Genomic DNA, 130,847 nt, shown 5'->3' on the forward strand with positions numbered 1-130,847 from the left:
GGAGAAATCTTTTCTTATCAAAACGGTGAGCCTCTAAGGCTGGATTTCCTCCCAGCTCACCATGTGCTGCTTCTCACTGCAGGTATCAGTGGGCAGGACAGGGTGAAAACTTCATTGGTGGTCTCTTCTGCCTTCTTGCAGTGCATGGCGAGGGGGTGGGAGAAGGCAAGTTTCCACAACATTCATCTGGGCTGCAGGCTGGAACATCTATATTTATAACAGTGTTACTGGGACATAATTCACATGCTCTAAAACTCACCCTGGATTATGTTTTAACCCACTGCAATTAACTCAGGAGAGTGCTGTACCTCTGCTCAGACTTGGGATGGATGGATGGAGTTCTATGAGTTTTGTAGATTTCCATCAAGAGCCAAGGCCAAGTGCCTGGTCCATCCCAGAGCCAGCGGCCCACACAGCTGCTTTTCCCCTTGTCTTTCTATTACCTACTCGCCCTTCTCCTCTCTTAGCAGCTGCGAATCTCTCCCCAAAGTGATTTACAGCGATGTGTGTCAGGACGGGTCTGACACTGATTGAGTCCCGTATCTCCCTCCTGTGTCCTCCCTGCTGACAGCCTCGCCCCCAGGTATCAATCAGTGCATCAGCTCCCCACTCCTGGGTGAGCCAGGGGCTGTCAGGGACGCGTTCTGACTGTCGTCTTCATCAGAACTGCCACCTGCCCTTCACGGCGTAGTCTTTTCAAGTCATACAGGGAAGAGGAGGTGCATACACCAACCAAACTGCTGCGGCTTGGGACAATTCCATGTGTTTTGCACAAATTCGGAGAATATGGTTTCTAAAAGGCAGCACAGGGGACATTTATCTGCATCAGCTCTTCAGCTTCCAAATCCCTGTCAGGATGTTGATAGGGATGGTGACAGCCTTACCTGGCAAGCTCCTTTCCTCGGCCCCCAAAATTAACGCGATGCCCTCCTAGCAGGGGCTGCAGTCACAAAGAGCTTTGTAAGATCTGAGGCCGATGCTTTAGAAGAAGGCAAGTGAGGAACGGATAAGAGAGGGGAGACATAAAGATGCCAAATGAACGCAGGAATGGGGAGGAGGGTGCAGCCCCTGAAGACTTCATGGGAGATAAAATCACGGGGGCTAGAGAGAATGAAATAGAACATCCGTCTAAGCCCAGCTTTTGAATCGGCCCCAAATGCAGTGACATTTTCTTTTTTGGCTGCTTTGAAAAAGGAGGAAAGGAGGAAATGTAGACTCTGACATTAAAGATGGATGGGGCTTAGACAAACTGAACAGTTTTGAAGCCTCCCCAGCGCTGGGGAGGCTGAGGGCATGTCTCCATGGGGCGCTTCTGGGAGAGGCGAGCTCTCTTTTCTTTAAGCCCAGGGAAAGTTGCATAATGAAATGGCCCGGGCAGGGAGGTCGAATATTTAACATCGTACTGGCTGGTGATCTTGCTTGGCTCCTCACCCTCTTTAGGTTAACAGTCGCAACAGGAACTCGCTGAGGGGTAAGGGCATTGGCACAGGGGTGAGGGCCAAGGTACTGAGCTCTTTGGCACCAGTGAAGGGACCCCTCCCAGGCAGGGCCCGTCCGTCCGTCCCAGGCCTGGCAGTGTATTTGACTTTGAAAGCAGATACAGTGGCTGGCCCCGCTGTATGTGGACAGCATCCTGAAGGAGCAGAAATCTCATTAAAGGACTATTGACCCGTCTGTCTTCGAGCTTTTGAATCTCTGCTAATCTTCCATTTGTGGCCTGTGATTCTTTCACATGGGAAGTGGTCATCAGAGAAGAGAGATTAGAAAGAGGGACAAGACAATAATGGCATGTGGCACTGACTAGCAAGGACTTGAAGGCCACTTGATCTATAACGCCCCTTTGGCCACCACAAAATGAGGACTGCCTGTCCTCATCACCCCAGATCTGGGTCCAGAATGGCTCCAAACTCAGTGTAGCTTGTTCATCTTAGCCGTTCCACAGTATTCAGCACTGGCTGTATGCTGGCACCTTCTAGCTTCTACATCTGTCTGAGTCTGTGTCAGGACAGGTTAGAAACACGAGGGAATCTGGGAGCCGACAAGCACAAGGACCAGGCCCTTCCATGGGGAAACACACATCTAAGATGGAAAGCAAATTATACAAACAGCTTAAAAAAAAAAAAAAGACTCCTTCTGTTTTAATGCCATAGATAGGTGCCAGCCTGCAGTGGTCACAGCCGGTGCAGATTGCAAGGGAAGAATTTCATGTGGCATGCAGGCCGAATCTGCTTCAATTGGCTTTGGCTGCCCCCGTGACCCCCTTCTTGATTAGTATAGCTGAATTAACTTCCCCCGCCTTTGGGCTCTGCTCCCACCATGCAACACAAATTGAAATAGTGGGGTGGCGGGCGGTGGCAGTGGGGGCTGTGTTGGGGAGGGGACCGCAGGGACCTTCCATCTTGTTAATGTAACACTTCCGTATGTGATGGGAGCTGAGAGCAGCCTGTAATGAATTTCTCCTCTGGTAATCATTCACCAGTGCATTGTGACCCGTGTGTTTTTGCTGTGCTACACATTTCCAGACTTTCGCAGTGACTTGTCAGCACCTAGTAAAAATGAATTGGACACGACCCATCTCTTCATGCGATGCCCTCCCCAGCTGCCTTTTCGTCTTGGTTGAGAGAAGGAGTAGGTGGGACCACCTGGAGCGGCAGCCACAGACACAGCGGCTGTGGTCTGCTTCCAGGCCCATCTTGCAGGAGGATCAGCGTGGGCGTGCCAAGCCTGTGGGCGCTCTTGTTACACCGAGCCGTGTTCTTTGGTCCAAATGGTTCCAAAGTGGCCTTTGCCTTTTGCACCTGTTGTTTCTTGCTGCCTGATGAGCTGTGCAGGCAGTTTCTTTCATGGAGAAGACATGGGTGCAAATGGGAGTACAATTAGGCATCTGGGCACCCCATGGGTTCTTACCAACTCTGGTGTGAAGATGCATTGATGGCAGGGGACAAGGCTATCGTCTGAGTCATACGCACGAGCGTCGCCATCTGCAACTGTAATTCTAGCCACGTGGTCAATTGTAAGAAGGGCTTTATAACCAGCTTTTACTGCATTTGTGGATTGTGATGATTAAACAACAGATGGGAAACCCAACCAAGATTTCTAATCTCTACCTCTTCACTGATGGAGTGAGTGAGGGCTGAGGGAGTCACTCCATGGCCTCTGTCTAGGGCTGAGTCTATAATTAGGACAGGCACCCCCCCCTGATTTTCTGTGTCTAGGTTGTACACATTCTTATCAGACCACAGGCATTGATTTTGGATTTTGAAAGGATGGCACCTGAAACCTGGAAATGTTCTAGGGAACCCATGGTGAAGAGGAAGCTTCTCAATTAGGGTTGCCAGATAAAATACAGGATATTCAGTTATATTCAAATTTCAAATAGACAATAAATAAATTTTCAGTTTAGGTATGTCCCAAGTATTACATGGGACTTTTTTTTGAAGGAAAGATTTTTTTTTAATGTGGTAAATTTATATAACATTAAACAGACTATTTTAACCCTAAGTACAATTCACAATGTAGAAACATTCACAATGTTGTGCAACCATCACCACTATCCACTTCCGGAACTTATTCATCATGCCAAGTTCTGTACCCACTAAACAATAACACTCCATTTTTGCCCCGCTGCCAGCCCTTGGTGACCTCTAATTTACTTTCTCTTTGAATCTGCCTATTCTTGGTATCTCATACTAGTGGAATCATACAACATGTGTCTTACTGTGTCTGGCTTAATTCACCTTAGCATAATATTTTCAAAGTTCATGTATGTTGTAATACTTAACAGAATGTCATTCCTTTTTAAGACTGAATAATATTCCCTTGTAAGTACATACCACATTCTGTCTTTCCCTTCCTCTGTTGATAGATATTTCAATTGTTTCCACCTTTTGGCTACTGTGAATAATGCTGCTATGAATGTTGGTGGGCAAGTATCTGTTTGAGTCCCTGCTTTCAACTCTTTTGAGACCACATGGTAATTCTATGTTTAATATTTTGAGGAACTGTCATACTGTTCTCCATAGTGGCTCACAGGATATTTTTATTTGTTAAATCTGGCAATCCTCCAACTTTTCTAACAGTATTTTGATCTGTATATATAACTTAATTTATTATATATAAACAGAAACAAGTAGTGCCTATCTCCATACTGGAACTTGTGGGCATAATTTCTCAGTTCAGACTCTACAAAACTTACTGCTACATTTTCCACTATGTGAAGCACAGTAGCAAAAAGGAAGAATTAAAACACTTATCTTTTAGTCTGTACAAACTGGGCAGCTTGATGCCTGTCAGAAAGGGGCGTTTATACAAGTCATTCATTCATTCATTCAACAAATACTTTTTGCCCTTGCAGAGTGTCAGGTATGAGTTGGGGGTCTTTTATACAAAGGTACATGAGATGCTTCTCATTACCCTTCGCTTTTGCTCCAGTCAGGTTTCCCTCTGCCTCTGGATCTTTGCACCTGCTGGCCCTCCTGTCTGACACACTCTCCCTCCCACCCTTCCCACTCGTCAGACTCACCCTAGGATTTCAGCTCCTGTCGGTCATGATGCTCAGAGGCAGCTTCCCTGAGCCTCTTAGACACTCACAGCTCCCTAAACTTCACTTTATAGTTCCTGCCGTGATTGTCACGACAGATTTGTGTGGTTATTTGATTCATCTACGTCTCGCTCTCTAGACCGTAAGTTCCCTGAAGGCAGGGACCATGTCTGTTATGCATCATTGTCTCCCGGCACCTAGCAAGGCACAGAGTAGGCGTTAACACAAAACACATTGATTATATGAATGAATGCATGCATATATTCTTCCCATAAGAGCTGGTGGGAGACAGACAAGTAAGCATGTGAATTTCTATGTAAATAGCTATTAGTGAAGGGCTCTGGGAAAGAGAGCAATTCTGCCGCGAGGGAGCTTGAATTTGGGCCAGCTCCACAGCAGAATCAAGCCTGAAGATGTGCTCCCAGCTTCTCTGCAGAGGGGAGGCATCTGCAAAGCTTTATGCTCACTGCTTTGTACAGCATAGATTCAGACAACCGAACAGAACTACTCCATCAGCTAGGATGTCAGAGTTCCCCACTCAAAATTCATTCAACCCAAATGTTCACTTTATACCTGGGCAAAGCAAGATATGCATGGCCTTCCCAAGGTCACAGAGCTAGAGGCAGAACTGAGAAACCTGGGTGCCTGGCTCTGGGACCAGTATTCTCCCACCTCCTTAGCACGTCCAAGTTCAAGGGGAGGGGAGCAGTGGTGGATTGCAAATACCTCTAAAGGTTTCTTTGAACTCCCACAGGATTTAAAAAGTTGGTTGGAAATAGAAATGTCAATGCTCAAGGAGAGGTGAGTTGAGGGGGTAATGGGGGGTCGGGGAGGCGAGGAAAGAAGGCAAATCCAGAAAGGCCGCCAGCCAGGGCCCTGGATTCATGGCCCCACCAGGGCAGTTATGCGCCAGGCTTGGCAAGGCGGCGGGGCTGCCAGCGGGCGCTCTGAGAGGCTGTGCTTCAATTCCCAGTGGAGGCAGTCAAGGGCTTCGGGATGGAGATTTATTAGCGGAGCTGTGCTCCAAACCACGGCAACCTGGCTCTGCGACGGTTCTGAGAAGCCTGGGCAGCTATAGAGGTGGCAGCCTGCCCTTTGCAAACAGAACTGCCCTGGTTTCCAGGAGAGGTTTGTTTGAATCCAGGTAGAGGAGGGTCCACACCAGAGCACAGCTGCCCAGGCCTGCTGGTTTGGTGAGGAGGGGCCCAGAACCGAGTGCCCCCAAGCCCACACCCTGGGGCTTTACCCCTCTGCTAGTGGAGGGCTTTTCTGGGCGCCTCTGTGTGCACATGGGTCTGGCTGACCCTCAGGCCAGGCAGGCTTGTGGTGGGGGTCCTCTGCTGAGACAGGGACCCTGCTCGTCTGATGCCACCAGGCAGAGGGAGGGATGAGGGGCGGCTCACCTGCAGCCAAGGGTCTCTTTCTCTTCAACACTTAGGAGCTGACTGTGACAGCAACAGTGCCCCACCCCCCAACTGTCCGGGGTCTTCTGGCAAGGAAGAGAGCAGACACAGGTGTCATTCTTTGAACAAGCTACAGACACAACTTGGCCCGTGGCTCCCTCGGAGGTTCCTCGGCCCATCTTCAGGGAGACCAGGGAAGGCGTGTCCTTCCACCAGGAGCTCCTCACAGGGTCACCTTGAAGAGCAAGGGATGAAGAGGACCAGCCTCGGCCTTGGCATCGGTGGGTGGGGAACAGGCTTGGGCCTTCAGAGAGGTGGGAAAACCGGGGCAAGCAGCACCTCTGCCTCAGTCCTCAGGTTTCTTCGGACCCTCCCTTTTACTGGTGGGAACAGGCATTAAAGTTTCTGTGACGCCCACTTATGGAGGGAAGGAAGTGCCGGGGACCCGCACAGGTAGCATTTCCTGTTCTGATCGGCACCCCTTCATCTCACACCCTGTCCCCAGGGGAAACGTTTCCCTAGGAGTTTCGTTTGGCTCACCCCACGACTGGATCCTGAAGCCTGTGAGAACTGAAATAGGCATCTTTCCATGTCTTCTTCAAGCTCCCCTCCCCCTGTCACCACCACCAATGTTGCAGGGGGCAAAGGCGCCTCGGCGTCCAGATGGGTCCTGTTTTCCTCAAGGATGGGCCTGTTCCAACTTCATTTCACTGCCTCCCCTGAGGATTGTATAAACATTTCCAGAAGGATGCAGATAAGAAAAAAAAAAAAAAGATCTTATATAAACATTGGATGGCTAGGAACCAGGAGTTATTGGTTTATTAGGGCTTTAAAAATACCCACAAGCTCAACGAAGGGAAAGTAGAAATTTACTTTCATTTTAACCTGTTATTGTCGCTAGGGTCAGTAAGACTGTAGAAGCTGGCATCTCAGGAGACACATGGTATCATAAAGATCACAAGAGAGGCCGAGAAGGAAGCTGCAGAGACACCATGGGGTGACCTTACTGAACAATGAGGAATGGGGTTGGGGGTGCACTTGGGGGCTGCTTTTTCTGTAAGTTAAGGAAGACCAAAGAGTGATGCAGGTTAGACAGCACCTCCTCACTGTACCTTAAAGAATCTTACCTGGCTCCCCAGCCTCGATACCTTTCCCTGCTGTTTTTATGCCTTCATTGCCCTGCTTTGTGGTCCTAGGAACACAGCAAACTCTTTCCCACAGCAGGATGCTGTTCTATATGCTGTTCCTTCAGTTTGGAAAGCTTGCCCAGGTACTTTGCTTAGCCGACTCCTTATCTTTTCAGGTTTTAGCTTGAATATCACCTCCTCAGGGAAGCCTTCCCTGATCAACCCTTTAGAGGGAGTGGCCTTGGTAATTCTTTTTTAAAAAAAGCTTCCGAGAGATATATTGTATTATATCAGATTCATTAGGTTTCATGATAAGTGTTGTTGACTATAAAACAGATAAGTTGTATTCAATATAATTAACCCAAATCCCATGTTTTGCAAATATGAACTCAAGTTACACAAATATCATATCTTTAATATCTAGTAATTCTCTATCAGAGCTACCTATTTATCACCTTCATTGAGTTTACCATAACCAATCCTCCTCTTCAGTGTTTGACTGTTTGCTTTCCATTCACTTCACTGGAGCATAATCTCCAAGAGCTTACAAAATCAGGACGTGCTAAAAAACATTTCTTGGATAAAACTGAACCAAATGCGAACAGAGATTCAGGATTGGGGCAAATTCAGCTCCAATTCACAGCTTCAAGTTTCTCATTTGCGTGTGTGTCGTGGTGCAGGGAGGTGGGGAGGAAGTTCATAGTAAGGGTTTTCCTTCCTCCTTCCCTGGAAACTTGTGCTATTTAGGAATGTCCTTGACCTCCTTTAGCTTTCTCTAGCCAAAGTCTAGTTTGTCTTGAATCCAATAACCTACAGGTGAAAAATCCCTAATCACTTTGGGAAGCCAGGCTACTTTGCCTTTCTCTGAGACAGGAGGTTCTGAAACTTGAAAGTGCATTGGAACCCCCCAGAAGGGCTTGTTAAAATGCAAATCCCTAGGCCCTCCTCCCAGAATTTTTGATTCCATAGATGCCAGGTAGCCCATTACCCATCCCATCATATTTTCATTAAAAAGCCAGCTAGCTGGTCTACCTACTAACTTCACATAAAAGTGTCGAGAAACATTGTCCCAAGAAAATGACCAATCATCTTGATTTGGCTGGGATTGAAGAGTTTCCCGGGACACGAGACTTTCAGTGCTAAAACCCAGGTACGTCTCAGGCAAACTGGGATGATCTGGTCACCCTGAACCCAAGTCTCTTTGTCTCCAACAAAGAACATGCAGAAAAATATCTCTGGTATAATGTTTATTTAAATAGTAATCTTAAAAAGGCTTTATACAAATCATATAAACACAGTTTGACATTGTTGTTTATTTTTTACATTGAAGAATCACAGTAAAAGCTCTCAAGTTCCCTTGATCTGGCTCAGCCAGCGAATGGTCAAATACCTTTAACTGAAAACCTTGGAAAAGTTAACCTTATGCTTGACAGTTTAACTTCTTCCCTTGTTTTCTCGCCATTCATGCTCATTCCTTGGACCCATATCCCTGTCCACTCCCCATCCCCACCTAAGAGAGGAAGCAGCCCTGGGGCCGCTGTTGACTGCGTAGCCCAGGAGAGCGTGGAGGTAATGTGTCATTCATTACAAGGCAAAAACGGAGATCAATACTGTGAGTTGGGTTTCCCAAAGGGAATGACTCAAGGAGACGGGTCAGCTAGCCTACCTACAGATAACAAATGCACTGGGGTGTCCCCTGGCTAGGTTATAATTGGACCCCTCTGTCTTTCTTACAGCAGACCAGCCTCCAGTGCTGGTGAGGTATCTACATGTAGCCCTGGATGGCCTGCTTTTGTTCAGCAGTCCGAGCCTACTCAGGGCCTCAAACCAACCAGTGGTGACCAGGGATACAGGACTGTTAAAGGGATGCAGGTTGAGTTGTATGTAACTTAGAGGTGAACTGCAAGCCGGAGGCAGGGCTGGTCTTTGGGGAGTGGTAAAATAGCCCATGGGACATGAGAAAGCCAGGACCCCAAGTGTCAGCTTTTGAACTCTCTTTTTCTGCAGGCGAACTCTGGAAACCCTTAGACTTGCTAGCTTCCTGAACACTGAGCTACACGGGAAGGCGAAGAGGAAGATGGGTTAATTAAGAACTTGCTTCTGCTGCATGCCCAGCTCAGGGGGGCCTGAAGCTAAGCCTTTGGGCTTGACAGCTTTGCTTTTCACCTCTAACTACCACTGTGCCAACGAGTGCCGAGATCAGCAGTGACACTCGGGCCCTAGGTCAAAGTCACAACACCACTGAGTCCCACGTGACCATTCACATACACAGTAGCTACAGAGAACTCAAAGGTGGGCAAAGACATACACACATGTGAATAAATAGCTGTCAGTATGAACTCTCCCTCTCTGCATACAAAACACTGTGACATTACCACTTGAACTAGCATTTCCATAAGTTAACGTTTTAAGGAACCGACCAGTCCCATTCACCCCTCCCCTTTCACCTGGGTCTGAGACAAATGAAATTATGGGTGACCATAGCAGCAAAAATGGCCTGACAGCTTACCACTGATAAGCACAGGCTGGGCATACCGGTCAGGTTCCCAGTGTATTTCCAGCACACAGGCAATCCTTGGGTGTCACTGTAAAATCAAGATTTGGATCTGGACACGGACAATCTCCTTCACACAGTTTCATGATAGTCCTAAGGCCTCCCCTTCCACAGTAGTTGAGAGTCGTGTTGGGCGAGGACGACCACTGGGTGGCAGGGCTTTACTCCATTAGTACGATCAGCGGTGAGGGGGCAACTGGACGTGGAACTGTGGGGTTAGGGAAGAGGAACGCCTTAACTTGTATGATAGTCACTGATTTCTACATAGAAGGAAAATACATCTTTTTCTTCATTTTTTCCAAGGCACTTAATAAAAAAATACATAAATTGGGGTGTGTGTGTGTGTGTGTGTGTGTGTGTGTGTGTGTGTGACAACATAGGTCTCTCTGAGGTTGAAGCAGTGTTAGCATTTTGGTCCCTAGTGCTTGCAGACTTCTGGTTAGAATCAGCTCACATACATCCTAGCTCTGATGCTTCTGAAAGGCTGACAAGGAGGCTGGAACCCTAAGAAGAAGTCAGTGTTTTCTAGCCCATCAGAGAGAGTAATTTCTCATAATGTCTCTTATAGTCTGCTCATGATCATGTGATCCTGATCACATGATTACAGAGGATGGACTTCTTTTTCTGTCTCCACCATTCTCCTGGTCCAGTGGTCACCAGTTAGTCTCATTGATGGAGAAAACATACTAATAGCCTGTATTTCCCCAGCCCCATTTCAGAGACTGTCAAACAATGTCGTTTCCTGGGGCTTGGAGACCTGATACGTGTGTGTGTGTGCATGTGTGTACGTGTATGTTTTAGAGGAACAAGGAGGAGGGAAAGAAAAAGCCAAACCACCACCGGAGGCCCCACAAAGTAGCCTCACAGCCACAAATTCTAGATCGAACGAATGGCTTCTATTCACAAAGCACGTTAAGGCTTGTCCGCTTCTTACGTGGAGGCGCTCCTATGGATTCTGACGTGTGAAGTTTCCTTTCTGGTTTGTTTTACATTGCATGTAAGAAAGAGCTATTCGTGCTGACCCTAAAATGGCAATTTTCCCCTGGATAAAAAAAGTTAAAGGCAACAACATCCTACTGAAATGCTGGGACTGGAAACGGCAGCTTGTCAAGTTGGCTGGCGGGACCCACAGCCCACAAATCCCATAAGTCACACGACGATCAGAGGACAGGATAAACTGGACGGCTTTTGGGTGGAGTTTTTTTCTTCCAAAGATGGAAAGTCTGAAAAGACCCTTTGCTTTCCAAATGTTGATTAGAAAGAGAAAGTGGAGAATATTGATCACTGCTCTGTACTGGAAAGATCATTCTCTTCTTTGAGTTGCTCACAGACCAAAGAAATAAAATGTAATAATAACAAAGTCACAAACAAAAGAGAACTGTGACCCCAAAGAGATGAGCTCCCGTCTTTGTCCCAGCAACGACTCAGCCACGTGGTCCTAGGTGGGTCATAACCCCCCGCAGGGCTGCATCTGCCCTCCTCCCTCGACTCGCCTGTCTGTTCTGTCCACACCTTCGGTATTCTGGATCGGTTTGATCGAGATTATGGCATTCAGTTTCCAAAGGGAAAAACAAAACAAAAAACAACAACAACAAAAAACCCACGGTAATCTTCACTAGCCCCTCTTGCTGGAATGAAATGTCAGATGTGACTTGGGTGCAGTGCGTCAGGCCTCCGAGCAGCACTTCTGGTGGTTCATCTTGACCTTGTGCTTGAGGCCATCGTAAAGCTCAAAGTTGTAGTTCTCCAGCGTGGTGCAGCTGCGGGAGCTCAGGCCCGAGTAGGAGCAGGTGCAGTAGAGCAGAAGCCCCGCGCATGTGGCCCCCAGCAGCACGCCCAGCGAGCTCATGGCAATGATGGTGATGAGGATGGGGTCAAGCGTGTAGAGCCAGCTCTTTTCTTTGTCGGCCAGAGGGGCACCAGACCCAGAGGTTGGGGAAGAAGAGTTGCTCCAGTCTACCTCGTAGTCATCTAGGACATAAAGGACGCGACAGATTGCAGACACTGCTTCCTTCGGGGTGAAGTAATGTAGGCTCCCCAGCCCAGTTCAGATGTCCTTCAGAGCCCAGGGCTAAGCAGTAGGCCTCTGGAACTACACCGACTGGCTTCAGAGCCCAGCCCTGCCTCATCCCTAGCTGTGTAACCTTGGGTAAGTTACTTAACTTCTCTTTGCCTCAGTTCTCTCATCTGTGAAATGAGGATACTGATAAAGTCTACATTACCGGTTGTTAGGCAGTTTAAATGAATTAATATTTGTAAAGTGCTTGGTGTCCAGCACAATGTAAGCATAGTCTAAATATTTAATATATAAATCATTTGATTCATATCAAGTAAGCTCAGATTTTCACAGAAACTTCAGGGTGCCTTTGAAGCACCTAGGATGGCTTTGTGTTCCGGGCACCCTTCTTTCTTTGCCTCCTCACCCCTCACTTCCAGCTGCTTTAGGTTAAATCAAAGGACAGGCTGAGACTATTTTGATGTGATGAATTTCCCAATTTAGCGCTCCTAGCCCTCCAAGCAGCAGATTATTTTTGAGCCACTAGACTTCACTTGGTATAAATCTTACCTCACTGCTCTGGACTGAAGTATGTTCCCTCCCCACCCCTGACTCAGGTATTGAATTCTAACCCCTAGCACCTCAGAATGTGACCCTATTTGGAGATCAGGTCTTTTTGGAGGTAAACAAGTTAAAATGAGTTCCTCAGGGTGGGCCCTCATCCAGCATGACTGGTGTCTTTATTAAAAAGGGGAAACTGAAAGACAGACACAGGTAGGAGAATGCCACGCAGACATGGAGAAGACCGTCTACAAGCCAAGGAGAAAGGCTTGGGACAGATCTTTCCCTCCCGGCCCTCAGAAGGAACCAACTCTGTTGACACCTTGATCTTGGACTTCCAGCCTCCAGAACAGGAGAAAATAAAAGTCTGTTGTCTAAACCATCCAGTCCCTGGTACTTTGTTACGCAGCCCCAGCAAACTAACACAATTATATTTCTATGGTGTGGCCAAGGCACGGCCACACCCATGTCTGATTTTATGGGATTTCCTAACAATCCCATGAAGAAGGCAGGGTGATAATATAAAATTTAAAACTAGATGAGGAAACTGAGGCTTTAAGACTCTTTCTGCCCCCTCCCAGGGCTTCTGCCGCTCCATCTATCGCCGCCTCTCTGTGGGGGCCGTGTGTGCAGGCAGCTCTGCCCATAAAAGGAGCGTTAGACCGGGCTTGGCGGGGAGTGCCTGCATCCAGTTAACAAGGTGCTGTTTGGGTTCGTCGCTCTGTTTCTATAACTACACTTGAAGTGTTTGATTAAGGTCAGGTTAAAAGCAGCTGCTCTATAAACTGCTCTTCTCAAACACATCAATCTTGGTCTAAAGCTGTTCTTTGAGGGGAACCTTGGTGATCTCTCTTGGAGATCAGCTCCGGCACTCAGGGACACCCAGAGAGACCCGGGCTGCTCTGAGTCCAGGGAAGAAATTACATCTGCATGTTTGCTCAGTGGGCCCCCTAGTAGGGACTCCCACTTCAGTCTCTTGAAGTACGGGAATTTGAAGTGGGAAAATAGAGCCTGGAATAAATATGAAAATACAGGGTGGGCAGTGTGGACGAGAAACCTAAATCCTGCAACAAGCCCCAGCTTGGAGTCTTGGGTAGTGTGAAGAAGGTCCTTGCAAGCCAGGAGCCTGGAAACCACAGCAGCCTGAGGGAATATTCACGGTTACGCTCATTCACCCAGCCCTTTTGGGGAGGAGGTCAGTGGGTTCGAGCAGTGACATGTATAGAGGAGCCTGACTTTCACTTCAAAAGGGTTTATTCAGATTTGAAGTCCATCAGTGTCAAAAGTTGCTCAAAGTGGGAGACCTGTTTCAGATTAGGCAGAGGGAACTCAATAAATTTCTAAATCTCTAAATTTGACCTTGACAGAGCAATTGATGGTTTCTTCTTTCCTCTCTGGATTCTTGTCACTTGTATTTCTGACTGATAGTTCTAAATTCTGGCCCTCCAATACCCTGTGCATTATTTTTGTTGATGTCTTTATAGCCAGACTCAAATTTCCTGATTATCTGCTAAATCACAGCAAAGCTCACCATCAATTTCATCCTCGTAGCCTTCTCTCCCGTGTATTTCTGGGATGTCCACTGTAAGGAAAAAGAAAACATAAAAGTTGAGTTATAACAAATTCTATGCCATGGCTAAAAGACAGAGATGCAACCTTTCTGAGAATGACTCCCAGCATCGTGGGCAGCTAAAGAATCTTCTGGATCATTTAGTATGTACATTCCTAGAGACTTTTCCCTTCAAATAATTGGTCTTTATTTGCAACAGCAACCAGAAGAACAGAAACAATAAGAAAGATCTTTAGTGCCGAGTAAACTCTCACTTGTGTCTTTATAATGACTGTTGTTTATTATCAATATAGGTCTGAATTTTATCGAAGGGAACTTCAACAGCCTCTCACGCCCAGTCAGTTGCCAGGACTGCGAGTTCTTTCAGTATAACATCCTGCCCTCCTCAGATGCATGCATCTGTGTGGACACAAAGTACAAGAGTCCTTCTCCTTTGGGTTTCAAATAAATGGATGGTATTTAAGGAAGTCAGGTTTCATCATTGTATGTTTTAATGTAACAGCAGAACTGGAAAGAACGTTAAAATGCCTGTCCACCTCCACATATCCGTGCTAAGGTCTCTTCTCTTTCCTTCCTATTCTGTTTTTCCCGTTGGCTTTCTTCACTGTTTAGAATAGATCAAACATGAGCATCCAGTCTGACTAGCCCAGGCTTGAACAGAGATAAGTTAATTCACTCTGAATTTTTCTTCAGTATTATCACTGTCTAACTTCTTCTTTTTTTATGATAATTTTTTTGGGGGAGGGGTAATCCAGGTTTCTATTCACTATGCTGTCCATCTTATAGAAATCAGAGCCAATGGAAATTACCTGTCTAAAATGGTAAAACATTAAAAAAGAGAATCAAATATAAAGAGTGGGGTCTTGTCATTTTTTCCTACCTCACAAGTTAGTGATGCCTGTCCTGGCTGGGAGCTCAAGATGGTCCCTGTGAACATATGTGGCCCTTTAGGAATTTCATTCAACCCAAAGTCAGGTGAACTACTTTGATGTCAACACTATAAACTGATACCCAAAAATCAAGCCTTAAAACAAACCCAAACTCCCAAATGGCTAAAAGATTACACAAGAGAGAAAAAAAGAATTTCAGACCAGCCTGAACTTCTCCCTCATTGGCACAACATCTCCGGGAAGAGCTACTTGACCATGACCTGAACTGAGGCTCGATCTATCACTGCCACACTTGAATTTCAGTCTTTTTCTGGAGGCAGTGGTTTTCATCATGTTAGAAGTCTTCCTCTGTAGCACAGGGAAATATATACAAGATCTTATGGTAGCTCACAGAGAAAGGAATGTGACAATGAATATATATATGTTCATGTATAACTGAAAAATTGTGCTCTACACTGGAATTTGACACAACATTGTAAAATGATTATAAATCAATAAAAAAAGTTAAAAAAAAAAAAAAAGAAGTCTTCCTCATTCCTGGCCAAAGAGCTAAAAGCCCATTCTTACACTCTTGGTCACCAGTAAGGGATGCAGAAAATAACTTTGCCAAGACCCCAGTTGAAAGGATGGACGCCGTGCGGCACCCCTCCTCCACACAGCCAGCCTGTCCCTGGCATGTTTATAGCACAGCAGCCGGCACCCGCAGGCCATGCCAGCCTCCCCACCTCAATGCCCATCCCCTGCATTGCTCCCCAGGCCTCTACCACGCAGGCTGTGAACAAGAAGCAACAAGAGGCAGTGTTGTCTGTCATAGGGATCCAATCGGGCTTGTGGAAATCAACCCAAAGCCTTTTATTTTAACCTTATGATAAAACAAACATGGAAGAAAGCCATCACCTTTCCAACAATTAATCATTTTGATGGGCTGCTCATATGTCTTAACACCTTCACAGTTAAAGGACGCAGCACACTGGATGAGACTATGTGAATCAGCCCAGGACGAAAACTGCGGGGCTCCTGCCAGTGACTTTTGGGCCAAATCCTGTTCTTGCTTTTAGGGATTCAGCCTCTGCCAAGGATGTGACAAAGTCTTGGAGGCTAGAATGGCATCTTGCTCCATCTCATACCCTCAGGGAAGAAGTCTTTAGGATGCTATTGATCACAGGCTGGAAAGGAGTGGATGTGGCATTGATCTTGGAAGAAAAAGGGTAAAAGGATGGTAATGACGATGAGAACATTTTGTCTCCGGACATCATGGCCTCTTGTCTCTGCAGGCAGAGGACTGGATGAGATGACCTCCCAAGAAAGGGTCCATTTTAAAGGTTCTATGAAAGTAATTGCCCAGATGTGGCTGAGATTCCTGCACCTGGAAGATCAAAGGCTACTTCAGGTGAAGAACCCTTTAGAGACTTGACTTGGCTTTTTGCATAATCACCACTCGCAGGAGTTTGGGTGAGTGGGAAGGGGTCGAGAAAAGGATAAGTTAATCAACATTTTCAAAAGCGCATCTGTTCATGAAGCCTTAAAGAAAGAATGACACCCTGGGGAAAACCCCAGTAAAGGGAACGTTTGTACAAAAAGCAATTTACTTTGATAGCAATTTTCTCTAGTCCCCTTGCTGATATTCTTGATATCTGTGTTTGATGAAGAGCTTTCTTTCTCAAAACCCTCTTTGCCCTTCATGAGCCACTTTACTTTTTTGTTGAGCCCGGGAGGTAAACTTCAGCCGGTTTCCACAGGATGCTGGCAGGGAGTGTGGGGGTCCACTGGGTCCCTGTCGTTCAAGGAAGAAAGGGAGGGGGAAGGGAAGGGAGAGGGGAGGATGGAGACCCAGCTGGGGAAGTGAGGCAGGTGGCAAAGAATGTGGAGACCAGGGACCTGGAATTAATTTTTTTTAATAAGTTAAAACTCGGAAAGGACCCTCCAGGACTCTATTTCAGTGGGTGGTATGTTTGTGTGAGACGGATGGGGGAGACTGGAACAGGCCACACCTTTAGGAGAACACAGGTCAGGAATGGAACTTACCACCCACACGACTTCCACTTTCAACCTTTGTGCTCATGTGACCCTATTTCCTTCTGGCCCCTGTGTGGATTCAGTCTCCGGCCATCCTGATTCCAAAACCTGAATTCTGACCCTCAGCACTGTATTAAGGTTAGAGGAGACCCTTTCCCCTCAACTCCCTCAAATTCTGGGGGTGGGCAAGCAGTGCAACTATCCTGTCTCACCACCGCCCCACTCCAGCAGAACAAAGAGTCTGCCTTGTGTTGACGCCGGTGGGCAGGTACACGTTCTCTGGCTGTTTGCCTGCGTTGTTGGCTCACCACTTCGATGGGAACTCGCGGAGATATCTCATGAATGTAAAGGCATAGTGACCTGAGATTTGGGGCTTCATGTTTTCTGTGGTAGGCACCCGGAGAGGGAAGGCTGATTTGCATTGTTCTTCAAAGGGCAGTCTTCATTCACCCACTAACCAACCAATCAACCACCAACCTTCACTTATTAAGAGGGTTTCCTACATGCCCTGGAACCATGCAGAGGACTTCAGGAAATGAAGATGTATGGGTCCAGGTGTCTATAATTAAGGCCCTTCAGTGTGGTTCAGAAGCAAAGACTCGCCCATGCCAAGATAGCATAAAAGACAGTAGGATGCTACTGGAGGAACTCGAAGTGATGGCTGAGTCCAGGGTAGGGGTTGGGCAAATGGGACTGGGATGCTGCCAGGAGGAAAAATGTGGGAGTGAGGAGGGGGCTGTGGAATTGAGGCTGATGCAAGGGCAGGAGGTGGGGATGGGGAGTCCTGGCTCCTTTATCTATCTGAAGGATAGGGATGGTTTCAAACATGGTACCTGAGTCTTTTTACTCATACACTGCTCTCTTGGTTTGGGGCTTGAATTCATTTTTATCAGATCCACTGAGGAATTCAAAGAGATTGCCCAATCACAAGTCTTCCAGCCTGTATTTCCCTGCAGGAGAGCAGGTCTCTGCCCACCTCCCACCACCAGCTGCTGCAGACCAGCCTTGTGAGAGGAGGAAGGACTCAGGAGTGCCTGAAATGGGGTTTAACAGAATTTGAGTAATTGAGTGAGCAGAGTAGCCACTATTTTACAAATAAACAAAAAACCCCAATTTAACCAAACCTGGTCATTTTCACATTGACATTTCATCTCAGGCTGAACGGTCCCCCAGTTTCCTTCTCTTAGCATCACCAAGAGTTGGGTCAGGTACCCAGTGAAGAGTGATTCAAAGTCTCACCTATTCCTATCATCCTGATTTTCCAGAGCAGAAGACCCGAGGTGGCTAGATATTAAAACATTCCCTGGACTGTCTAGGACCTCCCGCCACCCTGGAAGAGGAGAATACTCCTTAGCATCCTTGGCAGTAAATTGCAACACTACAGCATGAATGGTGAACAGCCATACCCAGTCACAAACTGAACCTACTCTAAGGAGCTACGTTTCTCCCCGTGGGTCTGGAACGTGGAGCAGAGACACTCTCAGGACGGTCCTGGAAGGGGAGCAGCAGGGGATAGGGAGGAGCACTGCCCTAGGAGCAGGCTGCCTCCTTCTCGGCAGAGCTCTGCCCCTCCACACAGGTATCAGAGCCTGGCTGAGTCACTGACCTCCTGGAGTCTCTGTTTGCCCCTCTGTCAGGTCAGCACAGCTGTTCTTCCCTGGTCGAGAATTCTACCATCTTTACAGGAAGAAAAGGAGAAAACCCTGAGGGTCTTTCTGATGAGGGTTCTCTGAAGAGGGCTGCTGACTGAAGTAGACAAGGAGACTTCAACAGAAAAGAGCTCCCTGCCCCAGTCTTCACCCCGGGTCTGCCCTCTTCAGGACGTGGTCATGTCCTGAAGGCATCCATCTTAAGGTATGTGTAGAAAAAGAAGACCATGCAAAGGACAAGTAAGGGAAGCCATGAGGTTCCATATTTTCAATACTTGCTCTTTTGGCTTGGGAACCAGTCCTGCTAACAGGCAAGTGAGGAGCTGACAGAGTGAGTAAGTTGTGCCCCAAGTTTTAAGCCTTCACCTTAGCCAAGTCAGGGCTGATAAAACCTTGTGAGAAGCCCCTTCGCCCACCAAACTGCAACCAGCCTTTAAAGCAAGCACTGAAGAGACTCTTATACAGGAAATCATGGCGATCATTCATTTTCACAGGTACCAGGTGTCATCGCTTCCACTTTAAAGAGGAAGCAAGGCAGAAACTGCAGTAAGTCATTGAAAAGATCGGTAGTAGAACTGAGAGTCAGCCACATTTTCCACACCTTGTCTGGGGCTGTGATTTATTGGGGATTAGCTCTTGGCCACTGAGAGCCCTTGTTGAGTTGGATTCCAAGTTCCCAAACCCCCTGAGACAGCTAAATCACTGGACCGTTCAGATGGGCGTAGCCTTCAGAAAATTCTCTCAGCCATTTTGTTTGGATCTCAGCAGGAAATGCAACACTGTGGTGTAAATAAATGAGAATTCATGAAGGACTAGGAGATGTTTCTCGGCCCTTCAAAGTGTTTAATTTGGTTTAATCTGTAGTATTGGCTGAAGGTTCTCACTCCCCACCACACTTAATTTCCCTAATTCAGTTTGTTCATCCCCAGTTGCTACAAGGAGCCAAAAGTTCAGATGTAGTGTGAAACCTTGCCAAAGCTCCTCTGTTCGAGTCAGGCTACTTGAGAGCCCTTCATCCCATGCTGGGGTTGGACTGGGTTTAGAAACGCCACCAGAAGATCCTCTATCATAGGTTTTTATCTCTTGAGCTTTAGCCAAATCTATGCAAAGTCATGGAAAAAAATATTCTTCTGGCGTTTTCAAATGGTTTCCAGCTGGAAAAGAAAAGGGGGCTTGGATTTGTGATAGCAGAAGAGTTTGAACATGATTTTCTATTACTTTTAGTTGAATAATCACGAGGAAACACTAAAAGGGGTTGGAAATACCAACTGCGACAAGAAGGCTGTGAAATGACCTAATAATACTTTCAAGTGTGGAGGCGGAGGAGCAGCTGAGGCCAGAACGGCTCCACGGAGCCCCAACAATGGCATGAAAACAAGAAAAATGCAGCCAGAGACATGTTTAGCTGTAAACACAGGCTGCATGATTGTGTAGGCTGGAAGAACCCAGCAATGCTAATGGGGGAAAATTCTGGACTCTCTTCTTTGCTCTACGTCTTTGAAAAATCAGAGCTATTCCCCATTACTATAAGTGGCTATGTTAACAAGAAATAGGCTCTTCTTTTGTTGGCTACCTACTCTTAGGGTATGAAGGTGGGAAAAAGACAGAAAATTTCAGGAAAAAAGTGTCCCCCTCCCTCATTGCATTCAAATTTTTTCTTGAGATGTTAGGAAAAGTCTTCTATCTTCACATTTCAAGGAGTTCTTCTATAAGCTTTAACATTTCTCCTCTCGTCCAGTCCCAAGGTTCAAGAAGTGTGCATAAAGGAAACACCACTCAGATGGAGAGGTTTGGTAGAACTTGGGACAAGTCGAAGGATGGAGGAGAAGAAACAAACCTGCAGCCACTAACAGTGTGAAAAACAGTATCTTCTTAAAGATTGCCCTCTGTTTTGTTGGTTTTGGGGGGAAAAAACCCCTCTCTATACACATATATCTCACCAAGAGAGTTTGCTGTACTTAAAAGCTGGGCTCTTCTGAAGACAAGGATCCACAACCTTATAATAAGATTTTAGGGGTTCCAAAAAGGAAACTCTCTGCTCATTCAAGAGATGATTTCCCCCCTAAGCTTGCTGGTGACGGAGAATGGTGGTTATAAACATAGGAGAATAATTCCTCCGAATTTAGGTTTGGTCTCTTGTAAAAATGCAACTACTTGCAGGAAGTAAGCAATTAAGCCTTCGTGTCGGGAATCTGACACACTTTCCTTGCGGTGGGCCTTGGTGGAGGGAGGCAGAGAAGGGGTAAGGATGCCAGAGGAGAAGAAAGGGGCCACTGAGAGAGGGGGGAAGGTCCTGGAAGGGGAGGGTGGAGGCTGAAGATGAACGACACCTGACACAAAGGCAGGACAGGTGGAGCAGGTCCTCCGTAGGGAAGAGAAGGGGCAGTGACCCTATCAGGAGTTCAGAGCCAGAAAGAGATGGTGGCGCCAAAGGGCCGGGGCTTCCTGTGGACGGTGTTATTGAGCTCACACCCTTGGTCTGTAGCTGAGGCTGAAGAGGCATCTCGGGGGCTCCTCTGACAACCCACGCTGGGCCCCGCCTAGGCCCCACGGACTGCCTCCCCACCCCAGCAGCAGCTGGCGGAGCTGCCCTGGAGAAGCAATGCCGAAGGCCGCGCAGGCCCCCAGGGTCTTTGTGCCCTGTCTCCCTGCCCCTTGGTGGCAGAAGAGAGATGCAGAGGGAGGGAAAGATGCTGAACAGACTGTGCTAAAACGAGCCCCCAGCAGGCCGACTGACGATGGGACTTCGGTCAAGGCCACCTCGGGCTCAGGCCTTTGTCCGCACCCCATCATTCCTGGGGTGGGCCGCTCTCTAGCAGGTTACAGAGAACTCCAGGCCAGCCTCCAGCTGAAGAGTCCTGCTGCCTGAGAAAGGACCTGCTGTGGTGGAAAGCCAAGACGTGTATACCCCCATGCCCATTCTCCACCAGAGCCTTTGCCTTCAGGTATGTCAGTTAATGATATTTCAAGGGTTCAGTTTTGCACAATTACACATAGAAGACTAAACAAAGCTTCTGTGTGTGTGTGCTGACATAACTCTAGTTCACCTACACCTCACTCTCCTGCTGTTTTTTTTTCCCTGAGCCATCAAGAGTGAAACCCAAGCCTCATGCCCCAGAGGTGGCAGGCCTGGATCTTTGGCAGGTCAGAGAAAGCTTGCAAAGCCCATATATGGTTGTCCGCCCCATCCACTGTGCTCAGAGTCAAAGTCACATTACTATGACATGACCCCGTGGTCATAGCACACAGCAGAAATCAGGGGAGAAATGGTGTTTGAACAAATGGGTCCTTTGGCTTCTCTTCCACTTGCCATGCCTTGCTAGAGCCACTTGGGGCTAGCAGCTCTGCCTGCACACTGAAACTGCCCCCTGGAAAACCACCTCATTTCCTAGTACCTTTCCTCGGGTCACATTAGCCCCAAACCCCTTTGGAAGGAAGCTGGATGCCTCCTTTCAACCAGGCAGGACTGCTCCTTGCAGGGCCATCATGGGGACCTCGGGCTCAAGGCCCCAACCATTGAAGACTTTCTGTTGGCACGTGGGCCTACTTGTGGCTGCTGGAATATTTTAATCTGCAGCACAATACTGTGCACTGACCTTAAAGGATGTTTTTTACATGAATTTTTTAGTAGAAGACATAAATAAATAACAGCAAGGCACAGCATAGTCACTCCTTGAAGAAACCAAGTGGAACTCATTAATCATGGAGAACAGGGCTCTGCCTGTGAAACCCAGGGACAGAATTCACTCCCGAGCCACGGCTGCCCCAGCTCCAGTGAGCTGCCATTTACGAACCGGCCTGCATTCTCCACAAATTGGCATTGAAAAAAAGGCCCTGTGATTAAAATTCCCTTCAGCTAAAACTGCCCAAAGTCTTCTCTTGCAAGCACTCCACCTGCTTTAGAAAAAGAGTCACAGAGATGTGTCTTGTGCACGTGGCAGGTGATACAATGCAGGATGTCCACTAGTTTGTTACCCTCGCAAATGGAGACAGGTTCACTTTAAAAGGTAAACCTCAGCCATTTGAAGCATCTATTAACATCAAAACAGGCACACCCTTTGACCCAGATAGTCTATCCTAGAGAAACGTGCACAAAGAGGCAACCTCAAGGATGTTCACTGCCGTACTGTTTATCATAGTCAGAAAAACTAGACACAACCTGAATGCCCACCAGTAGGGGAGCAGTTAATAAACTATGGTACGTCAACACAATACGGAATGCTAGGCAATAGCCAAAAAGGATGGGGTACCCTGTCAGTGTGCACCAAAGTATCCTTGAGGCTTTGTCAAGTGAAAAGAAGCAAGTTATCCAGCAAAGTGAGCAAATGCTGATACCATTTACACAAAACCAAACCAAACTCCAACCAAACCAAACTACCTCATTAGACATGGCCATATCTATTTGTAAAGGTATAAACCAAGGCCTGCAAATATATACCTCGAACAATTTCTCATGGTTGCCTCTGGCAAGGAGAGTAGGACTGGTTAACAATGACATGGACTTCTGTTTCTTAAAAAAATTATTTGTACTTTTTGAGGATGTAGTCATGTATAACTTGTAAATTAAAAAGAAAAAAAAAAACAGAGAGAGAGAGAGAAGAAACCTAGCCAGTTATCATCCTAAAATTTCCCCCAGTGACCTTCTTCAGTATCAATAACCACTCTGGTCATGAGCCTCTAAGCATTGGTGTTTTCCCCACTTAACCCCAGTCCTATCTCCAGCACATCTGTGGCTGACTCTTTGAATGGCCTTTCCTATTTTTCGGTCCAATGCCCGTGGGACTTTAGTTTTTATTGGGAGTTTGGAGGTCAGTGACAGCAAAGCTCAAGAACAATTACTTTACATGGGAGAGGAGAAGATTTCTTGGTCTCTTGCCTTCTAGGCTTGGGGCAAGAATGGTGTCTGCTGTTTGCCCTGAAGCACTGAGATTCTGCATTGTGCCATGCAGAAACCATGCTGAAAGGGGGAAATTTGGGGGAATTCCTGGATTCTTGTATCTCTTCTGTGCTCAAGTTTGGGGCCCAACAGAATGCCACACAGTGCAAACGATCTCTGAGGCCTGTGGCCTGATGCCTTCTAAGGGCACAGGTTTCTGATTATATCTAACCTCTAGACAAACTCCAGTGCATTTGATCTATGTCAGGCTTAATAAAATCCTACACCATTCCTAGCTTTCAATTTATTTATATAAGGCGATCTTTCCCCTGCTGATTATAAGACCATCAGCTGGTGTTCCCCTTGGCCCTCCTTTTCCTCTGGTTGGATTTGTTTTGTGTTTTCTTTGGGCCATCACTGAAGTGGATGAAAGGCAAATTACAGCTGCGGGAGCCCCAGTGATGCGCACAAAGAGAGAAAACAAGCCGCACCTCCAGATCTGCAGTTTGGCTCAGACGTGGAGCCCACAACGCAGACAAATTAAAACTTAAAAATGAAGCTCTTTTCATCAAAGATTACAGAAAGGCCACAACGTTTGTGCAAAACAACTGCAGAGTCAGCGAAGAGAGGTGATGAGAACCAACAGCGGGCCACAGCCGACTGGCCGGGCTGCAGGGGTCTGCGCTAGGAGGGCAGGTCTCCCTTCAGCCTGCAAGAACCCACATTTAAACCGTCATAAAGGGCCAGGCAGGAGCCAAGACAGGCCATACTGGGCCTTGACATCTGGTGTTTATGATCCATGGAAATACAGTTTATGTACCACTTATCCTTGGGTTAGGTCTGAAATACCATACTGATAACAGTGCTGGTTTTGTCGCCTAAGATTAGAGTCCTGCTCTTTGGGGGACGAGAGAGAACCTGTAGAATTAGCCTCGGGATTAGAAGCAAGGCAGGAAAAGCAGTGATGAAATTCTCAAAGGTGGCTCCAAAACCAGTAATGCTAATGGAGCGCAAGCGATGGCTAATTGAATTCACTCTGGCATATTTGGCCCCAGGCCAGTTCATGAAAATGTTGACTGAGCCTGGCTCTTTGCTTGAAATAAATGCTTCCGAGAAGCTTTCATTTCATCCTTTACTAATGGGAACAAATGGCTTTAAGGATAACCAAATGCTATGTAGACAAAATGGGTAATGACACTGGTCATGAGAGGAACAAACAGTGCTCTAATCATGGACATTCTGCTCTATTCTCCTGCAGAGGACAGGTAGTGACATCTATCCTGAGCCTTCTGGACTGACAGAGCTTTCTGTAAGACCTGCAAACCCAGAAGCCTGTTTCCTTGAACATCACTTGAGCGGGTTTTATAGCTGTAAAAAGCACTCCTTCCTGAATCCTCTAGTGAGGAAGAAAAGCAGGACTCTGGCAGAAATAGGGTCTCCTGGACATGGACCTTTAAGGATGGTTCTTAGACCCTGAGGAAGGCTCCTGGGTTGATGGGATGCTTCTAATGTACCCATGAATAGGGGGTGGTGGAAAATCCTTCCACAACCTCTTTCTGAGCACCATCTAGAAACACTGAACAGCTAAGAGGCTGTCTTTCTGAAATTTTTTTTGCCCCCAATCCTCCTCTGATAGAAATATTTTTTATAACTATATTACTAACTACCCAAGAAAGAGAAGCAAAAGAAAAATACTTGTCAACAAGATCTGGTTTTTTGAGTAAAATTTCCCAAGTTCCTCTCCTCAAAGTTTTTAATAGAATGTTCTTTTTATAAAATGTTCCACCATGATATTTCCAGGTTTGCAGGAATCATGTAATTATCTTCATTATTTGCTCCAGAAATGAAGCCTGGAATCTCTTCGAGCCTTGAACATGCTACAAGTTCCCGTTTTGTCTGGGAAACTGCTCATAAATTGGAGCTCAACGTCCCCATGGAGGTAATAATTTGGTAGGCAAGGGGTAAGATGTTGCCACTTCTTCTTGAAAGGAAGCTGTCTCTGCAGCGCTGAGGACATGACTCAGCTTCGCTGCTCCCACTCCCCCAGGGGCCCTTTGAAAGCAAAGTCCAATCTCCGGGGATTTGCCATCAAGCGAAATTTTGTGGAATCACATGGAGCAATTTAGCACTTAGCAACTTTTGCAAAATCCCACACCAATCATAAAAGTTGGCTCAGCTGCACAAATTGGATAAAACTCCTAACAAGCAGTCATAAAAATAAAAGAAGGAAAAGCTGGCATTCAGCCGCAGGGAGAAAACCCACCTGCCTCCCACAGACACGCCCTGTGGCTCACAGGGCGATGTGTAAACTTGGGAAACACCAGTTCGTTCAAAGCCTACATTTCAACTTTGTTCTCACAAGCAAAGGTGAAAAAAAAAATCCCAGATGTTTGTATAAAAATATCATCATTTTATTACATTCCACACAATACATTTTCAAAGAGTTTCCAACGTCCACAAGTTATTTTGACACACAGGCAACTGAGCGATGCAAGAGATGTCACAGTTATAGGGCGAGGGGTTAAGAATAGGAAGTAAAAATCTTTACGTTTTCTTGTTGTTCTTTGGTAATTTTTGACTATTTAGGTGTTTACTTGCCTGCTAGTTTCCTTTTAAAGACAGGGTCTTTTTAAACACGGGATATCAACCTCAGCAATATTACTGGATTTCCTATCCTCTTCTGGCTTTAATCCAAAAATGTAGGACAAGGGAAAAGACAATTTTACTTTATTTTCAGCATTTCATTTTGTCAATGGCAATGCTACAGTTCTTTTTTCTTTTTCTTTTTCTGCCTTCACTGGCAATTAGGGAATAGCAATTATTAGCGTAATATCGCAGAAGGGGTTTTTTTACCCCAAAGGTAAGGGTTTCCCACCTGGAGCTGTTAACATGAAAGCTCCACTAAGGCAAAAATTTTACCGGCCTGAGCTAGACCTTCAATTCATTCATTCATTTATATTTTAATAGTTGCTATCACCCCTTTGTCTTCTGAGAAGCAACTCTAAACACATGCATGCATGCATTCACCTGTCCAGTCCATTTTTCTTCTCCCTCCATGAAGTACACAATTTTGCTTTATAAGCTGCAAGGCATGACATTTTATAGAAGAGCTGCCCTTTTAGCATAGTACCTGGATAATACTATGAGAATTGCTGGGGTGGAGAGAGAGAGAAAGAGAGACACACACACACAGAGAAAGAGAAGCGTGACATCCCTAGCTGAACTGCATCATGGGATTCACAAAGATTCGAGCAATCTCATCTTCTCAACGACAGCATGTACATAAAGATGATGCCACATGGGGCATCAGATAAAGATACAGCAAATTCACAAAGTTCTTGTCCTCTTCTTTTAAAGAAGGGAAATCCTCAAGGGTATATGATAACTCAGTTGCTACACTGACTGGATTTTCCAGCTGAGATTTCCTGACACCACGCATCCGTGGGGCACCTATTGGGATGTCAGTCATTTCAAGGGAATGTCTGGCGCCAAACGCACGACTGGATATGGATACTTGAGATAAAAAGCCTTAGTGACTGGCAGGGAAGTCATCACAAGGCATCCACGGTATCCTGCCACCCCTCCTCCCTTTCCCCATCTTTCCTTCCCCATCTTCAGCTGGGGTAAGACATTTCTTGAAATCTCAAGGTAGCTCATGCTCTAGCCTTTCATCTTTTTTCTTGGCAGGGCTGCTGTGGTTGAGACAGAGTAGCTCTTTGAAATAGAATAAGAGTGGGAGAACGCCGTTCTTTCAGGATGAAACAAACCAGATGCAAAAGTAAGTGTGTGTGCGTTGGAGAGACCTATGTGGATATGCCGAAAGAATGCTGAAAGTCTCTCACTCCCAAGCAGCCCCAAAAAATCATTAGTATTTTGTTCTCAGAAGGTACCTGGAGGCTTTCGGCCAAGGCAACCATCTTTGGAGAGAATCTTATACTTCCCCAGTGGATTCCTAGCAGGAGGTGAGAAATAAGCACCCACAAGGCTGAGCCCCAGGACACTGAGAATCTCATTAAAACATGAATTTTCTAATGAAATTGACTTCATTATTGAATCCATCCTTCGTACAGTACCATTAGGCAATTTATCTCTAACATCCCTCTCCCTGCATTGCTTAGAGAGGACAAATGGGCAGCAACGGATTTATCTTCATTATACCTTCTCCTGACCATGCAGCAACATCTGGAAATGCCAGGCCAGCCTATGAGGGCGTATTTGCCAGATGCCATGAATGCTCTAAGGGGTAGCACATTGGTACACTTAAAAATATGGTAACTTTTTATTTTTCTCATAATATTCAAAGAAGTCAGGTGAACAGCCTTATATTTTAGTGGCTATAGATTCGGGCACACATTAACACCATGAAAAGAAAGCAAATGATCCCTTTTCCCCCATATTTTACAAATGCTATTACAATGACCAATATAATACCAAAGAAGATGTTTTTTTAACCTTCATACTCAACCCCATCCCAAGTAGGGCACAAAGAACGCCCGGGGAGAGGAGATTTTTTTAAAGACAACGTTTCAGTCCTGTTCTCCTCCACCTCCTCCTGCTCCCAACTTAACAGGCTACTGCTGTTCCTACATCAGTCTCAGATCTGTTTTTCTCTATGACTTCTTCCAAGATTGGACTTAACCGATAAAAGCTAAACATTCATTATGAGCTTCTCTTTATAAGGCCACATGAGACAGCTTTGCTTCAGGGCTGGAAGGAGAGGAGTCCCGCCTGCACCCAATGGCTGTTACCTTGTTACTTCAAAGACGCCAGAGACATGACAAGGGGTCGTGTCTGAGTGCACTGGGGGAACCCTTCTCTTGGGTCAGGCGGGCTGGGCGTGGGGATAGGGATGGGAGAGCCACGTTTCCTTTCACGTGGCCTCGAGTTTTTAGGTACCTGGAGATGACAATGGTAGCCAACAGAAAGCCAGCCAGAGCTAGATAAGGCAACAAAAAGCTTCAATCTCTTCTCCAAGTAAACAAAACTAGTACAGTATATTATTTTCTGGAACATGTACCCCCCCGGAGAAGCAACACAAGAGTTAAAGGGGGCCCTCTCTGAACACACCCACACACTCCCCCCCCCCACCCCCAGTGAGCCAGTCTCTCTCTCACATCCACGCACACACAGAGAGATTCACACACGCAAATGTCTACTATGTACAAACACACAGACCGGGTTTCCCCTCAAGTCTCCTGGCGGACTGCCCACCGAGAGGAGGGATGGGATAAGGCAAGGGGAAGAAACAGGGAACCAGTCTCTGGAAGGAAACCAGCTGAACCTTGAGTTGTGAAGTGCTTAGGGGAGTATCTCTTCTTATATTCCAAGATGCAGCATTAGAGTTGGGGTTGATTGGTTTGGAATCAACAAAAAGAAAAAAAAAAAAAAAAAGAACCCAAGGAGAATGGTCGGGATGGATAAGAGCGCAGAGGGTTTGGGCCCCGAGAGAGGTGTCTGAGAGTTCACACAGAGACTAGGCGAGGAGAAAAAAGTGCAAAATCGAGGCAACGTGTCTGTAGTCTTTCTTGTTTGTTTTGGGTGCTGTCCTTGCTTCGGCCCTCAGCAGTGTGAGCTGCGGTCTTGTTCTAGTTTAATGGTTAGGGTGGGCTCCACCGCCAGAGGGGCCCCGTTGGTGTAGTGGGAGGTTTTGTAGGTGATGGAGTGATCAGTCTTCTTGGCCGCATAGCGGAACCGGTGGTAGTGGAGTACCAGGGCCAGCGCGACGGAGACCAGCACCAGCACGGCGCCCCCGGCGGCCATAACGTAATACCAGTAGGCTGGGATGGGCTGCACGGGCACCGTGTCCACTGTGGGCTCGGTCCCTGGTAGGAGGGTGCCCCCTGGTGGAGAGACACAGAAGAGTGTTGCTAGGCTGAGAGCATGCAGACTAATCAAAAACTAATTAAAAAAAAAAAGAAAAGAAACATACATGCTTTGGAGTGGATAGGGAAGGGCACACGGAATAAGATGGTACTGCGTATTTAGTGTGTTCCAAGCACTTTTCAGTGATCGACATTATTTCCTACTTACAACCTTATGAGAGGTAGGTACGGTACAGACCCATTTTACAGATAAGGAAATAGAGGCTCCAAGAGGTTAAATGAACAGTAGTTATTCAGCAAGTAAGCAGTAAGTATTATATTCAACCAAGAGCTGCATGATTACAAAACTTCTTTCCGTTAAACAATAATTACTCTATAACATATAGAAGCATTATGATTCACACATACCACACACACACACAAATACACACAGGTAAGTGATGCTGACGTGACTTCTGGGATTCCGTAGGACTGATTCTCTGAATGGGTGGAAATACAGTATTTGGTCTGGCTAGCCAGCATTCTCAAACAATGTATTAATTAATTAGGCTGGCTAGACTTGAAGGTGAATTCCACTCTGGTTTGCCAAGGCTTCCATGCCCATTGAAATCAGCCTGGTCTTGTTTAAACAGGTCAATTACCACTGTCAAGCCATGACTAACGCAGCTTCATTTTTTTTTTAATTCAATGGAAGATTAAAAAAGCTGATTGGAAGAATGTTGCAAGCAAAAAATGTGGGCACAAAATGACAGTAGGTATGTGAGAGCGAGAGTGAGTAAGTGAGAGCAAAGGGAGGGAGATCATTCTAATCACGGAAAAGACAGAGGAGGGAAGAGAAGCTAGCGGAGGATTGGGAAGGCAACTACATGCACTGGCCAGCCTCTGGTTGCCATGGAGATGATGTAGTCGACTGAAGCCCAGGGTAACTCTAGGGGAAGACTGGCTGGAGTCCCACTTGATGCAAAACAGTGCTACAACTTGATTCTCCCAATGATGTACATCAGAGGAGAATCTGGCCCAGGATGGGACCAGGAGCTTTTGAGCTTGCCAAAACTGGACATGATCTTCACTTCTGAAAAATGATGTATGCTTAACCTATGAAAAATTCCTCCCTAGCTGCTTACAGCAAGCGGTGGTGGCCAGAAAGATGCATCCTCTCTATCCACGGGATATCCCAGGTGGGGAACCCTCTCTGTGCACCAGTGGTCCCACTCTGTGGGTGTATCTCTGCCCAAGATGTAGACAAGGCTCATTTATACTTTCATGCCTCCCTAATGAGACCCCCGAACTCCTCAAGCAGAAGGATTCGCTCTCATCCTGGTTTCTACCTCAGGGTATGCACTGCGAAGGTGCTCCCTAAATGCTCTTGATGAAAAGACTGAACTGAGGTGACGACCCCTATTTCTGAGTCAGTATTCGCCGACTCCTGCAGCCTGAACACCAGAGCGCCTCTCTTTGATTTGGGGAATAGCTGAGGGGTGAGTCAGACCTTCTGATGTCTCCTCAGAAGTGCTAGGAAAATGAGAGCATTTTACTTGGAAGAGCTTTCAGAGCCTGCCCACCTTCCCGGCTCTCAGTCACTGGTTCCTCTAGTTTAAGGGGCCCACTTCTGCTGAGGTGCAGGGTTCGTTGGTGCCTATCGGGCCATCAGCAGTGCCACAGCGTTGGAGGCATTGTGACAAGCATGTGTCACCTGGGTAGCCACATCCACAGCTCCTGAGGTGGAAAGGATCCCAGAACCCCAGGATCCCTTTCTACACTGTCTCCTTCATTACCCCTACTGTGTTTCTTTATTCCCAAACCACTCCATCTTTTAATAATTTCATTACTGTGGCTGAGAAAGCTCCCTCCCTCCCTCTCTCCTCTCTCTTTGTGACCATATTGAAAATTATGCATAGAAACAGAGAGAAAGAGAAAGCAAGGCACTGAGAACAGCTCCTGGAAATGGCCAGCTTGCCAGTCACAGTGAACTAGTGTCGACTCATTATTCAGGTCACCAAGGGTATCTGCTGCCTGGCAACCATCCCGCCGTTGGATTTTCATGTGGGCTCAGAAGAACACACGAGAAACAACAAAGTGTGCGGGGATGGGCTCCACGTTCCTCCCCGAAGGTTATCCTCAGCTCTGCCTCTGCCTTCGATTTGGCTCCACCGTGAGGCCCATTCTCTAACGAGGCTGCAGCTCACCCGCGAGGGGAAAGGAAGGTGGGGAGCCCATGGGGACAAGCTCCCCAACGAAGCACCTGAGCAGGCTGTGGAGCAGAAGCACAGTTTTGCCAGGCAGAAAACAGCCACAACGACACAGTTTCAGGTCAAAGATCTGCTTTCCTTCAGCCAAAATGCTGGTTTTCAATATTAAAAACATCCCCTGGGGGCTCAAAGAGCCAGGGCCTTCATGCTACTCCTAGAGTGTTGCTTATGACAAAGGTGGGGCACTGTGTGGGGATGCTCCAGGGGAGCCGCTGGAGGAAGGAGAGCTCACAGGACGTGGATTCCATATTCTGAATCAGAGGGAGACCCCTGGCCTCGAGTTCTGCTCTGCTTTGGAAGACAAACTCCACTTTAGGTATAGGACCCTCTTCCCCTTCCCTGCCAGTGCTCCCCTCCCCCGAAATGATCGCCGTGTAGAAAATTTGAGCGACAAAAGCTATTCGGTGGACACCACTACTGGTTCCTTAAACATTTTCCCTGTATATTTGAAGAAATGAGAAAACACACTATGTGAATTTATGCTTTTAAAGTTAAGGGAGTTAGAAGAGAAGATACAGCTAACAGCCATCTTCCCATCCCCCTCAAGCTATTTTTGGTGACCTGCAGTTGGGGTCCAGAGTTTCTTAGAATATTCTCCAGAGCTAAAGATTCTCAACTCCCACAGGCCAGTGCACTGCCGGTTTGGAATCTGGCTCTGTGGCTGCTTCAAGGGCTGTATGCTAATGAGGCTGTAGTTTGCCAGCCAGAGAAAAGGAAGGTGATAGGTCAACAGGGGTCAATCCCTTTCCAAATCATCCTCCCAGATAACAGCAGCAATCCAGGGAACGTCAGCTGGGTGGGTGGATGGATGGATGGATGGATGGGTGGACAGATGAGTGGAGGCATGCATGCTGGACCAACATTGGCGGAATCCCTGGAAAAATGTTGATGGCCTAATGGTACTTCACAGAATAGTTATTCTTGGAAAGTGCTACATTCTCTTAGCTCATACTGTGCCTCTATGTCAAATCGCAAAAAAGGTGCCCCCCTCGGGCCGATGCTGCCTGCACCAGGTGTCCAGGTTGGTAAGTGGCCATATCTTAGCCCCATTTGCCCCCTCAGCCATATGGGATGGCCGGGCCATTGCTTCACAACACAGCAGCCTGGGCCATGTCCCCCAGGCATGGGAGAAAGAACACAGGTGACTTCAACCTTGTCCAGCACTGATGATGTGCTGAATGAAAGTCCCCTTTGATTGCTCTAACTTCCCCCACTTACTCACATACCTTTTTTCCCTCCAGTTGGAAAATGCTTTCAACTCCTGTTCTTTTTTTTTTTTAAATTAATTTCCACCTTCTAATTCTCCACAAAGTTTTCCCATTGTGTGAGATAATGAGAAACAGACATTTAAATAGTCAATAACTCCAAGTGTATTTGCAAGATTGAGCAGGCTTCCATCTGTAAAAGTTCTGAGCTCCCTGGAGAAAGGGGCAAGGTGAAGGTGGAGAAGTTGAATTTTGAGAAATAATAAATTCTACGAGCCATGCATGGGAGGAAAACAAGGGGAAAAAATAACACCATAGGTAGGTTCCTCCTATTCCTATTGTGCAAATAGGGTTACTGAATTAACAAGCCATTGGGAAATGTGACCCTGACTACAGCTGGAACGAGGGAACACTTCCTGGGTGCTGGGCTTTGGCCTCACGTGACTCATCTTTATTCCTCAGGACTCTCAGATGGAAGAGCTGAGCACCTGAGAGAAGAAGTGATTTTTCTTCCAGTTTCCCTGGAGGAAAGTTCAGGAGGAGGGCAGAACAGCACACAGTGAAACCCTAGAGACGGCCCGGAGCCCTCTTAGGGAGGTCACGCCGCTGGGAAGCAGCAGGCTCAGGACGGGAAGCCGGAAGCACGTGGACCAAATCCTCAGCCCGTGCTGGGCCTCAAGGCTCAGATAACCGAATCTGGCTCACTGCCTGTTTCTGCACATTTTGGAACACAGCCAGCCACGCTCATTACGTATGGCTTATGGCCTGCTGCTTTTGTGCTACAGGGGCAGAGGTGAGTACCAGCGACACAGAGAGTCCTAAAGGCCAACATATTTACTATCTGTCCTTTTACAGAAAACGTGTGCAGGGCCCTGTTCTAACCACGAAGGGCTGTGGCAGGAAGCAGCTCTCTGCCTTTCTGCCTCTGCCTTCTGTCTGAACCTGAGGACTGGCTCTGTCAAGTCCTCACTGAGTCACTGAAGAGAGAAAGCATCTCCCACAGCTAAGTGTATGAAATGTCCTCCGGACCTGGAGGAGTCACCCAGGTTTCCAAACGAAAAGTTTCGAAAGACCCCAGAGGTAAATCATCTCTCTCAGAAGGGGAAAAAAAGGCTCATCGCAAATAAGAAGTGTTTTAGGTCTGGGCTGCCAGCAGTCTTTTATGTGTAGGTTGAAAGTGAAGTCCCGGGTGAAGGGGCATTTCGGATAAAAGGTTTATTTAATTTGTGAGATTCAGCAAGCAAAAGAGAAGGCTGGCTCCTCTAGGAGAGTTTACAGAAGAGAATAGAAGAATGTGGCCACGCCCACCGATCTGTTTGGAAGAAGAATGTAAAAGCACAACATGTCCCTGAGAAACGGCTCCTTCGGTTTGCCCTACAAGCAGCGTATGAAAGATCATCGGAAGGTTTCCACTAGGATAGCAGAATCTGTGCTGATGCCCCACATCTGTCTAAAACGCCTCCTAATTCAGATGCTGAAGTCTCGGACACTTCTCTGTATGGTGGCACTTAGGCTCCTTCTTTTCAACTAAGGCTTTTCTGTTCTTGGACAGAGGAAAAAATGTCCCTCTCCCCTTAGAGAAACTGACGTGGGCAGCTGTCCAGATGAGTGGTAAACTTGTGGAGGGGATGTGTCAGGCTTCTGTGAGGCAAATCTCACAAAGGATGCCTTGGTGTCCCCTTAGGTTAGCCGTGGCAGCCGGGCAGTTAGCGGTTCACACGCGTCTCATATCCAGGCTTCCTAGCTCAGCGACACCAAGCCCGAATCTGGCAGCTGGGGGCGTCAGGGGGAGAGTGCCAAGGTGGAGTCATGCACCACAGCTGCCTAGCTGGAGCCCTGGCAGGGTTCAGGAATACTTCTCTGCCTTTCATCAGAGGGTTACGGAACGCCATTTAACCCTCACCGCATCTCAGAAGTGCTTCTGGTAGAGAGGGTCCTGGGAGGAAGGGAAGCCACAGAGAGAGGGAATTTGAGGCCAACCCCAGGTCATGTGCCCTGGGATGGGGTCATCACGCTGGTGGGCAAAGCCGTGGGGAGACAGCTGATGGAGATCGGGATGAGGGTGGGGATGGAAGGAGAGATAGGTAGGGGTGGGAAAGGGTGAAGGTGGGCCAGTTGGTACCAAATAATCAGAACTGAAAACCTGATGTACAGGGTCAACCCAGGCCAGCCCTGTCATTATCCCCAAATGGGTCCCCTCTGTGCCCACAAGACAGCCTGCGATGTTCGCTTTCTCTTGGTGTCACCTGGACGAACACCGCAGAGGACTGCAGAGAGTGAAACCCAGAGACGGGCCCCACAGTCCTCAGAACTGGTCTGAGATAAAACCCACGGTCACAGCCGTGAACAGGAGCTACTGATGTTCCTTTTCGTATCCATCCGTGGTAGACACAGTACTTCGGAATTCTTCCCTCAAGCTACCACCCGTGCCTGGGATTTCCACGGGTCTCTAACGGGTAGGGTACCAGACTGTCTCTCTGCTCCTGCTTTGTTCAAAGCCAACAGCTTCTAACATGAACAAGAACTCTTGCTTTTACTGCGACCTGCTAAAAATAACCACCTGGTTAACAACTACAGAACTCTGATTATGGGCTTTATATATTTTTACTCGCTTCTTTATTATTCTTTTTTACTTTTATTGAAAAACGAAAGTATTAGTTAAGAAAAAGTAATCCATCACCTTAATTACACCACTTTTCGGTTCCTTCCCCTGCCTTTCCTTTGCACAGATTTTCATTTGTTAAAGCTCAAATTCTAGAAAAAGATGCATGACGGCACTGTGTTTATAGCCAGTGCTTAAAAAAAACGAAAAAAGGAAAAAAAATGCACACCCAGTCTACTTTGTTTAAAACAAGAAAAAGTCTTTTTAAACATCACATGACAACACAGCTTATTCATTCTCTCTCCTTGTCCCTTTTCTCTTTTTCTCCATGACTTGTTTCTCTTCATACTGACTCATACCCCGGATACAATCAAAGTATACACACCAGGCAGAAAACACAAGGCGACTTGAATAAAAAGAAAATGTTTCATGGCAAGAAATGAGTAAGAGGCAGAAAATGAAAGACACTTCAAAATATAAAAGATTAAGGCAATCTAATATGACCCGGTCCAGAGGCCACTTTTACTGCATTCTTGTAAAGATCTACCTCGTATACATTGGTCTCTTCTAAACAATAAGAGTACTTCTCTCTCATGGCTAATTTATAATGGAAAAGAAAACAACCCAAGTTAAAAAAAAAAAAACAACCCAACATACTAACAATGTGTATGCCTGTTGTTAATAGGGTTTCACCATCAACTTTCCAGATCCTGCCTGCCCAAACCTGATTTCTCTGTTTCTCTTTTTGAGTGAAAAGGCTGATTTAATCCCCAAAGCATCTGCGCTTCCACCAAGCGAGGGCTGCCGCTGCCCTGACCAGGGGAGGTCACTAGGTTAGACAGAGCGAATGGTCCTCTTTTCCCTCCCAGATGGAAGGCTTCGCCAAGTCAGAACAGAGGTGCAGGCTGAGGTCAGAGGGGCCTCAGCCCCAAAGACGCCTCCCTGGCCCTGGGTTCACCCGGCTACCACGTCAGGAGTTTCACGTAAAACTTGCTGTTGTGATTGAAACTGTCCAGTCCCAATTCCCATCCTGCTCTTGGCTCCTTGGCCAAGTCTCTGCTCCCCACCCCTCGGTTTCCTCCTTCCAAGGATGCTCATGATTTCCCAAGACAACAGCCGTGGGCCAATCCATGCCACTCACGGGCTGCCTTGGCTTAACCCCCAAACCAACGCATCGGGAGCACACTGGACATCCTTACCTTCAAGTCCCTAAGCTCTGTGTTTATTCTGGCTAAATGAGCCCTGCGGCTCTGATATTTTATTTATATGTATATTTTTACAAGAGAACATAACTGTCCTGTGAAGCCTCACAGTAAACACAGCCTCCAGGAGAGCACATGTGCTCTGATTTATTGATTCTCTCACGGAAGCAAAGCGCTTGGCCACCGCACTTGTCAGTCACGGACCCGGACATGCGTGCTCACCCCGCAGAGCGTCTGCGGCGATGGCTGTGAGTAACCTAAACAGCCTTTCCTGGGAGCTCTGAGTCTCAACCATCAGTAAAATCAAGTGAAACAACAAAAGCAGGTTTTACTTCCCCAACATCATCATTCCTGAAGGTCAGAACTTGAATTCAACTTTAACATTCAGTTTTGACCTCAGCTTTCCTTCCAATACTTAAGATTCACATTAACAGAAATCTCACACACCAAGAGAACCAACATAGGCACGTGAATACTCTCAATACTTTAAAAGGGGCAATGGGGAGAGGGGATGGGGGTCAAGGAGGCAAGGAAGGGTGAGAAAGAAAGAAAAGATACTCTCTCTAGGTCTGTCGTTCCCCATTCTGCTGCCTCATCTCCTGTCCTAGGCTGTGGGGGATTGGTGGCAAACTGGGCGAGATGCTTTGGAATCAGAGAGTGCAGCTAGGTGGAAAACCAGGAATTCATCTCTTTCTAGCCAGGAGCTGGGCAGATTAATGAGAGTGAAGATAACAAGTCTAGACTTCAGATATAAAAATGACTTCCCTTATCTCTGAACTGCCAGCACCTGTGGGGTTCAGGCCAGCCCATACAAACAGGGCACAGAAACACTCATGATTGTTTGCATAGACTGGGCTCTGTCATTAGGTGAGGGTGAGTGTCTCTGGGTGTGCTTTTACACCCAGGTCAACTCAAGTGAAACATTTATAGAGTGGCTTCTAAATGCTTAGCATTGGAACTCAGGTGGAAACTTTCGCAGTGTCAAGAAGACTGCAAAAAGGGCAAAATGTGAAACCCACTGCATGAAATGGCACAGACATGAGCATCACCCAACCCTGGAGGTCTTTCCACCCTCCCTGGATAAGGCAAGCGTCCCAAATTCCCTTGTCTTTGCCCTCTATGTACTTCATTAGGGAGAAAAGGTCCTCTTCTGTTTTTTCAGTCCTGTATTTCAAGAGCTCTAACTCCAGTCACCAAATGTGCCTCCCTCTTTCCCTTATTGGACACCAGCTCCTGAATCCTGCAACTTTTCCTCCTTAGGATTATCATTCCTTGTCTTTCCCCTAACTTCCTTCCCTCCCCAAATTGCCCGCAGCGCACCTCACTGAGGGTTAATTGAGACCGCTGCCTTGGTACCCCGTAACTGGAAAGAAAGCATCTTCAAGTGAAAATAAATCATTGCCACCTCATTTCACTTTTAATTTACTGCTGCTTTTTTTTGTTCCGTCTCCCCGCAGCCTCTTCTTTCTCACCACTCATGCATCTCAGCCTCATTGCTCTCCGCTGGACAGTGCAAGGCTGAAAGGTTTATCTGTAACCTATTTGTCTCTATTATAGGTTTCTAAACTTTAATTAAACAAGAGACAGCGAGGATCTCAATCCCCCTTTCCCTGCACCTACAGGTGTTGTTGGTGCCATCTAGCGGTGGGAAGCTGTGGCATCTAGTTTCTCTTGTGAGCTTTGTCAAATTTGGAGGTTTATTGCCTTCACCAAATTCACATTACATAGGGGGAAGGAAAAGACATGCAGAAATTAAAAAAAAAATTTTTTTTACCTTTAAAATTCTCACCTGCAAAAGCTGAGATCGGTTCTAGAAAAAAAAATAGAAAGAATTTTGAGTTAGCTAAGGGGAAGAAAGAGGGTGCACACAGAATAGGATGAAGATGACTTTCATCAAGCTGTTTTGTAATATCCCACGGGAAGCACCCCACGTCCTCCACATGCTCTAGACCACATCTGACACACTATCAGCATGGGGGCCGGGTGGGCGGGGACAAGACTCTCAAAGTTGCTTTGGAACAAAAAAGTCCTTTATAGAGTAACAGGTCCCTGAAGCATTGTAATCAGTCACTTACCACTGATTACTTTCTCAGAGCCTGGATTACTTTTAGATGCCTGGGCTCTGAGAGTTGCCTGAAGGGATAGGGCAGTCCCAAATGCTTCTGACATCACCAGGCACATGCTCCCTGCCCGGGACCCAAGAGCCAAGAGAAGCACGTGGTGAGTCATTACAGTCACTCTGCAGACTAAAAGCAGGTCCCGTTCCTTCTCAGGGTTCCTCTTGCTTTTGGGGATATCCATGGCTCTGAGGGGAGGTGGCCCTTGGGGTGAACTGGGGAAAATGTGTGTATCGCAGGTAGGTTGGCTACTCAGCACTTCTGTTCAAGGCGAAAGTGTCCTTCCTGTGCTGGTCACCTGGCTTGCAGTGTTTAACCTTATGACTTTGGGACCTTGGGCATTAGAGGTCTTAGCTCCAAAGTAGAATCTAAACTCTTACCTCACAGGCCATGGTTTGCCTGGCAATTCATTCATGTAAAAGAACTGCGTGGGTAATTGTGTTATCACTCTGAGACAACATATGTACTATTTTTGCTCCCAAGTGAAGGCTTCCATTAAATCCATCAAGCCTTTCCAGCATGTAATTTTGACTGGCAGTTGCTCTCATCCTCTAGCATTTTCTTTGCTAAAAGCTGGAGTCTTGGCACCCTGAATCTCCATATACTTATTGCATGTCTATTTCTGAATGGGAACGGGGATTTAAGACTTCACCTCCTCTCACACCGCTCCCTTCCTGAATGCAGCCTAAGCTACATGGCGCTCAGACCTTGCCTCCTGCATAGACTGGCGCTGCCCCAACCACTGGGTAATAGCTGTGTTTGAAAATGATGTACTGCCTCCTCTTGTATATCCCAGCCCTCGGGAGAGCCTCGAAGGGACAGATATTCACATACCCATACAGTTCTCCAGCGGGACGTCGGTGCTTATCCGAATGTCATCAATAGCAATTTCTCCCGAACGTCCTTTTCCTATAACTCCCTCGAACACAATCTAGAAGCCAGAAGAAAAAGAGCCATGGTTAACTGAGCTTCCTGGTCCAAACAGTGCAAAGATTTCCAATTTTCTGTTAACTGCGGCTTACAATGTGTGTGTGTGTGCGCGCGCGCGCGTGTGTGTGCACGTGTGTGTGTGTGTGTGTGTGTGTGTGTGTGTTGCTGCACCTGGTACACATCTGTTGACCACATGGCTATGGTGCTTGAAATCTTGATTTGAAAAGAGTTGGTTCAAATCAAATGCAAATTTGAGGGGATTTTATATATATATATATAACAAAGTGATGGATATTGTTGTCCAGTGACTAGAGTATACTGTCTAAAAGGACCACAGTCAGAACGTGTTTAAAGGAGAGCTGAAATTTCCCCAGCCTTTTTGGATGTTTTTTTCCTTATAAATCTTCTAAACACCCAACCCAGGTATTGGGAAGCTCAGAGGATGTGAGCAGGTGGGGTAAGGTAAGACACGTAGTATCCAGGTTTGAATTGCCTTGGGGGTAGCACGATCTTATGGCTCATGATGACAACTCGAAGGGAAGTGATTTTCCTTCACCACTAGTTTACTAAGCACCTACTACATGCTAGGCACAACGACAGTTAAAACCTAATAAAACAAGACACTCTGCCCAGAGAACCTCAGCGCCTAGTGGGTGAGACAGAAATGCCAACAGGTGCTGGCCGCACAGCGCATCGAGGTCCGTGAGTGGGAACGAAGATGTGGCGGAAAGGAACTCAGGATGCCTTACAAGCCTGACAGTGACTGCAGGCTGCACACAGGAGCCCCTGGGCTCTGTGGTCTCCAGTCAGCCCTCCTTCTCGCCCTCCCTAGGTTCTCTCTGCAAACGAGCACATGTCCTCTGGCAAGCTGAGCGAGCAGTTGGCTGCCTCACCAGCCATCTGTTGCTGCCTCTCGTCTAGGGAGGAGCAGGTTAATGCTTTGGCTGGTTCTCCGTCACCTCTTCCACTGCGTTCCTACTCCTCCCCAAGGCGCAGCCACAGAGGCACAGACCCGTCTGTGCCTCAGTCTCTTGCTCTGTGGGCAGGAGATAATAGAACTCAACTCCTGGAGCTGTTGGGAGAGAAACCACTGACTTAGGAGTCTCTCTGGTCTGCTGGCCACTGAGCACAAAACAGCTCCCCTCCCCTTTCCTGCGTTCACACGTGCTGGGACAGGGCTGGGGGGCTGTTCCCCTCTCCTCCTCCCAGTCTGAGGGGCTCCACAGGCCTCTTGCCTTGTGTGTGGAGGGTTTGTTTGTGTTTATTTCCCTGCTTTCTGTGTCCGTTTGTCAGCCTACCTGATAGCAATCTAAAATAAAATGGAGAGAAAAACATTTGTCGGAGAAGATTTCAGCAATATAAAAGGCAACAGGAGGAACAAAGAACCAAGTCTGGGTGTAGAGATAGGCACATTCTGAATAACAAATAAGAGTGTCATTTAGTTGCCATGGCAACGTGAGAAACACAATGAACACAGCGGCGCTTAACCGCGTTCCCTAATGATGAATGGGCCCGGCCCTCTGAAATACTGAAACACAGATCACGACGATTCCCTTGGATCCCCGCACCGTCCCCCGTCGCCACCCCACCTGGTACTCCATGTCGTAGCTGGGCAAGATGATCCTCCCGTGTTTCCACTCGCCGCCCTGGTCCTCACGGATAACCCAGAGGAGCTTGCTCTCCTGGCTGGCTTCGCGCACCACCTGCAGCGCCACCCCGCGGCCGCCCGTGGCTTGGTACTGGAACTCCATGCACACGGGGCTCCGTGGCAGGTGGACGGGTGGGCTGATGAGCCGCGCGTACTGCCCTTCTCTCCGGCCATCGCTCTGCAGCCGCAAGAAATTCCTGTCATCTGGCGGGAAAACAAACCCAAACAGAGGTTCCTGGTAAACGTGTGGGAAAGACACCAGTTGGCAGCTGTGGCCCCTTCAGGGAAAAGCTGTGACCAGAGTTTGGGGGGTCTTTTGCTTATGTATAGACTTGTTCTCCAGGCCCTGGGTCCCTTTCTTAAGGTTCCTTCAGAGCCCCAATTCAAATCCTGTGTCCTCTTGAAGCCCTTTCTTGAGTCTTTACGTCAAGCAGGTCCCTCCTGCCTCTTCCCTGCATCACTTCCTTTGTGCCTTTTACGTATGGCACCCAGCCCTGTTGGCTTGATGTCTGGGCTGGTTGTGTTTGTGCTTGTCTTTCCTCCTACAGTCTGAGAGGCCAAACCCACGTTTTATTCATCATTGGTTTACCCAAAGGGCCAGTGCACTCTAATGAACTGAATGAATTCTAAGGGGGTGAAGTGGCTGCTAGGATAGAGGATGACTCTGGCCGGGTGTTTTATGCTTCAAGCCTTTATCATCTTGGCTGGGCACCATCCAAATGGAAGACATTTCAAACCTTCTGTCTCCAGATAGTGCCTGGGCTTTAGTAACTGTAACCCAGAAGCCCAGCATCAACTTCAAGCAGAACAGGGAATGGTGGCTAAGTAGGGGTGATTCAGGGGGCCTGATACCCGACTCCCCTGTCTGCCCACCCTGGGGAGGCCAGACCTTGGCCTCTCTCAGAGACTAGGCAAACACAGACCCAATGAAAACAGGTGCTGTCATCATCACGAACAAGGGCTATGTGTTTAGCAGAGCATATACATGTTTTGGGAAATGAGGGTTTCACCCAGCCAAATGTTAGAAGAACGTATCTTTTGGCTGATTAGCTTTTAAATATATCAAGTACTATGTGGAAGATGGAGTTCCTGTTCCTGTTGGCATATCGCATGCCTTCCAGACACAGGTTGGGGACCTGCACTGGCAAATCCAGCTTGTGCAGGAGCATTCTAGCCACGTGCACAGAGAATAAGATGGCTTCTGAGGAGGAAAATCTCACTGTCTCTTTTTGGCCCCGAAACATCTTCGTTGAACACTTCTGCAAGATGGCAAGGGCACTTTTGCACCAGCACATCAGACACTTCAGGATCATGTTAATCTGAGATGTATGCACAGAGCTTTCTTATTCAACGGGGACTGGGAACACGCTGGGCTTGGCAGGGAAGGACAGGCAAGCCCTCCAGAGCCCTGAATCAACAGGGCACTTCCTGGACCGCTGGTCTGCTGTTTTTACCCTTGCTGACACCATACTTCCAGTGAGAGCAGTCTGTGACAATCCTCCCATCAGGAGCCCAGGAATAGCTCCTTCCCTCCTCCTGGCCACCTCTCTCCCTCCTCCCCGTCTCCCCTAAGCCCTTCCCAGTTAGACTCTCATGGACTATTGCTCTAGAAGCTACCCTCCCCTAAAGTTATATTAGCCCAGTTTAGGATGCATAGTGGGCATTCCAGTTTGAGTCTCCTTCACCAACCAGAACCATGCTGGTCTAATACCCCACAACATGGCACCTCTTCAAGACTAAAGTCAGCACAGATAAGTAGACTGCTGTCTGCGGCAGAGAATTTTAATGACGGTGATCTGCTGAGGGAGGAGGTACTGGTGCCACAGCCAGACACTCGAAGATCTTCCAAACCTATGCTTCTCCTATCAGATCTCATTACAACTGCTATTAATGATAATAATTATGTCATATTTGCATACTGCTTTACAGGTTACAAGGCATGTTGATATGTATTCATAACTTAATCATTGTAATAAGGTTGTGAGCTAGGTCTTACTAATCTTACTGTGCACAGGATGCAGAAACTGAGGCTCAGAAAGGTTCAAGTGACTTGTCCAAGGTAGAGAGGCTAGTAAATAGTAGAGCTTGACTTGAATTCAGGTTTTCCCACCTTCAAGCAGTAGGACCTTTCACTTCAGCTGTGCCCCCAGTACCCTGTCCCAAGACCGGGCAATCAATCACACTCTATTCAAAGCAAACTGGCTTTTCTGCTGGGCGCTGTTCAGTTTTCTTCCTCCTACCTGGAATTCTCTGCCTACCACCCCCCTACCCCCCGCCCCTCCCCCTCCCCCGACATCCCACCTCCTTTGCGAGTTCTTCTCCTAACCAATCTGGCACATTTCGATATTAATTCCTCTCTTCTCTTAACAACTGGAGCATTTACGCACTGTACCACTGATTTTACCCTGTTTTTAAAAAGACTTGAGGCCATTTTTCATGCGTTTCAGCAAGTAACCACCCACTACCTTGTACTATAATTTAACTATTTTGTGTATGTCTTTCTTGTCACCACGGTTAGACTACAAGGCCCTGGTGTTACACATAGAGTGGTTAATACTGCTTTTTCTCCCTCCCCCTAGATAGTGACGTATACCTGCCATTACTCAAGAAAATTTTGTTCCCACGAATGAATGAATGACAAACACATGGATGAAGAATGCTACGAGGCTGTCTGTTGGAAGCAAGAGCAGAGGGAGAATCAGCTCACCTCTGGTAATCCCTCAGGTCCATATAATCTCTTCACAGTTCCCGCCCATTCTCCTGAGCCAAGAGCCCTTTCCAAAGGTGAGATGAATGAATAATAACAGGCTGACCTGTGGGAGCATCCAGACCACTGAGCCACCAGTGAGAACCCTCCGGAGCTCCCAGGCTCCAGTAATTTCCAAGCTTTTACTGTTTCCACCTCGTATATGAAGGAAACCAGATTTCAGAGACTTATTATTCAGCCTCCTTCCTTACCAGTTTCACAAATAAGACCCAGTGGCTGCCTGAAAGTTGCTTGGCAGAAATACTGTCACTTGTGTGAATTTACATTCTTAAGCAGCGGGGGAATCATAGCATAATGGCTAGAATTTAGTAAGTAAAGTGTGTGTGGAGCTGTAAAGCGCCAGGCTGGCTGGATTTCATCCGGGTCTGTTTTATTTACCCATCCTGTTGCTAAAACTTCAGGCACAGCCAGGCCAAAGGTTTCCCAGACTGCCTCTCCTGGGGACCTGAGCTGGCCCTTCTCCTCAACCCTCCTTCCTTCTCCTCTCCCCTCTCTCTCGCACAAGAAGATGATAATCACTGTGCATGATTTAAAGGACCCCTGGAAGGCCAGGGAGTTAATGCTGGTGGCGTGCTAAGCACGAGCAGCTGAAGGATCATAATTCAGTGCTGACATCCGAGCTAATCCACTAGTTTGCAGAATCTCAAGACAAGCAGGCCTCTGCATTTCACGTAGTTAAATCATTTGTGCCCTACTTGTCTGTTAAGTGCTATGAGCTGGAGGGAAGAAAGATGATATGTAAATTTAAGGAATTAGCGGTAGACATCAGTCAGAGGGACGCTGAGCTGCAAAACGTCCCTGCCTGTCATGGAGAGCGGACTGATTAGAACCAGGACATCATGAAGGAATGGCTTTGGCCAGGAAGAGCCCAGAGAGGGAGAGAGGAGGAGCAGGGGCAAGAGAACTGGTGTTAGCTGAGCACCTCGACGCACCAGCTGTCACCCTGGGGTCTCTGGCACCTTATGTCATCTCCCCTGTGAAGTAAGTACCATTTTTACCAAAAAGGAAACTGAGGCCCAGAGAACTGAAGTCATGCGACCCAGACCACAGCTAGAGAGTTCTGACTGGACTGAGTAAAATCATCAGAGCCTTGCCTCTTACCCAGGCTGGAATCCCAGCCTCGTGCTCACTAATCTTTGAAAGCCTCAGTTTTCCCATCTGTGAAATGGATATAATAACAGCAATCCTGCACAGGGTTGTGAGCAGGAGGAGATGGAACCAGCCCTGTAAGCTGCTTTGCACAGGAACAGGGACACAGCAGAAGTGCTATAAAAGCTACAATCTTTATTTCTACCACCATCACTGCCTCCTATGCTTGTCTTTTCGGTTTTGTTTTTGTTTTTTTAAAGAAAGGAAAGGATCAAAAGGGCGCCCATAACTTGGGAAGACCAATCCAAGCCTCAAAGGAAGTAAGGTTTGGCTTGAGGACAGTAAAGATGTCCTCTGGAATAAAATGGTTCCCAGATCTGTCCTCACCCCAGAAGCCAGCCAGCTCCAAGTTGTTTACCATGTGTCTTCTGTGTCAATCTACTGTAGATTAAACAAAATCATACATGATTCTGGAATGAAAGCAGAACCTCAAACGATGGTTTAGATGGGGCCAGCCCTGCTGTCCAGAGGAACCACACCGAAAACATCCCCAGAACAGCTGTCCACCCTTTGCTTTAAATTCTCCAGAGAAGGAGTTTCCATAGGCCATGCCGCCAATGTGTTTTCTAGGTCACAACCCTAACTGTCAAGAACTTCTTAAATTCAGTTTTAAGTTTTCCTGCTGTCATTTAGACACATGTCCTCCTTCCATGCCCGATGGAGCACAGCCAACTTCTGTCCTCTGCCTTAGAAACATTTTCACTCATGAAGAATTAAGACTCTGGTCTTCACTTCCTCAGGAAGCACAACCTTTGTCTCTTTTAAATGTCCACTTTCCAGGCCTTTTATTGTGTGAGGTCTCTACAGACCCTTCTCCAAGCTAAGGGCTTCAGTTCTTTTAAGTCGTGGCACCCATCTATCTGCTGAGAGCAAAGCACATGTGCCATCAGTGAAGTCTGCTCTTCTGGGATGTTCTAATTTATGGCCCACCGCTGCCAAACCCAGAGGAACTTTTAAGCAGCCGTGGCTGTCGATTACCTGGTAGAGCAAAGGGTTGGCCTGGCATGGGTGGGCTGCTTTGTAGATTTACTTAGGCTTTGGAGAAAAGCTAAAGGATGGTGAAGAGGTCCCCAAACCTGACAATCAACCAGCTAAGAACCAGCCCTTACTGGAGGCTGTCTTGTTTTTGTAGCTGATGGCAGTGATGTCGGCAATGGATAGCTTCCAGCAAATAAACAATGCAAAGGAAACACATTCAGTCGCAGAAAGAGAATGAAGAAAAAAGTGTCCCAGAGATCCAATCCCTCTCCTCCCGGACCTGACATACTTGGGAAGCATTTTGCTAGGTCCTTGACTCAAAACATCTGTTGCTGCCCGTGACACAGGGAAAACAATCGCACGGGAATGAACAAGAGGGGTTCAGAAGGGCAGAGAGGAAGTGCAGAGGACCAGGTCATGCAGGCGTCTTAACCTGCTGCTGTCTCTAGAAAGGGTCTCCTGACATTTCACCTGGCGATTTACGACCGCATCTGGCTTCAGCTGCCTGAGTGCCGGGTGATCATGTGACTGCTCTTGGCCCAACAGCCATGGAGTCTAATGGCGCCGACACCTTACCAAATCCTGAAATAAATCACCAGTCTGATCCTCCTGGCTATCGTAAAGCCAAACACACCATCTGCCCAACACACACATCTCCTGGCTAGCATCGCGCCCTCCTACCAGAACCACCATCTGAAAGAAGATTTAGTGCAGCGGGAGAGATGGTCTCTGTACAGGTCATGCTTAAAACAGGAGTCAGCCCCTCAGCTGGCCTCCCAAGGTCAGTCTATCTCTGCTAAGGTCCTCAAATTAACAACTGGCTAAAGGAAACACTGACTTCGGATGAACTCAGCGGGATGTGCTCAAGGTTTACAACTGACCGTTTTGTGGACATTTGAGGTTTCAGGCCTGGGCTTTGCAGGAGTCTCTAGAACGGCTATTTTTTTGGTATGTCAGCTTTGCGTGTCAGCTGTCTGCGGTTGAGTCAGTCTTGTTATCACTCTGCCCCTTCATTATCCATCTACACACTCAACCAATCGTGATTTTCAGAAAAAAAAGAATAATAGCTTCTTCTCTCTCCTGCTGTCTTTTCTACAAAGTCAGAGATGTTTTCTGTCCTACTTTCCTTACAGAGGGGCCTCTATGCTTTCCTTTTCCAGCTGAAGTTATTCCTTGAATACTGGCTTTCTTTTAGCCAAGCTGTCCCTGCTCTTTAATTATCCAGCACGGTCTAAGCCCGAGACGTTCCCAGTCTCTGTGTTTATAGTGGCTGTGCCCTGCCAAGCCACAGCAACCTCTTTCTGAAGGCAATTCAAGCTCCTGCCAATCCAGTGTCTGAATTGTTTGCTGCCATCGGTCCCGCCTCTGAGGAAGGTCTTTTGAGTTCACAGAGTTTCTTTTTAATCCACGGAGTCACTGCTAGCTCACTACCCAAAATCAAGCCCCTTGCAAGCAAGTTCGCTCATCAGTCATTTTCTCTGTGCCCAGCTGCCCACCACACCCACCCACACTTGAGCCTCTCGTGTGTGTAAGCCCACAGTGACTCACAGGTCTGGTTCTCCACTCTCATGGAGTTTATTCAGTGGCTCAGCCTGCACTGGAACAGCTCTACGAGACGTCAACAGGCCCAGCACTTACATTTGATGGAATGGCCGCCATTTGTAAAATTCGGGTATTTCAGAACATCGTGTTCTTGACTTAGCTCTCACTTGAGCTTGTTTTTGAGCCCAGAATAAAGGTTCTGGTCTCTCAATCCGATAAACATATAATTGCTAGGTAGCCAAAGCTCTGTCCTCTTATAATTGCGTGCTATTTCGAATCGCCTTTGCCTGTTTTCTATATGTCACTCCCGTGACTTAGAGTTACTGAAATGAAGTAATATGTAATCACACTGCATGAGGTCAACAAATACGGAGAAGAACATGCATTTGAAGATTCTAAAGCTTTATCTCTGGTCTTCTTGTCTCATTCCTGACGATAATCATCATAATAATAGTAAAACAATTAGCATTACTATTCCTGGTATTACTTGGTGTTTACTCTTTTGACTGAATAAAACAGTTCTTACACTATCTAATGCTATGTTACTCGCTTGCTTTACTATGATTACTCACTGAGGTCGAATGACACAGTGACAAAAATACCAGCCACTGAACACATCCACCAAGGGGTCATAGAGGAGGCACAACCTCCTACTTACTTGCCTCTTGGTTTACACCAAAGCCTGAAATGTGGCTGGTGTGATGCAGGAACTGATGTTTTATCTGGATTTAATTTTAATTTAATTTTAAGTAATTACAATGAAAATAGTCACATGTGGCTAGCGGCTACCACGTCAGCAGGGCAGGTAAATGGGGCAGCTCTAGACCCACGGGCTCACCAGAGCATCTCAGGGAGGTTTTGCCTTCCTTAAAGATCTGAATCTGATCGGCCTCAAATTTTTCTGTTTATGGTCAACACCCCAGAGAACGTCTGTAGGAAATATAGCAGTTCCCACTAGGGAAGACATTTTCTGTGTCCCTGTAGGTACAGGGCAAAGGCAAGGTGGCTTCTCAGGGAACGTGGTACCGGCTCCTCTACAACCACTAGGGGTCACTGGATTTGGAACACGGCCCCCAGGGGCCGGCAGGAACACACTCCAGGCATCTAAGCTACAAGCTAAAAAAAGAAAACTCTGAGTGTCTCGAAAGACTATCTTGAAAAACAAAAACAGTGGAATAAAACCAGTGGGTGTCTCGTCAGCCTTAAGCAACCAATACCACTAGCCAAAAGAACAGAGCTAAGTGCTTACTTAAAAGGAAAAGAAAAGAAAAACAAAACAAAACATGAGAAAAGAACTAAATCAGAAAACATCTAAGGAATGTTTAAGTCGTTTCCACAGACACGTCTAATCAAACAGCCTGTGTCTGATATTTCAACACGGCTGCTTCCTTTTTTCTTTCCTCTGGGCTCCCTCTACCCTGGATGGAGATGCCGCCTTCCTTAAGTGTAATTACTGTTGTTTACATATCTAATAAGGGGATAAAACACAGAGCACACTTCTCTCAAAGAGTGGGGCGGTCTCCTCTTTGTGAGTGGGGATCGGTGGGTGGCACAGTGGCTTCCAGGTTTGACTTGGAAGGTCCCGGGCTCTGAACCCACTGGCTCTGGCCCTGCCCCTAACCAAGCACAGCTGTTTCCTTTCTCCCAACTGCTCCCCGCAGGGCCCCCATTTTTTCTAAAGAAGAAGAAGAAGAAAGGACCACCCTGAACAGAAAGAGCTTTCTATCCTCTCCTGCCTAAAGCCCAGTATCGAGTCTTGTAAGGAGAAGGGAAATGGGAAGTACAGCCAATGAGTTTTTAAATCATCAGAGGCTGGACGGAAGGGCTCTCAAAACAATATTAAGATTTTGTTTTTTGGGAGCAGTGTCCAAGTGCCACTTTCCCAAACTTGAGGGATTCCTCTGGAAGAGGAAAATAACTCTTAAGGGAGAAACTACATGAGCTCTAGCAGTGCCTTGTGGCCCTAATTTTCTCCCCATCCCCACCAGCCAGCCAGAGCTTGGGCTTCTGCCCGCTCCGTGACAGTGCTCTGAAAAGCCCTCCCGAACCGCAGGGTGTCATGACTCAAGTGAAATGAGGGCAGCGATGAGGATCCCCAGCCAGTAGCCAGGTCGCCTGCCGCTGGGGCATCAGGGGAGGGTGAGGGCTGGGCGAGGAGCGGGCGGAGGGAACGGCGTCAAAGGGAGAGGAACTCAAGCTCCCCCCAAAGTGTCATGTGCTAATTGGTGGCCTTGGAGCCTGCACAGGGCTGGCCTCAGACATTCTTAGAGAAAATCTGCTCAGGAGAGTGCAAGGGAGGAAGCTGAATTATTAGAAAGAACCTGAAGATGGGCACGATGGATAAGAGCCAGGAAATTTCCCCTTACTGTGTCCTCTGCATCCCTTTATTCAAAGTGCCTCAGCCAAGCTGCCCCATTACCACACCTTACACATACACACACACGCTTGTGCATATAAACCACAAACACACTCAAACATACAGACACACACAAACATACACACACACAAACACGTACATAGATTTACACATGCACACAAACCAAATACACACATACACATATCTACAAACACGCATACATTTACCCATAATAACACACAACAAATGCATATACACATAAAAAACACAAATACCTTAAGAAAGAAACACATACACACACAACCCACAAATACACACCTATAAATACCATGCACACACACACATACACAGCCACAAACGTTCTTTACGTTTGGATAAAAAGTGGGGGTTGGGAAAAAGCACCAATTAATTGGGCCAAGTCTCAAAGGAGAGGAAATGAAATGAAAAATCCAGGCTGGGTTATAAAAATAAGTATTTTTTTTTCCCAGCGTGCAGGAGGCTCATTATATTAATTAAACATTATTGCAGTGAATGAGAAGGGGGAGGGTGATTAAGGCTGGGACGAGGGTAAGTGTTCTCTCCTGTTGCCCGAGGCCGTGGTGATCTTCAGATATTAATCTCCCTGAGCACTCAAATGCTGAAGAGATAAACACTTGAAATATGAAAATGTTTTTTCTCCAGAGCAGACGCTGTGACCCTCTGGGAAAGCAAGTGTGGGCTGTGTCAGGAGGCGGCCCGCGGTGCTCTCCTAATGTCTGTCCCACTGCCATCCCCTGGGGACAGGGGACACGAGGGGCAGCAGAGCATCTCTGGGGGCCTCTGCAGCAGGGAGGTCCCTCCCCCCTTTTATTCTCTAATCAGGCAACATATGATCTACTAATTTTCAGAATTAACCCCTTTCCTCTCAAATGTTTATGCAGACCTAAGGTCCAGGAAAATTGAAAGCTAACATGTGATGTGCTGGAGCAATGTGTACCACTGGCTGGTGAGAGCCAACTGTTATGTTTTCTGGAATTTTGCAAGCCAGCTGCTAAAGGCAAGTGTTATTAAAAATTAAATTATATAAAGCTATATTAAAAACCAAATCTCAGCACTTCCTAGTGATTTTAGCACACTGTACCGGTATCTATGCCGCCCAAATTATTTACGTCTATTGTATCTGCGTAATGGAAAAAAACCTATCTAAGGCTGTGTTGCTGCCCTTCTCAACGCCACCTCCGATGATGTCACATTGGTGGCTTGAATTCAACCACAGTGGGAGGATTTACCCCACGGACAGTGGCAAATATTCCAAAGCAGGTATTTTTGTTTTTAACTTGGAGAGCCAGTTGTTAAACATTTCCCAGAACAACACTGTGAAAACATGAGACAGTGGGGAGAGTGGACAACCTTTGCTTCTACCTCTCAGTAGTGCCGGAGAGGCTCTGAAATGTGGCTCTCTGAAACCCAAAGGGCGGCTTCACAATATCTCAAGGACTGGCAGCCACGCTCTTCGAGAGGCCAGTGGCAGGCAGCTCTGCTAGAAACCCATGGATGTGGCGGTGTTTCAGGCCCTCGACTGGGATGCTACAGAAGCAACGGTACCCTCCAAGAAGGACCAGTCTGGCTTGAGGCCAGGGCTTCCCCCATGAGCCATTTTAGGAACAATACTCAGCTTGGAGTTGACAGGAGGCTCTGAGATGGTGGCAGCAAGCACTGGCCACGGGAACAAAGGGATACTGACTCATCACCTCTCCTGGGCCCTCCCAACTGCTCTTTCTTTCTTCTTCCTCTGTCTTTTATCTTGGCCTCTCTCACTCCCTCCCTGCTTCCAGGCTGCACTGTAATCACAAGACAGGGCTCAGAACTGGCCAACCGGCTATTCTGGAGGGTGACGTTGTAAGACAAGGCTGGTGGTTTGTGGGCAAAGAGCAGAGGGCTGCTCTGTGGCGGGAAGTTAGGAAGTTCGTCAGGGAATCTGGGGCTGAAAGACGTGGAGCAGGCTGGCCTTAACTCTTTCATCTCTTAATTCGCAGGCCGGCTTACCTGGAAACGTCCGGTCGTCGGGGCTGGAGCTGCTGGTCCAGGTGCTCCGGAGCCACTTGGCATGGTCATACATCCAACCACAGGGCTCCTCGGGGAAGTCAAAATTGCAGTTGAATCCTGAAGGGAGCTGCAAATCTTTGTCTAAAAGGGGGAAAAAAATAACCCAAAACAAGGCAAATGAAACAGGTTCTGAAAACAGCCACGGTGGCGCTATTTGAATGGCTGGCAAGGCCTAAGGAGACAGCTGAGAAAGAAGTGGTTCCCGTTGCTTATTCATTTAACTCGGCTTGGTGATTGTTGGCTTTTGGGTCAGCCTTTGGTCTCATCCTTCCCAGGCCTGAAAGCCAAGGCTTCTTTGCTCCCCTTCACCTCCCTGTGACAGGTCTCGAAGACCCAGTCAGTTCGGCACCCCCCGTGGGGAGGCACTGCCAGGCGGGAAACTTGGCATGTTAGGGCAAAATGGGGTGTGGAGGGGTGGGCAGACCAGCCTACAGCCCAGCCCAGCGCTGATCAGGAGGGAAAATCATTGCACGTGGCACTGAGTGCCCAAGGGCCAGGATTCCAGGGGCAGCAGAGAATGGAAATTTAAGGCGAGACCACACAACGCTTGTCCACATCTGCTTGGCTGCCCACCTCTAAGCTAACAGACGGAACCCAAGTTTCTTTTGAGGTTCCACTCAGTTCTAAAAATCCAGTCTGAGCTGGTGCCAGACATGTGATTCTGTGGGGCTGGGGAAGAGGCAGGGGAAAGAGAGGAAATGGGGACCCAAATTTGGATTCTTGCAGGCGGTGGCTGCAGAGACAGCGGAAAAGTGTTGGCTAACGCTGGTGGCAGGGAGGAAGTGGGGTCTTTGGCCTTTTCACTTCCCTTCTCAGGGTTCCCAGAGAGGAATTTCCGTGGGGAAGGCCTAGAATGCAGGTTAGGAAGTCTAAAGGGAACAACAGACTGGGGGGAAAGAAATTGCTCACACCCCGGGGAGGGCTGCTACAGGGCTCACCTCTGAGGGGAAGGACACTGCCAGCCTCAGGGACAGATCACACAGAGCCCTGTTCGTGCTTCCCCTTCCCAAGAGAGCTTATTTAATATTTGCCCACCCTTGGCCAAAGTCAGCTTGAAGTCGAGAAGAAACACATGGAATCTATTACTGAAGCGTCAACCTGTGGCTTGGAAAACTCAGTCCTTAGCCCTCACCATCCCTTTCTCCTGACAATTTCTAAATTTCTATTTTTCCGTTCAAAAATATGGAGTAATTCAATAAACCATAATTCCCCTCTAATGTTTATATGCACTCTGTATCTCAGGAACCCAATTCTACAATGAGATCTTTTGAAAAAAAAAAAAGAGAGAGCGAGAGATGGGAGGAACCACCAAAGAAACCTCAAATGAAACAAACCACTATAAACGGGAAAATTATATTAAACTTCTGAAAGTTTTCAGCAGAACCCTGAAATTTTCCTTCGGCTTGCTATTTAGATGAAACCCGCTCCTTTTGCCCTCCACCAAGCTGACCCTGCTAATCCAAAACCATGTCATAAATGACTGCGTTCCCCTGCTGGCTCTCAAACTCTTTTAAACATGTCTTGGAAGATTCTCTAAGTCTCTTTCTCCTCTTCATAAAACAACAAGAAGTTCATTAAAATGTCAGAATTCTGTATTCAGCTATCCCTGACCAAGAGGGTTCCCCCCGCCCACGCAATGTACAAAAGCACATTCCTAAAAGCATATGCATTAAATTATCATTTTGCAGTCACACAGATTCAGCATTTATTTTTGGCTCTTCCCCCATTCTTCTTTGTAGCCATTTTTGGGAGCCGTCCACTCCGACAGTGCAGCTCCTGTTAATACTGTTGAGTGGCTAAGGCTGCAGGTTCCACAGGTTTCACCCTCTGCCTCCTGACTTGGTGCTACATTATTATGTCTCCATCACCTTCCAAGCCTCTTCACCCATCTTCCCTCATTTGGTTTAATGAGTGTTTAATAATGATCAGTAATTTACTGTAAATTGAGGCTGTCGGGCATTAAATTCTAGCCAAAAATGCCAGGTGTTCCAAAATTTGTGGTTTGTTAGGAATGTCTTCGTGCTCTGTGACCTTAGCAGGAAGATTTACGATGTGATGTCCTTTTGGGCTCTGCCAATTAGTGTTTGTATCTAAGTTAGATATGCGTAGACAATGAAATGAAAGTAACACAGATTTCCCATGTGAAGGGACTGATCTGAAATGAGGAGGCCCTGAGTTTTGAAGGAATACTTGAGACGCCTTCTGGCCCCTTCGCCTTTGTCACTGACCTGCACTCACCTCACGGAGCCTGAGATGCACCATCTAACTGTCATAATTGTCCTGCTTCCTCAGCCAGTGGTGGTGAAAGACATAGGGAAATGCAATTAAGTCACGGTTAGCCGCTGAGTTAACCCAACAATCGTGCTCCATGACCAAGTCCCCTGGACGACACCAGATCGTCACTGGATTCTACCATGGGGACCCGACTTCACAGTTCAGTGGGAAGAGAGATCATGGCTGTGGACTCTAAAGATGTGAAGTGAGGGCTAAGAAAGGAGGCTTCTCAAAGGAGGAGTCCTCTTTGGACAGATCCTTATCTCAGCTGATGACCATTGAGTCTGTCCTGGTTGTTCCAGTACCTAAATGCTTCTCAACTGATTCGAAATGGCCACTGCCCCCAGCCCCTATGTGCCGCACCTCCCTGACCTCTGACCCAGGGGGCCCCCGGGTCCCTGCCCCAGCCATGGGCCAGCCTACTGGTTGGCCCCCGTGCTACCCTGGATGAAATAAGACTCTGGCCCCATCCTCACCATCCTCAAAGCTGCAGTTCTCCCCACAGTCCGTGGCCTCCTCGTCGATGGGGTACGGGGTGGTGGTCTCTTCGCTCTTCACGGTGGGTCCCAGTGTCTCTACTGTGGGCTTTGAGTCTGCGTAAAGGCAAAGGAAGGGAAGTGAATGCTGTGTGATAGGCCCGTGTTGAAACCCAGCAGGAGGAAGATTCCAATACTGTCTCCTCTCCAAGCCTGGGCCTGCAGAGAAGGAAGGAAAAAGGAAAACCAAGACAGACAGAGAGACACACACACACTCCTGAAGTCACTTCTGTGTGCTGTTGAGGAAGTCAGGACCACGGCCTAAGTTGTGGGAGAACAGCCCCAAGCTGCAGAAACAGCAGTGACAGAGGTGCACACACAAACCCACCCTCTTTACTCCACAGCAGAGGCCCCAAGACCAGCACAAAAGGCCCCGCCAGGCAGTAATGACTGTGGGTAACGATGACCCCAGGCAGGGTCCAACCATATACTCTGTTTAAGACATCAGGTGATGCACCGACACACACAGTGAACGACACCCATCAAAAATGGCTCGAAAAAAAAAATCTGGGTAAACGAATTGACTCCCCCCCGGAAAACACCGATCCGCGCACGGCCCCTCAGGGGGCCACTGCTATGTCTTCACGCCCCCACCCCCGCACCCTGCCTGCATAGGGAATAGGCCTTCCCTTCTCAGCCTTCTCGGAGTCAGAAGGAACTTTTTTGAACCAAAGCTACCTGGGGGCCCACCTATTACAAAATCATCAGGCACAATGGCCGAAGCCAGAGGAAACCCCAGACACTGTTGTTCGTGTTTGCACAAAACTGGATGGGAAAGAATACGGGCTCAAAGGGACTCAGACTCATTTGGTGGAAACCACTAGGGGCTGTGCCTTTAGGTCAGGGTGTGGCAATTTCAAATGCTTCTTGAATGCAAGCAGCTGCTGTAAGGAAGGATGGCCAACTAGGGTTTGGGAGAGTAAAGGGTGGGAGAGAAGGGGGCGGAGGGATCCTGTTCGCCTGGTTTAAAGGAGGCCACCAACCTGACTGGCTCCAGCAGACTCCAAGAAGCAGTGGCCCAGTGTGGCCAGATCTTGCAAAAAAAAAAAAAAAAAACCCCCCCCACCCCTGCCCCAGGAAGCAAAACAATCCCCATGGAAAACCTCCAGACTTGTCAATGTTGGCAACTTATTCAAAATACTACAAGTAGCATGTGACCAAACCTGGCTGGGCCTGGGGGCAAGCAGGCAGTTGGGACCTGCTCTCGGTGATTCATTCACCCATCCATTCACTTGTTTATTAGCTCACGCCCATCATTCATTCAGCAACCTTTATGAACTGAATGAAACTGTGAGTCAGGCCCTGGGTGGGGACAGAAGGAGTTCTGGTGACTGGTGTTCAGGCCCACGTGTTGTGGGGTGTGGTCTCCATCCCAGAGCTGCCCTCCAGCCAGACTCCCTGAATAAGCCCGAGCACGGTTCCGCCCCGTTTCTATGTGGTCCCTTTGCACCACTGTACGTGATCAGACGCCTTTGTCAGGCATCCTTCAGGATACTGGTTAATAAAGCCAGGAGCCGAAGGAAATGGCTAAATACACTGAACAGCTTTTTCACAGTCGACTTCCCATCTTTCTGCTACTAAAAACTAGACACATAACCTTTCATCCTTCCCTTTGCCGTGTCTGCCTCTTGCTTACCATAAATAGCAAATAACCTCAAAGCGTCCTAATTTGTAAGTTCGAATTTGTCACTGTGTCATAGAATCTCCAACTCTATTGTAAAGCAAACTACGGGCAGCCAGGCAAGGACTAAGCATCTGAAACACAAACGAACAGGTGAAGCACCCCGTCAAATTTTTTAGCTGTGGCAGCTCAACCCAGCCCATTATTTTCCCTGTTTTCCTCTGGGGGTAGGAGTGAAGAAGGGGGCAAGGATGAGTTGCAGAAATGAGTGGAAATCTGAACAGCAGAACGCCACATAGCCTGGGAGAGCCATTCCTGGAAATGTTAGGTAGCAGAGGGGGTGACCTTGTGGGCGGGGAGAGTGTTAAATCCAGGGGCGCAGGGGGCTGGCGAGGCAACGAGAGGGCAGGGTGTGTGACTGAAAGCAAGGAGACGGCAGCCGGCCTCCGTGTCCACTGTGCTTGTACTGGACACTGAGAGGTAACTGCCCATCAAACTACAACACTCCGCGGCAATTGAAACCAGATGTCAGAGACTTCAAAGGGAAGGAGGCTGGACAGAGGGTAACAAGCCCCTACTCTGATCTTCCAAGGAATGGCTGGGAGGACTTTGAAATGAGAAACCTGTTGCTGACCATCGCCTGTGTGATCAGGGCCAGCTTTGGTGGAGGATGGGTAGTAAGAGGAAACGGCCATTAGCAGTTGTCCAGCGGGTCATAAAGCGGGCCGCCTGGGAGAGGCGTGGCAGGAGGTGCCAGGGATGGGAGGGAAGTGAGTCAGCCCCCAGTTGGCTGAGCGGCTCTGGTAAGTGGCTCCTCTCTCTGGAACTCAGTTTCCCCATCTGTGAGAGAGAGATTGGCCTGGATCTATGATTTTTTTCCAAACTGCATGTCACCCTTGTTAATAGGTTGTGGATCATTTTAATGGGTCCTGACTAGCATTTAAAAATCTGGACTATAATATTTCAGGCTGCACTCACGTGGTAGAGATGAGCACTGCTTTAGGAGGAAACTTTTGTTTCAGTCACTTTTACTTGTTATAACAGGCTTACTAGGTGCCAGGCAGCAGGCTAAGTACTTTCTATCCACTATTTTATTGACTCTTCGTAACAATCCTGGGTGGGGGGTGTACATGTACCCCAGTCAACCCCATTCTTTAGCTAAGATAACTGAGATGCTGAGAGGTTAAGCAGCCAGCGATCGCAGAGGTAGGACTTGAGCTTGGCAATCTGTCCCGAGTCCAGGCACTAATACTATATCTCATATGCACACACACACGTGTGTGTGCGCTTGTGTGTGTGCATGCCTGCTTGTAAGTCAAGAGGGTTGTGATATAAATTTATTCTAAATTGAATGATGGTCAGAAATGTTGGAAAGCCACTGGCCTGGAAGCCCCTACATCCCCTGCATCTCTAACCCTCTGATTCTGGCCGTAAGAAGCCAGCTTGGGTCACTGTTGGAGGGGCAGTTTTCAGCACCTGCAAGAGGACAGGTGACGCACACTCAGCAGGCTGCAGGGAACCGTGGCCTCACACCGACATGATGGGGAGTCAAGTGTCTTCCCACTACAATGTGTTCATTGGGGCTGCCTTCCATCCAAAGGTGAGAAAGGCTAATTTGGGCCCAATTCCCAGCCTGCGTGCCTCGACGGGACTCCCCCTCTGCGCCATCGTAACGGGCACACAGGCAGCACTTTTCTCCCTGGGAGCCCAGAGCACTTCTCCGACATGCCCTCATTAATCCTTCACAACGCCCCGCTGGGTAAGCTGCTGACAGGTAAGGCACAGACAGGAAAATGGAGCTACCTGGGGCCCTGGCGCCCCTGCTGGCACTGGCTTGGCAGGCGGTGAGCAAGCCCCAGCTCCTGTGAGATCTGTGCCAGCGCTGCCCGGGGAGGAGGGCAGATGCCCACAGGTAAGGTGGGGCCTGATTTGGAAGGATGGGCACTCCCCGGGAAACATGAAGGGTGGGCATGCCCAGTGGGCCTCATCCTCGTTCAGGAGAATCAGGTGCTCCCAGGGCCTGAGCATGGGGGAGGTGGGACGGAGCGAGGCTCCTGTGCACACCGCATACTGGGAAGAAGTCCTATTCCCAGCAGCTCCCCCGCACCAGGGTCCCTCCTGAGCTCATAAATGCTTTTTACAGATGTGGCTTCGAAATGAAAATGCAGTCTCTTAGCCACTGACATCTGGAGGCCAGATTCAGACATAAACCGATTACTTTATTATCATGAGGGTTTTTTTCTTCCCTAAATCAACAGCCACAGCCCTCTGGCCTGAAGAGTCAGGGTCTAATTGAATTTGGGTAGGTGGCGTGTGGTTATGATTTGTTTTTGAGAGACTCGGGTTGGAGGACTGAAATGGGCCTTTAAAAAAGACAAAGCACATCCCTTGAGAAACTGTCCTGAGTCCAGAGTACCTGTGGTCTGAGGTACCCATGGTCTGAGGCAGAGCTTGGCAGGATCCAGGGCGGGTTGGGGGGTCTGCCGGGTTTTGAGCTGATGGGATGTCACCAGCGACAGCTGCCCCTCCGCCCTGTCCCCGTGGAGGTCTGACCTCCTCCCGGGGCATCCCAGGAAGCCGAGGTCACAAGACCCTGTGAGTGAGACCGCAGTGGGAGGAGGTGAGACTGCAGTGGGAAGAGGACCTTACCTGTCCAGCCACAGCCCAGCACCTCCAGCCGCATCCCGATCCCCGCTGGCGACCACCGCTCAGGGTAGACCCGCACGTACTGCGCAGGAACTGGGTCGAACCTCCGGATGTCGGGGGTGTCGTAGTGCATGTTCCCTTCAAACAGCTGCAGGGGAGACAGGCCACCCAGCCCTTCTCAGCAGGACCCCTCCTCCCCCCTCACTGCTGCCCCTCCTCCCCATGCCCCTCCCCACCCCTCACACCAACCAGAAGGCAGCAGCAGAGCTGATGCATGGTCACCAGACATTACAGTCCAGGGGAGCCCCACTCTCAGACCAAGGCTTTTACTCATTTAGGAGGTAGTTAGGGTCCCAGAAACATGGAAAACAGGGCACAGATGAAAGCGGTAATTGCTGGGTTCTATCTTCTATTCTGGGATTGAAACTGTGGATTCAGGAAAGAATTAGGGTCTGAATGAGTCTTAAGCGGGATTTGGCTAGAGAGGAGAGAAGGGGGTTTACACTGTTGTGCTTGTTCTGAAGTTCTCAGTTTATCAGAAAAAGAAGTTCTTTCCCTGATGCTTTAGTCTAGATTTAAAAAGTCCCAGCTTGAAAGCCTAGATTTAGAAAGTCCCAGGTCACTGAGAGGCTGAAGGGAAAGGGACCAACCCTTCTCTAGGCTAGTGACAACTTCCTCTGGTCACACATTGATGGTCCAAGACGGTGTTCCCTGATCCCCCAGCCTTCATCTAGTGGAAGAAATTTTGTTAAAAGAAACCTCACCTAGAACCATGCTACATAAAACTGATGCCTGTGGGGCTGCCTTGGCTGAAGCCAGGTGGGGGAACCAACCCAGAGCACACCCGAGCATCAGTGATTTCGGGGAATGTTGGTGTGCAGGTGTGCCAGGGCCTGTGAGTCACCTCGTTTTGCAGGATGCTCACAATTCCAGAAAGGGGGCCACTGTCATGGGGAGGGCAGGCTCTGATCCTAGCTAAGACCATCTCCTTTCCCAGGCCCCCAGAATGGTCCGGAAGAGCTAGGGTCAGCTGTCCCTGGGGAAGCCTGTGGTCCAATTTCTGCTCCATCTGCTGAAAGTTCCAGTTACCAAGCCCTGAGCCTTTCCAAGCCTCTGGAATTATGAGCTGAGAGTTTACATCAGCATTACAAAACCTCCAACCCAGCCCTCACTTCTGCATTAAGAATGGAAACATTTGCTTAGCAAAGGGGTTAAACAGAGACATGTGATACCCCTTTCTTGTTAGGGGCCCTGCTCTTCTGAGGAAAACCAGGGGTAACTTAGCAATGAGGATAGGAATGTCTGGCTGACCGGGAGATTAACCTGGATAGGGACAGAGGTGTCATGTCCTCTCCCCTTCCTGGGGCTCCTCCGTGGCCCGTGTTGAAGGCTGACCTTCATGCCTCTGAAGGCAGGAGAGGGTGCACTGCACTGGCCTGCACTTTGGTCTGAGTAAATTTCCCTAGCCTCTCCCCAGCCTCCAAGTGACAAGCAGGAAAGATCTAAACAGTCAAGACCAGGAAAATACAAAGGCATGCAGTAACATTCAGAAAAACAGTTGTTTTTGGAAGTAAATTCCCCAGTTTCTATAGTTGAGCCTCCAAGAAACACATCCCCTTTGGATGTCTGGACATTTCCAGGGAAACTTTATCTAAAAGAGGCTATAGAGGGCCCAAGTTACTAGAAAGGCAGTGTTGAGTAGTGGTTAGGCATTTTGGCTCTGGAGAGAGACTCGTGTCTGAATCATGGCTCTACCACAGGTGCTCTGGGACCTTCGGTGTGACATCAAGCTTGAGTTTTGTCGTCTCTAAAATGGGAGTGACCAAAGGATCGACCTTCTAGAGATGTTGTAAGGGTTAAAATAAGGCATGGAGCAGAGGGCCGGGCACAAAGTAAGCTCTCAGTTAATATTTGTTTTATTGGCTTATAGGGGTTGGTGATGACTGTCAAGACGGGAAAGCAGCACCCCCAAATCAACCTCCCTGTTTGGGGCAAGGTTAGCGAGTCTCCAGGAACAGCCTACCTTTGGCTGCTGGGTCCTGGGGTCCTGGATGTGTTCCCAGTCCTTGCCATTTAGGCTGTAGGAGACTTTGAACTTGCGCACAAACGCCCTGGCTTCCACCGCGGTGATGCTGTCTCCTCCACGGGCCCCCTGGATGATGACACCTTTCACCATCTTGGGCACTCCCAGGTCCACCTGAAGCCATTCCTCACCCGGCTGGGCCTGAGGGATCCGGGGGAACCAGCCCGAGCGGCTGCTGACCAGGCGGGCGGCACTGGGGCTCCAGAGGTACTCGCGGGTGGAGGAGGCAGAGATCTGAGAGTCGGCGATGAGGCCAGAGAGCATCCCCAGCATGTTGGAGCAAGGGGCATCTGGGGAGAGGGAGGAAGATACAGGAGGTTCTGCTGGTACCCTCCTAACTGGAACCACCCCCATCAGCAGGGAGCTGTCAAAGAACCTGACTATCAAACACATTAAGTCAGAACTGATTTCTTTACATTTCAAGGTAGGATAGCACTGTGGTTAAGAGCCCGGACTGGGTGCCAGACTGCCTGTATTCACGTTTGCTTTGTCACTTACTAGCTGTGTGACCTTGGGAAAATGATTGAAGTGCTCTGTGCCTCAGCTTCCCTAGATCTAAAGGAAGGCTAATAGCAGTACTTGCCTCTTGTTGTGAGGGTTGTTGTGAGGATTCCGTTAGTCTACAAAACTCGCAGCACAGCACCTGGCATGGCTGAGCATCTCACATGCTTAGCCAGGGACTTTCACATCCTTTTTTGATGACAAGACACCCAATGACCCCCCTGGAGGCGGTGAGCAGGGGAGCTCAGCTGAGCACTAAATTGTCACCTGGTGATTGTTTCCCCAACTAGATGGACCCCTTCCTGGGGCTAGGATTTTACTTCCACAAGTGTTATCGCAGCTCTTTACTGCTGTTCCCGCTACCCAAAACGCCCTTCCACTTAGTCATCATCAGCTTTACTCACGCCCCAGCTTAAGAGTCACATCCTCAGAAAGGTTGTCCCCATACTTCCAGTCAACAGTCCACGAAGTCCCCTCAGTCCCTCTCAGAGCACCCTGTCCTTTACCTACACACAAGCATCTTAGTGTATGATCATCCCTGGGCTTGCATTTGCTTATTATCTATCTTGCCCACCAGCCTGGAAGTTCCATGATGTCAGAGACCCCAGCTGCTAGTTCCCTTCTCCTGTTCCTTTCCCGCTCCCAGTGTGGGGCCTGGCACACAGCAGGTCTTCCCTCAGTACACGCGCAGTGAATGAATGAGGGGAGTGTGCGTGAAGAAGCGGTACCCAGCAAGGCAGAGTCTAGAGTCAGTGTGTGTTCAATACCTGTACACTGAGTTACAGGTAAAACCAAGCCATCGGTTTACAGAGGGTTCAAAGGGGAGCAGAGCCTAGGACACAGTCCTCTTCCCGACATCACAGGAGCCCCACTTTACCTGTGACCCGGCAGCCAAAGAGCTCCAGGCGGAGGGCGATGCCCGAGTGCCAGGTCTGAGGGCGGACCCTGACGAAGCGCGTCAGCAGCGGCGAGTGCAGTTTGTTCAGAACCACCTCCGTGGCATCGTTGTTGGCTTGGAACACCTGTAACATGAGATGCGAGTCCGCGTTATTGAATTTCCCCGTGTGGTTGAGCCACGTGAGCAGTCTTTGATTGAGGGGGGTCAGTTCTGTTCAATTTTATTTCTCTCAATCCTTAAAAATAATCAGTGGGTTTGTTGTTCAGTGCTTATTTCGGAAACACCGTGAAAAAAAATTTAATTTCTCATACTGCTCTAACTTGAAAATAATGAACGGTCTTCACAAAAACTTTTGGAGGGAAGGAAAATGTTGCCTCTGGGCTTGACAGCAAAGCAGAGGAAGGGGCTGTGAACTTTCAGAAACTAAGAGAGAGGTGGGGGGAAAAAAAGAGAAAAAGTAGGGTATCCTTTAAAAATGGAGCAGAAATGTCATCTTTTAGGGCTAGCTGACCTCACTCACTAGCTTGAACTCGACTTTCCCACTTCCTCAGGTTGCAGGCATACAGAAAGATTTGCAGTGTTTTATAATTACAAAGGGCTTCACAATTGTTTTTGTTAGTTACCTAGAGGCCTCCCTGCTCCATGCGGCGGGTGAGAGGGTAGGGGGCACCATCTACCCTCATGCCCCTGTGTCAATCAACACTTTCTTGGTTCTTTCTGGTCTTTGTTGTAGGGTCAGGGTTGCAGACAGACCGTCGGAGTCCTGCTCTGGCTTCCTCTCACTGCAGTGCCCAGTCTTGTAATGAAATCCATCCCTGTCCCCATCTGACCAATGCATCTCTTCTGGGAGGAAAGGCTTTTCGGAGTAGCTTCTAATCCAAGATGGTAGGAGCAAGTTCTAGCGTACCAGATGGCCTCAATCAATAACTGCCATATGGATCTTATGCTTTTTTGTGCTCTCCATTAAAAAAAGAAAAAAAGAGTAGCTGGAGCAAGTATACATGAGTTTCTCTTGGTTTCCCTGGATAAGGATGGAGGGAAAGACCAACTAGCCAACCATCCCTCCCAAATCATACCTGTAACAACCAGGTGACTGTAAGTCTACTCACAGCCAAGGCTTCAAAGACTAGCAAATCCTCTTGGGAAGGGGGACTAGATGTTTCAGCTCACGGCACCTCCAGCGTGGGAGCTGTTTGGGCACTGACAAGGCTGGGACAAGAGGAATGGGGACTTGGTCTATTTGAATACCCTTGAGCCAGACACTGTGTAAACACAATTAGCCTACAACACCCTGGGAGGTAAGTATTATTATTTCCACTTTACTGATGAACAAACAGGCTCAGGGATGTCTGTCTGGATCTCGAGCCCTTGCCGTGTTTTTAGGCTTCAGGCTTGTGGTTTCCTCCCTTGACTCTCACCTCTTTTAATAAATCTGCAGTGTTTATGTTGGTGGCTAGGCATCATGGAGCCCGTAAGGTCCCCAAGCATGGGTGGAATGGAGGTAGAGCTGCTGTTCGGTGATGTGTTCCCTGTGTGTTTATAATCCCAACGAAGCATGCTCTGGGTAAGAGCAAAGAACGGCACGGGAGCTGAGAGCTAATTAACAACATGTCCTTTCTTCCTTAGGAACTGTAACTAGGAACTCTGCCATTTGGCAACCTCGAACCTTTGATATTTCCCACTTGCAAAGGTCAGAATTAGAGCCATTTAACAGCACCTCACTGACGGTGGGGGGCAAGGCTAAGAGACATCATACCTTTGGCAACCAAATGAGGGGAAGTGGCCTGTTTAAGGAGAGGAGGAAACAGGTGTCCCCTGGTCCACTGTACTCTGCTGAAACCCCTAGTTCCTGATGCTAAGCCCACCGATTCCAGGGGAGCTCCCCCGAGCCCGCAGGACGCCAGCTTCCTCCTCTGCAGCCTTGTTGCCCGCAGCGGGCACCGAGGCAGGACTGCCTGCCCACCCATCCCTCTCAGTTTCTGTTTGGCTGCTTCCTGCATCGTGATTGAGGACAAAGAGGGGTGAGAAGACAAAGCAAGGGAAGAAAAAGGGCCAAGAAAGCAGAAGGAAAGAGGGTTAGAGCCAGACACCTGGGAGAAGACCTAAGGAAGTGAGAGATGCCAGAACCTCTGTGATCTAATCTTGGGGAGGGACGACCGCAAGGGGGGCCTGGGAAAGCCCAGACCACGCCACGCCCGTTCTTTGGCTTTCTCATCAGCTCTGAGGAAAGGGCTGCAGGAACTGCATCCAAGGGGAGGAGATTAATCAGTTCTTCTAGAATTCAACATGAGGCAGAGGCTTTTTGTTTGTTTTTTTGTTTTGCTCTGGCAGGGAAGAAGCAAATGCAGCATTCTGCTTATTGGGGACAGGTGCTGTGAGCAGCGGGGGGCCACCACTGGCCTGTTCCCCCAGGACGGTGACGGTGTGTGGCCTCCATCAGGAGATGCTAAGGAGTTCATATGAGGTGGGGGGGGCTTGATTTCCACGTGAATATAGAATTAGAGCGTTGAGTGGATCTGAACTTTAACATGGCTGCTAATCCACAGCACACACACCACGCTGGTAATGTTTAGAAACCCAGCACGTCTTATGTGTTTTTAATACCCAGTTTTATCTTATCTGGCCCCTTCATTTCTCAGCCTTGGCAGTCAACACCAAGAAACCTTCTCTATCTTTCCCCAGTCAGGGGAACGACTGATTCTTTGGACTGTCTTGGGAGGCTGGCGGTGGGTGGGCACGGGGGTCCATGTCTGCGGGGGGGGGGGGGCTGGCCTTTGCATGGATGCGTGTGGCCTCAGGCCTTGGGTGTGCCCCCTGGATCTCTGCCTACAGTGGCATCAGTCAGAAAGGGAGATAAGCCCACAATTTATTTACCTTAGGCCGTGACCTGGTTGCTCAAATTGAGCTTCATTCTGCTATTCCGTTTTGCTCACTCTTCTGGAACCAAGTGAAGGCTCTTTCAACGTGGCCTCAAATCATCCTTCCTACGTCCAAGCCCAGATCCTTCCTGGCATTTTGTTTGCTCTTGACCTTATGTTCATGTCTACCCTCCACTCTTTGGACCCTTAGCTGAAGGAATACCATCTTATTTTTATTAAACTTTTTCTATACTTCTCACTCTGTGGTGGGCATAGTGGGAACAAAAAAAGTCCAAACACCACTGAACCAGGAGCCAGACTCTGCTGTTAATTAGCTCCTAAGTGTGGGCAAATATCTCCACCTCCCCCGGGCCCCAATTTCCTCCTCTAGTAAATGAGCAGGTTGTACCAGTTGATTTGTAAGGTCTGTTCTGGCCCCCAGATTCTAAGGCTTTCCTCACAAGAGTTTCTTATTTAGAAGTGTCCCAGGAGTGTCCACTTTCTAACAGCGCATTTTAGTTCCCATTGTCCCTTACAGACTAAGTGCTTTTGTGGACAAGTGCCGTGGATTTTCACCCCCTTCAAATAGTGCCCATAGTAGGGAGGATATAGCTCAGTGGTAGAGCACATGCTTAGTGTGCATGAAGTCCCGGGTTCAATCCCCAGCACCTCCATCAGAAAATACATAAATAAATAAACCTACTTACCTCTTCCCAACCCCACCAAAAAAAAAAAAAAAAAAGTCAAATAGTGCCCAGAACACACGGTGAGTACCCCACTCAAAGGGAGAATATACCTTGTGATGTTTTGGTTCAATCACATTTCAAATTATTAATAACAAAGAGTAATGAATAACAATACCTCAGTCCTCCCGTATTGTCTTTTGCCCAAAGACATCAAAGTGCAGTTTATGAGACTCTATCTTTAATGAAATATTAAGCAGTTTCTATCCCTCCTGACCCAATGGATGTACAAGGTCTCTATTTTTCTCCCTGCACCTCCCTATTTATAGCTGGTAAATGCTATCATATATTATACATCTTTATGAATTTCTCAATGCCTCTGTGGTTTCAGAATCACCTTTCATATGTTTTCTGATCAAATTCTCTGAGATGGATTCTTGGCTTCCAGTCTAGGCATTGCAAGGTAAGGGGCTGTGTGCTTGGGAAATGATGCCAGGAAATTGGTTTTACTCCCTAGTCCCTGCCGACTCACTCCATGACTATAGGCAAATCAATAAACCTTAGATACCTTGGTTTCTCCTTTAGGAAAATAAAGTCAATAACAGGCTTGTAGATAGACCCGAAGGTTCACCAGCCCTCCCTGCTGGCTCCTATGCCTGCGTGACACCCAGGACAGATGTTAGACTAGAAGCTTTGTCACAAGCAACAAATGGGGCTTCGTTCAACTGGGGGAGTCCAAGTTCTGAAAGCCACTGACTCCCACGTCCCACCTCGAGGCCAAGAATTTTCAGGCTATAACTTGGCAGTGAGGTGTCCACGTTGCTGAGAAAACTCAGTGAATTGTCAGCGTATGGTGCACCCAGATAGACGTATCTCAAACGTGATGATTGCATTTTAACATCTGCTTTAAAGAGCTGAATGTCGCAGATGGTGTATATTTTTGTTAATTTTAAAAGAAAAATTGTTAGTCTGGTTGCTTTATCACCCAAAGGAAACCCAGAAGTGTGTTCAAGGTGATTCTAGCTTTCTTTAGAGGTGGGGATAGTGTTGATTATATCGTAATCATTCAAAAAAAAAAAAAAAAACAAAAAACGAAGCTACGTCGAACATAAAGATTTCTGCAAGTGCACCTCTGTAAACCAAGTTTAAAAAACAATTCAGGGCACGAAGTGGTTTGGAGAATCCATTTGGTGCCTCGCTGAATTCTGAATGCAATCCAACACTTTCCAATTGATTCTTGAGACCTTTGGTTTATTTTCAGTAAGACAGCATCTGAAACCAGCAGCACTTCATGGATTTTCTGATTTGCACCTCTGGGGGAGGGGGGGGCATCTGCCAATTAAATTGGCTGCTATCCAATATCCCAGTTTGGTTATTATCTGCAACCCCCACACTTCTCCCCCCAGGAAAAGAAAATCAACATGTTTTGACCAGGCCTGTGAGCTCATAAGGAATGGACTATAATACTATGTGGAAAAAAAAAAAGAAAAGAAAAATACATATATATAACTCTGATAAGAAACATCTAACCAGAAATCATCCCTGATGGCTTCTGAGGTCATCTGTTCTCTGATTTTCACCCTATTTCTGGTCACAGCCACCTCTCCCTGCTGACCCCTTCCCTAAGTCCTCTTTGAAGGCTATGCAGTGACTCGGGCACTGCTGAGAACAGCAATGCCTAGCTTGGAGGCCTCTAGGAGGGCATTCTCTGCCAGCGCTAAATCCCCCTCCCGCAGACCATCCATCTCTGCCATCTGCATCCGGGTGCCCAGGCCAGTGTAGATGGTCCACGCCTGTCAAAGTCTTTGAGCTCCTTGGTGGAGACAGTGCAGGCTCGCGGTGTTCCTGACTGTTTAACCTCCTCAGCGGGGCAGGCCCTCATTACGTGCATGGCTTCCCACTTGAGTAGGGCTTCAGCATTCCAACTGCACACGCCTACGGAGTGACCTACAGTTTATTTCTATTTTGCTGTAAAAATCTGAACGCGGCCAGCTCCAGGGACGACGCAGAAAGCAGGAAATTTTTCAAAGACAACACAGTGCTGGAGCCCTGGGGTAGAAATTGTGCTGGAAATCTTCTTCTTCTTCCTTTTCTTTTTTTTAATAAATATTTCTCTCCACTAATAAATGTTTCATTGCATCCAAAATTCTCCTTTTCAATCTGCTTGGCACAAACACTAAAGGAAGAGAACAAAGCAGGCCAAGGAGGGAGGCGGCAGGAATGGAGGGCAGAGATGGGGAAACCAGTAGCACATTTTAAAAAACCATCTCTGAAACAAGTGCGCCGACTCACCCCTACTGCCGAACCATGTGCCAGCCCTCCCTCCCCCACCCAACACTTGCGTTTTCTCTAAAACCAGCCATCAGGGCGACACGTAGAAATAAATTGTTAATCAATGAATGCCATCCTGTTTAATTAATTTGTTGCGCCAAACAGGCAAGAGTGGGGGTGTGGGGGTGCTGCATTCAGGGAAAATGATGTTAAGGTAATGGACTTTTTTTTTTTTTTCCTGTTTGTAAATCATGGTCCTGACATTTCTCTCTTAAAACTCTTCCTTAAAGACTAAAATTTTTTGAAGCTGCTTTCATTCTAGTGACTGTGGGAAGTTAGCCAGATACAGAATCAGAAGGTTCTGTCTCATATATATATGAGAGAGAGAATTTAAAGGAGGGAAGGGAAGGGATGGAGGAGAGGGCAAAGAAATTCCCTAACCACTAAATGCTCATTTATGACCACGGTGCCCTCCTGTCTCCTCCTGCTTGACTTTGGGGCTGTTTTTGTCATCAAGCAGTTTGGCTGACGTGGAGGAGGAGATGGACGAGCAGGGCCTTGTCGTGGGGCATGGGGCAGGGGAGGCCGCTTTCTTTCTGGGGGTGGGATGTGCACACCCTCATCTGTGTATGCCTTGTGGGGCCTGTTAGATTTACTGCAGGATTATGTTACCCCCATCGAGACGCTGAGCCCTGGAACACAGCATACTAACAGGATTAGGGTTTCAGGATTTGAGACAGGAAAGCATCGGGGAGGAGAGGAGAGGAGGACGGCCCAGGGATTTGGGGCTGGAGGAGAGATGGGATAGGGGAGAGTGGAGCATTGGAGCACTGCAGGGGTGGGGGCAGTAGCAGACATTCTAACTGGGTGGGAATGTGCCCTACGCAAAAAAAAACCTCCTAAAAACACACCACCACATTATTCAAGGAGGCACCTTTAACTTCCAGGTGGGGAAAAATAGAGAGGAGAGGGTACAAGGAATGAGGCTGCTGAGTCCATCTGCCACCTGCATTCCTCTTCTGGGTGGGATCTCAGTAAACCACGGAGCAGGGAGAAATGCAAAGAACCTGGTGATCCACCTGGTGAGGTGTTCGCTCCCCTGCTCGTCTAGGGACGCTGGGTTAGCGCTCAGCCAGTGTTTTCCCAGCCCAAGCAAAATCTCGTCAACATCCCACATCCCCTGCTTATCTGCTCGGTCCCACTAGACCCTGGGCACAGCGGTGGCCTGGGAAGCAGGAGGAATTTAGCATCAAGGCTGTAAGCGCCAAGGAGGCTGGCCTCAGCGCCCGGAGACAATTCAGCACCCACGGGAGTTGGGTGAAGCCAGCCACGGGAGCCTGATGGAGAAAAGGTTCCAAGCTTATGTATAATGAAATTTTCCCTTGAGCTTTCTAAGTGGAGAGGCTAAAGGTCTGAGATCATCCCACGGCAAATGGATAAGGGACAAACTTAATTATCTAGGGCCCTGGATTTGTCTTGGTTATAATTGAGGGGGGCAGATAAACTGGGGGACTTGGATTTGGAAAGGCCATTGGCCCTCTTCTGAACACACATAACCTTGGTTAGAGGATGCAATCATATTCATGACTTCTGAAGTCGGGTACCATTACGAGCTGACGACTTGAGTCACTGTCTTAATCTTATATATGATGAACAAAATTACTACAATAAAAAGGAAAAGGGAAAGCCAGTCATCCACCAGGAAGTTGGTTTTTTTTTTTAAGTACTTTTGGAAAACTCAAAAATTTTCATCAGACGAATAATTGCATTCCTAACTGAAGAATGAGGGGGTACTGCTCATCTGAGGCAGCTCAAGGACAGGCCCCATCAGATGCACGGAGAGGTCTGGATGACTTATCAGGTCCCTTCCAGACCTACGATTTTAAAGAGGCAGATAAATATCCCATGGGGTCTTGTTACTTTTTAAACTGATAACTTGCTTCTGCTCAAGAAGAGCTCTGCGGGTCTAATACATTAATTATATCTGCAGAGAGCCTTCCATCTACAGAGCCCAAGGAGCTCTGCCAACAGTAGCTACAGCGCCATTCCATTTGGGCAGACAGAGACACTGAGGCACAGAGTTATGAAGAGAAATTTCCAAGGTCACACAGCGCATCATTCAAGAAGATCTGAAAAAAGGCCCTGCATGGGTCTGTTAGCCGACTGATTTGGGGGCTGGGGTGCTTTGATGATGTCACTCTTTCTCCTCCCTAAGTCTCTGGTAGTTTCGCAGAAGGTTTTAAATTCTCCAACAGCTCTCACACTGATTTGTTTTAATTTGGAAAATAAATATAGGGCAGGGGGTTTTTGCAGTGGGGTGTTTGTTTGCTCAGAAGGGATGTGGCCAAATCAAATGCAAAGCAACTTCATTCAACTCTACATCCTTGGGATTTGATGATGGAGCCCAAACTCCAAAGTGATGAGCTCAGCACTCAGAGCCATGCTGCCTGAGCACCACCTGCCTTTCAATCTCCATGAAACAGAGACTCTCCAGGACGCACCCTTCTCGTCCCCTGGCCTGGACTGAGCATCGAGGAAGCCAGTTTCCCTCTGGATGCAAGTGACAAACCAGGGCTGGATCAGACCGTGGGAACACCTGCCTGGGTCAAAGCCTTTCACAGGGACTCCTCACTTCTCCATGTCCCTGGGGCACGTCACTTCTCTGGAGAGCTTCAATTCCACAGTCTGAAACACTGTTAAGTTCTGAAGCAAATAACCCAGTGCCTAAGGGCTCTCCAAGCCCCTTGGAAGTCATCATTACTTTAATACGATGAGCTTAGAGCATTTCTGCCACTCATTATGGGGTAATTCTGAGAACTCCTGGACCTAAACCTTACTTCATTCCTGTCCTCACTCTCCCATCCTCCATCCAGCCATCAGGATATATGCAACACCCCGACAGACTCTTTCCTTTAGCACAAATTTCTTCCAAATACATCAGAACAGCCCAGCAACACTGTGACTGAAAGCAAGGTAACCAGAGCAGTGTCAACAAGAAAGATGCCCATGTTTACCAAATAAGGGAGAATTGAAGACGAGGGCTTTTGCTGAGACGTATGAGGGCATGGCCTCTGCCCTCCTGCCCTGATACCAGCCTCCATCTCAGTCCCTCCAGTGCAGACTCGTCACCAAACCAGCATCTCCATGGTGAGCAGGATCGTGGCCAAGGCCTTGTGTTCTCCAGCTTTTTGCACCTTTCTCCACACCCCTCCCTTGGTTTGTGCGTATATAATTGTGCCTATAATTATAGACACATACGTGAACCTTCTACAATTGTGTTTACAATGTTGTGTCTGTGTTTGGGGTGTTATTAATTCAGCTGGTGAAACCAAAAGCAGTAGTTTTATGCTTGTGGTTTCCGAAGAAATATATGTGAAGCAATTTGTATAATCTCAGGAGCACATGGACTGGATATGGGCTCTAACAGGCGGATGAGCTCTCTGCCTTGTGGTTACGCCATAAATATGCATAAGGAGGGCCCGCCCCACAGGAAAATCACAGGTTCCTTTTTCTCATGGCATGTGGAATTGGATAAGGATTTGGGGATGTGCTGTACATGTGGCCCGCATAATTGGGCTGCACTTTGCCAGGAGGATGCTTGCAAATCCCCCAGCGACAGAGTAATGCCTTTCTCATTGGCACCCTCACTGTTACCTGTTGGATGGAAAGAGAGACTCAGAGGCTGCTCATGGGCTGTGGAAGGCTGGCAAAGCGTTCCTGAGTCCTCCTTGCTTCCTGGCCATGAGGAGGTCTTCCCCCACAGGCTCAGGTCTTGCCTCAGCCCAGCCTAGGTCCAAACTGTAAATGGTGTTTTGCAAGGGAATAGCACAGCCATCGCCCACCACCCTGAGTGCTCATTAAGCTTGTTTTTCTCCGACTTCCCCAACTCCCTGGTCTTCGGTATCCTGCACTGGTGTTGACAGTGACCAGGGAATTGAACTCGAGTTCCCACATGTCTGTCCCACATGTCATCCCCTCCTCATGCCCTGTGCACTGGTTTGCATCGGCAAACCCTCCCCCTGCCCGCTCCCCCTGGAGCAGAGAGAGCTGCGGCCTCCCCCTCCGCTGTGCTTTGCTCACAGGTTGAGCTGTCTGAATTTTGCTTTCAAGCCCACCACTTAGCACCAGTTCGCTTGGCGCGGTGCCCACCCTCCAGTGGCTACAAAGAGAAACTCAGTGGTAGTGCCCAGGCGCAGACGAAGCCTCTCCCCCCACAGCCCCCAAGTCCCCTCCTCACCCCACCTCCCCTTCGTGGCATCAAATCAGACTGCAGCAGACTTGACAAATCTATTTGGCACGGTTCACTCAACTATTTCAACCCGAACAGCCAGAGAGCTGCGCTGATGCAGCATGAGTGGTGCGGAATCTGCACATTAAATACAGACATCTGGGAACTGATCTGCTAATGAAGGAGCAGCAGAGATCACCCTTGGAGGTGAGGGCTGGGCAGGTCTCCTCCCTCGCCCGCCACACCCGCGGGGCATCAAGGGAGCATGGGGGTGGCAGTGCTTAATTGTCAGACTTTCCATTCCCCTGCTTCCTTCTAGGTACCAAGAGGGTGCATTTCTAATGGGGACAGAAAGGGCTTTTCCTCTGCCCCAGTGCCTTTTATGTGGGCAGGACTGATTCACTAAAAAAGCCAAACAAACAACAACAACAACAACAAAATGAAATTACCCATTGGCTCCTAGGGAAAGAAATTAACCAAGAGAGAGAAGAGGAGGCAAAGGAGAAAGTGAGAGAGAAGACAGGGGATGATGTGTCTGATATGCAAAAGTTGAGAAGAATGATTCCAAAGGAACCCAGAGAACTAGATTCAATTCTCAGGAATATCTTCCCTGCACCACAAATACCAGGGATAAAGCCAGGGAGGACAGCATTCTATCAAAATGTGCAGTGCTAAGGTATTTCCAAAAGCAGATTTCCTACAAATGGTGTTTTAAATAGCATCCCGGTCCATCTGCGTGCTTTTAAAATCAGCTTATGCTACAGTATCCCTCTGGCCAGCGCTGCTTAGTCATTGAGCCTGGACGGGGAGGCGATCAGATGAACCTCTTCCTCCTCCCCGAGAACCCACCCCAACCCAGCTGCTGGCCCTCACCTGCCTGGCTGAGCTTGTGCGTCCTGCTAGTTTCTTACTGAGAAGGGCTGGTGGGGAGAGAGGGTGTGCAAAGGAGTGGGCTGGGATGAGGACTCAGCCCACAGTGCTCCCAGCATTCAATGCCAACTCAGGCTTGCCACGTCCATGGGATATCTGGTAACCCTTCCTAAAACAAAAGAGTCACTGAGAAACCAGACCTGGCTTCACATGTCAAGGTGGGGAAGTCTTTCAATTGCTAAGTATCTCACTTTCTTAATCTGTGACATGGAGAACTATGTGTGTAAGTGTGTGTGTGTTTGTCAGAGAGGGAAGGAGAGAGAGACCTGGTAATATCTAGAAGCCATGAGCTCAGATGAATAGTGCCATGTTACTATGGCGATCTTAATTTTAAAAAAGGCACTCCTTTAAAATCTCACATTTCCTGAGTGAAACAGTACCAACATTACAGGTCAAGATTTCCTGGGTCCAAGGTTTCCAGTTGCACCAGCAAGAGCAAGCTGCCCTGACGCAGTGACAGGAGCCAAGGAGACTCTGTTTGGAAAAGACCTTTGGCATCTCCAGGTTTGGCCACCTGTGTCCCATCTGGATAATCCACAACCTGACAGAGCAGGGGGCTGCTGGGACTGAGCAGACCCTTTCCCTCTGTCCCCAGTTTCATTCAGGGAAGGATGAACACTCTCCTTCCAGACCCGAGAGCCAGCCTACAATGAACAGAATTCTCCCCCCACCCAGGGAGGACCATTGGATGTTTCTAATAAGCCTGCCGTACGCTGAGTGTACCTTCCAACCAGTACATACATCACCAGCGCCAGCTGCAGGCCAGTTCACCGCCAGAATGCCACGTGTCTTAAGAGAGCTTAGTGTCAGACATTCATCCATATGTACAACAAAAGCCCCACATCACCCACACGGACACACCTCTGGGAGCCGCAGACGCTGACGGGCCCCAGCCGAGAGAATTCAATGCCTTGCTGCTAAGCATGATGGCCAGTTCAGATCCCCTCCCCAACAAACCGAATTTCTCCTCATTATTTATTGTTCTCTTTCTTCTTTGAGACATTGTGACTCCCTCTCAGGATTTGTGCCCTTTTATTTCCAGATCTTGGTAACTCCTGAACTGCAGTTTCATGTGGTTTTGTGATTGTTAACTCAGCATGTGGAAGGGACTCAGGCCATAAATGCTCAATGAATCCTGTATGGGGAGACGGGGACTGGGAACACATTTTCTCCTTCATTTGCAGTCAGAGAGCACTCTTCGAGCTCTCTTTCTCTCTCTGCTGTGCAAGATGCAACAGCAGTCAGGCTGTCAGAGAAATAGTGTTTTCCAATCACTTTAGCATAAGAAAGAATATTTTCCGGGCCAGCGTCTCCAGTACCTCCATCAATTATTTGAGCCTCACCGGAAACGAACAAGGCCTCCTCTTCCACGTGGAGTGGATTAGCAACTCCTCTTGCCCCACCCCACCCGCCTCGTCCCAGCTGCCTTTGCGAGGATGGGGAATGGGTTTACCTTGTGGTTTTTGCCGTGCCGGTACACCATCCAGTCTTCACCATTCGTGCTGACTTCCAGCTTGTAGGATTTGACATAGTAGCCATTCTGAGTTTCCCTGGAAATTGCTCCCTGCGTTGCAATGGCCGTGAGCATGGTTAGAAAGCGTAGGTCCACCTGAGAAAGAGAGATGGAGAAGTAAGGGGGCCATGACTCCCAACACAGGGCAGCATCTTGCTTTTTCTGCAAAGGACACGATTATAGATAATCCTTAGTTCACAACCCATGTCTGTGATTCACTCACAGGTATTGGTGATCAGGAATCAGTTTGCAGCCACTGGACAGTTAAACTCAACTTATTTTAACACCTACGAGGTTGGACACCTATGAAATTGTAACTTGCTTTTTTTCTCTCTCTTTTTTTCAAATCTGAACAGACAGGATTGAGTTTACCGTAAAGAAGTCATTGACCATCTAGAACTACGACCCCTCTTACTAAACCACAGCCTGCCTTGGACAGTAAAAGCAATGCTGTTTTAAGAGAACAATGGCTAAATCCAATCCACTCCACTCCACTCCGATCCAGCCCAATTCAATCCAATTCACTTACGATGCCCGAGCCGTAGAAGCCTCATCCCACGGCTGTTTCCCCTCCCCTCAGTCCCGCTCTCCATTGTGTATTTAGTTGCTCAGGTCACTGAGGGGTCAAAGGGCATGCAGAGTCTGCCCAAGCAATTAGGCTTATGCACCAAGTCCTGACCTTTTGCCCGATGAGGAGGATATGGCCAACGTTTTGAGGCACCTCCCCTCCCACAACACCAAACCCATTTGGAAATTGCCGGGTGTCATGCCTTTGCTGGCTACAGTGTTTCTTAATGGCAATCTCTGTGTGATCAAAATTTAGCCAGCAATGGTAAAATTTGATTGAGGAAGCATTTATTGCTTACTTAATATGTGCTCAGTGCTACTAAGCATTGGAAGAGGTACGAATTGCTGTCTACGTTAAACAGGTGGAGAGCAATGAGAGGAAGTATATGATTAAGGACCAAAAGTGAGGACTACAACCAATGGAATGCTGATTACAAAGGAGAACTTTCTGGGAGCTTTGCAAGATGAGAAGGACTTTTGGAGAGGCAGAGGAGAGATGGTGACAGATGGCCTTAGAGTTGTGCTGTCAGGACCTCTGTGGGCTCCATGGAAGCCTCTAAGAGGTCTTTCTCCCTCTCCTGTTGTCTGCCCTGCAACGTCCTTCTCCGAGCAGGGGTCACCACTTCGCATCAGAGCTAGGACAGGCTCGTCAGGGGGTCACCAGGCTGTCTGCCGTGTGTCATAACAGCAGTCATTGCTTTAGCATGGGACTAGCAGCTTGCTCTTCCCTGGGGATGAGAGCTGGACCCGTGTGTAGTGCAAGGGAGGATCATTTAACATGAGCTGCAAGTCTTATTCAGAAGCAAAGCAAATAGTCTGAAAAGATGCTGCAGGGCATCAGGACTACTAGAATTTCATTCCTGGTTGTGCCATTTTCCCACGTGTTCCCCTGATAGCTACAGGCAAAACCTTCCCGGCAGGGCTCCCTCCAAACAGCAAAGATCAGAAGAAGCAGCCGTGCTCAGCTAGCAACTCAACCAGCCTGCCCTTAGGAAAACGCCCCCTGAGTCTCTGATGCCTCCCCCTTCCAAGAATGAGCAAGCTCTGGGACTGTTTATCAAAGTTCCTCGGATACCTATGGTGATAGGGCAAACAGCTTCCCGGCCAAACAGCTTCTCCAAGGCCTGGTAATCTTCCCAAGGGCAGGGCCAGTGTCCCGCTTACTCGTCATGTTATCCCAGCACTTCACACAGTGCCTGGCACAGTGTCTTTGTGCCTGGAGCATGGATTTCTTTGGATGGATGGATGAAAGGAGTCCTCAAGTATATTGTATTTATTTCCTTTGTGTCCTTTGTCCACCCTAGTGGAGGAGCTTCCCCCCCCCCCCACCAATACACACACACACACTCTGCACACCCTCTGGTATCTGAGTTAAGTACCTGGAGATACTCCTTGCTGGAATCCAAGTTGGGTGTCCAGCCATTGTCATCACCGTGGAGCCGGCTTTGTTGAGGTGTCCACCTCCCATCAGAGTAGGTAGATGAGGCACTGATCTGTTCATTAGCAATCCGGCCAGACTCCATTCCCAGGGGGACATTGCACTGAAAGTCTAAGGGATGGAGACAGTCAAGGCGGAGTTAGGTCTCTCAACCTCAACACCCGGGGACTCCCAGAATGCTGTTCCCTTCTAGGGATGAGTCCTTGCAGGCACTCCTTCATCTCAAAGACCTAATTATACACTCACAGTTTAAAAACAACTGCGCCAAGTCATAGAGCTTGACAATCCCTCTGGGTCTGAAAGAAACTAACTTTGACCTAAAAGAAATCAGGCTGTGGCTAACTAAGAAGCATCATACAAATTAAAAAGACAATCAAAAGCACAAGAACTGTTAGTGCTGCAGGCTACGAACGCTCACAGATGCCAGATGCACCACTATTGAAATCCAGGTAAACGGGTGATAGACTCGTGGCAATGTGGGTGGGCGGACATGCGGCAGGAAGCCTGCTTTATTAATAAATACCCAGGAGGCACTTTTGCTGCTTTCGTTCTTTCATTCGGCTGTCTCGTGGGTTCTGGCACAGAAGACAGACATCACAAAGCCATAAATACCTGTCTTTGGGAGACCTCTCTGTGAGAACATGCCTGCCCCTCTATAGTCCCCTGCATCACCTGTCTGGGCAAATGGACCCAGAAGTCACCTTCTCTGGCCTTGCGCTGTCAGCTTAATTGCTGTCCTTGCCATGGATCCCACAGACACTGGTCAGTATTTGTGTGTGCATGTGTCAGAGAAGGAAAAGCAATCTTTCTCAGGTATCAAACCTATGCTGTAGCCCTGTGACCGTGCTGGCCATTTGCAGAACGCAGTGCAGCTCACAATACTGTTTTCTTCTCCCTCAATCTTTATGAGTTCTTAAAAAAAAAAAAAAAAAAGCAAAACCCAGAGCAAAACACGTCAGCTTTCCAGGAGGGCAGGCTGCTGCGTCTGTAGGTATGCGTGTGGCAAGCGTCTGCGACCATGGCAGGATCCCCCCAGCTCTAATCATCCTTAAAGCGTTCCTTCAGTCCTTCAAGTTATCACTTGGGTTTCTCAGTGACAATGGCAGCACATTTGGAGCACATGTCCAAGAGGAGCTGGTTTAAAGATGTAGCTCCAGGCAAGAGACTGATGGTCTAGATGTCAAGTTTCATGACCACTAGGGTCAGGGTTATACTTTCTATGCTTTGCATGGTGCCTGGCACACAGGCAAGCTCAAAAAACTGTTTATTGAAAGTATGAAATGAAAGTCCAAGCAGTGTACCAAGCTAGTCAGAGAAACTCTAAACAGGGCCAGAGATGTTTAATGTCCAAAAAAAAAAAAATGTACACAGAAGAGATTTAAAATTGCTCAGTTTTTTGACAGTGGGCCACTGAGGCTTGGAAAGGAAGGAAAATGGCCCTAGACTCAAAAAATGTTAGCACAGGAGGGGACTTTATATGGATAGCCTAACTAACCCCCTTTTCATTCTGAGGCTTGAGATGGTCCTGTGACATTCCGGAATAACTGATTTTTGGAACACAAATGAGCACCCAGATTAACATTTGTTCTGTTTTCATTAATCTCTGCCTCGCAAGAGGATACAGCTCCCATCCCCTGAACTCAGATGCCACTGCATCTGAGAACTCTGTAGAATTCCCATCTCTTTCTCTTGCAGTGGTCAGCCTCTCTTCTCCCTCGCAGCCCTGATGGAAGGACAAGACAGAGTTTCACAACTGGCCAACTCACTCTCTGGCGGCTCCTGGTGGACCAGGTAGTAACGTGCAGAGAAGCCATCCTTAGCCACCGCCATGTCCGTGTGAAAGGTCAGCGAGAGGATCCCGGTTGCGGAACGGAGTTCAGAAGGTGTTTTGGTCCCACAGTACTTGCCAATCAGGGGGCCAACTGGACATGCAGGACAAAGAGAGGTCACAGAAACGGAAATGACAAACTCCATTTGCAATACATTCTCCCTTCCCACAACTGCAAGTCGTTCAGTCGAGCATCCCTCTGTATGCTGTGGCATAAAAGAACAACCAGAGATATGTTTTAAGAACAATGTCTAATATTTTCCTGCACATTAACAAAGTGCTTTCACTGACCTGGCTGCATTCTGTTCTCACAGCCCTGGGCGACGGGCTGGAAAGGTATCATTGTAACGCCTGCTCTACAGAAGAAGAAATTGAGGTTTGGAGAGGTCACATGACTTCCTGGTTCATATGGCTAGGAAATAGCAGAGCCGGGACTCCAATCCAAGTTTCCGGACTAAACCTTATGCTTTTCTCAGGAAATGAAATAGCTTAGCCATCAAGTCTCCCTTACAGTGCAAAATACTTAGAACAACTATAAATGTGAAAGACTGGTTTCCTCGCCAATACTGACTACCCAAGACCTATATTGGCCAAGGTTCCTCTTGGCCTTGGTGGGGGGGAGGTGCGCCTTTTTAACATCTCTGATTATATATATGAAATGATAGTAAAATTATATTTTTTTACTTATTTATTTATTTTGGCTTTTTAAAAACTGAAGTACAGTCAGTTTACAATGTTGTGTCAGTTTCTGGTGTACAGCATGTTTCAGTGCTTATTTATTTTTTAATTTTTAAATTGTTTTTGCAGGGATAATTAGGGTTATTTATTTATTTTGATGGAGGTACTAGGGATTGAACCCAGGACCTTATGCATGCTAAGCACACTCTCTACCACTGAGCTATACCCTCCCCCCTTGATAATAAAATTATAGTAATAATAATGATAGCAGCTTATTTATACAGATAAGACATGGAGAGGCTAAGTCACTGGCCCAAGGTTGCAGAGCTGCTAACATTAGAGCCAGAATTCAAACCTAGTCAATCCGGCTCTAGAGTCCCCTCTGGGCATAGGGGGTGGTCACTGAGTCACTTTCCAAGGCAATTCTGATGCCTTCGAGCAGAAAAGAACATTACCTATAGGTTTTCTCATGCTCATCCAGGTATCTACCCAGTCTCCTTCTACCCTTCTCCAAGGAAATATCTCCAAGAGAGGAAACTGCCTTTCTGCAATCTCTCTGAAAACATCCTTGGTGAAGGATAAGAAGAGAAAGTCATCAAGGGTCACAGATAACCCCTGAGGAGTTTTAAAGTCTTTGTTCTCTTTTTTTATTGCTCCTAAAGCAATTAACAGGCAAAGGCGAAAACACGGAGAAGTGCCTGGCAAGGGACAGCGCCATCACTCACCATGCGGGATGCCATCCCAGATGTCCAGCCAATCGTATTTGCAGTCTCCCTCTCCCACCTGCAAAGGGTCATGCTCCAGGTCAAAGGTCAGGAACTGCAGGATGATCTCCATCTTGGGTTTGGCCAGGATGGTGAAGGTGCAGTCCAGGTTGTGTGGGTACTTCTCGGGAAACCCCGGGGACTCGATGGTCCCGTTGGGGCCTGTGAAGTTCTTTGAACAATCTTCCGAGCCTGTATATAAAAGACAGCCTGTATATAAGACAGAGGAAGAAGATGCCCTTCTCCGCTGCCTCTGTCGCATGGGTTATTTAAATATTTGGGCCCAAATCTCCCTACTCACGAAGTTTTTGTTTCCACTGGAGTGGCCCTTGAAGCAACATACTTTTCACATCCACATTTCAAGCCCTTAAGCCAGATCATCTTTAGGAGAGAAATTAGGGGAGGCCAGTGGGCTTGCTCTACATATTAGAGTAAGAGCAGCAATTGAGGGTTTGGGGGGGGGGCGGTGTAGAAAGAAGCGTGTGTGAGATACAGAGAGAGGGAGAGGGAGAGAGAGACTGATTCTCTTGAAAAGAGGAACAGAGTCCTCTTTCTCAATTACTCAGCTGCTTGCTCCAGAAATGTAAGTTATTTCAATCCTTAAGGAAGGCTTGCTGATTGCCAGCAGGGAAAACAATGTCACCCCTTATTTATTGCTGACCTCAACACTAGCCCCTATTGTACCAGAGCCAACTCAGTGCCCCCGTCTCCCTCCAAGATCCAAGGTGCCTCAGGGGAGGGGCAAAGGCGAGCTCGGGTCTCATTCATGTCCTGACTATATTAAAACGAGCAGCTCTGTAGTGGCCAGACAATTAACAATTGAGGTTTGTAGCTGGTGGATCACAGCAGGGTTTGGGGATGTTAAAGGCCGCTCCAGCAGCAAGTTTGGAAAAATGTGGCAGTGCATTGACATGTGGAAGACTTCTGGTTCCTTTGCGGGGGGGGGGGGGGGCAGGGGAGCGGGTGGCCTTGTTTCTCTCCTCAGCTCTTGTGTCCGCTTTCTTGGGGCTCACGGAGGCACCTTATTAAATGCTGCACACATTCGCCTCCTGGTGCAGGGTTGGACCACAGAGGGAACTCGTAAAAGGATTACAGCCAGCACATCTCCTAATGCCTCTAGGTGGAATCACACTGAAAGGACCCCCATGTGCTGTAACCCAGCTACCACTTGCCAGGGAGGGCCCTGGGACAGTCCTGCAGCCCAGACCACGGGCCCAAGAAGCTCCACAGAGTCAGAAGTTTCTCGAGTTAACACGATGAACGTAAAAGCTGCACAATTATAACTGATTGCACGATATGGTCTGATTTTAAAATTTGGAAAGGGAGCAGGATTTATAATAGGCCCTCCAAGCATGAAGCAGAAAACAGAAATACTAGATAAACCAGGTGTTTACTGGCAGGAAGTGTCCTCTGGGGATCCCACTGAAATATAACTATGTGATGTCAATACACTGATCTTCGCCCGCAGCGATGTCTTTATCCGCGGCTCCTGCAGCCGCCCCTCTGTGAGTCTCTTTATTGATGACGGCTTTCTGGAAAGCAGCAAAGGTCTGACTTGGAAAAGGTGCCATGCAAATAAGCGGGGGAGGGGGACTGCAACTTTCTTTAGCATCAGACGGGAAGTGCCAATATCCCTGCCCACCGGGTAGGCCATCACCTCGCCACCACCCTTCGCCCCAGCACTGTGCCTTGGCCAGGTGGGAACCCGGGACCCCTGGGATGAGAGCTAATCTTTTCAGAATTCTTTGGAGGCTCTCTAATGCTGAATCCCAGAGGCGCTGCACTGCATCATGGGGGCAGGGCGGTCCAGGGGCAGCCAGGCCCGGAGGAGGAGTGGAGACGACCCCTCCCCCGAGTTTGTTTACCACGGAGCCACCAGTTTTGTTTACCGTCAGGACTCCAGCTCCTGAGGGCCTCCTCAGTGATCCAGGATGAGGCCCTTTAGCAAAGCCAAGCCAGCTGGCAGGTCTTCAGGGGGCCGGGAGGAATTTTGAAAAGGTTAGTGTTTATAGCTGCTGGGCCACTTCGCCAGAGGAAATTAACTCTATTCACAAGTTGCTTCCAGAGCTAGAGGAGGCATCCGACATCCCCTCCTAGAGTTGGCTCTATTGTCATTCTCTCCCAAGGCGAGGGGAATCCCCACCCCCTCGGAGCAGGGAATTTATAGCGGAATCTTTCTTTAGTCCCTCTCATCCGTGGGGGGACAGGTGCTTCCACAATGGACACTTTGAAAGCCCAAGAGAGGCCTGGAAAATGTGAAATTCTGAAGTACCCACAGTTTCCAAGGTTCTGTGGTTCTGGAATTGACTGGAGAGAATTTTTCAATTGGACGTCCTTAAAGGTAAAAAGGAGAAAAAAGTGTGTAACTATTTCTGATAAATGGCTAAACATGGGTGTATCTTGTGGCTTATTTTGAATCAGATAGAAAAACAGTTTGATCCTTTTTATGCAGAAAAATCAAGCCCGTCCATTACAATCACACTTTCGTCTCTAATTGTACCATCTCATTCTTTGGACAGTGTCACAAAGCAGTCAGCTGAGTATCAAACGTGGAGAAGAGATCTCAGAAAAGGGTGGCCAAGCCTGGGACAAGAGCGGAGTCTTGCAGATATCTACCTAATCCAAGATGCTTTTCTGCAATGTGTTAAAAGGATTAAAGGTTAAAAAAATTAGCTCAGTCAACAAATACTCGAGTTAGTGCAACACTGAGATTGCCCATAGAAGCTGGGGGATTTCAGCCGCAGTGAATGATTTCATACCAAAGGACTCTGGTATGAAAAATGCCCACTCTGTGGTTTTCCACTGTAAATTTTACACCAACTCCACAAGCGGAAGAAGAATCTGCATGCATAAGGCTATTGAAAACATGGTAGATTTATCCCGAGTTGAGCTGTGTCTGACCACAAAAGGTGAATCCAGTCCTTCAATATGGGAAGTGAGAGTAGGGGGCCCTGCAGAGTTTCTCCATCTGTAAATGACCCCAGAGATTTCTGTTTCCAAAATGTCACTGGGCACCAGGAAAGAAAACTTGATCTGGAAACTTGGTCCAAAGACAATCAGAAAACAAACACACATACCAAATCCCCACATTTTTCAGTGATTCAGTTTCCAATGTTACTTTAAAAATTATTTTTAAATTCCTTTCTCTGTTCTGCTCATGATTTGGTGATTTGAGATTACTTAAGTCAGCGAGTTGTTTGGTTTGCCCTTTTAAATGTGGACAGTCTGGTCATACATAAAGTCTTTTATAAACCACTTCACTCAGGGCAGACGTGAACCTCCCTCTCCAGCCACTTGCCCCCATCTGTACCGAATTGTGGGTTTATTTCTGATGGTATAATCATGCAGCAGAGCCCTGCCTGGGCGATGTGCTGTCGAAGGCTTCCAGAGCCCTCTGTACGGTTGCAGATCTGCATTTACAGTTCCCCCTTCTTTCTCTTTATGAATCTGACTAGCAAACATAGCTGTGTTTGTTTGCATTTCTTCAGCATGCTCATGTGTCTCTTTAATGTTCTGTGGATGATGTAACTTTGTGTATTTTTCTCTTAGGACTCCACCAGTAGAGATGCGGGTGTGGGACATGGCACCAGGAAGAAGGCTCATTTCCCTAAATACCTTTGTTTTGAATTCTGCCCACGTGTGTCTAGTGCTTTACTGAGGGGTGACTTTCATGTGAGAGTTGCTCTTTCTAAGGGGCATAATGGCAGGTGTGAATGGCGGCTCCGAGGCCACTAGGCTCTCCCTTTCTTACGTTCCCCAGAAGAAGGGCTGTTGCTGACGGAGCTGTGCTTATCTCCTACTGCAGGAATCTCTTTCTTCCTTGTAGGTAATCCCAGTCCTTAACGTAGACTGCCCCACTTCTCCGTGCCCACGCCACCTTCCCTGGCTGGCTCTGTTGTTCCTAGGCAGTCCACAGACTTGCTGCCTTATTCAAAATCCTCCATCAGCTTCTCCTCAAAACAGCAATGCTGAGTGATGATATCCTCTTCTGTGTTTTATCTTTTAATATCGACTCTTCAAATCTGCCTGATGGATAGAGTTAACAACCACTTTTTTTGATGTCGACTTCTGGAAAATGTAGCATCATCTTCTGTGAAATACTAAATTGGGAAGCATGAAACAGAGATGAGTTTGAATGGTCCTGTTCACCCCTGTTCTGACTTCCAGTGGTCAGCTCAGCGGAAGACCTTGATTGGAGCAATTCTCCCCTCGTGGTCAGCAGAGTGGAGCCGAGTGGCGGCTTCAGCACTGGGGAGACTTCCCAGATCCCCCACTGGCCAAGCCACTTGGTTGCTTCCTGAGTTTCATAACCATAGCATGTTCATCGTGCTTCACACTTACGTGTTCTGCCTCATCTTAGAGTTTTCCTTTCAACTGACATATCTACTTACACATATTCATCCAACAGCATCCTGCTGTGCATCCGTTATGTGCTGCGGGTTTGCACACCTATCTTCCCCACCAGAAAAGGGCAAGCACCCTGTCTTATTCCCTTCTCTCTTCTCCCCACCGCGCCCCACCGGAGGATGGTACGATGAGTGGTCCATCAGTGCTGGGGGCTGTAACAAGTCTGAATCTTGCACAGGACTCGAGGGAGGGTGGATCAGGCCATTCAAGAGCCTCACACTTGCCCTGAGCCACTGGACACACAGATTGTCAGTCCCTGTGACCTTCTGTCGTCAGGAGCATGACCCATGGCAGGTGGACCTTCCTGGGACTTGTGCCCTGGGATGGTCCTGGCTCCTGCCCTGGTCCCACCCTTTCATTGGATTCTGCGATCTGGTTCTCAGGCAGACAAACTGGGCAAATATTTAGACAGAGTGAATATAAAAAGCGCTTTCAGCAGCAACCACTTCCTTTCAAGAATTGTTTGGCGAAAAAGAAAATATATATGAATAGTTCCCCTCACGCTGAACTCAAGAGGCGCCGGACTTGGGCCTCTTGACGACAAGGCTGACAGCCTCCCCTTTCAGCAGACTCCGCCCACGAGTTGTAAAACTTAGGCTGCCAGAGAGGGAGACACACTCGTAGACTGTAGATGGGGCGAGAGCCCCTGAGGTGGGGGGACGGGCGGCGGGTGAGGGGAGAACTGGAGGATAAGCTTCACTTGGCCTCAAGATCATGAGCTCACATATCGAGGGAAGGGCAGACTGCTTGGAGTGATTTAGTGGAGATGCTGAAGCAGCGTCTTGTGAATGAAAGTTGTCTCTACCCAGTTATGGATACTCAGCACTGGCCCATATTCTCAAGGTCTAAAGTAGTCTAAGGCGGACCTACTGGAAAGCAAGCAGCCAACTTAAAAGAAATGTAACGTTCTCTGCCTCTTTTCCTGCTCTCTTTTCCAGGGTGTCAATTTCATCGGCTTTAGGAAGGGGATTCAATGGGTAGTCACGGCACAGAGGATCAGCAAGGGGAATTTCCAGGAGCTGTATCTGAATATAAAAGCTACTACATGACCCCACTGGTGGTGGTGGGATGGGGGTGAGGGTCATAGTAAGATTTTTAGAGACTCCAACACTGAACAGATTATGTCCTTCTGCCCCATGTAATTCCAAAGGCTATATTAAACCATGAAGTAATTAGGAGGAAGCGCAACCAAGTTTTGTTTTTACCATGAAGATTACTGTGATTTTTTTTAAATACACACAAAAGTCAAATTCTTTCCAAAGGGTTTTTCTATTTAATAGGTGCCCCTACTCTTTTGCTGCCACAAACACTCAAGCATTAACCCAGCAACTTGCCCTCTTATGTTGGCTGGTAACCTAAACTGGGTTCATCTCAGGCTGTCTCCAATTTCACTTGAACCCCTCTTTCCTCCCTCAACTTGCTTATCGGGTTGGATAAAACTAGAACCCTTACCACCTGTGTCCACCCACTGGGCTCCATTTGTGGGCACATAACTATGACGCAGGTCCCTCCTACAGTGCCCCACGGCCAGACACGGAGTCCCATCTTCTCTCCCCCCATGACCACACTGACCTGTCTTGAATATCTCATAGCGCAGGGAGAAGCCTGCCCCCTGCCGGGCGTAGTCGGAGGTGAACTTGATGTAGAGGACAGAGCCGGAGGAGATAATAGTGGGTGGGGCGATGTTCCCACAGTGCTTTCCCAGGAGGTCTGCGGATTCGCTGTCCCCATCCCGAATCTCAATGAAGTCATACCTAGGTGGGGATGGCACAGAGGAGCACGTATGAGAAAAGGTCGCTTTCAGGAGATGAAAAGGACTAGTGTCTCCCTCCAGCTCAGGTGCTCTCCACTCACTTCTAGACATTCAGGTGTTCCAGATGGATAAACAAAGGGCACTTACATGTGCTTTTGGAGACTGGCAAACATAGATATAGGAAGTTGCATTGCTTTATGAAAACCACAGAGAATGAGCACCCCAGTGGATGGCTAGATTTTAAGGCCTTATCTCTTGCACGTGTAAGAGCAGTAGCGTCATTCTATCAAATGTCTCAAAACAAACATTTTCTTTTCTTTGTTCGGTGGCACATGTTTATTTCCATTATGAGTTCTCTGAATCTTAGTCTTTTTTTTCTTAGCTCTGTGTCTCTGCAAGTCACTTAACTCCTTTGAGCATCAGTTTCTTCATCTGTAAGATGAGGATAAAAATAGCCACTGAGGTAGGTTGGGATGGAGATGGAATGAAAAAACATAGGGCAGATGCTAGGCACGGAGTCAGGCACACGGGGGATGTTTCAGAGACACTTATTTTCCTGATCCCCCCCCCATGTCTCAGGTTTCTCCTGGGTCATCCTCTTTTCTCTTCCCTTTAACTGTTAGTGACAAAGCTTCCTCAACTGTGAGCCACCTCCTTCCTGGATATGACTCTGCAAAGTTCACATCAGCAGTGACTAGTCAACAACACATTTTTAAAAGGAATCAGCACCATATTAGATAAGGCAATAAAAACCTTTCTCCAAAAGCAGGGGGTGACTCCCTGGGGATCCCGCATCTATAAGCACATAACTATTAGCCTCAGCATGAGGCAGAGCGGGCTGCCTTCCCTGGGCTGAGGCCGGAGCTCCTTTCAGACTGCGTCAAACTGGCCTGGGTGGGGGATGACTCTTCAAAGACAGCCTTGGCTAGGTTCACGGGACGACGCACACACTGTGCCATTTTATCTGTACGGATGCACATATTTGGCCTCTGACAATCTTCACCGTCCTCAGTCTGTGCTCCTTCTCTGGGCTCCCAGGGAATACTCCTGTCACAACTGTTAAGGTGGAAAATTTCTTCCCCACCAGATCCCTCAAACTGCTGGCCCCTGTACCATTATTTACTGAAAACCATCCATCTCCCTCTCCCTCCGTTTGTTTACTTTGCATCAGCCTGTTAAAACAACCTGTACAAAATTGCTTCCTTTTGGGTAAAGAGAGGGACTAGAAAGGCTACCCTCCCTGGGATGCGCCTGCCACCTCCCACCACACACACAGGGTCTGGGGCAGCTGGCGGGCTGCAGAAGTGGCTGTTGGAGCCCGAGTGGCTTGAGGCTCCGGGAGCCATATTTCAGATCACTAAACCACTTCCAAATAAATAGGTCTGCGAAGGAAGTCTAAGGAGTGAACCAGGATTCGTTCATTCTTAGGCCCCAGAGGGCTGGGCTCCTATAGGCCAAAGAATCACAGGAGGTGGTTAGAGTCTGGAGAAGACGAGATGGCCGCATCTCCCTCCGGAGCTCTTGAGAGATGACCACAGATTGAGAAAGGCCATGGGGGTGGGGGAATCTGTTGAGGTCTGTGATTTCAGTGTAGGAGATGGTGCTGACTTTGGAAACAGTCACTTCTAAAATAACAGTGAAGAGACACTGAATTTGTTCCCTAAGGAAATTCCCCTAAATCTTCTGGAAAACCCCTTCTTGTTATTTCCACACTGAGGTAAGCCCTGCTGGACAGTCATTCTCAGCTGAGTAATGGTGATGCCTTACCCATGTGCACAATGGTTGAGAAGCACCTGTATTCATGGAGCAGACGTTCCCCGGCTCACCAGGCCTGGTATCAGCATCCCCTACCCCTATCCCAGAAGCAGACAGAACTCAGCTCAGATTTATTAGCTGGGTGCCCTCAGGCAAGTTATTCAATCTTTCAGAAATTGGAAAAATAAGAGCAAAGCAGGGCTAGTCAAACCTTTCTTCTAGGGTTTTTGTGAAATGTAGATGACCAACATAATCTATATAAAGTGTCCCAGCTCACAGCCTGGCAGTTAGCGTGTGCTTCACGAGCGTTCACTGTGGCCTGTATTCTCACACCCATTTCAGAGGTGAAGAGGCTGCACACTAGAGCAGAAACGACCTTCGCTAAGAGATAGAGTGAGCGAGTAGAGGTTCAGTGTAAGAGAGAATGCGTATCTGTTCAATTATTTTGGAAGGCATTTTGGCAAAAATGTCACAAAAGTTAATATGTTAGGTACATATTAACACTTTACTCCAGCAAGGGTACCTACTCTTTAATCCGGCAATTCCACTGCTAGGAATTTTTCCTAGGAAAGTAATCAGACAATTGTGCAAAGATGTATATGGATCTGTGTGTGTGTGTGTGTGTGTGGGTGTGAGTGTGTGTAGTGAAAAGATGCTTTGTTTATAAACAGCATCATGTCTAAATGTCCAACAACAGCAGTGGGTAAGTCAATTTGGGATATTTATAAAATGGAATACTCCACTGCTCTAGTAACTGGTGCTGTAACTCTAGTTTTCTTTTTGCCTTTAAGGAAAAATGTCCATGCTATTTATTAAGTTGAAAAAAGTAGATGTTTTAAAAAGCATGCTTTAAAATATATACATATTCCTTGCATATACATACAGAAAAAGTCTGAAAGACGATACACTAAAATATTAACAGTGGTGAGATATGTGGATGGTGGGCTAATTGGTAATTTTTACTTCCTTCTTTGTTCTCGCCCATTATCTGAATTGCTCACCATGAGCCTGCATTTCTTTAAAGTATATAAAATGAAGACATTTGCCTTCAGAATTTTGTCAAAGTAGAAGAGCTGAGGAAAATAATCCAGCTCTCATAATTTTGCAGATGAAAGATACCATCACCATCATCATCATCATGACCACAATCATCAGCCATCTCACAGAAGCACAGTGAGGGCTAAATAAAGCGCATCAGAGCACCTGGAACAGTGCCGGGGCCATCGCCCACACTCAATAAATGCTTGAAAAGCATTGTTTTAAAGACCACTAGATAGCTCCAGCCTTCGTGTTGCCAATTTCTACAGGAAGGACAAAGCGGGGCCCTGACATCCCACTGGCTTGTTCGTCAGACGTGGAGGGTTTTACCTGGCTGCCTAATCACCCACAGAGTAATTAAGGGAATTAACAGAATCAGCCACGAAGCAAGGCAACCCAGCCTATGTCAGAGCTATAAACTTTCTCCGATGTCCTCAACGCGGATACCACCCAAATCCTCTCGAGTAATGTGGCCAGCTACAAATACATCCTTACACATCTGCACACACAGCTAATGAAGGGAATGTACGTTCGGAAAAGGTTTGTATCAATCAATCAATCATACATTTTCTCTCCGAGCTTGCTATTTAAAGGACTCCACTGGTGAATACTTTTGTGAAGCCAATAATCAGCCCTGACTTGAATTTCTTAGGAAAACTGGATTTTCCTAACAGGTTTGCTTGAAGAGAAAGCGACCCAGGGTGACAATTTGGTGGCTAAAATCCCCCTTCCCTTCAGGATCTGGGTTCTCCCCATGGACAAGCCCCAGTTAACCACCAGGTCCTCCGGCTGGGCTTTTTGTATAAAGGGCACACGCCAAATGACATGCTGACTCCACAGAGAATGTCTCATTTACCTCCTGTGTGACTGACTCATTTGGGGAAATTTTTTTATTATTAGGGATTTGCTACAGCTGGAGTCGATCTCCTTAGAAATTTCCGTGTTGTCAGGTTCATTTGTGTAGAGCTAGCAGAGGCTTAGGAATAAACATGGCCTTGCATCTAGCATCCAATATCTAGCATTTGTTTGGTAGAGGAGTCTGGGGTACAGCCTCAGAGCTCACCCCAGCGACAGTCAAGGAGGATAACTCGAAAAGCCATCCCTCTTACTCATTTTCCGGAAGGAAACATAAACCAGCTAACAGACGTATTAACTATTGTGTTTGCATTTCATTATTCCTAATCTCCCTCAGATGAAAAAATTCCTTTCAAAGCTTTAACACTACCTTTTCTTATTTTATTTATTTATTTACTTTCCGAAGCTGAAGTCGCCATCTCTACCCCAGTTCTTTTTTTTTTTTTTTCCTTTCTACAATGGTGCCTTTTTACTTTTCTCCTGATAGACTCCAACATCTGCATGTGGAACATTTGTCTAGAGAACACTTTCTGTACTTTCTCGCCTTCAAAGTCTTAATTTCTCTCCCCAAACCCTCGTTTAGGGGCATGGGAATCTTGACGGTGGAATTAATTCTAAGAGTCGGCAGGAGAGGTATGAAAAACAAGTCTCATCTCTTCTCACCACTAGACAAACGTGAAAAGAGGCTTTCTACTTTCCATAACTGCATCCAAGCTTGACGCTGCCCCGCAAGGCCACCAGAGGCTGGTTAGCCAGCCGAGCCTGCACTGGAAGATTCACCACGTGGAGGCCCTTCTCCCACGGCCGGTGACGTCTAACCCCTTCCAGAGTCCACCTTTAGGGACGCCACTTAGAACTGCTCGTGAGGGGATTTCTATCTCCTAGGGAGAGTACGTACTTGGCTGCTCTGAGGAAGAATGCTGTGCCCATTCTATGGGATTTGTCTAGAACGTCCAAGCACCTGTGCTGCCCAAGTCCTGAAGCCACAACCTTTGCCAACCCGGCAATGCCTCTTTTCACGCTCCTTGCATCATAAAATGTTTAAGCCATCACATTTTATACGTGGCAAGCTCTTTCCAGCCCCTGGGCCTTTGCACTTGCTCTTCCCTCTGCCTGCAACACATTGTTAGCTTTTGCTATGGCTGGGACCTTCTTATGCTTGTAAGTGCAAATGTCACCTCCTCGGAGAAGCCTGCCCTGAGCCCCCTACTTCAGTTAGCATTCCCTTATTCTCTACCTCACCACCCTCTCATCGCCTGTCTAGCTATTACCACAATCTGTAAAGGGCTTGTCAATAAACCTGATTATTTGTTTAGGATCTCTGTCCTGCACTAGACAGTAGCCACCATGAGAATGAGAACCCCATCTTTTAACGGATGAGTTTATAACACCTACATGGTGCCCAGCACACAAGACAGCTCACTAACTGTTTGTTGAGAAGATAAATGAATGAAGGCCCTGAGGTTGGTGTTATATATTGAGAAGAAGGAACTCTGCTTTCTGAGGGGTTTGATACGTTTGGTCCATTTTATTGTCTGCCTTTGTGCTCCAGCAAGCTCACTGAGCTATTCTGGTTGTATCTGGAAACCAAAATGTTGCCTCGTGACTCAAAAACACGAAATATACCATTTTGAGTGGAAGAAACATCTCATATCATGCTGACAGCATTTTCACTATTAGCGGCAAACAAATCAACTATAATTAAAATGCTGTCAAAGTGATTTGAGATTTTTCTCACACTTTCAAAGTTCCATATTTCATGAGTAGATTATCCAGGCCAGAGAATTTATCACCTCCTGGAGTGCCTTTCTTCCAGGAAGCTCAAAGACATCTACAAACACTGTCTTATTAATCCTTACATTAAAACCTGCAGGGAAAACAGGAGGAGAAAACAACACTGTCATGTATGACTGCCCAACAAAGAAGCTGCCTGAGACCCCAAGAGGCTGTGAGGCAGGTCTGCACAATGCTGAAGTCTCTGGACAGTTCAGGCCCAAAGCAAGGTGGCCTGGTCTGTGGCTCAGTAGGGACATTCAGCTTTTATGGAGAAATCAGCTTGCTGTCAGTTCAGGTTTTTTAAGAAGTCAATTTCATTTCCTTGAATCTCTCCCTTTCATTGGTATCACGCGTTTAGTAAGAAGCTGGGACATCAGTGGGAAAAGCTCTCATTTACTGAGCACTCACAGTGGGCTGGACCCTCGCTTCGTTTAGATACTATTTCATTTAACCCTCACTTGATACACACCAGACACTGATATGACTCCCGTCCACGTGCAGATGTAGAGACTGAGGCTCAGGGAGCCAGGTGACCTGCCCAAAGTCACAGGATGCGGAAAGCTCAGAGGCAGGATTTACTCCAGGGCCCACTGACCTCACATCTGTCCTTTGGCTGCATCGTTGAATGACTATTGGAGAGCAGCGGGAAGGTCAGATTGTCAGAATACGATCACACTAGAAGGTGCGAGGTGCAAAGAATCCACTCTGTCTCAGAGATGTCACAGAATCTTGCTCTTTTTATCATGCTACTTTGTTTAAACAAAGCCTATAAGACTTGCCAAATTTAATAGACAAATCACCGGCAGAAGCAGTGAGTAGATTTGGAATTCATGGTGTCGAGACTCACCCAGTAGAAATCTAGCTTGTAAGTGTTCAGATGGGATAACATGCTAATTTTTGTAAGTGGAGTATTTTTAAGAGCACATACATATCCACATGCGAACATATGGCCCATCGAGTGAGAAAACAGTATCCGGTGTATTTATACACTCTTAAAGTATCAGCTAGAGCACATATTTTAAGCCCATGGATTTCCAGTAGGGTCCACAGATAAGTTTCAGTAGTTTGGGGAACTCCTATAATCCTATGAGGGAATTTTGTGTGTTTGCGTGTACACACATTTTCCTAGGGAAGGGGTCTGTGATCAAACAAAAAAATTTTAATTATATCACTGTTACATAGAAACGTATCTGTCAATAAGGGTGTGTGTTCTCTGGGAAATGCAGTGCGTGGGTTTTATGGACAGATCCAGCTAGTATCCGGCACTTACTAGTGATATGATTTCAGACAAGGCATTTATCTTCTCTGAGTTTCTTCATCTCTAAAACGTTAGTAATAAGTCCCACCTTGTGGGACTGTTGCAAGGGATTATGAAGTTAGATACAAGCCTGGCGCTGCACCGGGTGCCGTAGGAAGTGCCTGGGAGGCACCAGCTATTTTATCATCGCCTGTGTAATGGAAAGTCAAATTTAGAGACAGTCTCCACGCCCCGTAACCTCGGTGACAATGGAGGGTCGTTTCTAAAAATCCTCCTCCCATCCAAACTCATCAGCAGCCCTTCCTCACTTGAATTTTTGAGAATTCATTTCAATCTCATGTTTCTGAGCCCAGGCTCTGGAACCAGCCAGCCAGGCTGGGTTCAAAACCACCCCCACCCCACTCTGCATTTGTTGGCTCTGGAACACCTAGGTACTCAACCTCCTTGGATCTGGCGAGTTAATGCTCGTCAACAGCTCAGCAGAGGGCCCGGCGCGTAGTAAATGCTCGGTAAACAGAGGGTAGCTGTTACTGCAGCTGCTATTATTATTTGTTGCCGTTGCTAACTTCACATCATTATTATGTACTATCTAACTTATTATTATTATTTATTATTTAACTCCAAGGACTCACACAGTGCCAAGACTGCATCTGTCTGTGTTTTGCATTGGTGGCGGATGCCTTTTTAGTAGTGGCTATTGGCACTTTCATTTTCTTCCTTTATTTCTTCCCACCCCAGATCTAGGATATTTTGAGCTTACTTTCAATCCCCTCAACAGCCAGGGTCACCAGGGATCTTTAGAAGGGAGGAAATCTGACCACCCAGCAAAGGAAGTATGTGAAGAGAACAACCCAAAACAAACTGAAGGAATTATTCCAAAAAACCTTGAAGGCAAGAAAATGGAAACTACGAATAACATCTATTTATAATTGCTGGTTGTTTTTCCGCAGAAGCCCTAGGATGATGGAGAGGGCCCCGCTGGTCTCATTGTTCCTGGCGGAACAGGCTGCCAAGAATGCCTCGCAACGTGAGGAAGGCGGCCGCTGCAGACAGAGAGTCTGATAAGTGTCACTGTAGATGAACTTTCAGAGAATCAAGGGCACACAACAAAGCCTGCGCCACTTCTCCCCTGACCTTCTGGCTCCACACCACTCCCTCCACTGACCAGCTCCCCAGCAAGCATGTTCCTCGGGCCGTGTGGCCACACATCTGCTCTGCTCCTGGACCAGCAAGTACTCTGGAGGTCGGCTTGGATGGAATGTGTTTGCTTATGTAAGGAATGATTTTCGAGACATGTGAAGTTTTAAGGCTTTGGGGCAGGCTGTTTTCAGCGTGACTGTTGGGTGTTACTTTCTGTCTATGCATCTATAAAATCCTTACTCTCCCAAGTCAGCTTAAATGACCCCTTGCTCATATTTTGTAATAATATCAGAGTAAAAAGTAGAAAAGAGTAGCGTACAATTTATGCCCATTCACCAGTAGCCTGGTGCTGAGATGGGAAGGCGAATCCCAGCAGGATCAGAGACTTGCTGAATTGTCCTAAGCTGGCCTAGGTCAACCGAGCATGCCTCAGTTTGCCTCATCTCATAAATAGGTACAGGGATCATGGCTCTGTGCCTCTCAGGGCTGACCAGAAGGGGCAGAAAGTATCTGGAACCCACTGAGGGGGAATCATTGTACACCATTTCTGGGCCTGGTGTGCTGGCAGTGTACCTGAACCTGTCCGGGTGAATGGTTCCCTCTGGGACATCGCTCACGAATCCTTGCTCCCAGAGGGTCTAATTGTAAGAGTGAATCATAACCTTCCCATCTGTCCGAAAAATGGAAGCCTGCTGGGAACGATGTGTGCTGGGCACCAGGGAATCAATCACCACATCAAAAAAGTCCTTTATGTTTTTTTTCCCCCCAGGGACGAAGGTTCCCAATCATTTTTCTCTCCACCTTTGCTGGTATCCAGCCTCCATAACAAAAGTCCAAAAATACAAAACTTGTCTGAAAAACATGCCATGTGGAAATCCAAGCAGGGGGCAGTTTGGGGAGAAGGTAGCAGAGGTGATGGGCCCTGTCCTCACATTTCATGCATCCGGAGCTTCAGGTGACAGAGCTCAGGGCTTCTCCTTGGCTCCAGGGGCTAACTTGTCACTCCTGTGCAAAAAGCACAGTCGTGTGGAAATGACGGGCCAGCACTAATGTTCAAGCAGGAAGGGACTGTGGCCACGCCAGGGTGGAGATTCTGAATGTAGCACTTGGTGGCCAGTCAGCTGGAACTGCTCCCACCTCCCAAACCGCCACTGGGTAAGTGGCTTGCTTAGATGGCTGTGTTCTGAAGGCACTGTGGCTGTGAGGGCCAAAGCAGGTCTGTTCACACAGTGCACATGAAAGCCCCCGCCTTTCCCCATCACAGGAAAGTCCCTCTGTTCTGAAAGACCTGGCTGCCCCTTGTGCAGGTTCAGGATGATGGGTGTTCTTGGCTGCAGGTTCTGTAAGACCAGGAAGAAATCTGTCTAGAAAGGACACCAGCTTCTACGAGAAAGGGAACCAGGTTGCAGGAAGCCTCCTCACAGGACGGAAGCAGTGTGAGTCAGACCTTGGAGAACTTTTATTTATCCCACAGCCAGAGCAGGCTGTTGGCTTTGTGCATGGCTGGCTGGTGGGATGGCTACCATCTTGCAGTGGCCAGCGGGGCCCTCACCGCTTGGGGAGGCAGCGTCGGTGGCCAGGACGAGCTGTGGGGCCACATGAGGGTAAGGGCCCTTGTGGGCAGTAGCGACCCCCCAGAAGAGAAGTCAGAACCCCAACACTTAACCTCGCAGCCTGTCCTGAGGCTTGGACTAAATCATATATCTGCTTGGACTTCAGTTTCCTTCCCATGGCAGGAAGACCAAAACAACAATAATAAAAAATAACAATACTATCTTACCCTCCTACGGCTCTCCAAGGGATGACACATCGATAAATCACTTTGAACTTTTAGATGAAAGGTGCTCTAGAAAACCGAGGGCTCATCAACTGTAATTGTTACGGTAATCATTTTAATGATAATAATGATGATAATGGGGGGTGGGGGGGTGAAACCTCCTACCTTGAGACAAAGGAAAACTCCCGTTAAAACCTGCAGCACAGATTGTTCCTGCTCCTAGCTCTCAACCGTCTCTTTCCAACTGCCAGTTCCTGGGCTGAAATATTTACTCCTTTCCTTTCCAATAAAACAATTATTTGTTCCACCATTTTCTCTCTCGCTCACTCGCTGGTGCATCTGGCTTTGCCCTGACAGCTCAGCCATGGACTGTTTACATGTCTCGCTCACCCTCCAAGACGCCGGTTCAGCTCCATTGACACTAAAGGCAGGAGAATTCTCTCTGTGTGAGGAATCAATTACTTCCGCTGACACTCTATTACTAGCCCTCACATCTTCGGATTCCAGATGAAGAGTAAGGTGGTGGTGGGGATGGCAGGGAATTTGAAGAGGATGCTGACGGGGGCTGGAGGGGACCAGAGGAGTAGGAGGTAAGTGACAGGGAGGCAGGAGACAATTGACTGAGAGGCAGGCCTCCAGCTTGTATTTAAAGACACAGAAAGATCTCTCTGTCTCTCTCCTTGACTGCCCTGTCGGCATCCAGAGGTGACCACACGGCAGGAAGAGGCAAAGAAAAGGTAGAAAAAAGAGAAAAGAAAAAAAGAAAAGAGTTGTCAAGGATATCTAAGGAAATCAGAGAGGCCTCAAATGCCTAAGCCTTGGGACAGCAGATGACAGCTCTGAGCATATGGACACAGGTATACAAAGGCAGCTTTGGGCAGCAGGCTTCAAATCCCAGCCCCACCATTACTCCCTGCGTGATCTCTCTGGGCCTCAGTATCCCCATCTGTCAAATGGGAGTAATAGTAGTCCCAGCCCCAAAGTGTCATTATAAGAATAAAACATGGGAAGTTCCTGGTACAGTAGCACCCGATGTCTGTCAAGAGCTCAATAAATATTTGCTATTATTGTCCAACTGACAGTCCCTCCACACCACCTACAAACGTACAATTGAGTCCCTAATGGGGCAGAACAGAAAAATTTATAGAGACAGCCAAGATACTTGGCTACAAAGCCAGGGAAAAAAGGCATAAAAAATCGTGTGGATTTTCCTTTATCATGTAGTTTTTTGCTGCTCTCCTAAACGTAAGACCAACTCAGTTTTTCTTTCTTCTTTTTGTTTTAAATTTTATTTTGAACCTGCTAACATTTTTTAGGGATTTTCCTTCTAGGAAAAAAAATTTTTTTGATTATGTAAATTAAATACAACCCTCTCCTCTGCAATCAACTGAAGTAAGTTGTGAGGCACTAGGTCTTGTAATGAAGGACGATTATGGAAGCTCTTTTCTAGAAGGAAAGACAAGGGCAGCTAATGTATTTTTTTCTTCCAGGGATGATTGATCCAGGCAGAAGTAGAAGAATGGAATTAAATGATCTGTTGAGTTTCTCTTAATCCAAAGGTTTCAATTGCCCTGCCACTAAAGAAGGACAAAACAAAGAGAATTTTTTTTTTCCCGAAAGGACTCATGACTACAGCAAAACACACAAATTGCTTTTTTTTTTAAAAAAAATCTAATTTCTCTTCTTGGTCTATTTCCTTCTCCTTTTTATCCCCTCCACACCCAGAGCTCCCACTGAATTTCTTAAGACTGACTCTCACCCGGTGTAATTAGATGGGAGAATTACATGGAGTTACATGGGGTGAGATGCTGGCCTTCTGGGACCTCTGGGTTCAGAGAAGGTGCCAGGGTTGAGAGGCAGAACAAGTGGGACTGTGTACTAGAAAATCTCAAGTGATTTTCTCAATCAGAAGATAAAAATGCGTTTGTTAGGAAGGATATCCACAGTGAAGCTTGCATTTGGAGAGCTGAGATTGCAACATTGCATATTTAAAAACAAACTGCCAAAAATAACCCTTGTCCCAACTGCTCTTTAACCTTGGTAGGCGGAGGAGAACAGTCTGCCGTGTTTTTCCCACTTCTTCAGCGAGCTAAGTTGCTGGGTGGAGCCCTTGGTCAAGGTTGGTGAGTGTGGGCTTGGCTGCCAGCTGAGCCCAAGTCAGCAGGACTGTTCCCGTTTATTGCACCACGTACCTGGAGGGGGATCTGTTTCTGTCATTAGCAGGGTTGTTGCAATACAGGAAAGGATTGCTGCTCATGGGTTCCTTGGGGGAATCAGAATATTTCTGTGGTTGGGCAAGCAGTAAATCTGTAACAGTGTCACAAATAATCAACCCGAGGGTCTCTCCTGAGTGCAAGATGCCCTCTTGAACCACAGAGAACTCTCACTTCTGCTTTGATTGCTAGAGACTTCGGCGGACACCAGCTGAAGCCACATCTCTAGTTGGGCAATGTGCCTTCATGCCCTTTATTCATAGCAAAGAGAGTTGTGTTCAGAGGAAGTCTTCCGTAGGAGTAAACTGATGAGCAGGGCTTAATCCAGAATGTTACCTGGACTTTCCCAGTCCAAACCCTACTTTCAAGCATTAAACGGGAGGAAAGGAGAAGGCTGGATATAGGGTATGAAACTGTAGAAACTCTGACCAGGGAGAGTCAGACAGCCAAGAGTCCCCATAATCTCAGTCTTTTCCTGCTTCCTGACCCTGGCCCCTCCTTGAGCTGCTGGAATCATCTGGCCAGGAAATAAAATAAATAGCATTGCTTAGGCATCTCTTCACCGAGAGAGGGGTTTGTCACAAGGATGGCCCTTTGTTACTGGGGTTCCTAAAGCATCAAATTCTCCCCCCTTCTTGTCTTTGACATGATGTTCTCGCCTGGGCCACCAGCCATACATATTCCCCCTTTGCCTGGCTAACTTCTTAAGGATTGGTGCAGGCATCACCTCCACCAAGGAGCCTTCCCTGATCTCCTCAGCTGAGGCTGGATCCCAATGCTGTGGGCTCACAAAACATGCCCATATCATGTCCCTGCCAGAAGGCATGAGGTTGGTGAAGGCAATAGAGCATGAGAGGAAAAAGCACCGACTGCAAAGTAGGTTACTCTGCCTTCAAACCCCTTCCTTCTCTGCCACTTCCAAAAGCGGCACCTGGGGCCAGCTGCCTACATTCTTTGAGCCCAAATTTCTTCATTTGTGAAATAGGAAGAGAAACAATAAGTTCACAAGGTTTTGTGAGAAGGATCAAATGAGATGATGTATGTAAAGGACTTGGCAAAGTGCCAGGCTCACGGGCGATGCTCTAGATATGGTAGCTTTATCATCAATAACCGTATTTTTTTACCTGCTTCCTCCTCCCAAACTCTAAGTTCCATAAGGGAAAGAGTATGATTTACTGACTCATCACTGCACCCCCAAGGCTCTCGTCATGCTTGGCACATAATAGATGTTGAATAACTAGGAATGAATGGAAGGTCTATAGCCATTTCGCTTGCGAAAGACCACGTCCCAGAGAGCTTAGTAACTTCTGTAATCCATGTCTTATCCGCCCGCTGTCACCATGTCACATCACAAGGTGGACGACGAGGGAAGACAGCTCTGTCAGCCTTCCAGTGTGGGTTCCTGCCATGCTGACCTACATCCAGGCAACTCAAATGTAAAAATATCACTGAAATAATCATCTGCTTGCACCTGCTCAGCCCCCTCTTGGACTAAGCGCTGCAGTGGGTAGAGATAAGAAACATGTGGTCTGTGCCCTTGGAGAATTTACATGCTCAGAACACAGGTGACTGCACATGGGGAAAAAAGGCAAGCAAATCAAGGCAATAAGCAATGCTCGGGGAGTAGGAGCCCCTAAAAGAACTGGAGGAATCAAGGACAACAAAGGAGAAGGGAAGGGGGCGTGCAGCAGGATGCTGGAGGTAAGGGGGAGGGGAGTTTGAGTGTCAGGCCCTCACGGGGTCTCATACAGATGTAAGGTGTATGTGGTTGTTTGACCACAATGGAGGGTGTTTACTGAGTGCAGGGGATCCTCGTTGGCTGGGCGGGGAGGCGCCAGCTTACTGAGGTCTGGCATGTTCCCTCTGTTTCCTGCAGTTGACTTATCAACCTGTGAAAGTGCTCCCTTTCTAAGATAGCATCCCCTACTTTGGGAGAAGCAGACACATCTTCTAAGATTTAGAGGACTCTTATGGCCGTAAATAAATCCAAGAGCTCTTTGTTTATCCAGGACACGCAGAGGCTAAATATTCCCTAAACCTCAAATACCCAGAATGTGGGCAGTGCGATGGTTTCAGAAGGAAGATGGTGAGCAGCTCAGCTAATGCACTTTGTCCCCGAGAGAGTGAGTGCTCCAGTCCTTGCACTGCTGTGAGCGTAGCTGACTCAAGCAAACCAGACACGCGGGCCCTGAGATTGCACTGGCTTGGGACAAAGCTTCAATTCCAGAACTGAACACTTCCCAACAGACACCAAAGCCTCCTGAAGCAAAATCCATGGCCATCATAAAAGAGTGAGAACAGGTCAGAGAGCATACTCATAACCGAGAGTGACAGCAAGAATATTGACAGAAAAGTCACAAACTTCCCCAAAGAACAAAGATGCTAACACAGTTGCTAATGTATTGTGCATCAGCCTAAACAAGACACCGCACTCTTGCAAAGTAGTTGTAATTGTCGAAGGTTTGCAGGTGAGGACACTGAGGCCTGGGGAGTTTAAAGATAGACAAAATCTCATACTTAAATCTACCCGATCCACATATGACATGACCCAGCCTCTGTCACAAAAAGTCAAGTTTAGAATTAGAAGCCGGAATCATGGAGAAAAAGTTGACTCTCCTTTATTTTTATTTGAGAAAACAAGGAAGTGTGGCACATGACTGAGGACGTTCTTCCTCAGGAATCTTTCAAAACGGGAAGTTTTGGAACTTGAGTGTTTCAGTATCTGGGAATTTCAATGCTGCACGGTAAATGAGATCTCACTGTGTGGAACACACACAGAAAGTCATTAGTATAGACTTCTTTGTGGGTTTTTCAGCCTAAGAAATGTTCTTTCAAGTCTTCCTAGCAGGTTTTGCTCTTTTTGAAGCATGCTTTCCAAGCTACTTGTCTGGCAATGACCAGCTCTTAAAAGGATCGAGCAAAATCAAGGACTCTTGACTGTTTTGTTTTGTTTTTTGTTTTTTAAATTTTTTGAGGGGTGGGGAGAGTAGTTTTTTAAATTTTTTTAAATTGAGGTTCTGGGGATTGAACCCAGAACCTTGTGCATGCTAAGTGTGCACTCTACCACTAGGCTGTACCTACCGCCTGATTCTGGTTTGACTTGAGCCTCCTGGAGGGGGTGGGGTGCCCGGCCTGTGTGAGGATGCGTGAAGAAGCTGTGTATCATACGCAGGTGGGTGTTTTCAAGAATACATATTCTGAGATCTCAGAAATGGAAAACGTATTCGAGTGCATGTGCATACATTTCTGAAGCCCTAATGTTCAGTGGCTTGATGACCCGAGTGAAAGGCAGGGACAGGAGCCTCTCCCCACCGCAGGGGATGACGTGGCTTCTCCCCTGGTGCTCAGATGGCCCTGAGTCCTGCCCTTTTGCCCCTCAGCCGCACGGACTGGGCAAGGCCACGGAGGCTTCTGGTTTCTGCTCAAAGTCGGGGAAGAGGCCCCAGAGCAGCCTATGGGCGCTGGGGGCTTGGATGCCTGTGGATGGCCAGAGGGAGGAGTCGGGAGCTCACCGCAGATGGTGGCCTTGGATGGCAGACTCAGGCAAAGCTGGGGCTGGTGAGTGAAAGTTTCCAAGCAGACAGCAAGCTTAAATGAAATGAAATTAACCAGCAACGGTTAGGGGAAAAGGTCGGTCTGTCTGGGGTTTATTCATCAACGGCCTCCACCTTTGGGATGTGGATTTCAAGGGACAGAGAGCCAAGGGCTTAGGGACCACTGGCCAAGCTGATCCTCTCACATCCGGGCCCATTCCCAGGTCATGGGGCCATCTCTGCAGTAAATCCTGCACAAAGGAAGAAGAGGGGAAAACACGAGGGCAAGGCTGGGCCTGCTGACCACTGCCCTTACTCCAGAGTGGGGCTGCGTTGTTGTTTTTTTACCCCCTGTTTTCACTCCCTTTTTGCAGGGGTGTTGCTGCTGCATTCTCTCATCAGAAGGACTGTTTGGGAAGTTTTGGTAAGTATTCACCCTATGGGCTTTGAGAGCCAAATCCAATTTGAAACATGCACCCGAAATGACAGTTGGAAGAATACTAATTTCCTTTGCTAGTAAGTTCTTTCCCAACCCAGGAGCTCCCTTGGAACGAAAAGGAGAGCGGGAGAGAGGAGCAATAGGACAGAACTTCCAGGACTTCAATTAGATTAATTGTTCCCTTCACAAGACAGTCAAACAAGGCAGAGGGAGGAGGAAGAAGCCTGTTTACTCTGAATGCACATGGCAAGGAAGATGTTAAAAATACCTTGCAGGGTGAGAGATGGAGGGAACCGGATGTGTCTTTCCAAGTACAAAAATTAATCAGAGTAAGAGAGAAATGGGGAGTAGGGGAGAAAGGGGGGAGGCAGAGAGCAGTAGGGATGAGGTTAAGTAGTGGAGGCTTGACCCCAACAGAGCCTTTCTGACGCTTTGGCACTGGGGGAAGGAGACCCCAGGAAGACTTTTTTCTGACCTTCCTGAACTTTTCAGTTCCAGCTGAAAGTATGGAATGGAGGAGTGGGGAGAAAAACAGGAAGCTACTTAGTAAGGATGGTAAACTCGAGTAGCTTCAGAATAACCTGGAACTTGCCTGCTTCCCCTCCTCCAACTCCAGCCAGAGGCAACGTCTTTGTCCCTCTGCCACCAGCGAGCTTCGGAGGCCTTGTGATGGCCCCATCCCTGGGGCTCAGCCCCCAACGGTGCAGGAGCGTGCTGCCCTGGCCTTTCTTGCTTCCTGACATATTTTAAGCCATGCTCACCAGCTCCTGAGTGTTCCGTTCCAAAAGCCTTGCCTTCTCTCTCTGCCACTATGAATATACATGAGCTGACCTCTTAGCAATTCCCCTGGGAGATTTGCAGGCATAAGCATAACAGATTTTGGCCCTCAGTGGAGAGAGGTGCTTAGTCAAATTTCTCCGAGCTCAGACCTAAGCTCTCGGTACATTACACCTCAATTTGTGCCAACCAGCCAGACAGCAGGAGCCTTATACCTTATACAGATGCTCTTTGAACATAAATTTTTGGTAAAGTTCACTGGCAGGGAACTGGCAGCCTTGAGTGCAAATGTGCAAATGTGCACTGGCTGTGCATTTAACTCATTCAAAGAGGAACTGATGAGTTACCCCATGTCCTCCATTGAGTCAGAACTGGATCTTGGATTAAAAACTCTATCTTATGACTGTCACATGAAGGGTTCATCTGGGAAACCGTTCGGTTTTCAAGAAAGACAACCTCTGGTTAGGAAAAAGTCATTACAAAGGTGCAAAGGAGTCCTAGGAGGGTACCGATGACACTGACCCCCCTATGCCTGGCAGTCTAGCACTAGTTAAAGAGGACCCTGTGTCCTCCACAAGGCAGCGCTGGCCCAGATCTGGCCCCCCTCCCCGGCCGGCTGTCCCCTGTATTAACTTTTCAGTCCTCACAATGCCTTGGTCACGAAGAATGCTTGACTATTTATGAATCATAAGGGGCCATGGAATACCCATCAGAGCAGTGGCATGTTCTAGGCACGTGTTTGGAGAAGGACAGGATTGTTGGCATGTTCTTTCCTGCATGGAAAACTCTCACTTTTGTTTTAGTGACGAAAAGACTCTAAGATGGAGCCCACCGGACAGCACAAAGGGCATTCACGTTCTTGACGTTACAATGCTGCTTCCTCCCTCACCTTGACGGCAGGGACCTTGGTGTTAACAGGGCATTTCTAAAGCACTCGCAGGCGTCTAAACACCCACTGGGTCTCTCCTAAGCTAGACATTTCAAAGGTGGCAGGACTGATGTTGTGGGCCCAGCTGAGTCACCTCAGGTGACTTACTTAACTTCTCTGGGCTTTGGTTTCCTCATCTGCAAAATGGAGGTCATCATGGTGCCACCTCCCCAGGGCCATTGAGAGAACCAAATGGATGGATGTTCATAAAGCAATTAGAAGACTGTAAATAAGTCCCTGACACCAGCTTTGAGACTCTAACCTGCACAGCACTAATACCAAGCACCAGTGCGAATTTTAGACCTACCAGTATAGGCTGAGATGTTTCACTCTCTTTCTTAAGAAAACCAGCTGCTACTTCACAAAATAACAGCCTGATCCTCCACGGCTGGACGCAGAGGAAGTCTCCACTTGGGGAACTGGCTACTATTTTATTAAGGAAGCCGCTGGGGTTCCTACATGTGGTAGTGATGGTGGACATGGGGAGACCTCTCAGGGGGAAGTAAATCCCCAAGTCAAGAGCTGGCATTGTTCAGTCCACCCCCTCCCCTACGTGGAATTCTCCTCCATGCTAGCCTTTGAGTTTAGGGTATATTCTCTTTACTCTTCACTCAAGAAGGCGCTTTCCTTCATACTAGGGGATCAACTAGGCTTTTAGTTCCCCTGAAAGAAATAAACCTCTTGAGGTCTCCCTCAGGGGCCAGGCCCCACTACAGCAGGTCCTGGGGTTGGGGAGCTGCCATGACTGGGCGGGAGCCAGGGGGGCGGGGGCGGGAGGGTGTGTCTCGTGGATGTCAGCTGTACAGGATGGCGCTTACTTGCAGTCATGCTTTTCGATTTCAAAGTGAGGGTTGAAGTTGAGGACAATCTTCTGGTTGGGTTCAGGGGCGTAAACAATCCACTCGCAGTTCTGGTGGGATGGATAATCCTGGGGGTAACCCGGGGAGGTGATGTAGCCAGCATCTTTGGAATTCAAACGACCTCCACAGGGTGGGTCTGGAAAAGAAGACACACAAGCAAAGAACTTCAAATATGTTACAGCCTGGGGTTTTTTTTTTTTTTTTTCCTCTCCTTGTTTCTCTTCTCTACCAGTGGCTGATTAAAACTGTTTTACAGACCTTTTATGGCAGTCCAGAAGACTAACCTACTTACTCATTTAGTGGAAGAGATTATTTCAGCTCATCCCCGCCCCCACCACTCACCCAACCACACACACAAACACACACACACACTCCTCAAATGAAAATACTCCAGAAAATGGTCATAAACATTCCCAATTACATGGTCTGAGATTTAAAAAACAAAAACAAAAACAAAAACAAAAAAACCCCAAGAAAGCTGCAAACTTAACATGCCTCCCTGCCTTTTCCTGTCTCCCCTGCCTGGCCCATCTCCTTCTCATTCAAACCGCTCATCTCTGTCTATCTCATAAATCCTTCTTGTTATTTGGTGTCTCCCAGCCCAGGCAGCAAGAAGACTCCGGGAACTGACAATAGTGGTTTTGTGGTGCCGACCCACAGTGAGCCTGGTAACAATTACATGTGATGCGAAGGAAGCATTTTTAGTTTTGGGCCAGAACAGGCCCTAGAGGGTGATTTCAACTTTTTTTTTCAAGAAAGAAAAAGCGAAACTCCCAAACACTTAATTTCATATACACCACAAATTTGATTTATTATTTCATTATACACCAAGTGGAAAAATCTGCATTAGAGAATCCACTGGCTCTGACCTCAGAGTTTTGACAAAAGTGCTTTGTGCCGAGTGGACGCCTGTGTTTTCTCCCTGCTTTCTGCCCGCTGTCCCTCCTGCCTGGTCACCGCCACCAGAGTGTGCTGCTGCTTTGTCCAGCTGCACCAGCCATTGGAAAGGCCGCTGCTGGGGAGTGCTGCCCCCTCCCCCACCCCTTGCCCAGCAGTGCCCGGCTGGAGGTAAACAGCTTCTTGTGGGCCAGGAGGGAAGGGGGTGATCTTCAAAGGCAGGAAAGGTGGGCGATGACATTTGAAGCATTTCATGTATTTGAGAGTGAGGTTCTGTCACCCTCAGGAGGGGGTTCCTGGGATATGGGGGGTTTTGCTTAATACTGCAGTAGAACAGAAGCCAGGAAGGCACCAGAGACCTGGAAATATTCAGAAGCCTCTCAGAGACCTTCCGAAGATGTGCGCCTCTCTTAGCATCAATCACGATTTAATATCGCCATCTGCATGGAGCAGCATGGGCCCGTGAATTATGCATTCCATCTCAGCAGCTACCCTACAGGATGGGGCTCTCTCCTGTGTTCCCTCTTTGAGGGAAAGGGTCATGCATTTTTTAACTCTACAGGTGCACTCTCCTATTCCCCGTGTCTGCTGGCATTACCGTCTTCCAGACCTCTGCTTTAGATTACCAGCCTGACAGGCTCTAAATGCATAAAAGATGGGCGCACTGCACAATGGTGGTGGGGGTACACAAACCTACACAAGTAGCCTTTTAGGCATCGCGCCTCCCAGAGCTCAAACTGTGCCGAGCTGAACTGCCCAGAATCTAATGGATTCAGGTTCCATTTCCTACTGGGTGGAAAACAAAAGCAGGCCATTTCCTCCGGCTAGCAGAGACCACAGCATCCTTTAACTAATGACCCTGCACCCTCCCCAGTCAGGAGGACAATGGGCCCAGCCTTCCCGCCCAGACGGAGATGAGGCCAGCAGTGAGCAGGGTACCGCCTGTTCTCAGCAGCCCACCCTGCAGTGACTTCCCGGGTGTCCACACCACTCAGCCACGCTGGGCAGCCAACATCTTCCAGCAAGTCAGACTGTGGCCCATTGGTCATGGCTCATGCACGTGAAATGGGGCTGAGAGTGGCCCTCTGTAAAGGTGGAGGTGTGGAAACTGTGATAACCAGCTGCTCCTACCAAGCTGGCAGGAGAGGAAATTTTCTACTGGGCACAGCTCCTCTACTGACTGTTTTGCTGAAAACTGCAGCCCTGCCCCCCATTCACTGGAAACCACACTTTTCACCTTGGAACTCATCGGAGGGAATCCGAGCTGAGCTCCAGTGTAGTAACCACATCATCCAAACTCTCTCCCTCTTTTCGTCATCCTTCCCTACTTCTCTCCCATTACTCTTGAAAGAAGAACTTCTCTCCTGAAATTCCCTGCCCTCCAAGTTAAAGCTTTTAGCAATTAGACCAGGCACACATGATCAGCAATAAAGTCAGGAAAGTTCCTCATAGAAAGGTTTCATTTCTCACCCACACTGCTAGGAGTAATCATTTCCCAACTTAAAAAAAAAGTTAAACTATCTATATCTCATGGCCAACAGTCTGCATTTTCTGCTGTTAAAACTTACTTAACCGGAGAAAAAAAGGAGTAACTCGTTTCCTTTTTTCCTGTTCTTTCTTTATCTGAGGAAAATCAAGGCACTTATTAAAATATTTAAGAACTCATTAAAACATCTGCTTTGTTTGCATGTAGTTAACCTTCTCAATATCCAAACATTTATAAACTCACGTTCTTGTTTGGCTGGCACTCACACTCAGAAACACATACAAACATAGATATGGAACATACATCCAGTACATAGACATATTAGAAATTCACACTTCAGTCCGGTACACACTTTCACACCCTCTCATAAAATATCACACATCATTTGCACAAGACATCTATCCACCAAGATAAATACTAGAATTTCCATCTCTGCTTTTCTTGGAGAGAATTGAATTCTTGAAATCTATCATCGGTAACAATTGTAAGGAAAACACACTTACTCCTCGGCTCCTCTTGAAAATGGATCTTTCATTTCCAGGTGTGGGGACCCTTCATTTCTTAAATGCAAACACACCCCCAGGAGAAATGAGCTAGACTTTCTTCTGAAGAGCTACACCATCCGTGGCTTGGGAGGTCTTTATTGTGTTCCTAAAGGAACAGCATAAATGCTCTCTGTCCTGTTTCAGAGGACTCCGGTCCAGCCAAAAGGGAGTTGAACTCAAGGGCAAACCCCTTTAGGCCAATCTCCACACAGAAAAGGGAGGTTGACCCTGTGAAGTTGCAGCTATTGAGCCTGTTTGGCAAGTCGGCAAGGGACTTCTTTCTCTAACTATTTTGTGAATACCTTTCACCTGGGGCAAACTTGTTTTCCAAAGAGAAGTAGGCAAATCCAGGCCTGGACTGTTCAGAGCAGTTTTCTCCTACATCTGGGAGGGAAGCCTATGGGATGGGCCAGGTCAGGCCAGATAAAGACCTCAGAGGCCCAGGGATGAAAGGATGCAAGTGATCCCCAGATGTAATTTGAAATCAAGGGAATACTAAGTTCTAAAGTCACGAAGGTCTGATTTTCTTTCCCCCCTGCAATGACTACTAAGGTGTTTTTATTTGACACATCAAAGGTCAGATTATTTCTGACATCCATATCTTCCTCTTTGTCTCTCTCTTTGTTTGTCTCTGGTGCCCTTGTTGGCTGATGACCTAAGTACCATCTGATGCTGCCTGGGGGTAACCTGGCCCTGGATCAGATACAGGGATTTTGTACCCATTGACTTACAATTCTAAGGCACTCTGCCAGCTTCAGAAGGAACTCAGCCTCCTACAGAACCCAATTTAAGATGAAGCACTGGTTCCTCAGTAATATTTTATTTTTAGGACATATTTATTAAGGATTAAAAGAAGATCTTTTAAAAAAATCTGGTCTGTTTCCTAGGGAAATTCACTTGGATTTGTTTTAAAGGAACACTGTACAGCCAAGACTTTTAAATAATCAGATTACAGTGGCTTACTTCACGATGGCCACCAGAGACGCCAGTGACACCAGGCAACAGCCTGCGGGCTGTCCCACAGTAGAATAATCAGATCACTTGGTTTAGCTGAACTGAAGGAAAAAGTCCTTGGCAAAAACGGGGGAATTTAGGCTGGCTGGATTTGGGATTAGTGAGTCAGATTGTTGTCAAAGGTGGGTCTGGGGTGAGGGGACCAGATTACTAGGAGGGGAGGGGGGCTGACATTAGCAAGAAGAGGGGAGGCAGCACGTGGATGCTTAACTCCGTGTGACCTTCCTCGACTGTAATTCTGTGAGGGGGCTGAATGAAGTGTGTCGTTTTCAAAGTTCTTTTCAAAGGTGTTTGTTGTTTTCCTTGACCAAAACTCTATGCAGAACTCCAATGTGCAAAGCAGCTAAGAGTGGAGCTCTTCTTGGGTGTAGGGATGGGGGGAACCAGAATCAGTACAGTGTCTCTGTCTCCAAGTCCCCCCACCAAGGGGGCTTCTCTGTAAGAATACTGGGGCTTCTTGGAACAGAGTCTGAAACCCACTGAACAGATCTCAGTTCCCTTGTTACTTTTAAAAAATGTTTTTTAATTAATTAGGTTTATTTACTTTTAGAGGAAGTACTGGGGATTGAACCCAGAACCTCGTGCATCCTAAGCATGCACTCTGCCCCTTGAGCTATACCCTCCCCACTCTTACTACTTTAAAATGCCAAGTTAAAGAGAAAGAATAGAAGGATTAGAAGACATCGATTTCATATATATACCTAAGGGCACCTGGTAGAGAAAAGCAGTCACTCTCATTTCTCCTGAAAATAATATACTTTATTTACTTTATAATTTATTCTTTATCCACAGCCTAATCCCATCCTGTTCCTTTTTTCCACAGTATTGTTTTTATTTAATCGTTAGTAGCAAGGAAAAGAAAAAGTTCTTTCTCTGACTTAAAAAGAGAAGGTTGTCACTTTGCCACTTAACTAGTAAGAAGCCTTGTGTTCAAGTGTGGTCTCCCCACTAGCAAGCTGTGTGACCTTGGGTAAGTTAGTAAACAACTCTGAGCCTTTGTTTTCTCTTCTATAAAATAAGGGGTGTGGTTCTAAAAGGTCAGTTCTAGTTTTAAAGTTCAAAGCCTATACAATGAGGAGGAGAAAAGATCCTCTAACCCATAGATGAACCCCAAATTAAAAAGATTCTCTACCCTTCTAGACAATAAGATATTTACACAAGGTGTTAATTCCTGTTTCATCTGCTTGGTAAGCCTGAAATAAAACTCCGGGATTCTTCGAATGAACCTATCTGTCTTACATTATGGAGAGTTCAAATGTCTCTTTCAATCACGTTAGCTCTACTGACATGAGCTTCTTTTCTTAACTGAGTGTGTGGCTACATATTTATAAACATTAGGGATACACAGTTCTGTGTGTGAGCATCTCAATGACAGTGATGCATGAAAGGAAAGGCCAAAAATCAAAAAAAGAGTTTCTTCTAATCTCTTGCTCAAATCATCTAAGTCCTGTGCTCAGGGTTGGAACCAAATTTTGCTCACTAACCCTGGATAAGCTGCTTTTTAAGAGCGATTTCTCTGAGCTGAGGTTGGATTTTGTTTTATTCAAAGCGACTTCAGCCTGTCACAAAACAGTCTCATAAAATCTGTATCTTGGCTTAAGCTGGGAAGAAATGAGCCAATCCATCAGCCCAGGAATGTGGCTGTTTGACCACTTCCTAAGGCAACTGGGAAGGGATGCAATCTATTCAGTTTATGGTGCTGGGTGGCAGTGAGTGATACACTCCTGAAGGCACAGCAAATGGAAATCCCTGTGAACTTCTGCAGTGATAAAGTTCAAAATCTGAATAAAAGAACCATCTGAGAGGGCAGGAAGGAGAGAAACCAGAGAGCAGGAGAGGAAGCCAGCGCCTGAGCGTGGAAAAAGGAGTAAAGAATGAGGCAAACTTCCTCTTCTAAAACACCTCCAACGAATTCACCAGGGAGAGAACTGGAAATTGGGTCTGGAAATAGGGCCTTTGGAAACTCTCTCTCCCTCAATCTGGATTCTAAAAATGAACCTTCATCTAATCGTTAAAATGTACATTTGATGTGATTACCTCCCCTGACCTCGAATCATGCCACCTGTGGTAACCTTGTTATTTGTCATCTTATATCATAAACAAATGCAATTCCAATAGGGCAGCCAATATAATATCATTAGTTTATATTTATGTCCACTCTTTCCCAGCCCTCATTGCAAATGCAATTTTGATGCCATTGATGAGAGATCTGAGATTACAATTCTTGACCATTTCAACAGACATTTGGGGAAGGAAATAGAAGAAGAATAATTTTAAGGTCTCTCAAAAAGGTAATATAATTTTTTTTCATTTATTTTGATTAACTGAAGGCTTATGTTGAAATCTTCATGGCTCCCTATTGGTTAGTAAATGAAATCCAAACCCCTTGGCCTAACAATTTGGGCCTTCCATTTGGCCCAAGCGATTGTTTCCAAGCTTATTTGCAATTATTTGCCTCCACACCGTCTAAACTGTGGCTTCTAAGTGTTCCCCAAACAAACCCAGTGTCCGTTTCTCTGTTCCCACCTCCCCTTCCCCCGGGATGCCTTTCCCCGTTCTAAATCCCACCTACCCTCCCAGTCCAGGCTCACATGCCACCTCCGCCCCACCTGGTCTCCCACACCAGGAGTAAGCTTTCCCAGCCTCTGAGGCTGAAGCTCCTCAGCATCTCCTAAGATGTGCGAGAGCCTCATCCATTCTGCTGGACCTACCTGATTCATCTTTGGCAGACCTTATAGGATCAAACCCAGAGCCTTGCCCAAAGGTCAGACTCAACGAGGCTTGATGAATTAATGAATTAGTTCATTAGGGTAATACCAAAAGCATCAGTAGGTATCACAAATTCTAAGAAAGAAAGCTTTGTCACAAATTGTTCTGTTTATCCAGCTACTACCATTCCTTCCCAATCCACAGCTGCTGTGAAATGCAAATGTTTTTTCTGGTGAACCGAGAATTCAGATACCTTGTCTGGGTTCCTAATACCTAGTCATAGGTCAAGGTGGAGCTAGCGTGAGCTCTGTCTCGTGGGACACAGTAACCTTGTGTAATAACAATGGAGTTCAAAGGATATTACATTTTAATTCTAATAATAGTAAAATTAATTTAGCTGAGGGTTTTCTTGCCCCCTCACTCCACACGCTCCCCACCCCTGGCCCCGCTGCCACTCACCCTGCCAAAGGCAAGTTCTAGGTATTTGTTTTCAGTCAGTAGCACCAGGAAGATTCAAAGTATTGCTTCATCACCAAACTGTTTGCCGGGAACAGATTATCTCTTCCTGGGTTTCCATTCACTCCTCTCTACCCATCCCTCCCCAATTTGCCTTCCTCCCTTCCTATGCCCCCAATTTGCCTTTTAGGCACATCTGTTTTATTTTTCCCCTTTATCAAAGCAATGATTGCTGCCGCTTGGTCCAGTAATTTGCAATTCCCTTTATCTTCTTCGCTGAAAGACTGGCCAGAACCCGGATCACTGGCTATCACGGGATCTGGAGAGGCGGTGAGCAGGGTATCACTGGCCGTGTGCATTAAGGGGGCCAGCCCCATCCACTGCCCGCTTTCCTTCTGTTATTCCCAGCCTCCTCCCTTTTTTCCTGGATTAGATCATGACTCTTTTATGAAGACCCAGAGGGAAATGGGATTATTAAGAGTCTTGCTGGGTAAAAGCTATTTTGTCTTTATGATGACTTTTTTTTTTTGAGTTCAGCTGCTGAAGGGCCTTAATGCCAGAGTAGAAGTTATTACACATTCAGGGAGCCCATTCCACGCAGCATTCCCTGCTGAGCACACTTTCAGGGATGAAGGATGGAAGAGGAGGAAGGGGAAGAAAAGGAGAGAGATTTAAAAAATCAGTAGAGGCGAGAACTGAAAGTGGAAGACCAAGGTGAGAAAAAAAATGCAAAGAGATGTAAATCTAAGATGAGACTTCTCCAGCAGAGAGCATCCCCTCTGAAGAACAGTGTGCCGAGAGCTAATCTGACGCTTATAAAACCAGACAAAGGTTTAGTGGGGTAAGAGCTGAGAATGAGTAATTATTTACTTATTAAAAAACTCATACAAATAACATAAACTTATCACAAGGGTGTTAGAGTGTGCTTTCGACCATTCTATGATCACCAGATACTGTGAACCCTACTGAAGCTGTTTGGAAGATTAAATGACTTCTGAATAGATGGCTTAATGTGTCCTGAACAGTACTGTGTCATCTCATGTGGCACAACCACACTATAACGGAGCTATTATTATCACATTTTCCAGATAAGGACACTGAGGTACAGAGAGATTAAGTATTCTGGATCACAGACCTGGCGAGTGGCCGCACTGGATTTTAAACCCGGAGGTCTGACTCCAATGCTTCGGAAGCTGGGAAGGCCAATGAAGGTCTCCCCCCAAACTTTTCAGTGACAGAATTTAGTGGCATGGAGGGAAAGATAAATGTTTGGCCTGTTTGAGAACTCCGTTTTCTCTCCCGGTGCGAGGAATCCGTGTGTGAACAATGAGAGATGTGTCTGAGGCTGGGGTGTGAGTGGGCTGAAAGCACTTAACACCTTTTCCACTCCCAGTACACAGGCACTGGGGTCCTTGTCATCCTGGCCCTCCTCCCTGCGTTCTGGAAACCAGGGTGTGCATTTGGGGGAGGGTGTAGGGGGTGTGAACAGGGTGTTCAAGTCTGAAACTATGTGTCACAACATCCGAGGGCTTCTTCTTGGCTCCTCATTGCCATTCTTCCCCATCCTAAATGCCACAGTTTTGTTGTTCTACTGGATAGGAGCAGCATTTTCAGAAATGGGGGATTTATTTTTATAGCACAGCTGGTCTGCCAAAGGTCACATAATTTGGCAATGTTCCCAGTGGTTAAAAATTAATTTCTCCTTATTAATACAACCAAGGTCCCGAAGGATTGGAGCTCAGCCTTATCTAAACTTGACAGTTTCCTAAACCTTTAGAAGATGCTTTCTCCTGAAGGGCCAGCCATGCTACAAGGCCACTGTGTCCTGGAATCCAACCCCACTGAATCCTGTTAGCTAATGAGCGCATTAAGCCCTTCAGCAATTTCTCATCAAGGCAGATAAAACTTTGAAAAAGGCTGTAGGCTCTCCAGCACAAACTTCTGCAATATCTTCCAGGAATGGGTTAATAAAAAAAAAAAAAAAAGTAAATTTCTTACCTGGAAGGAACCATACAAAGACTCACTTCTGGGGATCAAACACAAGTCTGCCACTCAAGAAGGGTGCCTCAAAGATTATTCAGTGGCAAATGATGGCCAGACGATAAAATATCTCGTATATGTTAATGATACTACAAACTACTACCCAGATGCCACTTTTCAAGCCCTTTCTCGTCAGTGCAAGAAATTAAAAAGTTATCATGCCTCTGCTCCATCTTTTATAAAAGGAAAGTCTCATCTCTGTTTCCTAAAGTCTTTCCAAACTAAACCTTCGGGGAATATATTCTGAAAATTCTTTTCCAGTGAACCTGGCTCTGAATTCTGTTAATTTTGTTAACAAGTGTGCCCCATACTCGGGTCACCCAAAGTCAGCTCATTCTCTTGACTGATTTAATGAACAGTTGAGTGAAAAGAAAAACACCAGGCAGGGTCCTCAGAACCATCGAGTCCACGGTGTCTCTCCCACTGACCCCCAGGGGCCTCTCCCCAACTGTTATTTGCTTTCATGCCTCATTGCATATGAATTGGCATTTGGACTCCAAGCCATGTCTACAGCGGGAAGATAGGAACTGGCCTTTCGATTGCAGCATGTGAACTATATATTGAACAGCAGGAGATGAGAGCCATTTGGTAGACAGCAGGAGTCCTGGCTGGATAGCCCGGGGTTCTAGGCACTGCAGCCTTCCAACATTTCATTTTGCCAGTTGGGTGCTCTGTGGCTTAATCTGAGGGCTCCACAGCATGACATGAAAGTCCAGACCTGCAGCGCTGCCTGGGCATTCACAATTCTACCAGGCACAACTTGGACAAGAAGGGGCTTGCCCTGCAGCCCTCCTTGGGAGCGCTCCACTTTCCACTGTTTTGCACTGTGTGCTCCGTTGGCAACTGGCCCCAGCTTCACCACCTCCAGTGGCTGCTTATGGGGTAAAGTTGACTGGGTACCCACTATATGCGGGGACGAGACCAGTCCCCAGAGCCTAGAGCAGGCTGTCTGTGCAGAATCCAGGAGTTTATAGCTCTGCTTGCAAATATTTATGCCTACCCACAGCCATCCTGCAATCTGGAGAGACAGGCTAAAAAAGCAAGCCTCTTCAAACTCTTATCCAGCGCCTAGCCTGTCCTGTCTTCTCTTTCAGGATTTGTTTGAACCTAGACCTCTCCCCCACAGCCAATTTAACACCTCTTATCTGATCATCCAGTCCAGACGAAAGGTTGAATTGACCGTGTCTGCCAGTGTCCATGGCAATGGTGTTAAAACCCAAGTACAAATCAAAGCTCTACAGGCAAGGGGCGAGGGGTGGGAGGTCGTTGGTTACAGGGTCCGGATTCTTTTGGCCCCAAGCGGTGTGTGCCGGAGGTGGGGAAACATTAGTTAGGGCTGGGAGTTGCCGCTATCTTTAGAAACCCACTGTAAGGGCCTGAATTATTTCCTAGCAAAACCCAGTTCCCCGCGGACCACGAGTAAGTCCAGCAAAGGAGAGTTTCTGACCGGGAATGGCTAGCGCCAGGGGGCTCTCCTCTCTGTCTAAAACCGAAAGGAAGGGAGGCGGAGGGAGGGAGAGGAGCCTCAGCACACGCCAATAAACCAGAGCGCGGATCCCCTCCCCTTTCAGAGAAATTCAACTGGAGCCGCAGAAGCGGCGACACGTTTGAGCCGAATCTCCTAAACTTGGCTCGGAAAGCTGATTCCCATCCTCATATCCCCACGGTTCCCGGAGGGGCGACCGGTTCATTCCACCACCACCCCTCGCCAGCCCCCAGACGTTAGCTCTGCGGGCGCCCCTCACCCAGCCACCGGGTGCGGGGGACCTGGTGGGGAAAACGGCGGTGCGCGAGCCCGAGGCGAAGAGTGGAGGCAGCCGTTTAATTACAGCTCGCCTCGCCTCCATTAACTTCTGTTGATATTAAAAAGGAATCAGTCAGTGAAAATGAAGCATTGGCCGCGAATATTTCTTTTTCTCCAGTGGAAAAGCAAAGAGTGAGGCGGCGGGGGAGGGGAGGCGGAACTCGCCGCTACTGCAGAGGTTTCTCCCAGGCAGAGAACCGCAGCAGCGACTTAACTTTCTGGCAATAGGCAGCAATGAGGAAATGCCGCAAGCGTCTCCCGGGGGGTGTCCTTAGTCAGGAGGAGGAGGGGACAAGTCTGGAGGAGTTGCAGGCGGCCACTTCACCCAGGCTTGAGCCTCGGTTTTGCTTTCCCTGGGAATATTTTTCCCTAATAGAATGTTTATGGATCGTTCGGCTCTGTTTCTGCTGCGCAGCCCAAACAGATCGATGCGGCGTCAGAGACAGCGGTGGGTGGGGGTAGATGGGCTGGGGGGGGCCACAACGTCCCCACCACGTGGATGCCCGCGCACCGCGTGCTCTTCACCTGTTCGCCCGCACTGGCGGGCGCGCGGCGCTACCAGAGGCAGCGCAAGTTGCGCGCATCCTCGCGGCTCCAGCTGCCTTCCTTCCGCCCCGCTCCGACCTCGGCTCAGAATCCCACTCCGGCTTCCCGCAACGCAGCTGGGCCAGCGCTCGGACCTCCACCCCCGCAGAGCCGGCTCTCCAGAAGCGGCGATGGGGAATGCAGTGCAGTATGGAGCGCGGGAAGCAGGAGGGGGCGCTCCGAGCCGGGCTCGCGGAGCTACCCCAAGTCCCGAGCCGGGACAGGAGGGAGGCGGGCGGCGGCACTATCTAGCAGGGCAGCTGGCGTGCCAAAGACTGGCGGAGCCTGGTGCGCGACACCCACGCGGCCTCTTAGCTACCAGAGAGTACAAGAAGTCGCGCATGGTGTCTGCGAGGTTATTTGCTCAATTGCTCCTTGGCTGGCACCTTTCGCCCTCCCTTTGCCCCTGACTTCTTCTCGGAATGGGTTTTTAGCCGCTGCCGCAGGCTGGGCCCGATCCCCTTCCGGCCGGCGCGCACCGGTGAGTCAGAGATCTAGCTGGGCCTCGCCCTTTGCTACCCGCTGCCAGCTCGCCCGGTGCCAGTCGGCTTCTCCGACGGAAAGACCGAGCGGCTCGCGGCTTGCGATCGCCTTTTCCGCGGGCTGGAAAATATCCACCCCGGGCGGGTCCCAGCTCCGCATCCCACCAGGAGGTCCCACCCCGGGTCCGAGGCTGCCTGAGGCCTCGTAGAGGGTGACCTGCCCGTACTTCCGCGCCTCTGGGCTTCTCTAGAAGTGACGCAGCGCGCCCGAGGCTAGGGTGGGAGGGGGCTCTGCGGAGAGCGCGGGAGGCAGGTGGCAGAGCGGGAGTGGGTCTGAGCGGGTGTCGCACACACACGTACACACTCTGCGCAGCGCTCGGGGACAGATGTGCGAACATCTGGGGTAGGAGATAGCCTCAGAGTATTCACGACCCCTCCCGCTCCGCACAGCACACGGAACCTTAAGTTGTACGTGTGTGTGTGTGTGTGTGTGTGTGTGTGTGTGTGTGTGTGTGTCTGCACGCACGCGCCGGTGTGTGCGCCAGTGTGCGCGTACTCGCGCTCCAGGGCCTACCAGCGTCCGTGCCTGAATACATAATGTACCGTGGGCATCTTAAGCGCGCACACACACACACACACACACACACACACACAGCGAATAACACAAACATACATAATTTACTCAGCTTTCAGGTCTGTGAGAGGTAATTTAATTTTGCTTCAAGCTGGGAATTTAGAATTAAGGCAATAGGGAATGGGGAGCCACAGGAAATCTCCCCAAGTGGGGCCTGCACCCATCTCTTTGATACGATTTGCAGCTGCTCTGAAGACCAGTTACGGCAGAGAAGCAGCAGCAAACGTGTGGATTTGGATAACAAGGGCATCTGTGAATCTTCCTTCCCCTTCAGATAAACACCCAAGCTTCAGGTGGGGCGTGTGTGGCTCTTGGGGACTGTGGACCAGAGTCCCAGGCTCCCACAGCACCCACTAGCCCGCTGTGATGAGGTAGAACCCGGGAGGCTGCCTGAGGTTAGTCCTACCACTGAGGTGGCAGCCTTAGAAGTACCTCCGGGTAAGGACACTTCAGGAAGGCTTTTTCTCTGTCCTTTCTCTATTTCCTCCAGGGATGGTTTCCCCATCCTCAATCACCTGTAGCAGCTTCTTAGAGTTTTGTCAGATTCCAGGCAGTGTTGTCAGAGGGGAGAGAGCCTTCCCCAGGAGAGTGGTGTGGGGAAGCCAGAACAAACCCCACTGGGTTCCCTGGAACCGGAGAGCCCTTCTCAGAAAGCCGACCCCAAGCCAGCCTCCCCCCCGCCAACCCCCAAATATTGGCCCAGACTGTTCTGGGCCTTGCAGTGCTTTTCTCTGCAGTCCGTTCACACACCCTTTTTGGCAGTGGTTGAGAATAAATTGCACTCAAAAGTTTCTTACCACTTCACAAGAGTGAGACCTTCAAGGGTCATACAGTTTGTTTTATCTAATAATAATTTTTAAAAGAACAGATGATTTACTTCCCCACAAAACACATGGATGCGGGAAAGAGAGCTGGTCGACCAACCACCTTGGTTGCCAGCAGAGCCCAGCCCAAGCCCTGAGCTCAGCCGCAAGATAACTTGCTCCATCAGCCTGAGCCCTATGATTCTGAGGCTCATCCACACAGTCTGTAAAGCATCCACAGCATCGGAAAACCCAAACTACACTCCCGTATTTCCCAAGCCCTTCAGTTAACATTGCTCAATGTAGCTAAGTAGAGGGAATGCAAATGATTTATATTTCGCTGGCTAGGTTGAAGAAACTCAAGGGAGATGTGTTCTGCTTCAAGACAGGGAAAAAAATTCCCAAAAACTGTAATGCAAAGGCTTTGTAGTATTTTTAAACCTTTGATTCAGTCCATATGTGACATCTGAACACCGCCAAATTCTGTCTATGTTTCAAAACACACACACTCTCACACACTCCTTAGCAGGAGAGAAAAGTTGGGTTTTAGCAGCGTTGGTGGTGTAGGGAGGGCCGGCTGGGATCTCTCTCTAAATAATTCAGTATTGAGCGAGCCTCCTTCTATGCCATTGCGTGTGGCCCCCTGCATTCGCAGTAGCTTTTAAAGGTAAAGGCATGTTGAAATGAATAAGGAAAAAAAAAAAACTTTGAAGGGCTTACCTGGTTGGCCTCTCACTTCGTGTCCTGAAAAGTAGAGAGCTAAGAAAATCCAGGTGAGAGGAAACATATCCATTTTGGAGGTTGTTTTCTCCAGAGATGTTTTTGTAGATTTCTGGTATAATTATGTCTTTGTATTTTTCTCTTTCTTATATTCTTCCTTACAGTGTCCTCTGTAAAGGTTTCTACTGGTCAATGTTTCCCTCCTGGATCCTGGCGGCCCGTCTTCACCTTTATTCTTGCCGGATCCCCACCTCACCGGGAGGGTAGCTCTTGAAATCAGCAAAGAGGGAGCAAGCTGGGAAGACAGGACGGGTTTCCTCTCTTTAAAAAAAGCATCTATGTCCTCTCCAGTTCCTCAAAGTATCATTTCCTTTATCCTACAACATCACGGATGTTTCCCGTAAGCCAAGCGTAAAAAAGAAAAAAATAATAAAAATAAAACCCAAGACTTGCCTTGGGCATCACACGGCCCCAGGCAGCTGTGTGATCTCAGAGGCGTAAACTGACACACATCCCCCGGCACCCGGGACCGACACGCGGGCGGAGGCACCCACTGCCGGACGGCCCGAGTGGGAGGCAGCCGCCCAGCTCTTGCCCTCGCCGGGTTCCCCTAGCCGGAGCCTCCCCCAACGGCTACACCCGCTCGGCCAGCCTCACGAGGGGAAGTCTGAGGAAGGAAGCTGCTGCTGCTGTGGCTGCTGTTGCTGCTGCTGGTGCGGCGGCGGCGGCGGCGCCTGGGATCGCCTGGGAGTGAGCGAGCCCCTCTCCGAGTTCGCTCGCGCCCGCCCTCACCTCCACCTCGCCCAGCGCCTCGCCGAGTGTCTGCGCGTCTGAGGATGTGCTGGGGGCGGGCTGCGGGCTGGTTCCTCGCTCGCGTTCTCTGCTTCCCCTCCGGCTCCCCCCTGCCTTTTCAGGCCGAGCAGCATGTGGATGTCAGAGCCGCGGCAGAGCTATCCGATTACGCGCCGGCTCAGGGCCCGCCCCTTCTGTGTTCCTGATTAAAGAGGCAGCCGCGGAGACGCGCGGCGCAGAACCGAGCGCCGCGGCACCCGGCTCGGGCGGGGCGGCGGCGGCTTTCCCCCGGCCGCGGCCGGATCAAAGTTAAGGCAGGCAGCTCCCGCCCAGCCGCCCCTCTCCCACTCGGCCCCTCCCGCCCACTCTGGGCACCTTCGCGCCTGGGCTACTCCGTGCGGCCCGTGCGTAATGCCCCGGAGAAGGGGCGCCCCCGAGCACCTCCAGGGCGCGCTGCCCTTGGCCGCTTCGCCCCCGCCCTAGGGAGACTCCGCGGGAAACGGAGGAAATTCTTTTTCTTCCCCAATCCCCTGACTCCGGTGCCACACACGTAGAACCCAACACAATGCCACGCGCAATGGCGTTACAAGAAGAGTTGGGTGGCGTACGGTGTTTGGAGTAGGGAGCCAGGCGGCAGCTCAGCCATGCGTTCACACGGGCAGCAATGCGTGGCGGCGACACACACGGTCAGCCCTGGCTGAATAAAACCCCAAACACTCCGTGCTGTTTACTACTCAGATCCTTTGTTTTGTCCCAAACATAACTCCTCTCCTCTCTGGATGAGGATTTAGTTTTCCCAGCGCCCCTAACTTGTAACTATCAGAAAAGGAGACACTTTCTTAAAAGAAAATTTTCAGGTAATAGAATCGGATTCCCCCAACCCTCCAAAAAAGTCCAGGTACCCGAAGACTTCTCGAAATGCTACTGTAGCTACTTCTATTCACATTTTCCCCATAGAAATGTGGTCACGACGCTGAGAGAAAGAAAACAGCATTACGCCAACTATTTTTAAATGGAGGCGTGAAAACTGTTTAGATTGAGCTGCGAGTTAACAGTTGGGAAAACACTTGTATCTTAGTTTCTGGGGATGGCTTTGTGGCTTCCAAACTGTCTTGCTTCACTAGGCACCTATTACTGCATTATCAGAAAGCCTCTAACAGGAACAAGTCTAAATAACACTCTGCGTATACCTTTCCTGCCACTCTGCAGATTAAGAAAAATAAAGTTTCCGTGACAAGAAACACACACACATCTCACTATCCCATGTATTTCTTTGCTTGTACTTGTGGATTCTTCTGGGTGGCTTTCCCCCTTATCTGGACTTGCCATTAGCTTTGTTTATCACTTTTAGTGTTTGAAAAATCTGAAACTCCCACTTAACTGTTATTTACACTGAGATAACCAAAACAAAATTGAATCAGAAGTGATTTGCAAACAGTTGAACCAAGCCGTGGAAGGATTTTCCAGTGCTGTGTAAATCCACAGGCTGCATATCACACTGTTCATCTCAGATGCCAGGTTTGAAAGGGCATTTAACCGAGGCCTGGTGAGTCTTCCAGTGAGCATATCCCCTAGCTGGCCTGAGGACTACCTTTCATTCCTTTCATTTTCTCTCTCTCTCTCTCTCTCCCTTCCTTCTCTCCCTCTTTCCTTCCTGGACTTGGGAGAACATCCACATTATTAAAAGCTCCAGATTTACTTTAAAAAAAAGTCAGTTGGAAAGAAAGACCACTGCTCACTGATACTTAATGGAGTATACAAGGCAGTTTGAATTTTGAACCTTCATTGGAGATCTCAGCTTATATCATTGCCAAGATGCTAACCTAAGGACAAATAGCATTATCTACAGTGACAGAGGCTGAATGAATAGAGTCGATTAGTGTCACCTCCCCCCACCACTCACCAAGCATGCCAAGCCAATCTAGCAAGTGCTCAGTATGAAAGATTTCTGTTTCCAGGAACATTATAGCCAGAATTTATGTGAAGGGGAGACAAAGAAAAGGTAAACTGAAGCCCACTGGGAAACCATAGGAATGAAACTCTGGACTTGTACTTTTAGGGTCTCAGGGTTGAGGGTCCTTAACTAGGCTGCTTCGAGGGTTTTTGGTCTGGTAGGGAGAAGGGTCAGTTTCAGTGTTCTGTTCCTGGACCTGATTTTCAGCATTATGGATTTGAATTTTTCAGAGATGTCATTAAGATGAAGCTAACTTACTTCCCAGGAGTCTTCTGTGTGACTGTTGCAAGACTTCTCATCAGTCCACTTGAGTGAAGTCCTGATTTCCTGCAATTGGGTAGAGAGGGTGAGTCTTTGGTTTAGAGCCCTGGGGACTCCCAGCAGCCAAACCATTTTTAATCCTCTAGGGGGCAGCACTCAATAAATAATGGTAACAGTATTGGCAGTAGCACTTTTGGCGGTGCTTTTACTTCCAGAAGCTCACAGCCCTTTATCAGACCAGGGAAGATTCAGAGTGAGACCAGATCTCCCCCAGACCACTCTGAACAAGAGACCACAGACGCAGGGAAGACTTAGAATGACTTTGGTCCAAGACTTCCAAGGACTCTTGGGAACTAAACGCAAATCCAATCTGTGCCCTATAGAAAATGAATCTTTAGGGAAATTCTCCAGACTGGGACTGGCTCAGACCTGCCAGCCCCAGTTTTTGCCTAGACTGGAATCTCAGGGGTTTGGCTGCAATTGGTTTGGTTTTGACCAGAGGTGCAGGGGTGAGGAGCCAAGCACCATACTTTTCATTATTTTGTGAGTCCACATCTTTGACCCATAGAGAAGCCTGCCTACTAAAGGCAAGTAAACAGTGGGCTTGTTAACAGAAACATCAGACTGACTAGGAAACAGCTAACTAGTGAAGTCGAGATTCCTGGCGGCATCACTGACTCACCTAGGACGTTTTACATCATTATCCTTAATTGTGAAATAATAATAGGTAACCCCATCCTACATTCCATTCCTTTGACAAGAAGGGATGTGGGGAACATAAAACAGGTTTGTAAAAGATGCTAAGAGAAAGCTGTAAGCTAGCCACACCCCAGTGAAATAGGCATTTCCAGCTAGACCATCCCAACCTGAGGAGGGTGTATCACAGTCACCCAAGGCAAATGTTAAAAATTCAGATCCCTGGGCACCACCCTCCTGCAGATCAGATTCCTTGAGGCTGGGGTGGCATCTGGGAATGTGTATTTTTAACATACATTTTGGGTAATTCTGATGCAAATACTCAACAGACCAGCAATTGGGAGCCTTTGTTCTGAGATATATTTGCACATAGCCTTCAATATGTACTTCCATTGAAGGACCCCTGGACAAGTATTTATTTACATCTCATCTCCAGGCACTTTTCAGATAGGGGTTAGATGCTTCAAGTTTCTGAAAAAAGCCACCGAGAACATGTCCCTTAAAATGCCATTGTGGTGGTATTTCCAGCTTTACCTTGTGACATTTATTGAGCAGAACAGCAAAGAGCCTTTTGGAAACACCAAGAACCCCACCTCATGGGTGCAGGAGGTTTGCAAAAACTGTTCAAAATGTCAGCTAATGGGGTTTATGGAGCTGGATCCAATCCTTTCACCATCCACTCACTCAAGCATCGATTATTACTAGAGGTTTGTTTCAGGTATGGTTTTCCATCTGTGTTCATCACATTGTGCTTATTAAATGCTCATGGAAGCATGACTACGCAGGAGGTATGCAAGCAAGTAAGACGTTTGGGTCTTGCCTCCTGGGAACACAGGCTCCAAGAGCACCAGAAGTTTCATGCTTGCACAATAGATGCCACCTGTCACATGGTGCGTCCCCTTATCTGAGCCCTAACATCAGCAAGCTTTCACCCTGAAAGGGGGAGATATGAGACATAATTGTGTCTTAATCTGTAATTCACAACAGTGCCCTAGTTAATGTTTAGCCGCATCTGTCTCAGAGGCAAAGCTTCAGTTAAAATGTAATAGGTCTTCATTTTTTATTCTCTTTTGTTTGAAGCTGAAGTCCAGGTTTCTGGTCCATAGGGGTTTCCCCCCAACTCAGTCTTTAAACAATCAACATTTTTCTTTTATTTAATACATTTGAACACACCTAGTAGTTTCTGTTTGATACTATTTTCCATGGGTTCCTAGAATCCTCACAGGCTTCCGTAAAGTATCAAAATCTCCTTCACTCTAAACTGTGTGTGTCCCTCATCTCTTTCTCAGACTAGATCAGGTAGGAGGGATGAAATGAATGAAAGAAGCAGGGGGAAAAAATAAGTGAAATGTGCAAAATTCATTCAAACATCCCTGAGATCCTTGGCAAGGGAAACTAAAGAAGTCATGTTGCTCTCACTACTCTGATCGGCTTAAGCATGAGGTAGATCTTCCTCTGCCACATTAATTTTTATGCATTTGAGGCATCAATGCTTCGAAAAGGACCCCATCAACCCTTCTCTTTAGAGCAGCATTCTCCAATACAACTTTCCACAATGAAGGAGGTCTCTGCTTTTCACATGGCTATTGGGCATTTGAAATATGCCTAGTGTGACTGATAACTGAGTTTTAAATTGTATTTGGTTTTATAACAAATTTTAATTTTCTATCCCCTCAAAGAAAAAAAAAAGATTCTACGTGGGTTTAAGGGCTATTGGACAAATCGGCCAGCTCAGGTTTAGATCATCAAAAGACCAAACCCAAAGATATCCCTAGAAATTCACACCCTTGTTAGTCTCTGAGGCTGCCTCCCTTGTTCACCAAAAAGGGAACCCCAGTTTCAGGAGAGGCATCATTTGAAAATGCTTGTGTCTATTTGGTGAGGAAGAGAAGGGGTGGCTTGTTATATTATCACCTGGTGCCCCTTCTCTGCTCTCCTGGACATTTTTTCCAGAGCACTCACAGGGAAGCAGGGACCTCATGGTCCTCCAGGCTCTAGGCCTCAGCTCCAGTCCTAAATGGAGAGAAGCAGTTTGGGGCAGTAGACATTTGAGGTCAGGGCAGATGACCTTAGGTCCCCACTACCCTTGGGTGTCCTTGAAAAGTCCGATAACCTATTTGGAACCAGTTTAGTCACATGTAGAATGAAGAGGTTGGTTTGAATGACTTCTGCCCCGTTTTAGTTTTGTATTTTTGCAAGAGATCTCCCCTGACTCTATCCTCATTCATGAATTTCAGACTGATTTTAGTCCTAATTTCACAGCCACCCTTAGTCACTGAAATTGATTTACCCCCCAAGAAGATGTAAACCCATGGATCGGGCTTAACTGGATATTCTATTACCATAGTATTTACTTTGGGTACCTTTACTCAAAGAGTGAGTGTGTTAGGCATCTTGGCAGGGTTTTTGGAGCAGGCATTTTTGGATTTTTGGACAAAGGCCTTTCCTAGCCAGCCCCCCCGCCCTCCCCCCTCCCCATACAGATTCCACTTGACAATCACAAAGGCCAAGAACTTATTTGTAACTTCGTGGCATTTACAGGTGGTGTGATGGGAAATTTTAGAGTTCTGATCAGAATTTTCCTTACCATCCAGGAAAATTTTATTTTGAGCTAAGGATTCCCACTCTCTCACTAAATTCATAGACTAAAATTTTCAGAAACGTGCATCTTCCATCCCAGGGTGAGCATTGCTCTTTCTTCCTTCACATGCACACATATCTTGTCAAACCCCCACTGATTCATAAGCTTTGCTCTTTTTTTTTTTTTTTTTTTTTTTGGTTATTGCTGCTTTCAAATTTGTAACCTGTGACTTATGGTGCCTTAATTAGACATCTACATGTCAAGTGATTGTTACATTATGGTGGCAGTAGCTGCTAATTTGAGCATGAAAGTAATGATGGAAAGGCGAGAGTCAGGGAGCTGACCTTTTAATACTGAGGAGCCTCCAGGGTGGGTTAATTCACACCCACCATCTTCATTAGTTCCCACTCTCCTCCTTCATATTTACTCCTACGCAGTTTACTGAGCTGCCAATCAGCCCGTCATTTCCGGATGAGATCCCTGATGGGGAGTGGGCTTGTAATGACGCTTGCTTTCTACAGGGACCAAGAAAAAATTAGTAGAGGCCTACTCCTTCTCCATCTCCAGAATTGGATTCTATTTATTTTCAAAATTTAAAAAAGAGAACAAGTAGTACATGGACCTCATTAAAAAAAAATTCAAGCCAAAGATACTGAAAAAGTAAACTTTCCTCCCACCCTGCCCCACAGTTTTGCAGTTCACCTCCCCAGTTCATCTTCCCATTGATGCAGGTTTGGGGTAGCCTTCTGGAGACACTGAGACTATGTTCCAAGTTAAAAGCAAAACCATATTTTATGTTTTCCCCCAGCTTCTTTTCTCCAGCTCTCTTTCCCGTCCTGTCTCTCTCCTCTAAGCCCTAAGTAGTAATGATCTTGACAACCATTAGGGGGCAGCTGTGACCAGAAAAGGAAACAACAGGAGAAAATGCAGAACCAAAATCCAAGAGGAAGAGATGTGAAAGGAAAGGAATTGAGGAGAGAGATCAGAGGAAGAGGAAAATAAATAAATAAATAAATAAATAAATAAATAAATAAATAAATAAATAAATAAATAAATAAATAAATAAATAAATGTAAAACATTATAAAAATAAAAGGAAATGGAGGAGGAAATGGTTAATATTAAAAAGCTAAAGAAATATGTGTTAAGAAAGGAGAAATTTACAAAGGCTAGGGATTGAGGGTTTTTTTTTTCTTTCTTTTTTTTTTTTAAAAGCAAACCTGTAGCACCTAAATTTGCTCAATGTTAGCAGAAAGTGGAAGGTTATCTTTTTCTGAGCCGGAAGTCATTTATCATGCTGGACTTTACATTCTTAGGACCTGTTCCAAACTGAAGGGTTCAGAGTGGCCTCTGTCCATCGGGGCTTGTGATGTGGGGAGGGGTGGGGATGGGAGGAGCAGCCCCCTTCCCTTACATCCTCAGAATGCTTAAGAATGCTCTCAGCCCTCAGCAAGGCAGCAAAATTAACCTGAATATAAAGGTGCAATTCTATTTCTCAATGCAGCAGAGCTCAGAAATGAGGGACCGTGTTTCTTTTGAAGCTGATGCCATAATCAAAGTGCTTTCAGGTGTAGTTCAGGCAAACCTCCCCTGGTTTCAGCAGGTTAACCTCATTAAAGCTCCTGGCTACTGCTTTAATGTTTTCTAGGCTTTCCCCCGGGTACATTAGGCAGAAACCAGCCCTCTTGGGAGTTCTGTACCCTGATGTTTTTCATTGTGAATGGAATGCAGGGGCAACATTTATGCTGGGATAATATGAAATGGAAAATTGCTTCTAAAGCACAATAAATATGGTCACTTTTCATTTAGTCTTCTTTTCCCTTTCTAATCCAAACTTCCCCTCCTCAGCTTTAAAATAGGCAACAAGAACTTGAGGAAACCCTGCTCTAGGGTCACTGGATAAAACATGGAGTGTCTGGCATCCTGTATTTATTATTTGCTAAGTCTGATTCGGAAGACAGAACACTCCCAAACTCTACAGCCACTTTCACTCATCAAAATCCAGAGGAAACTTTTGTTTTAGGATCAAAGGCACTTGCTCTTAATCACTCATCACTGTTGTTAGACTCATGTATTTACTGAAGAGCCAGGATGGGCAGGGGACACTTTGGGCTTGCTGGGGTTACTAAGAAGAAGCCTGAGGTGCATTTGCCAGGAGGAACCCCTTAACCCTGTGCCCGGTGAAGCTGGGTTTTCTCAAGTGGGCACTAGAGTTTTGATGAATTGGGGTAAGTTGCAATATGAGTTATTTCAAAGTGGTCATTTTGCAGAATTTGGGGTTTCCCCTGTAGCCTAAAATCAGAAGCTCTCTCCAACTACCCCCCAATCTCATTCTCTTTTTCTTTGACATGGAGTGCTGGAGTTTAGTTTCCAAGCAAGTTTGAAAGTCCTGGAAACTTGGCTAAACAAAAACTTCTCTGACCAGAAGCAATTTTCTTCCCTTTAAACAAGTCCCCGAAAGTTCAATTACAAAGCCAGTTTGCCTCTTTGTTAGAATTTGGCTAGAATCTAGGATGTAAAAACACTCCCCATTTGATTTCCCATTTGATTTGATCATAATTTAGAAGAAGGAAATGTAATTTTTGACCTTTCAACACATTTGGAAGCATGTTTTCCTGCTGCTATACCCGACTGACGCTATTGTCACAGACCTCATCTTCCCCAACGCCAAGCTCCCCTAGCCCTTGACAAATGGAAAAGTTGCACTTTGGAGGTGAGTTGTGTTCCAGGGCAAGTCGTTCTAATAACATTAGTAATTGGGTTAACAATGTGAGACGACAGACATGTCAGAGGGAACTCGGGGATCTGAACCCGGTCAGGAGACCTACTTTTTGGTTCTAGCTTTTTTGTTGATGCTGCAGGGGCTTTGTTTCAAATCCTTTCATCACTCTGTGATTCTGTTTCCTCCTTCATATGAGGCATGTTATTATTCCAAAATAATGGCTCTACCAAACTATTCAGGTGAATCTAAAGCAGGGTCCAGTTTTGAGCCCTTAATGAGTCAAAACATATTTATTGAGCACACGATATATGCCAGGCTCTGCATGGGTGGAATACTGGTAAGTGCATCGGTGACAACGGCTATTCTCAGAGGCTTTACTTCCTAGTAGGAGAGACAGATGACACCCAAGCCAACAATGGGCAGGATCATTTCAGATGGTGATAGTGAGTTCTAAAAGGAAAAGAAAACAAGATAATGTGGTAGAGACCAGTAAACAGCAGACAGGAAATCTGGGTTAGTCTTTCCATTAAGCAAAGGCTCTATAATAAGCAAGTGACCTAGCACAGGCTCAATCTCTCATCTCTAAGATAAGGAGTTTTGCTACCTTAGTGTTGTCCAGGTTGAGATCCATTAGTGGGTTATGAAGTCAACTTAGAAATTTGTGATCAATATTTTAAAAAAAAAATGCAATAGATCAGAATAATGTAAGAGTGTGTATTGTTTCATTAAACTTGTTTTCATTTATATATATATATATATTTCAAACATACATAAACACAAGTGTTCTGGGTCACATGTAAAATACATTTCTTTCTATCGGTTGCATTGGATTAGGTGATCTTTAAAATATATTTAAGCTCTCAAATTCTATGATTCTATTCAATTTTTATAGCAGGAGCCCAATGGAGCATAGTTCTTGATTGATTTTACTTATTATTGAATAAATAGTAGCACTGCTCATCAGAGGATCCCAGTGTTTATCCCAGTTTCAGGCATATGATCGGTGCTGGACAAAGGCTTTTTGAATGAAAGGAAACATGAGGTTTATGCACTAGGTCTTGAAATAAATACAGCAGTATGAATTACCAAATAACTTACTAAAGTTATCAACATAATTTATTATGTTTTCCAAAAAGCCAAACGTACAAACCAAATTCAAAATTATATTGCCCTGGTGGTGCTAGGAACTTCCTTTTTTTAGAATTCTTAGAATCTCTGTTACAATTTTAAGGAAAAAGGTGGGGGGGGCTTAACTTGTTCTTCTCTCAAGTAGGGCAAACTGCCTTCTTCCTACTTATAACTGTAATTCAATAGAACTTTAGGATGTTTAAAAGAAGAAAAGAATTAGTTGTGAAAGTTTTCTATTTTTTGTCCTTGGGGAGCCAGATAATTCTGCCTTCCTCACAGTGGCCTTGGGAGTTTTCGTTTAAGTCAACTTTTTCAAAGCAGGAGGAATTTTACTTCAATGCAGATTTTTTTTCCCCTTAGTTAAGTGGCTTAAGTAGTAAGCTTCTCAGTCGCAGAATCATTTTTTAAAATCATACATTTGATTAGAAAGAGATGACCCAAGTCTTCCTTCCTTTCTTGCCTGGAAAGTTGACACCCCTTGGGATGGGAGAACCAGAGCAAGGCGATCCCATTGAGAAATCAATGATACATCATCCTGAAGAAAGGCAAGAGCCAACGGACCCGCTCAGGGCCCATTGCACGTGCCCATGAGTTAATTTTCAAGTCCATTTACTTAATTGCCTGAAAATCCGTGGCCAGGCAAATTGACTCAGAGTTTAGGGTTGCTACACCCAATCTTCTGTATCCAGCCCCTCCTGCCTTTCCGAAGCAGAGCAGACACACGTCTACCCAGAAGAAACAGCAGCACCCCGGCGTCCCAGTCACAGAGCAGCTGCTCACCCAGAGCAGGCCAACACCACGGCCGTGGTTGTGTTTCCATCGTGGGGCACCTTGGTTCATGCAAAAATGTGCTCTTGAGCTATAGTACAGGAGATCACATTTTTGTGAATCAGAGTATATCATAAACAATCTAAAAGAAGGCACTATTTGAAGGAAGTCCATATTTTTAAAGTGAATAAAGATCCCAGCATTGACCAGCCCAATACATTTAGATTGACCTAAAAACTAACAAAAGCATATTTGCTTGGAATCAGTTCTGAAACTATTGTTTAGATCCAAATAGGTAAAAATCATGAAAGGCTTTTGCATCACTTTATGGTAATTTTTATTTGTATGGTTATTGCTGTTTTATTACTCCCATTATTAATGAGAGTTTGCCCAGACTGGGAAAATTCAATGTATTCACATTTCTTTTTCTTTTTTTTTTTTTGGCCAAGTATAAGTCATATCCAATGCAAACCCATCCCACACATTTCTCTACGTAATTCCAGCTTTTGCAGATTCCCCTCCTTGCTGAATCTCTCATAGAATCATTTCAACAATGACAGTCTCATGAAAATATGCTAAGACTCATAATTTTTTGTGGTATCTGAAGTTAAAACTGCGCTCATCATTTTGAGATGCAACACGCCACCGACACTGAGAAATGGCAGCTTTCAGTTAAACAAATGCAAAGCAGTATTTAGACTCTCCTGCAACATTGTGATGGGAATAAAAATCAAAGCCTCTTCTGCTGCTATTTTTAAAATACTCACCAGGGCAATTCCATCAGAAATACTGCTACCACAGCTTTTGTATTTTGATCCTTTCTGTTCAAGGGTAACATGTACAGAGAAACCCCAGATCCAATGAAACAATTTTAAAAAGTCAACATGAGCAAATGTTGCTGTGATATTTGTTAGAGTTGATAAAAATAATTCCCAGACTCTCTTAAAATGTGGTGACGGGAGGATTATTTAAAGAGGAGAGAGATGCCTACCGTCAGTGGAAGGGGTGTCAAGTCTGAGATCCTCACTAAGTATTTCAGACAAGACCCTTTACGTTTGGCTAATTGAAAAATAAACAGATCCCCCCTGCTCCAGAGCTGTGTCGACAGTCC

General features: G+C 47.3%; 1 protein-coding gene across 4 annotated transcripts; it reads right to left on the minus strand.

Annotated features, from left to right (window-relative positions):
- Positions 1 to 8,300: 8,300 nt before the first annotated feature.
- On the minus strand, positions 8,301 to 119,808 carry NRP2 (neuropilin 2). 4 transcript variants are annotated; one of them, XM_032480016.1, is made up of 17 exons: positions 118,836 to 119,808; positions 104,619 to 104,796; positions 86,131 to 86,312; positions 80,113 to 80,343; positions 78,648 to 78,803; positions 76,823 to 76,992; positions 74,817 to 74,972; positions 62,373 to 62,517; positions 60,935 to 61,284; positions 58,915 to 59,059; positions 54,585 to 54,701; positions 51,775 to 51,915; positions 40,899 to 41,161; positions 39,214 to 39,310; positions 38,037 to 38,072; positions 13,713 to 13,763; positions 8,301 to 11,595 (listed from the first exon to the last, which is right to left on the minus strand). In XM_032480016.1, the coding sequence occupies exons 1-17, from the start codon at positions 118,906 to 118,908 to the stop codon at positions 11,291 to 11,293; spliced, it is 2,796 nt and encodes a 931-aa protein (XP_032335907.1). In that variant the 5' UTR covers positions 118,909 to 119,808; the 3' UTR covers positions 8,301 to 11,290. The 4 variants fall into 4 exon arrangements, with proteins under 4 accessions (XP_032335907.1, XP_006194327.1, XP_006194329.1 ...); XM_006194265.3 differs by having other exon boundaries at positions 38,052 to 38,072; positions 118,836 to 119,806; XM_006194267.3 differs by lacking the exons at positions 8,301 to 11,595; positions 13,713 to 13,763 and adding an exon at positions 25,572 to 29,022 and having other exon boundaries at positions 118,836 to 119,806.
- Positions 119,809 to 130,847: the final 11,039 nt, after the last annotated feature.

The sequence above is a fragment of the Camelus ferus genome, chromosome 5 (assembly GCF_009834535.1).
Source record: "Camelus ferus isolate YT-003-E chromosome 5, BCGSAC_Cfer_1.0, whole genome shotgun sequence".
NCBI lineage: Eukaryota > Metazoa > Chordata > Mammalia > Artiodactyla > Camelidae > Camelus > Camelus ferus.

Coding starts and splice junctions, on each gene's coding strand:
- NRP2 (XM_032480016.1), bottom strand. CDS start 118,908: ATGGATATGTTTCCTCTCACCTGGATTTTCTTAGCTCTCTACTTTTCA. Junction 104,797..118,835: donor CGAAGTGAGAGGCCAACCAG/GTAAGCCCTTCA, acceptor CTTCTTTTCCAG/ACCCACCCTGTGGAGGTCGT. Junction 13,764..38,036: donor TGCAGGTGAGAATTTTAAAG/GTAAAAAAAATT, acceptor TTTTCCTTACAG/TGGACATCCCAGAAATACAC.